This window comes from Brachycentrus maculatus, unplaced genomic scaffold (genome assembly GCF_059751285.1).
Source record: "Brachycentrus maculatus isolate JH-2025_06_01 unplaced genomic scaffold, ASM5975128v1 h1tg000190l, whole genome shotgun sequence".
Lineage (NCBI taxonomy): Eukaryota > Metazoa > Arthropoda > Insecta > Trichoptera > Brachycentridae > Brachycentrus > Brachycentrus maculatus.
This window is the reverse complement of record NW_028280941.1, coordinates 1,410,014-1,514,270: the sequence shown is the minus strand read 5'-3', so window position 1 is coordinate 1,514,270 and position 104,257 is coordinate 1,410,014. Positions and strand designations below refer to the sequence as shown.

The 104,257-nt window shown below is 32.8% G+C and overlaps 4 protein-coding genes across 8 annotated transcripts in view; 3 read left to right on the top strand and 1 right to left on the bottom strand.

Moving 5' to 3' along the window:
• Positions 1-19,453: 19,453 nt before the first annotated feature.
• On the top strand, positions 19,454-23,638 carry LOC148307770 (uncharacterized). Its single transcript, XM_088262877.1, has 2 exons — positions 19,454-19,877; positions 22,176-23,638. Exons 1-2 carry the CDS (start codon positions 19,543-19,545, stop codon positions 22,303-22,305), a joined length of 465 nt encoding a protein of 154 aa, XP_088119003.1. The 5' UTR covers positions 19,454-19,542; the 3' UTR covers positions 22,306-23,638.
• A 1,324-nt stretch (positions 23,639-24,962) lies between these two features.
• On the top strand, positions 24,963-29,544 carry LOC148307769 (uncharacterized). The gene is made up of 5 exons (XM_088262852.1): positions 24,963-25,149; positions 25,452-25,575; positions 26,117-26,216; positions 27,161-27,356; positions 29,450-29,544. Exons 1-5 carry the CDS (start codon positions 25,102-25,104, stop codon positions 29,477-29,479), a joined length of 498 nt encoding a protein of 165 aa, XP_088118978.1. The 5' UTR covers positions 24,963-25,101; the 3' UTR covers positions 29,480-29,544.
• Positions 29,545-30,130: 586 nt separating this feature from the next.
• Positions 30,131-65,162, bottom strand: LOC148307768 (high affinity cationic amino acid transporter 1). 3 transcript variants are annotated; one of them, XM_088262848.1, is made up of 14 exons: positions 64,896-65,110; positions 60,732-60,993; positions 56,530-56,658; positions 56,046-56,201; positions 54,481-54,585; positions 52,101-52,381; positions 50,873-50,970; positions 48,336-48,475; positions 46,279-46,381; positions 44,803-44,964; positions 43,509-43,687; positions 41,896-42,062; positions 40,667-40,775; positions 30,131-33,404 (listed from the first exon to the last, which is right to left on the bottom strand). In XM_088262848.1, exons 2-14 carry the CDS (start codon positions 60,964-60,966, stop codon positions 33,331-33,333), a joined length of 1,938 nt encoding a protein of 645 aa, XP_088118974.1. In that variant the 5' UTR covers positions 60,967-60,993; positions 64,896-65,110; the 3' UTR covers positions 30,131-33,330. The 3 variants fall into 3 exon arrangements, with proteins under 3 accessions (XP_088118974.1, XP_088118975.1, XP_088118977.1); XM_088262849.1 differs by lacking the exon at positions 44,803-44,964 and having other exon boundaries at positions 64,896-65,162; XM_088262851.1 differs by lacking the exons at positions 30,131-33,404; positions 44,803-44,964 and adding an exon at positions 37,703-39,828 and having other exon boundaries at positions 64,896-65,092.
• Positions 65,163-72,863: 7,701 nt separating this feature from the next.
• Myo61F (unconventional myosin 61F) overlaps positions 72,864-104,257 on the top strand; it is a 68,738-nt gene continuing 37,344 nt past the window's right edge. Inside the window, exons 1-2 of one of the 3 annotated variants that reach the window (XM_088262839.1) lie at positions 72,864-73,155; positions 83,215-83,261. In XM_088262839.1, the coding sequence (XP_088118965.1) occupies positions 83,239-83,261 (23 nt within the window). In that variant the 5' untranslated portion in view covers positions 72,864-73,155; positions 83,215-83,238. Of the gene's footprint in view, positions 73,156-80,539; positions 80,619-83,214; positions 83,262-90,689; positions 90,813-91,694; positions 91,991-104,257 lie in introns of those variants that run through there. The other 2 variants (XM_088262840.1, XM_088262841.1) reach the window with 2 other exon arrangements.

Genomic DNA, 104,257 nt, shown 5'->3' with positions numbered 1-104,257 from the left:
AAGTTCTATATATAAGAACCAATTTAGAAACATTGTTATTGAATCACTCGTTTTGTATTTATAACAGCCGATATAATCAATATCTTTATTCATAATTTTCTTTTAGAAAATTATGTTTCGTAAAAACGGTGTTTTCGTAATTTGGTAATAAATGACGTCACAGAAACGATAGACTTTTTTATATTGGTGACATTGCTAAATTATTGGTGTCTATGGTATTCTATCAAAATCTTAATTAAAGTTGGGACAAAACGTGACCAATCCTGTGTTAAACCAATATGAAATCATGAAATCGCACTAAAACGTAGTAATTTTACAAGCTAGAATTCCTGATTACTTAAAATCATTTATGTATTATGGAAATGTAACGTTTTGGTTTTGGTGGTAACCTCCACAAATATTATGGCTTATGAATGATTCGGACAGCCTGTGTTGAACCAATATGAAATCATTAAATCGCACCAAAACGTAGCATTTTACAAGCTAGAATTCCCGATTACTTATAATCATTTATGTATTATGGAAATGTAACGTTTTGGTGAAGGCCTCCACAAATATTATGGCTTATGAATGATTCCAGCCTGTGTTGAACCAATATGAAATCATTGAATCGCACCAAAACGTAGCATTTTACAAGCTAGAATTCCTGATTACTTATAATCATTTATGTATTATGGAAATGTAACGTTTTGGTAAGAACCTCCAAAAATATTATGGCCTATGAATGATTCGGACAGCCCTGTCGAGTGTTGATGGGGCTTTCTGATCTGCGTCCCAAAGTGTAGTGGAGTGGGCAGATTCTGCTTTCATCTGTCACTGTTCCAGCCACCAATAATAATTATCTCTCCTGTGTTCATCTGCCTACTTGCCATCGTGTTATGTTTATATTACAAAACTTCTATAATACTTTGAGGTGGAAGCGTCCCGAACACGTGACGAAGTGGAATGAAGTCATTCCTTAACTGAAAAATAGTGTATATATATATATTTAAAGTTTTAGTATTTGTGATGGTATGTTTTAGTTTAAGTTTATGGTTTTAGTGGTTAGCTACCGTGCTCGGAGGTCCCGCGTTCGATCCCGGGGGGGGGATAAAAGAATTATTATTGATGTTACACTCTAATCTTTAATTGATAATACCCTGCGCTGGTCCCTAAAGCGCAGGAGTGATCACCGTGCCTTCATGTACGAAACGATTAATATAACACTGCACCAACACGATGCAGTGCTCTATGCACCATTGGGTGCGGATACGGGTTAGAAGAATATATTTATCAAATTCTGGATTTAGCTGTGTTATTTATACGATTTTTTTATTAAAACATAGATGAAGAAGAGTGTAACAGTCTGGGTCATATCATATGCTGGTTTCTGTGATATTTTTATGCGCGTGTAACATTTACCGTTGTATCCATGATTGACAATTATCTAACGCACTAATTGTCTTTACTTCATGTAGTTACCGATCATGTCAACACTCGTCAATCCAATACAGTGTCCTTTTGTACTATCGGGGGTAAGAAAAAATATATTAGTTATTAATTTTTGAAACTTTTATATCGTAGTCCTACGGGAGAAAGTGACCAACTACCAAAACGTAAAATGTTCAGGAGGACCATTTAAGTTAATTTTGCTGGGCAAGAAAATAAACATCAATGCAGTTAGTCATTTTTACTAAGTCAATATATAATACTTCCAAGTTTAAAATCCTTTGGAATTTTTTAAGGGCAATATTAAGCTAGTAAGATATCAAACAGTCAATGATCACGTTTTTGTAAAACAATGCACTTGGTCACTTTCTCCTGTATGACCACGATATATTCAAAGTTTTAGTATTTGTTATGTTATGTATTAGTTTAAGTTTATGGTTTTAGTGTTTGGCTACCGTGCTCGGAGGTCCCGGGTTCGATCCCAGGGGGGGGGGGTGAAAAGAAATACACCCATACCTCGCTTTACGGCCTAGATACGTTCCACGAAACTTGGCCGCAAAGCGAAAAGCCGTATAAGGAATCAATTATTCTAATACAAATTCATACTAATTCAATGGGATCGGTTTCAAATTTGTTACATATGTAACATGGTTTATCATTCAAAATGCATTATATATTTTTATGAATTTCATGTCACATAAAATATATGTATGTAAACATAATATTTTTTTTTAAATGGTTTCAATCTTAAGACGATGAAGTAATGGTAACCTACAGATCACTGTCGTCATCATTTTTCAAGAGAAAATAGAACAAAGTGTGCATCGAGATTGCGCTTGCGCAATATTGGCAACATGTAGATATATCGACATCGATTTTTTTTGCCGTGAAATGCCGTATAAAGAGCGGCCGTATAGCGAGGTATGGGTCTATTATTAATTTTACATTCTAATATTTATTTGATATAACCCTGCGCTGGTCCCCAAAGCGCAGGATTAATCACCATGCCTTCATGTAAGTAACGATCAAGATAACACTGCGTCACTGTGATGCAGTATCCTATGCACCATTGTGTGTGGATAAGGGTTGTTAGAAGAATAATTGATTCGGAAGTCATTTTGTAGTATAATCTTTCCATTTTTAATTTTATTTTTATGTTTTACTTGGTAAATATCACAATTCCTTAAAATGTATTGTGACACGTTTTTCGATACATTCCGCATCATAAGGTGTCTGAAAATGATACGGAATGCATCTAAACACGTGTCACAATAGATTTTAAGAAATAATGATATTTACCATGTAAAACTATAAATTATAATTAAAAAACCGCAGGGGGTGATTTTTTCGTGTTATTCGGATATTACTTTGTATCAGATACAGTAAAAGCCGGTTATAACGCGTATTTTATAACTGGCGTTATAACCGACCTCCACTGTATTACAGTTCTTTTTACAAGAAATGAAAACATTTCTATCGACTGAGTTGCTAGGTGTTTTGTTCAACTTTTCAACTCGTCGATGACGCGAGACCGAATTTCTGAACTTTCCACGAGTGTGCGTACTAAAATACTCGGCAAAAGAAAATTATACAATATATACTCTAAGTCATGGGTGGCCAACATTTTCAGTAGCCGGGCCAGATTTTAGAAATGAGATTTCTTACCGGGCCGTAAAACAAAATTTATTTTATTATTCAAAGCAAACAAAGTATTTATGTATATATATATATATATATATATATATATATATATATATATATATATATATATATATATATATATATATATATATATATATATATATATATATATATATATATATATATATATATATATATATATATATATATATATATATATATATATATATATGTTTATATGTAAACATATTTATTACTTACTTTATTAGGTACTTTTCAAACTTATTTGCATGTTTGGCCTCGTAATGTCGTTTAATGATATACTTTTTCAAGATAGAAACAGAATCATTGCACATCAGGCATGTTGGATTTGTTTTAAATTCCACGAAAAAATAATTTATAGACCATCTGTCTTAAAAACTTCTCAGTTCTTCTGTTACTCTTCTCTTCTTTAGTCCAACGTCTTTACTACTTGACGCCATTACGGGTCTTGAAATTGTAACGTTAGTGAAAAACTTCCATATATGGGATATAATACGAACTACGCACGATGGAATGTTCTTTTGGTGGTTTTATGTACATTTAAAGAAAGAATATGTGAAATGCTCCGCCAGCCGCAAGTAGACACCCGGCGGGCCGCATGCGGCCCGCGGGCCGTGGGTTGGTCACCCTTGCTCTAAGTAAACACAGTTCGATGAAGATTGGAAAACTTCCCGAAATGAAATATTTACAATCTACCATAAATCGCACAACTTGTAATAGCCAATAGCCATAGAGCGCTTGTGCACTACACGGAATTTTACCGTCCGGCAGTCCGGATTTTTAAAATAAAAACGACTTCGACAGTTTAGCGTGATCGAATTTACACGCACCGATCAAGCGCACCGATCTGAAGAAAGATGGACAAAAGCACAAGCCAATCCAAGCCAATCATCGTTTTAAAACGCTAACTGACGTGCCGGACGGTAAAATTCCGTGTAATTCTGTGTAGTGCATACGCCCATAGAGTCGGCTTCTATGTAAATAATAAGATACATTTACCGGATTTCGAGGACAACTTACCATCACGCCGCTTCTCCGCAGGGGTAGGCAGAGATAATAGAACACCACTCTAATCTGTCTTTGCTAGCGTTCTCCGCCTCTTCCACGTTCATGCGTCTCCTCATATATACCCGCTGATTATTCCGACTCCTGATCTGACAACTTTGAAAATAAAAAATACTTGATCATGACTTACGTCATCCGCCTCTTCCACATTCATGCTCTCCTCAAAAGTCGACTATGCGCGCAGCCGGTCTCGCACTGACTTTGTTTATTTGAGAGTACACCCTTAAGGTGAACTTGCTTATTTTAATGTTTTATAACACTGTGCTATTTTTTGTACTACATATTTTTATTTTTATTATAACTAATTTTTTACTCTTCTTCTTGGGGCAGGCCTTATAGCCTGTTTTTAAGAGGGATTAGTCTTCTGCGATGTCGATTCCCAGCTGTCGATCCATCTCTTTGGTGGTCTGCCTTGGGGTTGGCCGTACAGTGCGATGTGGGGAGTCTGGATGGTTCTATTCTCCTCACATGCGCATACCATTGTCTCTTTCGTTGCCTTCCCCACCTAACGACATCTTCGATCTCCCATATTTCTTATCCTGGTGTTCCTTATTCTATCTCGTAGACTCTTGCCAGATATGCTCCTTGGAATCTTCATTTCTGACACTCTTAGCTGTGTTCTGTGACTGCTGTGTTCGCTACTTTTTGCCAGTCTAAATTATGTTTTGAGACAGTCCATTTAATGTGCACTATAGTTATTTGAATCTCGTAAACTAACACCCTCAGACATATAGCCAACAAAATGTGAATCAATGCCAAAACTTTATGCATATTATACGTATAAATTCGTTGTACGAAATTAATTATGTTTACGAATCTAAACTTGAATTTATTTTATAGGTAGGTAGGTAAGTGCACAAAAAAAACATAATTGATTTTAAAACAGTAAAAAATAATAATTTATTTTTATTAATTTACTAGCTGTACCCAACCACGCGTTGCTGCGACTCAGTCTGATTAAATGGAAGAAAAAAATAGCACACATTTTTAATATGTTCAATTTCACTATGCTTGTGATTAAAAAAATATATTATACAAAATTACAATACTGAGAGACAGCAGCTGTCGAGAAGCATGGTGCTTCCATGAGCACTGTTTTGGTATTACGTGTGTTTCATTCATGTTTAACAGATGGCGCTGCCATTGCGGTCAAAAGACTCTTTATAGAGTCTATAGTTGACCTAATGACGTAATGGTCATTCCGAAATATATTTAATATATTTTTTTAGAATATATATTGGTATATGTAATTTTTTAGAAAACATTCATTGAAAAAAAAAACTTTTTTCTTTTAAAATCCTAACCATTTAGTAACTCTTTTCTTTTTTTTAAACCATATAAGTATTCATTTTGAAGAAAAACATATTTTTTCAATACAAAACGATATTTTCAGCAAAAAATTCGCTTTCGTTAAATGTTACCTGCATTCAATGAAAATTAAGTTGCGATTTCTCGTATGTTGGTCCTTAAACAAGTATTGCAATATGTGCCCTCGCCACGGGAAAACCCAGTGAGGATGCGGTGTTTTTAATATGTGTATAATGTAATAAAATGTTACTCGTGTTTATAATAAGTGGAAGCTTGTATAATAGTATAAAAATATTATGATAACATTCCTTATTGCGAACGTGATTACCTATACACTGTAGTATGAATGGTGTCGAGCGCAAAATATCCACGCACCTGACTTGTACGTGTAAAATAGTCACAGGTTTAAGGTAGGCATTAATAGAATACACATAGATAAAAAGATTAAAGTGATAAATTATAGTCGAATAATGTGAGCAAATAAATACTGGTGAAGAAAAATCCACGGACTATCTAATTAATGGCATTGCAGATGACATATAGCATGAGGAATGACAAAAATATATCGTCGCCGTAATATTCGAAATCAAAATGCCGGAAAATGTGATGGGGAGAAATGACATCGTAGAAATACACTCGGCACTTTCATCAAATATTCCAATTTCAAACGTAAACATTTGTAGTAGGTACCTACCCGAGATTATAATTTATCTAGTCTAGAAGGCACTGAGACGCGCCATTAGCGCCACTGTGGCGGTTTTATGAACTATAAGGGGTCCGAACATAATGTCAAAATATTAAGGATTTTACATATTTTTTGTTATTGTATCAAACACTGGATTTCAAGCTTTTGTACGTTAAATATAATTACTAAAATATATATTTTTGATGTCTCAACGGAAAAAAACTCGGGAGGAATATCTAATTTAACATAGTCAACCTATAAAGGATTGTGTAAGACTCGTTTTCTGTCTACAACAGCCGATAAAATCAATATTTTTATTCATCATTTTCTTTTGCAAAATTCGCCTTCGTAAAAACGTTGTTTTCGTAAGTTGGTAACGAATGACGTCACAGAAACGAGTCTACACTACTACTTTTACAGCTCTATAAAGCAGATACGTAAAGGGATACGCCCCATAACACACCCGATGACGTAAAATTTGATGACGTATAGCGGTGTCCATTGTATTAAAATATCTAAAGTTTAAACCTTCATATCTCCCTTAGTTCTCTACAGATTTCAATAAGAATATTACCGATAGTCTTGTGATTTTTCATATTCATTTTTTAGGCAATAATAACACATGAAAAAGATCCATTTCATATGGTTTCGCTACAATACCGTTCCCAGTCAATCGTCTCGCCATGCCGGGACGTCACTGTGGGTGTAGAGTTTGCCCAAATAAGGTCCCAACAGTAATATAAAAAATATTAGCGGAATAGTGAATAACCATAATGGCCCGTGTAATTTATTATATTGGCGTGAATCATAGGCAGATATAATTCAAGGCCCGTCTGTCGAGGGCGTCCACGTTATTTGGCTGCGTTGCCTTACGGGTGATAATTACCAAATTTCCGGATTCTTGCGTAGCTACATGATCTTCTTCGTCTTCTACTTAATACTTAATACGTAAATACATAAATACGTCATAGATGTCTTTTTTTTAACCCCTTATCCGCACCCCAACGGTGCATAGGGCACTGCATCATATGAATGCAGTGTTATCTTGATCGTTAACCCAAGAAGGGAGGGTGATCAGCCCTCCGCTTCAGGTACCAGTCCAGGGTAATATTGAATAAATATTAGAGTGATAAAGTCACTTTTATTTATTTGACCCCACCTGGGAATCGAACCCGGGACCTCCAGAACGGTAGCCGAGCTTACTGACCATTACACTACGGAGGCGGACAAAAGTCATAGATGTCTGAGCTAGACAAAATCTGGGGTGTGAGTAACAACACCGAGATAAAGCTCGTCAGGAGTTTGGTCCACTCCATTTTTTCTATACGGGTGAAACATGGACCATAAAAGCAGCAGAAAGAAGATAAATTGACGCTTTCAAAATGTGGTGTTGGAGACGCATGCTTCAAATTCCATGGACAGCCAGACGCACCAACGAGTCCATTCGCCAGGAACTTCACTTGGATGGCTTGACTCTGGCCAATGTCTGTACCCGACGGATTGAACTGTACTAGTCTGGAAGTTGGAACTTGGCCATCCACAATGACGAGGAGCTCAACAAGCTGCCCTCCAGCGTGACGACCATCGCTCGGGAAGTCGTCCTGCCCAACACCTTGGCCATTCTCCGGCCCATGGGATCAAGAGGAAGGCGTTTTAATTTGTCGGCTCATCTTTTCCCCGCTCCAGACTCGACGGCCCGAGACCGATTGACGACGTTTTAATCCATTTATTTTTTGTATATCATTATCATCATCATCCTATTATTATTATTACTATCCATGTCTTTATAAGCGCCCTTGAGGTAGTATTTTACGATAATGGCGCTACACAAATTATCCAAATTATTATTTTTATTATTATTTACTTCTTTGGACACGTTGCGCGTGGCAATGCGGATAGCCTGAAACCACTGGTTGTGATTTTCCCTCGGTCTTGCTCTGCTTCTATTACCAACCACATTCGCCTCATAAATTTTCTCTGCTATTCTTTCTTCGCTCATTCGATTCACACGCTCGTCATTGAAATAAAAAATAACTGATTGTGATACAACAAAAAAAGCGGACGGTAATTTGGAAGTTAATTTACCTTCGCGAATTTCGAAATGTGTTTATATTATCATTGGTTGTCTAAAAGTTGATAAGTGCGTTATACATTATTTAGACAAATCGATTTACCCTTGGTCTATAAAAACGTTGTAGCGATATATTGCGAGTGATGAACAAGTGTCGTGTATAAAGTCGACTGTGTACCATAAACGTAATGCGTTTCTTGCCGCCACTATAAAGAAAGGCTGTATTTTAGATATTTTTTGACATCTTAATATAGATGTCCGCCTCCGTAGTGTAATAGTCAGCGCGCTCGGCTACCGTTCTTGAGGTCCCGGGCTCGATTCTCAGGGGGGGTCAAATAAATATGAGTGTTTTTTTTTTTACTGTAATATTTATTCAATATTACCCTGGACTGGTACCTGAAGCGGCGGGCTGATCACCTTTCCTTCATGTGTAAACGATCAATATAACACTGCGTTTATATGAAGCAGTGCCCTATGCACCATTGGGGTGCGGATAAGGGTTTTATTATATTATTTTTATTAAACATAGATGAAGAAGAATATGAAAGTTTGGGCATTTACGGGGCTTACGACCGTCATAGGCTGGTTTAATGATCACTTTACACACGTGTAACATTCACCAATTCTACCCATGTTTGACTACCTTTCTTGGAACTTCTAGACATATTAATTAATCTCGAAACATAGTGTTTGAATTTACTTCAATTTAACTAGAGACATCTATGGTGGGATGTGAGAAGCTTTTTATTAAGCAGAAACTCTCTCATTTGTTGTATGTGAGGTCCGAGTCTTGAATTATATTCACACACTCGAGAAACGCTAAAAATTTCACTTTTGACCAGTTAATTTATTTACAACATTTTGAGTGTGTCCAAATGTAAAGTGATCACTTAACCAAGCCTATGACGGTTGCAAGCCCCGTAAATGCCCAAACTTCCATATTCTTCTTCATCTTGTTGAGATGTCAAAAAATAAGGTAAATAATGATCCACGGTTTTCCTGAAGTATGTTTTTATACCAAAGAACACAGAACTTAAAACGCAATCAATATTGTCGACTAATGCGACCCACTTTTACGTGATTCTGTGCTACATATTTCATGACATATAGTGCAAATATTGTATAATGAGGCGACATATTGTGACCAGAGCCGGCTATAGATATTTGAAGCCTAAATTTTCCGTATAGCCCATTTGTATAGATAGCGAAGGATGAAAGTAAACTGAACGCTGAAACTGATGAAGAAAAATGATGAGTAAAAATTAAAATACTAAAAAAAACACATTTCATGATTTGATTGAAAGATTAACTAAGTTATGTCATCCTGCAAACTTATTGAGTGTTCAAGGTATGGTTATTTTGTAACATAAATAAATAAATACTGCCGAAGTGAAATAAATAAATATTAGAGTGAAAAATCACTTATTTTGATTTTACCCCCCCCCCCCTGGGAATCGAAGCCGGGACCTCCAGTACGGTAACCGAGCGTGCTGACCATTAGAGCGCTTGTGCACTACACGGAATTTTACCGTCTGGCAGTCCGATTTATTTTTTAAATAAAAGCGACTACGACAGTTAAGCGCGATCGAATTTACGCGCACCGTGATCACTCACCGATCATGCGCACCAATCCGAAGAAAGACGGACAAAAGCACAAGCCAATCATCTGTTTTTTCATGCTAACCGGACAGTAAAATTCCGTATAGTGCACAAGCGTCCGAAGGCGGACAGATTTCAGTACAATAAAATGAATCACCATGCGCGTTCTCCGTTACTCGGGTAAATTATCCATGAGACATGTTGTCGACCTTTATTGTCACGGAGAGATAATGCAGAAGTAGAAGTGATATGGTGTGCTCTGTATACGGTCCAGTTGACAAATGATGGATTGATATTATTATGGAGTAAGGTGGCCGGCGGTATTAAGGTGAGGCGAGGTAAGGCTCTGCTGTGACCGCAGACCGACACTGAGAACGCATATCACGCTACTTTTTTTTTATATATATAATAATTTATGTAAATTATGAATTTTTTTATAGTCTATATATATTTTTATATATTTTTCTGTTATTTATATGTTTTTTTATATATATAATATTTTTCTGCTGTTGTCATACTATTAACATATCGCTCACACCTTTCAACAACGTCATATATCAAAAAACTTGATATTTCAGGAGATCGTTTTTAAAGTTTGAGAATATTATGAAATGTATTAAAAATAAATATCAAGCCACTTACTGAACTTTTTACTGTGCAACAGTTCTTTTTTAGGTAAAACCTGAAGGTTTTTTTTCTCCATTTTGAATATATTGAATATTAAAAAAATAATAAAACAATACCTTTTCTTCGAAATGCAAAAACAACACTTTCTGCCCTGTAGCGGGTAAATATTAAGTTAAAAATATGCCGCTTTTGCTGGGATATAGTACATTTTCTGGGCATTAGAAAAACATGCACAACTGAAAATTCAAGATTTTTGACATATGACGTATGTATATATATATATATATATATATATATATATATATATATATATATATATATATATATATATATATATATATATATATATATATATATATATATATATATAAACATTCGTATGTGTGATTCACTTGGACCCGCCGTAACCTCATTCCTTACTTAAATTATTATTATTGAATCAATCATTTTAATTAGCATTATTTGTTTACCCTAAATCCCCATTAACACTGGAGGGTTATCTGATCGTCGCCAGTGAAATGAGGATACAGTGCCTACCCACATTATCATATACGTATTAATATTTGCATAGTGAACAATGCTAACAATGCGCCCCGATAAAGATTTACTATCTATTGGCGTTTAAACCTTCGCACGTTTTCCACCAACTATTGTTCGGAATTGGGCCAGATAAAGGATCTTCACAAATATGTCGCCCGGTAAGGTTATGTTAGGTCTGGTAAAATGGTTTTCCATTCATTCATCCGTTTGCCTTCACGAAATTCATCTACATGACAAAACAGTTAAAAATGCAACTATTTCTCATACAGGGTGGTTCAAAATTGACAAACGTTTTTTTTAAATAATAAACTACACGCCTTCAGATTAGCAGTCTTCCTTTTCAGGCTGGAAATACCAACTTACCAGTCACCGTCTAACCGTCACGCCGCTTCCCCGAAGGGGTAACAAGAGAGAATAGAAAGTCACACCAATCTGCATTTGAAGACAATCTGCACCTTTTCCAAATTCGTGCATCTCCTCAGACATGGGTATAAAAAGTGATCACTTATACCAGTATGAAAATTCGTAACCCCTGTAAATACCCAGACTTCTATGTTCTTCTTCATCTATGTTGAGATGTCAAAATGTAAAAATGACTCCTTTGTGGAGAAACCTAGATTTGTAAACCAGGATTTGGAAACACCCATTTTTTTTTTAAATTACATAACGTCTAACTAACTCTGAAATCTAGCTACGGCTTATGCAACAACGCTTTTCATGGCCCTACTTAGTCTCGAACTTTAAAAGTTTTTTTATCTTATACCTACTCGTGAGTGGCTTTACTCTATACGTTCAAAGTAACTTTAATTTCTTGTAATTTATATGTGAAAATTCTAGGCAAAAACACTCTCTGGACACAATCAAAATGTTGTGAACTTATATATTTGTATTGATTTCGGGACCTCCGGAATGGTGGCCAAACGTTCTAACCACTACACTGTGGAGATGGACATGCATTGTAGGATAGAGGGGATAAGAATCCTCTTTTTTTTGTATGTTTTTTATTTTTATTTTTATTTTGTTTATTTGTTCGGGAATTGTACAGCTTTACATATAAAAAATGATATAATAAACAAAAGTTACATTAACAATAATAAACATTACATTACATTAACGAAAATAGTTACGTTAAAAAAAATAAGTCAATTAAACAATTCCACATTTATGTTATACTAACTATTAAAAAATAAATAAAAAAAGGGTATGGTATATAAAAAAATGATTTTGTAGGAAGAAGAAGGAAAGGAGAGGAATTAATGAGGGTGGTTAAAAGATTTTTTCTAGGTTTTTCCATGAAACGTTCAGACCTTGGACACGTTTAGTGAATACGGCCATCTTTGATCGTAAAGTATGTATATTGGCAACAGTCGCCCTCCAGTCCTCGTCTATTTATCAGGAATTTATGGGCGGTATTTTTAGTGGAACATTTCTTGCACAATTTCCCTGGCGCCGCACATTTACAGCCACACATCCGAACTTCCACACAAACACCAAACTATCCCCCACCGCTCGCATGTGTTACACGGCTCTACTCTCTTCGTGCTGTAAGACTTCTTACTCGGTCAAATACTTGAAATACAATATGTATGTATTTACTTGATTTCCTCAAACTGCGCCGTAACACGCTACATGGTAAACGGAATAAAAAATTTGAAGGAAATTCTAACAAAAAGGGCGCTTGTGCACTACACGGAATTTTACTGTCCGGCAGTCCGGTTAGCATGAAAAAACGGATGATTAGCCGCTCGTGCACTACACTAAATTTTACCGTCCGGCAGTCTGGTTTTGAAAAATAAAAGCGACTACGACAGTTTAGCGTGATGGAATTTACGCGCAACGTGTGCACGCACCGATCAAGAGCACCGATTCGAAGAAAGATGCACAAAAGCACAAGCCAATCCAAGCCAATCATAGTTTTATCACGCTAACTGAAGTGCCGGACGGTAAAATTCCGTATAGTGAACAAACGCCCCTAGTCACATTATATTTATTTTTTTTACATTTTTGACATCCTTACTAAGATTTTTTTAAATTTACATAAATTGTATACATTTATTTAAAAGAACAATTATAAACATATAAAGAACAATTATAAACATATATATATAAACATTAACTGAAGTGCCAGACGGTAAAATTCTGTATAGTGCTTGTGCACTTGTCCGTCTTTCTCCGGAACGGTGTTCGATCGGTGCGCGATCACGGGGCGCGTAAACTGTCGTAGTCGCTTTTATTTGAAAAAAAACCGGACCGCCGGACAGTGGAATTCCGTATAGTGCACAAGCGCTCAAAGGGTATTTTTTTATGGGTTTTTCAACTGGCAACATTGTTTCTACAGATCGTCAATTTGACAGATGACAGTTGATCTGTAGACAGTACGTTTTTCCATTTCACTCGATTATTCTTCCTGCGGATGATATATCAATATTATTTTGTATCTCAGCTAAATAAATTATTCACCAATTTTACAACTGTTGGCGCTACGAACAGCCACATTTCCAAATGTATCGAATACTGTACCGACTTGTGAAAGGTCCTGAGATCATTGCATATATACAGGTTTCAATAATTAATGCAATATGGATGTTTAATAATAGGCAGAATGGTGAACGTTACGCAAGTGTGTAAAGTGATCGCTTAAGCCAGCCAAATACCAGGTCGTAAGCCCTGGGATGCTCAGACTTTCTTCTTTCATACAAAGAGGAACGATAGATTTTTTATATAACAAGTTGAGATAGGTACCTATAAAATCTTTCAGGTTTTACCTAAAAAGATCTGCTGCGTAGTAAAAAGTTCAATAAGTGGCTTGATATTTATTTTTAATACATTGTGTTATATTTTCAATATTTAAAAACGTTCTCCTGAAAAATCAAGTTTTTCAATTTATGACTTTCTTGAAAGGAGCGAGCGACATGTCCGTTGCGACGATGTATTTCTCGAATTCCAATTCCCAAATGAAATAAAATGAATAAATAAAAATACCTTTAATAGTCATATTTTTTTTATATATTTGAACAATTTAACACGATTAGTGCGCACATTTGGTATAGTTTTGTTATCATTAATTATTATTATTGATTATTTATTATCATCACTTGAAGGCGAACGCATTTTTTAGAGTATTTTTACAACGATAAAGAGTTATAAATTCCTCAATAACTATATTCCTATACATAAAACTGATAATCTATTATTTTAGATATACTTACATCTAATATATGTATGTATAATACTATACAGTTTACAATGTTTTTTCGGGATTTCCAAATTTTCTAATCTTCGTAATCCCATATAAGTTTCTTTATCGCTATATCGAAATCGTCAATATCACCAATCATTATCGGATGAGTTGCGTCAATTTAAACTTTAAATAGTAATTAATTATAGTTTAAGATAAGACTGGATGTTTTCGAAAACTTTTCTGTTGAATTACTTAATCTATCTTTAAAGATTATTTTTATTTCAATCAGTATTCACCGGTTGGTTTATAAACGATGATTTTTCATAATTATCAGGCGATTTTTTAAAACTTAGTATCTACTTAGAATAATATTATGAAAACCCTACGTTTAGTTAACTTGCGCTTGACATTATTTATGAACAATTCACCTTTACTTGAGCAAAAAAAATAGAATCTTAAAAAATAGTAAGAAAAATAATACAAAACAATATCAAAGAGGAAAGAGGAGAGCTGTTAGTAAATTTTTGTAAGGGTATCCTCTCTTAATGTTTCTTTAAGAGTTTAGAATAGCCGAATGTATCTTTAAATTACTTACGTTATTATTAAATAAATATTTGGCTTTCTATTTCAAAACCCGATATATCCGTTTTCAGACTAAAATTAGTGATTAGTTTTTTTTTCTCTCCATGCAGTCGAAATATGATCTCTCAGATAAATGAGCGAAAAAGCTATTTGTGAAAGATGTTCGAATGGTGATAAAAGGAAAGAATGTAAGGCTGATATTTTTATACAGTGAAATTTAGTAGGGTTTGTTGAGATGATTTGAGCATGTGAATCGGATGAATGAAGAAAGAACAGTGTAAGTAGTGTGGTTGTCAATCATAGATAGAATGGCTAATGTTGTAGGTGTATAAAGTGAATACTTAAACCATCTTATGACAGATCGTAAGCCCTTACTTTGCAGCCCCAGTCTTAACCTAGGCTTACATATTCTTCTCTGTCTTTCTTGAGATATCAATAGTTTGGCTATCCTTTTTATGTACGAGTATTCCATCACAGCATCTGTTATGGATAATACTAATGAAGATGTGAGAAATTCTCGGGAAGGAAATCATTCCAATGTGTTGATAGTTATGTCGTTAAGACGCCATCTTTGATTTAATACCACATACTAGACTGTTCATGGTTTGTTTTCATTTAAATTAATGCACCTATTTACTGCGCGCCTTACTGGTAATTCGTGGTATCGAATAAATGATATTACACTAGGTAGCGGTTTGACTTACTCTTATTACGAAATCTCGTATAATATACAAACTTACTGTGGAATACAGCTGCTCCTAGGCATGAACTATAATTTTTAAAAATTACATTTTATTTATTATTATCAATAAATTTTCATATACGATCATTTCACATTAGTTTTATACCTTTCAACACTTAACTAACACTAACCAATAACCACATTTCGCCCACTCCTTTCAAGAACGTCATAATTCAAAAATCGACAATTTTCAGTTGTGCATATTTTCAGAATGCCCAGAAAATTTACTATATCCCAGAAAAAGCGGCATATTTTTAACTTAATATTTACCCACTACAGGGCAGAAAATGTTGTTTTTGCATTTTGAAGAAAAGGTATTGTTTACTTATTTTTTTAAATATACTAAATATTTTATAAATGGAGAAAAAACCTTCAGGTTTTACCTTAAAAGATTTGTTGCACAGTAAAAAGTTCAATAAGTGGCTTGATATTTATTTTTAATACATTTTGTTATATTTTTAAACTTTGAAAACGTTCTCCTGAAAAATCAAGTTTTTTGATTTATGACGTTCTTGAAAGGAGTGAGCGATTTAGAAAATGTGATAGATGAATAAGAATATGGAAGTCTTTGTATTTACAGGGCTTACGACCGTTGCGGTTGAAAATAATGACGGTCGTAAGCCCTGTAAATGCCCAGACTTTCATATTCTTTCCTCTTCATCGATATTGTTGTCGGTTGCTGTTTGCAGCCAGTTTCTACCCCCCACAGCGGCTACGTTGTCGGACCATATTTTTGGGGTCTTCCGACGCCTCTTTTATTCTCTTAATCCCAAATCTTAAAATTTATGAGTCCATCTTGTGGCGTCTTGTTTCCCAACATTTCCTGTCCATTACAACTTGAGTCTTGCTATGCGATCCATGTTATCCGCTATTCTGGTTCTACTCCCAATTTACTCATTTCTTAGTCCCTTAGGCTTATACCAAGCATGGATCTTTCCATGGATCGCTGTGTGCATTCGAGCTTTTCTAAACTTCTTTTACTGCATTACTACTTTCATTTTCTTCATACTAAATATATGTATATTTTCATTTTCTTCATACTAAATATATTCGGACCCTTATCCGCACCCCAATGGTGCATAGGGCACTGCATCATATAAACGCAGTGCTATCTTGATCGTTAACACACGAAGGAAAGGTGATCAGCCCTCCACTTCAGGTACCAGTCCAGGGTAATATTGAATAAATATTAAAGTGAAAAAATTTCTTATATTTATTAGACCCCCCTCTGGGAATTTATAAAGTAGTATTTATATACATTTTGGCTATTCGAGGCCACAAATTTATCGATTATTTTTTTAATACCGATATCGATGTTTGTGCGGATAAACTATTATTAGTTACGTGATAAAACAGGTAATATAATCCTCTCCAGCATGACGCCATATCGACCAAACAGCGGCGATATCCGTCTCCGCCCTGCCGTACCCTAGAGGTGGGCGGTGACGTCACACCTCTAGGCGGCCCTTACCGGCCTTGGGCGGATCTAACCAGTAAGGGGGAAAGCGATTCTTAACCATAATTATTATTTTAACTTTACTACAAAACGTTTTTACATTTGTGTGTATATATATATATATATATATATATATATATATATATATATATATATATATATATATATATATATATATATATATATATATATATATATATATATATATATATATATATATATATATATATATATATATATATATATATATATATAATATATATATATATATATACACACACAAATGTAAAAACGTTTTGTAGTAAAGTTAAAATAATAATTATGGTTAAGAATCGCTTTCCCCCTTACTGGTTATATATATATATATATATATATATATATATATATATATATATATATATATATATATATATATATATATATATATATATATATATATATATATATATATATATATATATATATATATATATATATATATATATATATATATATATATTGTTAGGGCACTTGCCATATCGTTCTCTCCTTTCAAGAACGTCATAAATCAAAAAACTTCATTTTTCAGGAGAACGTTTTAAAAGTTTAAAAATAAAATACAAATTATTAAAAATAAATATCAAGCCACTTATTGAACTCTTTACTGTGCAACAGATCTTTTTAGGTGAAACCTGAAGGTTTTTTCTCCATTTTAAAAATAACTACTTTATTTTTTTTAAAATTAAATAATACCTTTTCTTCAAAATGCAAAAACAACCCTTTTAGCCCTGTAGCGGGTAAATATTAAGTTAAAAATATGCCTCTTTTGCTGGGGATGTAGTACATTTTTTGGGCATTCCGAAAACATGCACAGCTGAAAATTGTCGATTTTTGATTTATGACGTTCTTGAAAGGAGTGAGCGATATATATCTTAAAGGCTTCAGCCATTCAATAAATATATAAATAATATAGCCCCGTTCTACGGTATATTTTTTTGCCTTTTTGATCTTGCGATTCTACGAATGTTTTCATGTGGTGTTTGATTGGTGATATCGTAGTTATACAGGAAAAAGTGACCAAGTTCATTGTTTTACAAAAACGTGATCATTGACTATTTGATATCTTACTAGCTTAATAATGCCCTGAAAAAATCCCAAAGGATTTTAAACTTGGAAGTATAATATATTGATTCGTTAAAAATGACAAACTGCGTTGGTGTTTATTTTGTTGCCAAGCAAAAGTGACTTAAATGGCCCTCCTGAGCATTTTACGTTTTGGTAGTTGGTCACTTTCTTCTGTACGACTACGATATGTGTTATTTAGCGGTTGGTGTTAGATTAGGATTAGTTTTGGCTAGGAAATCCGTAGCGTAATGGAGTTCCCTTGGATAAAGCGCTCTGGTACCTACCTAGTCACGGCGTGGCAATTCGTGACAGGTACCGAGAAACGAAACACATTTATTTGCTCATCTTTCAGATGGAAATCATACAAACTGTAGTTTCGCGAACCATTTTACGTTCAGTTGATGTTACATCCATAATATGTTATAATAATTTATATAATGCCATTTTCATTTGGAGACAACCAAAAATGTTGAGAATCCATAAATTTTTCGGGTCATATTATTTTACAGGTTAAGTTTTTGACTGTCGAATACTTAAGGATCTACTAAACTTTTGTAATGACTAGCTGTCCGCCTCCGTAGTGTAATGATCAGCACGGCAGCTCGGATCAGTCGAAAAAATATGAGTGATTTTTTCATCCTTATATTTATTCAATATTACCCTGGACTGATACCTGAAGCGGAGGGCTGATCACCTTTCCTTCATGCGTTAACGATCAAGATAACACTGCGTTTATATGATGCGGTGCCCTATACATCATTGGGTGCGGATACGTGTTTGAGAAGAAGCATGCGTTGAATGAAAGACTCGCGCAAAGACACTCATTTTTCACAGCTCCAAAACTGTTCAATTCATTCCACAAAGACTATATGTTAGACATTAATTACCTAAGTTTGTTTCGATTTAAATTTTGCTTAAATTATTTATTAAAATAAAAAATAAAACAGATCTAAGCACCCTCGTCTTTTAAACGTATATCTCATAAAGTACATAAGCATTTACTAATTTTTTTCATTTTAATTTTTTTGATTTTTGTTTTCTGTTAAAAACAAATATTTGTAGTTTATTTTAGCACTTTTAATCTTATTTTATTTCTGATAATGTCGACGTATTCTTGCCAGTGCCCTTTATTAAACTTAAAATAAAATGTATACCCACACACAGGCCCATGCCTTTGTAAGATATTTTTTTTCATTAATGTTTTGAAAAATTTTTATACATGTAATTATTATATATTGTGAAATGCAAAAGAATTTAAAATAAAGAAGAAAAAAAATCGAATCCAAAAACGGAATCAAATAACGACTTCTTGTGATGAAATCGTGTTAATTCAATCACACATCACTGATACAGACATACATATTGTTTTTTTTTTAGGACATCCAGACCAGCGTCTACTGGAGACATTGTCACCACATCCGGTAATGTTCAACTACTGATTTTGTCTCACGATGAATCTCCAACATCTTCGATGTCCCAATCGCCCACCGAAAATGCCAAGAACCTCACGACGACCAAAGACAAAATCACTCGCGCAGATGGGAAAATCTCCAATAAACCAACCAAAATACCTGAAAAATCTACACATAACGTGTTGGCTGAGAAAAGCAAGAAAGTTGACGGCAAATCTTCGCATATCCCGACGAGGGTGGCGTCGCAGAAAGTCAAATTTCCAAATGGGTTAGAAATCCCGAGAGGATTTGAAGATGCTGTTCATAAATACAGATTGGACTATATTAAACACATAGCTAATAGTCCGATGTACGCAAAATCTTCAGTCAAGAAGCCATGGGAACTTGTTTCGAGGTGATTGATTTCATTTTATTGTATTTTGTATATTAAAAGCATTGATAAATTTGTGGTGTGGTAATAAAACAGTCTCCTTATCATTCATTTGTGTAATACTACTTTTATAAACACTTATTCATGACTACCGGTTTCGGGAAATCATTCCATCATCAGGTCATTAAAATAAAATGATTACGATTTGACATTTGTATAAAAATAAAATTTTGGAGACATTTGTCTTCTTTTTCTCTTGTGACCAATGGATGATAAATAGAGTGTTTTATTTTATTGTTATTAACGTCGGGTTAGGGTCCCGTGGTAAGTGTCGCGGACTCTCGAGTCAGAGTTTATCGGTTCGAACCCACTCTACCACAATTTGGTACCTATTTCCTAATAATGAGTTGCTCAAGCTCACAGAAATAGTATGAAATTGAAGTATTTTTGTAAATAATAAAAACACAAATATTTCTCTAAAAAAAAAAATTAAAAGTACTTTATTTAGAATTTACATGTAATTATTTTTTCCCTAAAACACCGCTTTTGCATTTAAAAAGTACGTACTTCGAAATTATTATATGGTTATGAAAAGAAAAGAGTTATTGAAAGGAAAGGTGTTTAAAGAAACATATAAAAATATTTTTTCAAAAATCCAATATGTATTCTTTAAAAAAAATCAGGCGTGAAAATACGTGTCATCTCTCCGGTGGTCGGCCGGTGATTCGGCCGGTTTGCGTGGTATCCCCTTAATATTATTAATATGGCGGTCGTATCACATCACGCCATTGTACCATTATAATAATATTTAGTCTCGTTTTGTTTCAATAAATGCATTTTGTATTCCTTGTATGCAGTGGGTATGGCCGCATTCTGTGGTTACGTCAGTGTCATACCATTGTGCATGCAATTATTTTTTAAGGATTGCGGACTTAATTCGTTCTTCAATAAAACATTGTATTTGCATGTACATATCTATCACACCTTTCAACAACGTGATATATAAAAAAAAATCGTCGATTTTCAGTTATGCATGTTTTTGGAATGCCCAGAAAATGTACTTTATCCCAGCAAAAGCGGCATATTTTTAACTTAATATTTACACGCTACAGGGCAGAAAGTGTTGTTTTTGCATTTGGTGTTGTTTAATTTTTTTAAATAAAGGTTTTTTTTTTATTTATTTATTTCTTAAGTTAGCTTATATTAAAACTAATATAAACTATTATATACATTTACATCATCTTTATATATTTACATTTCCTTACAGTAACTTGACATTTATTTTTAAATTCTTTCAGACATTTTTCATTCTTCATACATTCAGGCATCTCATCATACATTTTTAAACCCTTATACATCAAGCAATTTTGCGACTCAGCTCTTTTCAATAATGGTAGTCTTATTTTATCCTTTTGTCTAGTAGCATATTCATGACAATTTTTGTTTAAGACAACTTTATCCTTAAAATATTTTGGCAACTTATACTAGGTACTAAATATTTTTCAAATGGAGAAAAAACATTCAGGTTTTACCTAAAATGATCTGTTGCACAGTAAAAAGTTCAATAAGTGGCTTGATATTTATTTTTAATACATTTCATTATACGTTTAAACTTTAAAAACGATCTCCTGAAAAATCAAGTTTTTTGTTATATGACGTTGTTGAAAGGATTGAGCGATATGTACAACAACCAAAATATTCGGAATGATTTGCTGTATGCATGATTTTATTTTAAAATGACATTAGACAGAGTTGGGAGGACGCTCGACCGCGAAACTGACGTCGCGAGTTCGATTACCGCCAATTGCAAAATGAATTCATGAAATGTTTATTTTCAATTGGTCACTGTATTTTTGTGTTGCATGTCATTATCAATTTTCTTTCATATAGTTTTATATATATAAATATTTTGAAAAAACATATGCCCTTAGGCACGGAAAACCCAATGAGGGGTTATTATTGTAAATTATAAATTAAAGTTATGAAATAATAAAAAATAAAATTTAAACAAGGCATTTGTTTCGAGATTGGTTAGGATAGGGGATATTTTCACATGATATTTTTAATGTTACACGTGTGTAAAGTGATCACTTAAACCAGCCTATGACGGTCGTCAGCCCCGTAAATGCCCAGACTTTCATATTCTTCGTCATCTTTGATGAGATGTCAAAAAATTATATGAAAAATACTCCTGTTATTGGAGATAATCCAGATTTTTGTGAACAAGTATTTGGACACACTCAAAATGTTGTAGATATTACCTTATTGATTAAGAAAAAAATGTTTTTTTATTTTTTTGTCAACTTTCTTTTAACTCCACAGGATTTCGGAGGAGCTAATAGAAGATGCCCTAAACACGGTGACTGAAGAACTGGAAATGGAAGCCCTCCTGAAACAGATGATCGACGTGGAACTCAACGACTTCTCCCATCAACCATCCAAATCTAAATGACCAATTTTATCAATTTCTCAACATAGATTAAGAAGTTTTTCTATTTGAATGAAAATAAGGAATGATTTTTACAGGGCCTAAGACCTGCTTTTGATTGGTTTATGAATCTAAACTTTAAGTGATTGCTTTCTGCACTGTGTAATATTCACCATCTTATCCATTTATATGTGCAGGGAGGCGTGTGTTCCATATAGGCAGAAAAGCATTACCTATCCTAACTTACACACACGACATATGTGGACTTACCCAACCACTACCTACCTTATAACCCACCTCTACTGGCTACCCTAATTCTTTGAACGCCACTGTACATGTGTTTATATATTGTGCTTAATGTAACTACACAATTCACATTTTCGGTAAAAACTACATATCGCTCACTCCTTTCAAGAACGTCAAAAGTCAAAAAACTTGATTTTTCAGGAGAACGTTTTTGAAGTTTATAAATATAATACAATGTATTAAAAATAAATATGAAGCCACTTATTGCACTTTTTACTGTGCAACAGATCTTTTTAGGTAAAACCTGAATGTTTTTTCTCCATTTGAAAAATATTTAGTATATTTAAAAAAATAATTAAACATTACCTTTTCTTCAAAATGCAAAATCACACTTTCCGCCCTGTAGCGGGTAAATACGAAGTTAAAAATATGTCTCTTTTACTGGGATATAGTACATTTTCTGGGCATTCCGAAAACATGCACTACTGAAAATTTGTGATTTTTAATTTATGACGTTCTTGAAAGGAGTGAGCGATATGTGACATATATATGGTTAATTTCAACCATAGATGTCACATATGAATTTTAATAAAATAGCAGAATCCTTTATTTATACATGTGAGATTCTTTTTCAAATTATTAATAAACGTTAAAAAATGCCATTAATTGATTTGGCAGTCACTTTGTGGTAAAATCTATACATTTTTAATTAATGTTTTACTTATTAAATAACACTATTTCTTAATAGTGGTATTTACTAAGTAAAACATTAATTAAAAATGTTAAAAAATGCTTTAAATATCACATTCAATTTTATTGTGGAGGAAGAAAAACTAATCATAATCTAGTACTTGAAATGTTTAGGCGTTGTCAGGTCACGAGTCAAAATAATCAGCGGGAATATTCGAGAAGATGCATGAATATCAAGAAGGCAATGAATCTTTGAAAAGAAAGAGTGATACGGCCTTCTATCCTCTTTGCTTGCCCCTACGGTAAAGCGGCACAATGGTAACTTAGATTTTTCAATCAACTTAATTATCTAGCGGAGTGGTGTAGGTAAAAGCATTTACTTCTTGATTTTATAGTAGATAAGGTACCTGTATAAAACTAGACAATATGTTTATCTGTCCAAAATCATTGCTAATAAATATTTTTTACTAACTAACAAGTGGTTTTATCTTATCTCAGAGAAAAAAAATATAGTGCCAATTTTTTTAACGACTATGCTACATAGAATACTTTATTTCTTAAATTTTACAATTATACAGTTACACATTCATATGTTCATATGTATGTGTTATATATCAAATAATTGTACCGATTCAATATAAACTTTTGCATGACCAAATCTAATGTCAGGTTGTGGTTTTGTGTTTGGTGTCATGGACTCCAATAATTTATATAATAAAGTTTTATTTTATTTTATTTATTATTATTATTCTTTTCATCTCATCAATAGATGTCTCTAGTGAAGTTCTAGTGATTCAAGAACAACGTTTTGAAATTAGTTCATATAAATACATATATATACGTCAGCCCACAGTAAATGCCCAGACTTCCATATTCTTCTTCATCTTTGATGAAATGTCAAAAAAATAATATGAAAACTAACTCCTATAATTGGAGGTAATCCAGATTTGTGAACAAGTATTTGGACACACTCAAAATGTTTACTCTAAGTTTAATTTTCATAGTTCTACCACCATTCTACCACAACTTGATCCCTATTTTCAAAAATCCGCTTATCTCTTTCTGAAGATAGTTCTGAATCTAACTATTTGAGTATGTCATAAGAATATACATACCTACATTAATAACAACATTGAAAATAATTGCAAAGAAATACACGCCTTGATATTAAAATTAACTGACAGATTACTTCAGCTTTGACAATGATAAATTAGAGATGATAAAATCCATAAATTTATCACTAAATAATTTTGATAAACATTTATTAAACTGGCATTTTATTTGAAGACTTTTATAATCCATTTTTATTAATATAAATCAAAACACGATTTATGATTCAATTTTAATAATAACAAAAATATATTTGATCAAATGTCCAGCCACAATGTAAATACAAAAACTGGTTTACCGAAACCAGTTGATGTGTTGTTACCGAATGTACATAATCCTAATGTGATATAGAAGGCGCTGAAAAATAAACAAAGTATATACATAAATATATTCAGTTTAGAAGAAGCTTCTCCAATCCATTGTACAAGAGAATGATGGAGGAAGTAATTTTTCTATTGGCAAGGGACAGAGACAGACTCAAGAAGATGGTGGCTTCTGTGTATGAACTTTAATAGGTAGTCACTATAGGCACCTAATGAAGAAATATGTAAGTAGGTACTTATTTATAATCTTTTTATTTTTATAAACTGACAATAAATTTTAAGCAAATTATTTGGAAGTCTAGATTCAAAATTCTGGTTTTCATTTTATCTTCTTGAAAACAACTATTATTTTTTGGTACAAATATTGTGTAACAAAAACATAATTTTTATTGTTTATTGGACATATTTCAATATTTTTATAACCTTTTATTAAAACATTATAAAGAAAAACATGCCAGTGAGAGTCACGAATTTTTCAAGAAACACAATTGCATTTCAGGTAAATGATGATAGTTTTATCAAATTACTGTGGTAATTCTTGAAATTAACATTGGTTATAACTGAAATGCAATGATAATCCCTAAGGGGAGGATGATTGGTTCATACAAAGCCTACTAAGAAGAGAAGAGGATCTTTTCCACTAAAGGATTACTGATTGGACTCTTGCTCTCTGACAATATATCATAATATATATTGGTAATATTGTTGTATTTCTACATTTTCGAGAGATACTGTAATGATAACGGCATCTTAATATGTTGTCTGTTTCTTGTTCCCATCGAACTTCATTTTTATTTTCAGCTTAAAGCTACCACCAAATCAGACCTCAAAATAAAGCAGTCGATGCCGGCAGTTGACAAGAAACTAAAGTCAGATTTTATCCCTTCCACAAAGGTTTTGAAAAATGGGCATTTGATACCACTGAGTAAATATAGCATTCTTTTTCGTTTATCTAAAAGCAACAGTATATTTTTTTTAAATAAAAAAATAAGCCTTTGCGGATTTGCTTGTACTTGGACAAAGTGGCGAAGAAATAAATTTAAATGATTTTACCATTATTTTATGAGGTAGTCAAATGTATTATCGCAGGGGGCCTCTATGCGTGTGGACTGTAGTGGACTTTGTCGCCCAATGTCGCTATTATATTGTACTTTTCAAACCTATCTGAATATCGTATATTTGGATGAAAAAAATATTCTACCTTTTTCCAATGGAAATCATTATTGAAACACATAAGACAAACGGTTAATATATTTATTAAAATGGTGTTTATTTTTGCAGAACTAAATATTAATTTAGACATTTTCTCAACAAAATTTAAGAATGATTCAACTTCATTGGAATCTTTAATAAGATAGTAACCTTTTTAGAGTATTCTTACAACATTATAAGTTATTACCTGATTCAAATATATTTTTATATTGATTGATCACAAGACATTGATACTCATAGACTTTATTCTGTAGAGCAACGACTATCGATGTATAAACTTGGTTCATCTGCTGGAGACTTCTCCCCTCCCAAGCCTCCAAAAAAAGTTAAAAAATCTACAAAACCACCAAGGAGGTACATTTATTATTTTTATTGTTATTTACTTTCTTCATATTCTGAATAAGAAAAATGCAAAAGACGGATAATGTTGCATTATCTTGATCATTATTCACTAGAAACAAGGATCAATCCTCTGCTGAAAAGTCCAGGGTATTATTTTGAATATTACAGCGAGATGATGTCAATAACTTAGAAGGAGCAGACTTCTTTGATTTACATTAGGTGCATGTAAAAAAAAGTGACATTATTCCTAAAATCCCACTTGTATTTTCATATGTGGTTGTATTTAAATTCTAAAACCACATTTTTCTGTTATATCCCTAATATTTTACTTATAACAAAGTTTGTATAATGTCATCGTAATGACGCTGGCAAAGAAAACATGAAATAAAGCATTGATAATTTTGATATAAATCATGTTTATTGGTGGATTTTTTTTTATTCAAGAAAATATGTTACTTATTGCATTGACTATGATATAAAATCATGAAAAGTAAAAATAGAAAGAAAAAACTCTATTGTGACACGTGTTTTGATGCATTCTGCAACATTTTTAAACCTCATGTGTGAAGCTAATTCAAAATTTTAGAGTTGGGTCCTTGGGATGTTGAAGGTTGAAGAGGCTTAACCCTTTCAGGTCCCCCAAAATGTAAAAAAAAATCTAGGTAGACAGTTACATTCCAATTGGAAATAAATCTTTTGTCCTCTGCTCCACATTATGTTGTATTAAATACGAGTGACAAAAATGTAAGCTAGGAATTTAAATAAATAATACTAATGATGAAAAAAATGACGAATAACATCCAAAATGGGACCTAAGAGGAAAAAATTCGATGTCGAATGAGATTCAACATTGGACCAGTAAGGGTTAAGTTATAATAAAGGGGGGTTGTATTTATCTTTTTAACATTAATGCTCAGATTATGGAATAGTTGTCCCATTCATTTAATTTTTTTTAGACTGAAACTGAAGTTGATACCAGCGGTGACTTTGCACCTGCCATCCAAGTATTGCCATTCTCCAAGCAGTAGTGTTGCAGAGAGAAGGAACAGGAATAAGAACTGTCTCTCGGCTATCGCTCTGGAGGAGAACTGCATCCGCCAAGTATACGAGGATGATATCGAGACACTAGTCCAGATGTTCCCTAATCCAGATGTTAGTTAGACGTTTTGTTATTATATTTTATCCATTTTTAATTAATATTTTACTTAATAAATACCACTTTATCTTCAAATCTACTGTGACACTTGTTTCGATGCATTCCGCATCATTTTCAAACACCGCATGTGAAGCTAATTCTAAATTTTAGAAGTGGGTTCTTTTTTTTTTTTTTTTTTTTTTAATTACCTAACGTCCAAGTGACTCTGAAATCTAGCTACGGCTTATGCAACACCGTTTATCATGTCCCTACTCAGGCTTCAACTTTAAAAGATTCATAGCCTATGCCTACTTGTGAGTGGATTTACTCTTTATGTTTAAAGTTACTATAATTTCATGTAATTCATGAGTGAAAACTCTAGGCAAAAACACTCGCTATCTCGCTAGAGGCATGAGTTTATACATTTCAATGATTCTAAGTTAGCAGTGAAGTTACTTAGGTGTATGATTTTAATTCTTGATTTTACTCAGGTAGTGAATTTACTTGTTTAGAAGTGGGTTCTTGGGACGTTGAAGGTTGAAGAGGGGGTAGGAGCTGTTTCTTATATATTAATTTAATTTTTATTTTTATCAGTGGGAACATAGACAATAAGGGGGGAGGCTTTAGTCATTGTCATATTGTTAATTATGGGTTTTTGTTGCAATTTATGGCTTTTCCAATAAATTATTTTTAGTATTTCTACGTTATTGTGGTTAAATTTGTGGTCATTATCTATTAAATGGTTAGCGAATTCCGAAAAATTGGGACCTTCAACGTCCCAAGGACCCAACTCTAAAATTTGGAATTAGCTTCACACACGGTGTTTGAAAATGATGCGGAATGCATCGAAAATTGTGTCACAGTAGGTTTTAAGAAAAAGTGGTATTTACTAAGTACTAATTTTACCACAAAGTGACTGCTGATCAATCAATGAAATTATATTTTTATCACTCAATAACTAGGTAATAACAATAAGTCAATGATTTGCCGATAGTAATATTTGCAGGAACTGGTGTCAAAGGTATATTTTTTGGCTGATGAGCGTTGACAAACTTAAAGACATGATTTTTAAAAGAGATAAATGTAGATCTGGGTGTAAAATAGTAGTAAATGGGGAAATTTCGGAACAGGTAAATGATTCCGTATATTTGTGGAGTTGATATTTTCTAGGGGTGGAAATATTGATAAAGATATAGAAAGGAGAAAGCCGAGAAGAGAGTGAATGGTGCACCAGTCATAGCAAATAAAAACCTTTCGGCGAAAACTAAACTGGCAGTGTGGGCAGGAGTCCTGGTTCTAACACTTATGTATGGAAGTGAAACATGGAGTTGGTAAAAGAAGGATGAAAGTAGACTAAACGCAATCTAAATGCAATCTCTCAGACATGTGTACGGCACAACGATATATGATAGATGTTCCAATAGTGAAATAAGGAAAGAATGCAAAGCAGAGATAAGCATTATCAATAAAATTAAGAAAGGTGTGTTGAGAGGGGTCGGGTATGTGAATCAAATGAGTGAAAAAGAAAGTAAAATAAATATATGAGGCGAATGTTAGTAATAGAAGCAGAAGAAGATCGATGAAAACTTGACATATGATCAAGTATTTCAAATACTTGGATGTAATCAGTTTTAATAACAAGGTGATCCTATAGATCTATTCTCTTCCTCCCATCATTGCTAAAAGAACATTAAAAGATCCATTGGATCTGATTTAACCACCTTTGGTCTTTCTAAGATTACTTTACTAATCATCCGCAAATAACCTAGTTCATTAAAACTAGTTCATTGCTACCTGACAAAGTTATAAAGCTTAAAATTCATTTCCTAAAAATTTGCCCTTTGTCACTCACAACTATTTTGACTGTTGTCAGTTGATTTTATAAAGAAATATAAAATAAAATGCACAAATAGTTTTTAAAAATATTTTTACTATAAATAAATAAGGTATATATTATATATTTAAATAAAATCTGCAATGGTAACAAGTTCAACAGTATTAATTTAAGATTTATGTTTATTATATATTTTATGTAAAATTTAATGAACAACCCTGGGATAAAATTTTGCATTTATTACATATAAAATTGATTGAACAATTTTTGTTTCAGAAAGTCTCTATCAATGTTGCTGGGAATTGAAGACACATTGACTAGATTTTAATCATAAATTGCTGTCATTTTTTATAATAAATGTTATAGTTTTACTAATATGTTTTTTTTATGTTTAAAGGATACATACAAAATAATATTTTTATCAGTAAAACCTATTCACTGGAATACATATAATGTTATCAGGTCATAAAACACATTTACAGGATTTTCTCAACTTCAAAAATCTACTAATTATTACTTGTATGCACATGTATATTATTTAAATACAAGGGGTATTTATTGTTTCACCATGGTATTTTTTTTATAAATGCTTAAATTATACTTAAGCATTTATAAAACTCATTCATTTTATGACATATTTGATCAAAACTCATAAATTATTCCTAACACATGTTATTTTATTGGAAAAGAGATAAAATTTTAGTTTTTAGATGCCAAAATAAAGCGTACATTCACCCTAAGACATTAATTTATTTGTCTAATCACTTTTTTTTTAAATATAAAACATTTGTTAAATAAATTCTAGTTAATGGGTTTTTATATGTATGTATACCTCAGCGTTTTACAATGAATTCCTGGGTTCGATGTTCCAGCATGTAGTTAGGTTTCCTACACCTTTTCGTCGACCCCCACCCTTTCGTCCATCGACAATAAGAGTTAGATGATAAGAGAAAATTAATACTAGAAATTCACATGGTTTATTGACAGTAAAATACGTTACAGGTACGAAATAAACAGGTGACATTAATAAATATAAAATTTCCTAACCCTTCTAAATTCCGAAAGCCTATTTTGATCTAAATTAACACATTTTGGGTGAACAATCCAGTGTCTGATACATAATAAATAATATTATCTTAACACATTGTTGTCAGGCGGTTTTTTCATCAACCCTGACCCTAATTATACTCAGACAGTCTGCTGCCCGACCCTCAGTATACTCATCTCAAGTAAACGCAAACCTATTTCCGATCTGTACAATGTTTTTTTGGCATTCCTCGCGCTCTACCAAAAGTAAGCAAATAAAAAGATTATAAGTGTCTCCGGCTCTCTGCCAACAGTATGTAAAAGGCGCTTTTAAACGTTTCCCGCAAACAATGTGTTAAGATATAATATATTTAAGTAAGAACTTGTATCTAATAATTGTTCACAGGGTTTATTTAAACGGTAATATGGTAAAATAATAATTAAAATAAAATGAATAGAATACTCAAGATGATAAAATTTGGGCTACCAGCGCCACTGTATACAAAACATTATAAAATATATTAGACATTAATAATAAGTACATTCAGACGCATTTAAAGCCATTCGTGTGAATATATTTTTAATAATTGACAACACAGTACAGTCGGAAGTTGAAATTACATATTACAAAAGTTTGCTGCATAGAATATTGGTTATATGCATATTTTTTATGTATTTACGGAAAATATATTTTTTTAATAAACTTTTTAAATTGCCACTTGAAGGTTGGCAATTTTACTTTGTCTTCAGGCAATCTAAATAAAGACTTATTGCTTAGCAAAACCACTCTCTCAAGTTTTTAAACCAGGATATATGTCTTCTGCCTAACTTGTGTTTACCTTTCACTTTGCCTTGTAATATAAACCATATTGCTTTGTATTTCTCTCCCATCATAAAATGACTAAAATACTCTTCTTCTTTCTTGGTTTCTTCATGGTGCCTACAACTTTTCTTGTGCATCTTAAAATATATTCATTTTAAGCTCTCTCAATCTATAATATTTTGAGCATTCTTCTATAGCAACACATTTTAAATCCTTTAAATTCTTTGCGGTAGCTAGGGTGGGAGTCCATAGCTTTCGATACAATAGAGAAGCACTGGAAAGATGTGGTATCGTACAGTTCTCATGCGCAGATTGAGGTTGAAGTTTACTGACGCGGTCATGCATTTTGAAGTAGTAGTTTCTTGCCATTTGACCCATAGTAGTAATATTATAGGGTGCACAATAGAACACACACTCTTGAAGATTATAAAGTTACTGGTTGTAGGTCTGAGTGATTAGCAAATATTAGGTTAGGTGTTATGTTTGGTCAGTACTTCTATACAGAGTTGAATCGTGGACCCTGTAGATCAGCACTATGAACCACGGTTATTGGATTGAATTCTACTTTAATTTACATATGATTTTAATAAGACGAAACGCATCACATTTATATGTAAATAAAAGTAGAATTCAATCCAATAACCTTGTTTATTTTTAAATATATTTCCCAACAATTCAATATGGAATTCTACCAACTGTCTGCAGTTACAATAACTATGAACCAGTTAGAGGCATTCCAAATGTGGTTACATCGTAGAATGCCACTCATTCCATGGACCGATATGGTATGCAACATAAATGTGCTACAAAGAGCAAGAGTAGGAAGACAATTGCTGACTGATATCAAAGTCCGGAAGGTGTCCTATCTGCAGCATGTGCTTAGAGAAAAGTACGAGCTATTGCACCTAATTATAAAAGGCAAAATGGAAAGTCGACGACAGGGTGGGTAGAAAACAGATCTCCTGGCTCCGGAATATACGAGATTGGACAGGGATCAGAACCTTTAAGGCGCTATTTAGAGCTGCCCAAGACAAGGACAATTACTCTCAAGTGAAAGTCGATGTCGGGGGTACCTGACATGATACGTACAGAAAAAGAAGAAGATCAGTATATAAGTATGTCACTAAGTGAGCAGTACATGTCTAATATTATATGGGAAAAATCTTTATACTATACATTATTCTCTTGTACTCAGGAATAAAATTTTCACATAAGTTTATAATACTTTCCATAAAAAAAATCAGGTATACATATTTTCAATTATCGTAATATTATTTAAGCATTGGTCCAACCGAAAGGCTATCACAGTAAAGTATCCTTACTGTAAGATAAATATCACAAACGTTTTATTTTTGGAAAAATTATTGAGGCTACTGGTAACAAACAAGCAATGTCCAACAATTACGCTTCATAGAAATCATATACCTCAGCCAATATTCAAATCAATATGGTGTCTCTGCTTTTTCAAACATAATGATGTAATATTTATTTATTGATTCGGCATTAACTTTGTGGAATGACATGATTATTTTATTAAAATTAAACACTTGAATAATCCACTTTATCGAGTTTTATTTTTATTTACGGCTAGTTTCGAAAACGACAATTGTTTTCATCTTCTGGTACAAGTAAAAATAAAACTCGATAAAGTGGATTATTCAAGTGTTTAATTTTAATAAAATAATGATGTAAATTTAAAACCATAAAATAAATTATATTTTTACAATAATAAACATAGTATTTTTTTAAATTCATTAATTAATTCGGCAGTCATATTGTGGTAATATGTATCCATTTTTAATTAAAGGCAGACAAAATTTCCTACCTTTTATTAATGCCCAAAAAACTTCATAGATTTTGAAAATTTGTTAAGATATATTTTCTATATTGTGATGATTTCTATGGATTTCTCTTTTATATTGTGATAATTTCTATACATTTTACTTATACATATATAAGTGTGCATATTGTTTGGAGTTAGGTTTTATATCTCCACGCTGAATGCTTAAAAATTAAACGTTCGGACATCGCTTAGTTTGTAACTAGCACTCTCAAACAATACATAATAATAATGATTCTATAAAGCATAGCTAAAAAATACACATAAACATTAGTACCTAGCACATCCGATATTCAAATGTGATGAATTTGTACCATACCATGCAAGGCAAGTACATTGGTTTGATGTAGCATCATCTTAAGTGTAACCCAGCCCCATTTAAGTGCAAAAACACTTTTATAAACTTTTTCTCCAACAGCAAATAAGTACGGATAATATAAGAATAAAGTACTGGATTTGTGGTTTTCCTTATAATCTCCAATATTGGGGTCCTTGACTTTTTAGGCTGTTCGGTAAACCATACAGAAAATACATTGCGAACCCTGAAACAGAACAAATATTTGTTAGTAAATAATATAAATACAGTAAAACCTCGATATAACGGACCTCTATTTAATGAACTTCAGTTATAACGGACAAAAATCCGGTAAAATATGAAAAAATTTAAAACGTCCTGTTAATAATTACTATTATTATTTTCTAACCCTTATCCGTAAATCCATGGTGCATAGGGCACTGCATCATATAGACTCAGTGTTGTCTTGATCGCTACTTGCATGAAGGCAAGGAGATTACTCCTTGCCTTCAGGGACCAGTCCAGGGTAATATTAAATAAATATTGGAGTGTAAAATCACCAATATTTATTTTCACCCCCCCTGAGAATCGAACCCAGGACCTTCAGCATGATGGCTTAACACGCTAACCATTACACCACAGAGGCGGACAATTAGTATATAGTTAATATTATACATTGTCCGCCTCCGTAGTGTAATGGTCAGCACACTCGGCTACCGTACTGAAGGTCCCGGGTTCGATTCCCAGAGAGGGTCAAATAAATATAAGTGATATTTATTCAATAAATACCCTGGACTGGTACCTGAAGCGGAGGGCTGATCACCTTTCCTTCATGTTATTGATCAAGATAACACTGCATTTATATGATGCAGTGCCCTATGCACCATTGGGGTGCGGATAAGGGTTTGAATGAATAATATTATACACGCTTAAATTCAAGTGTCACTGCATGTAAACAATTTTTAGCGACCAAGATAATCACAAATTAAGTCTGTGTAACTTAAAAAGTGCAAACAAAGCATGATTTATTTTTTTAATAAATGAGTATTTTGGAGAAAATTAAATAAAAAGTATCAAATGATATATGGAAAAACTAAACTTTCTCTGTGTGATTAATAAAATGAAATATGGCAATGAGTTAATGATAATCAGCTTGAAATCCTCACCTAAAATTTTGGATCAAGACTCCAAATTGGTATAAGAATGGAAGGAATTGCGGTCACTGGGATAAGAACAAAAGAAATTAAGGTTTTGTGAATCGCGAAGCAACAAATCAACATACAAAACATTTTGTATATTAAAAGCATTGCTAATTAAATGTTATAACACAGAGTGAACATGAATGATAAGGAGGTCTTCAACAAACAAAAGCCCACCAGACAAGATATATATACACACAACACATCTTTATATATTACACGTGAACATTATTACAGCTACAGAGGTAATTATTTTCCTACCTAATCAAATGCAAGTTTTAAATTATGTACAATGGCTAATTCCATGCGTTTATATGCCAAAAAACATCAAATGTTAAAATTGTTACCTTATTTTACAGACTATAAGACGCACTTTTCTCTTTAAAAAATTGCCTTCGTAATTCAGGTGCGTCTAATACATGAAATTTGTATAAAAATGTCCAGTGTTTGATATAAAATTCCGCTAGTCTTAAAATGGCCATATTCTCGATGGCGCGTAGAATAGTAAATATTTTATGTTTATAAAGTGATAAATTAAACCAGCCTATAGGTTGTAAGCCCTCTAAATACCCAGACTTCATATGTGTTGGGATGTCAACATGTTATGGTAATATTTTTTGGATATCTAATTTTATATATAATAAATTATTTGTAAGAAATGAGTTTAAATGAAAATAAATAATCAAAATGTGTTAAAAATACTATGTTGCAATACTTATCAATTAAATTTAGCAAATTTCAAAGATAAATTACTGGAAATATCTTTAGTAATGCTATGTTGTACTGAATTATTCCAAAAATCTATGCATTCTACAAACATGTTTTAATCTATGCATTCTTTGAATGTGTTTTAATCTATGCATATTAAAGAAGGGTAACTCAATAGTAGTAGTTTTTTTTATGAACATTATCTCGGCAAGTATAGGCAATCGCTGTATCTAAGTAAATCTAAGTCCATTTAAAAAATCCTACTATAAATAACTTAATTCAAATAATTTTTTGTTTTTTGTTTTGACTGCTATTATAGTCAAACTCGTATCTCATTAAGATAATAAAAGCTATATATTATTAGCCAAGGAATACTCTGTATGCAAAAGATGGTTAAAATTTATACAATATATATCTTAAAGATATTGTGCCTTTATATAAAATATGTAACTCTGACATGAGTTTGCAAACATGCTAAAAAATATACATTAAACGCTTAATAATATTACTGCACTCGTATTATTGCTTTAAATCTGAGTGAATTAAGTATATTCAAGGCTTTTTTTAAACAAAAAAGGTCCCGGAACTCACTTCATGTCAAGCTTTTTACTAAAAAAAAAACAAATATCGTTTAAAAATTAATTACGATACCATATTTTATCGTTTAGACCAGAGGTTCCCAAACTTTTTTGTCTCGTGGACCCCTTGCCATGTTTTTCGATTTTTGGTAGATCCCTCCTTACCTGATATTGTTTTTCAGCTAATTCAGTATCTTCTAATGTATTTTTGAAAGTCGATGTATGTAGTGCACATTGAAAGATTGAAATTTATAACGTGTATGATAATTTATAAAGTGTAATGAAAATTAAAAAAATACACACATGTTAGGTTAATTAAAATTAAAATTATTCTCTGTTAAATTAAATAAATAAGCAAAAAATAAATGCTTTTAGTCCTAGGAATAAACCTGATGTCGTTGACCTCCATTTCTTTTTCATGGACCCCCAATTTTTTTTCGCTGACATATACCCCTTCCAAGTCGTCGTAGACCCCTGGGGGTCAATATAGACCACTTTGGGAATCACTGGTTTAGACGAATTATATACATTTAGACTGTTAATACGTAAGCACAAACATTGTTTCGTCAAATTAAAAATAAATGTATATATTATCCGTGAAATAAGGTGCTGGAATGCGTTACATGGAAAGAAAAAGCCCCGAGTATATAAATCTCCAATAATCTCATATAAAATGTATATTTTTGAGAAAATACTAGATGCGTATACAATATAATAATGTACTAACAAACTGGAATTGTAAATTGATGACAAATAATGCAAATAAATTACTAGAAATTTACATAAAGCAGATACACGTGCAACTAAATAAGCATGCTTATGAACATGCTCTTTAGCTGTATACATTTGCTTGAAATAAGCATGCCCATACACATGCATCATTACTAGGATGCTCATAAGCAAACCTGTTCAGACACGCTCAAAGCACACCCCTCCCACCCACGCTGCAGGTAGCATGCTTATTTAAGAACATGCTTATTTCTAGCAAAGTACGTACACACATGCAAGTAGCAATAGCTCAATACTAGCACACTTTATGCTTATAATGAGCATGTGTATCTAGACCTTAATATTGGCCCGCTGTGGAATGTAAGTATTGATTTGATCAGAATATCGATTTAAAAATATATATTATTTTTTGACATCTCATCAAAGATGAAGAAGAATATGGAAGTCTGGGCATTTACGGGGCTGACGACCGTCATCGGCTGGTTTAAGTGATCACTTTACACACGTGTAACATTCACCAATTCTACCCATTATTGACAACCACACTACTCAAATGGTAGTGTGGTTGTCAATAATGCCCCGTCAGCCCCGTAAATGCCAAGACCTCCATATTCTTCTTCACCTTTGATGAGATGTCAAAAAATAATGTGAAAATAACTCTTGTAATTGGAGATAATCCAGATTTTGTGAACAAGTATTTGGACACACTCAAAATGTTGTAAAAATATTTAATTCAGTTGTAAGTATTAATGCACTGAGATTCTATTTTGATGGAGTGTAATATCTATTTTAATTGTTGCTCTAGTATTTAAAATATGCTGGCCTCTTAAATTAGCGTTTGTACTTTATATACTATTTTAAGGCAAATCTAAACTTTTAAAAAAGGAGTGTTTTAGAGTAAAATACTGTGAATTTACGTGTAATTAATTTCTTTCAAAAACATTATAATTTCTTCGGTATATTGCACTAATTACATTCAGTAAGTTCTCTATTTGAAATTTTGTGATCTTTGACTCTCCAGTTGGCACAGTCTGTGGATGATTTTTAACTAAAAACATAGATAATTCATCATACTACTGACATCTGTGAAAATATTCCGCAAGAGTATGTAACAAATAAAATAAAACCCTTATCCGCACCCCAATGGTGCATAGGGCACTGCGTCATATAAACGCAATGTTATCTTGATCGTTTACACATGAAGGAAAAGTGATCAGCCCTCCGCTTCAGGTACCAGTCCAGGGTAATATTGAATAATTATTACAGTGAAAAAATCACTCATATTTAATTTACCCCCCCCCCCCCCCGAGAATCAAACCCGGGACCTCCAGAACGGTAGCAGAGCGTGCTGACCATTACACTACGGAGGCGGACATATTCCGCAAGAATATGTATAGTTAAATAACGGTAAATCTTGACAGCTACCGTATTTCACAAAGCATTATTGTATCTTGCTCTCTACACATTGCAATATGTATTTGGAGAATTGAATCCAGTATTGGTGTATGAAGATTTGGACATAATCGATACATAGGAATTCAATAAATGTAGAGAACTTACTGTCAACGATAATCTCAAGTAAACACAACAAAAAAAATATCTTTAAAAAGCAGATAATTTATAATTAAGACATAACTGTAGGTATTAGAGAAATTTGTATGGTGATTTAATTTTATCTTCAGTCTATAAATGTTATAACCTAAAATTAATAATTGTAACTAAGACGCAGGTTTGTCATCGCCGTTTTGTAAGGTTTTCGACACTGTATCCAAATTCTTCGAATCCCTCCGAGTATTTTCTTGAAATGATTTCAAAACGTCTTCGAAGCGAGCTCTCTGCAGCTTCATTGTATTGGTATAATATTCTTTGCCTTTTGGTTTTGAGGGTTCCTCGGCAATGTCTTTTTCGTTGGATGGAGTTTCTACACCGCTTAATTTGGCATCAAAACTTTCATCCTTTCGGGTTAAAGTAGGGCGGGGAGAAGAGCGAGGTCCGAAGGCTAATATTGACTCCAGTTTACGTTTCAACTCAGCCTTACCCATTGTTTTAATTTCTTCTCTTTCCGGAGATTCTGAACCTCCCGAGTGATTACCGCCTTCTTCGGTTTTATCTTTTAAGCTATTTTTACGGCTATTCGATGTTGAGATATGATTTGAAATCGGAGAACGTCGGTCGGCCCCGCTAGCAGTGGGAACGGGAACCAAAATTGGCCCAGAATCGGGAAATTTATGTTGGACTATTTCCTTTTTCAAAGCAGCCATCATGCTCGGTCCGTTGCGTTGGTTATCTTTTGATATTTCTGCTTCTACATCATCCACGGAAGAGCTTCGTTTAAGTTTTTTGGCCTTGGAGACCTTCCGCCCGGTTTGTTTTTTGAGTATGGTGTTTAACTTATTCATGAAGGTTTTCCGGCGATCGGTGTTGGTTTTCAAGTCTTCCGTGTCGTCTTCGCTGTTACTGTCTTCCGAATTGTGATTTCTGACTTCCGCACCGTCGTAATCCGGTTCCGGTTCAGGCATTGGTTTTGAAAAATGTCTTCTTATTATGGGTAGCGTTCGCGGAGCGAAATATGATTCATCCATTGGCGGAGGCGGCGGCGGCATAAAGGCGGCTTCTTCGAGAACATCATTCTTCACTTCTTCGATTTCCTTATCACCTTCGACAAAAACATCCTCGTTTACGGTGCTGACGTTGTCTTCCTCTTGATTTTCATTGGGAGCGAATCCAGAAATCACGGAAATATTTCGTTGAGGAGTCGTTCGCTGTTCGTTTTCCCTGTGAACTAAAACAACAACATTTTGCTGGGACGACACATTAAGCGATCCATCTCCACCACCATTGGACAACTTACGCTCTACAAGGGGACTGGCAGGGGGAGTTTGGGCAGTAAGGGGAGTGGGAGGAGTGGAATTAGAGAGATATTCCGGATCTAATGGAAGGTTTTGGATGGAAAGATCCTCGGTGATGATTTCCAGATCAGATAATTCAGCAGCATCTTCTTCTTCCTTGAGAACGCGGTCTAGTTTTTCAATTTCAATAAATGATTCTCTCAACAGGTTTCTGTCATCCGATACTTCTTCGATACCCTCGTAATTCACCACTTCTTGGTCTCTTTTTTGCACTTCTTGGCTTTCTCTGTGCGGTCGGTAAGGAACATTGACGTAACCGTTCTGGTTAATATCTTTCTGCTTGGCCCCCTCAATATCCGCTGGTAAGATGGTGGAGTTATCCTTGGGGCTGGCCTCGATGTGTGGTGGAGGTGGAGTGGGAGACTGGACAGTTCTTTTCACAGCCGGCGGGATGAAGGAGACAGCTCTCTCTTGACACTCGTTCAAATTTTCAAAAGCATAATTCAAGTTCCCGGTAATGTTGCTTTTGATGGAAGTCTTTTGAACGTACATTAAGTAATTACCGCCTCTTTCGTATATATACAGACTTATTAGATAAATTGGAATCCCTGACAGAAAGAAAATATACATTAGCATGCAAAACATAAGAACTCCAAAATATAATCTACAAAGAACTATATAAAAATATTCAGTGTGTCTTCTACAATTTATTACAACGTAAACTGAGGAGTTAGGAAATCTGATAACGCTAGGCGTAACCAGGGCTGGAATTATTATTTTTTTTAATGTATTAACCAAGTAATGAAGAGATAACTAATGTAATTTAATATATAACCAAATATAAATTTCTCTCTATAAACTCTCTTATAAATTCAATTTTTGGGTGCTTTGCCAAGAGATAACTTTAACATATGAATTTCTGAGTACACGCTTGCCCCATACTACCGATATCTCATCAAGTGTACAACACGTGTGGTTAGAAAATCATTATAAATTTTAAGGTCTTTAAATCATAGAAAAAAACCCTACATTTTTACTAACCCTATTACTGGAACTGACACTTATCATTGAAAGTATATTGAAATACGAAATGGGATCGGCATTGCATTGAATATACGATATTGGACGGGGATCAAGACCGTCAAGGCGCTGTTTAGAGCTGCCCAAGACAAGGGCAATTACTCTCAAGTGATAGTCGACATCAGAAGAAGAAGATTGAAAATAACTTGTTTTCGTTATAATAACTAAACAATTGGGGTATATAACATAAATAAATATTTCAGGTACACATAAACCCGTGATAGTGCAAGATCTGTCTTTAAGCTGTTAAGATTAAAAATCACTAAAATCGTGCAAAAAATCCACTAATTAAGTGACACACATTTGAATATAAATAGTTTTTAGTGCAGTAATGTGTATTAAAGATAGCAAGCATGTGGTACTCACCAATAGCCATCCAGACTCCGAACCGTATCCACGTATATACATCCAACATCAGCATGAGATGAATGTTGATGAAAATGCTGATACAAGGAATTAATGGAACCAAGGGTACCTAAATAACATAAAAAATTCATTAATTATTTTTGAAAAATGATCAAATAAAAACATTGTTTGCATGCTGTGTTAGTGATTGTCCTGACGAAGAGACGGGTACGTCTCGAAACCGGTAGACGTAAAAATCTCAGTGAGTGGTTATATACTAATTTTATTAACATTTTTGTAAAAAAATAAATAAGTAAAAATGACTAACCACAAAGTAAATGCTTTAAATATTAATAATATTGAGAATAAATAAAAACAGTGATTAAAATGGGTAAAATTATGCACATATTTAATAAATGTATGGATGATAAGAAAAATTATAAGAAAATAGTTTATTTTTTATTTAACGTTAAAGTTTGGTTGAGAAAAATAAAAGATCTGTTCATATTTATCAAAATATCTGCTCAAAATATCTTGATAATTAACACTAACAAGAAAACAGACCCTTTTTCTAGTAGCACCCACAGTTTACCTCAAATTTTTTTTAAATAGTCTATGGTCAAATCCATAGAAACCAATATAAATAGATGAAATATGTGATGATTTTTATGAATTTCTCTTCTTTATTGTGGTGATTTCTGTGGATTTCACCATAGACTAGTCTTCATATTATTTGTGGTTAGGTCTTAATTTTCTTCTTTCAGTCTTTGACTTCTCTCTACACCATAGTAGTGCAATACCAGCGAAGTCGGTCAATACTGACTTGCCTAACTTCAGACCTCTCCAGCATAAACGTTCCATTTTCCACTAACATCTTAACCTTATTAACCTCCCCTAACAAACTTGTATATAAAATAATTTGTAAATATCTTAAAATTAATTGTATAAATTTGTAAAGATGAATGATAACTAACTAAACAAACTAACATTACTAATAAAACTAACCCCACTAACAGGAATACTAACACTTGAAAGTCAAATGAAAAAAATGTAAATAAAAAATAACTCAACACTGGTTATAACACCCAAGATGGGTGAAAAGCCATTAAAAAGAAGAAGAAGACTTGCCTAACAAACCCACTTATTTATGACATTGCCACTTGAATATACCTGGTATCGCAGTCCTGTCTGCAGATGTTGGAGCACAAAGCAATATGAAGAAAAATGTTGTCAAAATGATAGAATAATACCTGAAAGGAGAGTGTCGTCTTGGACTTGGGTTGCAGGGAGATGAAGAACATGCACAGCAGCATGAGCGCGCCAAACACCGAAGTGAGCACCACAGCCCAGGTGCTCCCCGTAGCCAGATCATCTATGGCGTATATCAAACACGAACTGAACGCAATGCTGAACATACCTGAAAAATATACAACAAATCTACAACCTATTTCAACACATTGTTTGCAGAAATCGCTTAGAAGCATAATTTACATATTGTTGGTAGAGATCGGGAGACACTTATAAGCATTCTATTTGCTTACTTTTGGAAGAGGGCAAGAGACGCCAAAAAACATTTTGAGTGTGTCCAAATTGGACACACTAAAAATGTTGTAAATAAATTATCTGGTCAAATTATAAGCTTAAATAATAAAAATAAAAATGGTATTTTATGGCGTTTCTCATGTGTGTGATTGTAATCCAGGATTCAGACCTCACATACTAATATAAGAGTTTCTGCTTAGTAAAAAGCTTCTTTACATCTCACCAATAGATGTCTCTAGTGAATCAAGAACAAGGTTTCTAAATTGGTTCATAAATATAGAACTTCCAAGAATTTGAGTAGTGTGGTTGTCAATAATGGGTAGAATTGGTGAATGTTACAAGCGTGTAAAGTGATCACTTAAACCAGCCTATGACGGTGGTCAGCCCCGTAAATGCCCAGACTTCCATTTTCTTCTTCATCTTTGATGAGATGTCAAAAAATGGTATGAAACATTTTACAGTTGGGAATTGGGTTTGCGGTTACTTGTGATTAGTATACTGAGGGTCAGGCGGCAGACTGACAGAGTATAAGAGTCGGGGTTGATGAAACGCTTAACTACCATCCTGGAGGTCCCGGGTTTGATTCCCAGGGAGATAAATATGATTTTTAATTTATGTATTCATTTTAAATAAAACACAGATTTTTTGAGTCTACTAAGTTGTATTTTATTAACAAAAACACATAAAAAATTATATTGTGACAATTGTTTCGCCTTGTTAGGGCATTATCAAACGAATGATAATGTTTCAAACATTCGTTTGATAATGCTCTGACAAGGCGAAACAATTGTCACAATATAATTTTTTATGTGTTTTTGTTAATAAAATACAACTTAGTAGACTCAAAAAATCTGTGTTTGATTTAAAATTAACACATAAATTAAAATGGAGTTATACAAATTAAACGCCAAATCAATAAATAAAATTGATTTTTAATAACTAACTTACCATCACGCCGCTTCTCCGCATGGGTAAGCAGAGAGAATAGAACGCCACACCACTCTGTCTTTACAAACATTATTCGCCTCTTCCACGTTCATGCATCGGTATGTATGAGGAGATGCAAATATGATTTTACACTCTAATATTTATGCAATATTACCCTGGACTGATCCCTTAAGCGCAGGAGTGATCACCTTGCCTTCAAGTAAATAACAATGAAGATAAAACTGCGTCAATATGATGCAGTGCACCATAAGGTATGGATAAAAGTTAGGTTAGGTTAGGTATGCACCATAAGGTACGGATAAGGGTTAGAAGAAGAAGAAGACCACAAAAGCAGACTTGACTATTGAACGTATGAAACAAATGTTACACTTACAATATAGAGTGATAAGGCTGCCGACTATCAGACATGAGAGGTGAGACGGGTCGGCGTTGAGGCTGCAGTTGAAGAGCTGCTTGACGGTCCGACCGATGGAGAACTTCTCGGTGTTCATCAAGTAGGATGTCTCGTGGTGCGGTACTTGTCCCTTGACAGTTGCCGCATCTCTCTCAAATCTGTAAAATAAACCAGTCCAATAAACCCAAAGGAAGTATATGAGATTCAAATTCACTTCCAACTAGTTTTAACCCTTTGCAAGTTTCGTAAGTTTTTTGTGTGCATACTGCCTCAATCAAAATCTGAGACTTATTTCTATTTGAATATATTGAAAAGTAATAAACCATTATATGAAAAATATCGTGTATTAAAGTGGAGACTGACCGGAGCATTTTGTAGTAACATTGCTCGCGGCGAGCATCAGCCAGCATCCGAAACTATGGATGGACGCTCGGCTCGGTGTACTGACTGCCTGAATGCTCGCATCGTAACGTGTTACGTTACAACCAAATGCTCCAGTCAGTCTCCACCTTTAAGAGATTATTTTCTTGGTGCCATAGCGGCGCCAATCAAGCAATAGGGCAAACCACGCATGCCACCTTAAGAGTTAAAAAATACTAGTTTGACAATAATTTCAAAGCTTTCAATAACAAACCTTATTATGTTTTTATATAAACTATTTAAATATCTGAATATCCGCCTCCGTAGTGTAATAGTCAGCACGCTCGGCTACCGTTCTGGAGGTCCCGGGTTCGAATCCCAGGGGGGGTAAAATAAATATAAGTGATTTTTCACTGTCATATTTATTCAATATTACCCGGGACTGGTACCTGAAGCGGAGGGCTGATCACCTTTCCTTCATGTGTAAACGATCAAGATAACACTGCGTTTATATAACGCAGTGCCTTATGCACCATTGGGGTGCGGATAAGGATTTTAATATATTATTATTTAAATATTATATGAAAAAATAAAGAAATGTTTTACACTGATCTCCCTTCTTACTTTTCTTTAACAAAAATTCGAAATAACATAGTGTAAAAACCAAAAGAAAAAAAATTAAACATTTGTTTAATTAGTTAGTTAGTAGTAACCAATTAATACTCAGTACGTGGAAGAGGGCTAGGTTAATAATTATTGTTTCTTAAAAATTTTCCACAGTGAAAAAGGAGAAACCTAGATTTGTGAACAAGGATTTGGACGCACCTAAAATGTAATGTGTTAATTTTAAACAAGATAAAGGTCCACCACCAAAAACCAACAATAAATCCGACATGGATTCCGGCATACATACTTCTCATTACTATCCGATAGCGCGGGTACTATATTTTGACTATATAACTGATCTTCCACATTATCCTGATACTCCGCATCGAGCAAGGAGTACGACTCTTCGGTGTCTTCGCAGATGCTGCTCAGCGCACTCCGCCCAATCTGATCAAGCTCTCGGTTAAACCTTCAAAACACGTAGCACAGGACAATAAGCATGAGGACAACACAGGTGAGATGGAAACAATGATCAAAAAAGCAACTTTTTTTTTTCTTAACCAGTTAACTGCCAAAAGCGTCTTAAGACGCATAATTTTCTGTGAACGGAGCGCCGCTCATACAAAAATTACGTCTTAAGACGCGCTGTTTTAAATGGGCTTTTACTAAAGAAAATCAATTTTTTTAAATGTACAAATATATTGAACGCATAGTGACATCTATTGAGAATATATTTGCATACTTCAAATTGAAACAGAATTTGTTTTTACCACTTTAAACGTAAATTAAAGAGAGCTTTGTCGTCGGAACAACTGATGACGCTCAGATTTGTCCAATAATCCCCGAGTTGCCGTCACTGCCGAATCTGATGACAGTGATTTTAGTGTCAATTCTGATGATTTTTTATTTTTATTTTTTTAAATCATAGTGTGTGTGTGTGTATACTTTTAATAGTAAACTAACAATTACTTTTGACATATAATTTAGTTTTCATATTTTCTATAACAAATTTTGTGACAACCCTGCACCATGAACAATTAATTTTATGATTATGGATTAATGACTGCACGACTGGCGCATATTTCATTTATTTGGTAAGTTTTATAAATAAACGTTATTACACTTTCAATAACGATATGTTTAGAAGGTTTTATTTTTATCATAAAATTCGCGGCGTGCTGGGTACCGCCATACATGTACCTGACGGCAGTTAAAAGGTAAATCTTAGACCATGGGACTTGTTTCAATGCACCTTAACACATTGTTTGCGGGAAACGCTTAAAAGCGTCTTTTACATACTGTTGGTAGAGAGCGGGAGACACTTATAAGCGTTTTATTTGCTTACTTTTGGTAGAGCGCAACAGATGCTCAAAAACATTGTACAGATCGGAATTGGATTTGCAGTTGCTTTTGATTAGTATACGACCCTAATTAGTATACTAATTATGGTCAGGGTTGATGAAAAAACACCCCGACAATATGTTAATACAGGACTATCATAAAATGTATGAGAATATATAAACTCACATTTTACCGAAAAAATTTAAAGATTAGTGCAACATGTTTTTTGAGTTCTTTAAATAAAAAACGGACATATAAGATTGGTATAAAATTACGATACACTAAATTATATAAAAATATTAATGTTTCTTTGCTTAAAATCTTAAATCTCCAAAAGCAATTCACCAATATCAGTTGAAATCATTTGAGTACAAAACAAATCAATAAGCGCACACTGAAAATAACCAATACAAAAATCATATGTGTACTTAAATTAGATTACCTGAGAAGCAAGACACAAGCTGCCACTATGGTGTACGCCATCAGGGTTCCTATAGACATCATGTTGACAAGATGCGATAACTCAAACAGTCCCGCCATTGTTCCTGGGAAAAGAAAACACATTGCTTAACCCATCGGCATACCTGCCACCAAATATTAACGGCTAAGTATATTTTACATTCCCATATCAGCCGCAATTTAAGCTACGTCCCCATTTGTGGTAGTTTATATTATAAATTTGTTTTTGTTTTATCAGGTGCAAAATATTAGCACCTCATTGTTTGACAAACCATATCACCTCCCCTCTGGACGGGGCAAGTTTTTCACTTGCGGGGATACATTCAATTAGTGTCTTTGTATACATGTTTTGAAAAAAAAACTGACATGCGGATAGGTTAAAATATATATTTACAAATCAATCAATGAAGATTTTCTATGCTTTATGTAAGTGTGTTCTAAAATTAGCTTTTTTGATTTATGTTTTACTCAGTAAATACCACTATTTCTTAAAATCTATTGTGACATGTGTCTAAAACTAACTACCTAACTAACCATCACACTGCTTCCGCAGGATAAGGCAGAGAGAATAGAATGCTACGCCACTCTGTTATTTCAAACATTTCTTACATCTTCGACATTCATGCATCTCCTCATACATCTTCAACCCTTATCCGTCCCCCAGTATCCGTTTATCTTATAAACGCAGTGTTATCTTGGTTGTTATATGGGTGTTAGGTGATCAGCCCTCCGCTTCAGGTACCAGTCCAGGGTATTGAAAACTGTCCCACCGCATACCCAGATCCGATACAGAAGCATCTAGACTTGCTCACAGATCTGCTCTTGCAAAGCAATTTTTTTTAAACTAAGTAGCGAAATTTATTTAAAATGTGAAACAATATAGAATTGTTTCCCAATTTTACTGTGAATTCACATTTAAAAGCTTTCAATATACCTGTCACTTACTGCCAATCTAAATAAATACAAGTTTGTAGATCCGTCACCAAATTTTCTAGAAGTACCCCGGGGTAGGCAGTGAAAGGGATTAGTATTTAGTTAAATTAGTCAAGATCCGATTCCCACCCGACGTTGGCCGGTACACATACGCCCACAACCCCGACCAGCACAGCAGACAGTCCAGGGTAATATTGAATACATATAAGAGTGAAAAAATCACTTATATTTATTTGACCCCCCCTGGAAAACGAACCTGGGACCTACAGAACGGTAACGGAGCGTGTTGACTGAGGCGGACGATACATACCCACCAACTATCTCCTCATACATACACACCGATTATTTCGACTCCTGACCCGATTGCTTCCAAGTAATCTACATAAATATGTGTATATACACAATCTTTTTTTCTTAACCTTTTGATATTTCAGTGTTTCTTATGTGATCTCACGAGTTTCCGGTTATAGATAGGAAAGTTCTCATCTCAGAGGTTCCAAGTCGAGATTTTACTCCAGAAGTATCTGCCCTTGCCATACAAACATATCGCTCACTCCTTTCAACAACGTCATATATCAAAAATTGTCAATTTTTAATTGTGCATGTTTTCGGAATGCCCAGAAAATGTACTATATCCCAGCAAAATTAATATTTACCCGCTGCACGGCAGAAAGTGTTGTTTTTGCATTTTGAAGAAAAGGTACTGTTTTTTTTTTTTTTAATTTACTAAATATTTTTCAAATGGAGAAAAAACCTTCAGGTTTTACCTAAAAAGATCTGTTGCACAGTAAAAAGTTCAATAAGTGGCATGATATTTATTTTTAATACTTGTATTCTATTTTTAAACATTAAAAACGCTCTCCTGAAAAATCAAGTTTTTTTGATTTGTGACGTTCTTGAAAGGAGAGAATGATATGGCAAGTGCCCTAACAAGGCGAAACAATTGTCACAATATTTATTTTTTATGTGTTTTTATTGATAAAATACAACTTAGTAGACTCAAAAAATCTGTGTTTGATTTAAAATTAATACATAAATTAAAATGGAATTCTACAAATTAAACACCAAATCATTAAATAAATAAAGGTATCATGAATTTAAGTTAACCTGTCAGCAAGGCGGCCAATATGGTTCCCATGACCGGACTCTTGAAGCGAGGGCTGATGGTGCCAAAGAACTTGAACACCAGACCATCCGACGCCATGGCGTACAGGATCCGCGGCAGCGGAAACATCGAACCAAACAAACTGAAATTAAGACACATCCAGTTTACAAAACACAAAGGTGCCGTTTCTCTGCACATAGCACTGAACGCCCCAAACATTGCCACTAGACTTTGTATCAATTAAACTCACAGCAAGGTATGGAAATACATATAAAAATATCAATAAATTATATTTTTGTTGACATCTCATCAAAGATGAAGAAGAATATGGAAGTCTGGGCATTTACGGGGCTGACGACCGTCATAGGCTGGTTTAAGTTATCACTTTACACACGTAAGAATTTGAGTAGTGTGGTTGTCAATAATGGGTAGAATTGGTGAATGTTACACGTGTGTAAAGTGATCACTTAAACCAGCCTATGACGGTCGTCAGGCCCGTAAATGCCCAGACTTCCATATTCTTCTTAATTTTTGATGAGATGTCAAAAAAAAAATTATATGAATTGCTTTTGGATTATAATATGACAACCACATTAACCTTTTAAACGCGTTAACTTTGTTCCTAAGAGACGCCCGTGCGCGGCGGTATTTCGCCGTTTTTTAAATGATTACTTTTATCATGTATTTAGTTAAGAAACGATTTATTTTCCTAAACAAAAACGTTCAATGGGATTCATTGTGCCTTTTTGGTACTCTATAATACACGTGTGTCACATTATTCTTGAAATATATCGTAATATAAACAAATTAGATCGTAACATAAATAAATCAAAGCACGCATCGTGTGTCACTCTTACCCACTGGCGATGCGTAGCGTCGAGAGTGAGACAGATATAGGGCATGATTATGGCGCGGACTAATTACCGACCGCAAGAAAAATCAGGGATCTGTTGTTTTATTTATCCTTGTGATGTTACAAATTATTAGTCAGATATTTCAACAGATGTCATAAGGCCGAGGATTGACGTATTATTTTATCCAAAGTTCCACACCATGAAAAAATCCCTCCAAGTTGAACTGAGGTTCGAAACTTGGAGCAAAGTGAAAACACAAACGCTTATGTCAGCCGCGTATGGGGCATGTCTTGTAAAAACACAAACGGTTATGCGAGCCGCGTGGATCCGGTTAACCAAATTCTTGGAAGTTCTATATATATATGAACAAATTTCGAAACATTGTTTTTGAGTCATTAGAACTTCACTAGAGACATCTATTGTTCAGATGAAAAGAAGCTTTTGTATTGAGCAAAAACTCTTTTATTAATATGTGAGATCCGAATCTTGGATTATAATCACATACATGAGAAACGCCAGAAAATATCATTTTCATTTTTATTATTTTAGCTTATAATTTGACCAGTTAATTTATTTACAACATTTTGAGTGTGTCCAAATACTTGTTCACAAGTATTTGGACACTCAAACTGTTGTCAATAAATTATGTCTTTTGTTTTAATTTTCAGCACTATTGGCTGAGAATGTCACCATACCATTTGCAGGTTGATAATTCTGCTCAAAATATTTATTTAAACTTCACGTACAGAAAAGAAATAAGTACATTGGAGGGCTTACTGCTTAAAAGCAATATCTTCCAACCAACCAAAAACAGACTAGTGATATTGATCAAAAAATTTGATACCATATATAGCTGTTTGCAATCAGAGGGTAGATAGTACTTGAACATTAAAAAATATATATATATATAAATTACAAATTGATATCATAAATTACAAAAACATCATGGGTCAAGAGTTCAAAGCGAAGATGTTTGAATACACGTGAGAAAAGAGAGACAGGTTTTAGACTCTCAAGATAGATGAAGAAGACCTGGCATAGGCTGGTTCAGCGTGGAGGGGCACAGAAAGAAGAAGTTTTCTCCAGCATATGAGAGATATCGCTCACTCCTTTCAACAACGTCATATAATATTCCAAAAAACTTTTTTCAGGAGATCGTTTTTGAAGTTTAAGAATATGTATAATGAAATGTATTAAAAATAAATATCAAGCCACTTATTGAACTTTTTACTGTGCAACAGATCTTTTTAGGTAAAACCTGAAAGTTTTTTCTCCATTTGAAAAATATTTAGTATATTTAAAAAAATAATTGATCAATACCTTTTCTTCAAAATGCAAAAACAACACTTTCTGCCCTGTAGCGGGTACATATTAACTTGAAAATATGCCGCTTTTTCTGGGATATAGTACAATTTTCTGGGCATTCCGAAAACATGCACAACTGAAAATTGTTGTTTTTTTTATATATGACGTTGTTGAAAGGAGTGAGCGATATGTGCATATATGAGTGTAAGTCCCTCTCCAAGCACAAGAGCACAATCTCTTTTATGGAGAGGCACAGCGAATCGAAATATAAAAGTTCTCCATATGTATAAATGATTCAAATGTATTATGTCATAAATAAAAATGTAAATATATTAAATGAATAAAAAAATAAATAAAAAAATGTACATATATATATTTACCTGGAGAGCAAGCCAAATATTCCTCCAATGGCGACTATCCACTTGGCCCACACCCAGCCTACTTCTCCAAACGCAAACGGAATCGGAGCATCAGGGTCCTGAAATATCAAATAAGGTAGTATTGAATCCTGTATATATTTAAAACTACACTTTACACATCAAAGGTGGTCATTTACTGAAATTGTCAGCAGTGCATTTTACTTAAAAAATAGTACAGGCGCTCCTAGACATTCCAACGTTTGACTTTAGTACATTCTTTGAGCATCATTTTTTATTTATTCAGAGCTTTCGTCCGATGAATACCTAATTTAATAACAAAAACCAAAAAAAAAAGAATAGGTTGAAATCGTAAAGAATTTGGCAATAAAACATGAACGAAGCCTTTGTGGATCTTGTAAAACTTTTGGTTATCGTGGGTATCTCTAGATACTAGACATAACATCAAGCAAATGACAGTATTGTAGCATTTGTAAAAGTTTTCAAAGCCGCAGCAAAGGGATCATCTGTGAGTCAAATACAACAGAGATAACAATTGAAAACAAGTATTTTATTCTAGGTATATACCCATTTCCTCGAATCAAATGTCATTGAATATATCTTGAATCATTTGATGACATGACTAGCACAAGCAATAAAAAAAACTAAACTAACCATCACGCCGCTACACCGCAGGGGTAGGCAGAGATAATGGAACACCATACCAATCTGTATTTGCAAACAATCTTAGTCTCTTCCACATTCAGTCTACTAGACTCAAAAAATCAGTGTTTGATTTAACATTTCATTCATTCAAACCCTTATCCGCACCCCCAATGGTGCATAGGGCACTGCATCATATAAACGCAGTGTTATCTTGATCGTTAACACATGAAGGAAAGGTGATCAGCCTTCCGCTTCAGGCACCAGTCCAAGGTAATATGGAATAAATATTAGAGTGAGAAAATCACTTATATTTATTTGACCCCCCTGGGAATCGAACCCGGGACCTCCAGAACAGTAGTCGAGTGTGCTGACCATTACACTACTGAGGCGGAGATTTAACATTTAATACATAAATTAAAACGGAGTTCTAATCTATAAATAATTATATTTTATATCGATATTCTCATTATTAGAGTCGAATTGTAGTAAATACATATCATCAGGAAGGATAGGTGAACTAAAGACAGGTGTTGTTGTCGGTCAATAGAGACATCTCCCGGGATAATTAAGCCAAAGGGTATTTTACCTGCAAGTAGTAGGGCCACATGAGTGTCAGCACCGTCGATATACCGAAGTACGCCAGGAAGATGACGGCCAGCGAAGTCAGGATAGATATAGGGATGGCCCTCCTCGGGTTGTGGACTTCCTCGCCCGTAGTGGCGATGCAGTCGAATCCGACGAACCCGAAGAAGCACGTGGCCGCTCCCTTGAGCGTTCCCGCAAAACCAAACGGGAAGAAACCGCCGGCGCCCACATTCGCAGCGGAGGAAACCTTGTCCGGAGATATGTACCAATTGTTTATATCCGCTGAAAAAAGGAAAATTATTTTAAAAATAACTGGGACTTTTTATTTTATTTGTGTTTTTTATTATTTACAAAAATTATACATCAATTTCATACTATTTTTGTCAGCCTAAGTGACTCATTATTAGAAATAGGTATCATATTGTGGTAGAGTGGATTCAAACCCAGAAACTCTGACTCAAGAGTCCGCGACACTAACCACGGGACCACAGCCCAATACCTACTTAACACTTTTTTTAAAAAAAATTTATTGGAAAACCAACAGAATATTTAATAAAAATAACATAATATAATAAAGTTAAAAAATTAACATTCCAATTATGTACATGTTTTCACTTAAGTTATCTAAAAATAATAATAAACTGTCATGTACATAAAAGTATAACTATATAATAAACTTACATTACTTAACCAGCCTATGACTAGATATGCCATAGCCAACTTTGCCATAGATAATGTCACAAACTCACACATGAAGCAACGTGTGAATTATATGATATATATTATAAAGGAGTTTTTTTTTTAAATTGAGTAGTGTGGTTGTCAATCATGGGTAAAATGATGAATGTTATATGTATGTATATAAATCGATCTCTTAAACCAGCCTATGACAAGTCTTAGCCCTGTAAATACTTAATAATAATAATAATAATAATAACCCTTATCCGCACCCCAATGGTGCATAGGGCACTGCGTTATATAAACGCAGTGTTATCTTGATCGTTTACACATGAAGGAAAGGTGATCAGCCCTCCGCTTCAGGTATCAGTCCAGGGTAATATTGAATAAATATGACAGTGAAAAAATCACTTATATTTATTTTACCCCCCTTGGGAATCGAACCCGGGACCTCCAGAACGGTAACCGAGCGTGCTGACCATTACACTACGGAGGCGGACAAATACTTAGAATAAATGGTAAATACTTAGATTTCCATATTCTTCTTCATCCAAAAGAGGTGGATCTGTTTTATCTCACCACTACCTATTAGATTTAGGCAATTCCTTTTGGATTATATAACACAATGTATTATATATTGGTGATTTTATTTTTTCTTGCAAATTTTTTTGGTATGTTTTCTTTAAAACTCTCTGCTATTTTCTTTTGTGCATTTAAAAAATATGTATGTGCATTGTAATTGGCTTTGCTGCCATGTATGTACAAGTAAATTTTAAAAAATCTATGTAACAAACTAACTAACTAACCATCACGCCGCTTCCCTGCAGGGGTAGGCAGAGAGAATAGAGCGCCACACCACTCTGTCCTTGCAAACATTCTTCGCCTCTTCCACGTTCATGCATCTCCTCATACATACCCGCCGATTGTTACGACTCCTAACCTGACCACTTTCAAGTACATATTTGGCATACCTGATCGTGCCATGTTTTTCTCGGTCTTCCTCTGCTTCTTTTCCCGGTAACATTTGCCTCATAAATTTGTTTTACCGTTCTTTTCTCACTCATTCGTTCTACATGTCCAAACCATCTCAACACACCTTTCTTAATTTTATCGATAATGCTTATCTCAGCTTTGCATTCCTTCCTTATTTCACTATTCGTACATCTATCATACATCGTTTTGTCGCACATTCTTCTGAGAGATCGCATTTCGACTGCATTCAGTCTACTTTCATCCTTCTTTTGCCAACTCCATGTTTCACTTCCATACATCAGAGTTGGAACCAGGACTCTGTTGTGCACTGCCAGTTTAGCTTCCGCTGATAGGTTTTTATTCGCTATAACTGATTTCAGTGCACCATTCACTTTGTTCCCAGCATTCACTCTCCTTTCTATGTCTTTAACAATCTTTCCATCCCTAGAAAACATACTACCCAAATACACGAAATCATCTACCTGTTCCAAAATCTCTCCGTTTACCAATATTTCACATTCAGATCTGCATTCTTCTCTTTCAAAAACCATAATCTTGGATTTGAAAACCATATTCTTGGAAAAAATCTATGTTGAGATGTTAAAATGTAAAAATAACTCCCAAGTCGAGTTTCCAGATTTGTAAACAATGATTTAGACACACCCAAAAGTGTTGTGCATAGTTTACATATTCCGTACAACAACAAAAAATAATAAATGCAATTAAAATACCTTTAATAGAGCCAGCAATGATTACAAACAATATGATACATAAATTCAGCACTGTAAAAATATTGTTGGACATTGCAGATTCCTTCACGCCAAAAGCCAGAATCACTAGAAAAAAATACATTTCATTAATTTAAAAACATAAAATTCCATATCCGGTCGCTATGTGGGACATATCGCTCACTCCTTTCAAGAACGTCATAAATCAAAAAACTTGATTTTTCAGGAGAACTTTTTAAAGTTTAATAATATAAAACAATGTATTAAAAATAAATATCGTGCCACGTATTGAACTTTTTACTGTGCAACAGATCTTTTTAGGTAAAACCTGAAGGTTTTTTCTTGAAAATATTTAGTATGTTAAAAAAAATAATTGAACCTTTTCTTCAAAATGCAAAAACAACACTTTCTGCCCTGTAGTGGGTAAATATTAAGTTAAAAATATGCCGCTTTTGCTGGGATATAGTACATTTGCTGGGGATTCCGAAAACATGCACAACTGAAAATTGACAATTTTTGATTTATGACGCTCTTGAAAGGAGTGAGCGATACGGATTCCACAAACTGCCTCCATCCTCTTATCTCTAATCACTATCAAAAATCATTATGATAACAATAACCTTTCATTATTGAAATATTCTTTTGTTGATATTTCTAGAAATTAGCCATCGTAAAAATGGTGATATCATCATCACTTTCATAGAAAATCACCGTATCGCCATAGACTTCACTCAACACTTTGTTATCAGGCGTTTTTTTTTTATTAACCCCGACCCTAATTATACTCAGGCAGTCTGCTGCTCGATGCTCAGTATACTAATCACAAGTAACCGCAGCACACAATTCCCATCTGTACAATGTTTGCAGGCGTCTCTCGCGCTCTACCAAAAGTTAGCAAATAGGACGCTTATAAGTCTCTCGCTCTTTACCAACAGTATGTCAACTCTTACCACTCTGTAGGCCAGACATTCTGGTCCATATCTGGTCCGGCGCAGGTATAACTTTAATCACTGATTTCTCTATCACCCAAGTATATTCTACCAAAAAATATTTCAGATAAATACAGTTAATCTTAATTTTCATGGCCATACAAATTGTCAGACAGAGTGTCCCAAAATTAGGGAACCAAAATATTTATTTTAATGATAGAAAAAAGTCGCAATTTTTTTGATCAGAGTAGCTGATCAGTTATGAGAAAAAATGGTCAGAGTGGAAAAGGTTATAGACGCTTTTAAGTGTTTCCCGCAAACAATGTGTTAACAGTTTACTACATGCTAACCCTCTGTGATATAGTTCTTAACGCATTCAATATATTGCTAACGAAATAGCAATTTTTAATGTAAGTGTTACTTGGTAAATACCACCATTTCTTAAAATCCATTGTGACACATCTTTTTAAGAAATAGTGGTATTTACCGAGTAAAACTTAAATTGAAATTGCATAGAAATTACCAAAAGGTGACTGGCGAATCAATAAATAAAATTTACATTTTAGTTATATTTAGATTTTTATTTGTGCTATGTTGAGCTTTCTTTTATTAATGAAAATAAAAATGTTGTAATTTTACCTCCAAGAAAAACCGCCAATCCAAATGCCAAAAGATCAAAATAATCCGATAGAAAGAACACATTGATGGGTGCAATTTCTCTGAAAGTTGTCTTAAGGGTGTCGTTTAGTAGTGTGTCCAAATACAGGCTGATTCCACGAGATACACTGGCCGATCCTGAAAACAATAGATTATCACAAAAATCTACGCAGGCCACTGTGGGTTCAGGTACCCTCCATGGCACTGTCGGTACGTATTATTATTACTATATGCTATTTTTTTAGCTAAAATTATCGTTTTCTACTGTGTCTTAATTAATTACATTATTAAATATTAAATTATAAATAATCATGTCATAATTATCCTAAAAGAGGTCTGTGATGTCTCCCCATGTGATGCTTTAGAAAGCCATAATTAACCTTTTACATTTTTATGGACACGGGAGCCGTGTTCGATTCACAGAGCATGTTAATGATCAATTTGAAGATATGTAATAACTACTTACCAATGACATACTCTAGGATGAGATTCCAACCGATGACAAATGCAATGAACTCCCCCACACACACATAACTGTAGATATAGGCTGATCCAGCACGTGGAACGCGAGCACCAAATTCCGCATAGCACACACCTAAAAAACATACTTTAACTATCAAATATCAATCAACTATATGCGAGATCGAAGATATCGTTAGGTAGGGAAGGCAACGAAGGAGACAATGGTATGCGTATGTCAGGAGAATGGAACCATCCAGACTCCCCCACATCGCACTGTACGGCCAACCCCAAGGCAGACCACCAAAGAGATGGATCGACAGCTGGGAATCGACCTCGCAGGGGGCTAATCCCTCTTAAAAACTGGCTATAAGGCCTGCGAATATATACTAAGTAAATATATCATTAACTTAAATATATCATTAATATATCATCAACCTAAAATGCATTATTCATCCGTTTACACTACTTCACCAACTGCACTGGTTACGCTTTACTGAAAGGGTTGAATATAAACTCTGTCTACTCATGTATAAATCAAAACAAAATATGGCTTCAGAGTATCTAAAAGACCTGTGTATTCCAGATGAATTGGTTGATAAAAGTCTCACGCTTCAATCGGCCACAACTGCTATGGGCAAAGTGATCTTGCCCATGGCACTAAATATGCTGTTGCGGGACCGATGGCGTGGAATGCCCTTCCACCAGTAGTTAGAAATAGTGAGAGTGAGATGATCTTTAGAAAAAAACTAAAAACGCATTTTTTGCTTAATCATTTCCACTATTTTTTTTTCCACAATTTAATCACAGTGAAGTGATCTTGAGGTAGTATTTTACGACAATGGGGCTATTTAAATTATTATTATTTAAACCTTAAATGTATGTTAATTGTAACCTTAATTTTTTATTGAATTAAAGAGTTTTTCTTGGAGAGATTTTATAAAATAAAATAACAACCATGTATTTTTATCCGCATGAAAAAAAATACATAGTTGTTATTTTATTCTATAAAATACACTTCCAACAAGATATGTCAGTACAAAACTTAAACCATATTAGAGAGATTTCTTAAAGAGATCATTGATTTTTCTTATTTTTCTTTACCTAAGTAGCAGTTTATCAATACAACTGGGAACCTTTTGCGTATTGAAAGACCGTTTATTATTCTCAAGTCTTTTTGATTGATACATTAGTTGCACATTCTTAATTTTTCTATTCTTAAGTCTGACATACATTAGTTTTTCAAACAAGGGATTGTATTTAAACAGCACTTAACCGGATCCACACGGCTCGCATAACCGTATGTGTTTTAACAAAACATGCCCCATACGCGGCTGACATAAGCGTTTGTGTTTTCACTTTTCTCCAAGTTTCGAACCTCAGTTCAACTAGGAGGGATTTTTTCATGGTGTGGAACTTTGGATAAAATAATACGTCAATCCTTGGCCTTATGACATCTGTTGAAATATCTGACTAATAATCTGTAAAATCACAAGGATAAATAAAAGAACAGATCCCTGATTTTTCTTGCGGTCGGTAATTAGTCCGCGCCAAAATCATGCCCTATATCTGTCTCACTCTCGACGCTACGCATCGCCAGTGAAATTAGTTAGTCTGTGGCCAGTGGGTAAGAGTGACACACGATGCATGCTTTGATTTATTTATGTTACGACCTAATTTGTTTATATTACGATATATTTCAAGAATAATGTGACACACGTGTATTATAGAGTACCAAAAAGGCACAATGAATCCCATTGAACGTTTTTGTTTAACAAAATAAATCGTTTCATAACTAAATACATGATAAAAGTAATCATTCGGCGAAATACCGCCGCCGCGCACAGGCGTCTCTTAGGAACAAAGTTAACGAGGTTAAAAGGTTAACCTACTACATATCATCTTTCTCATTTCAACTTTGTGTTTCACTTTCATACAAGAGTTTCGAAGTCTAACAGATAGAAAAACTATATATTATTAAGTCTAATAATGTAAAGAAATGGAACAAGGAATGATTAGGATAGCAATAATAAAGATAACAATTTGATATTCCTATTAGTCAACAAATTTGAGTCAGGCTCTAAGTGTTCTGTATTTTATGTGACATTTAATTGCCTTTGATTAGCAGATAGCACTTGAAAATATTGCAGTATTAATGAAAAAATAAATTAAATAATAACGTTTAATACTTGCAAAAACAACTTCCTTAAATTTGCATAATTTGTTTAAAAATCATCACAAAAAGCATCACTGAGTTATACATAAGGTGGTGTACGGCAAAAGAGAAATAATTGAGATATAAACAAACAAACAAAAAACTTTATATGCAAATTTGAAGGTGTGTCAGTTTTCACAATGATGAATTTTTTTTTAAAAATATTTTTAATATAGAGGTCTTAATGGTTGCATTTGATCTATAGCTATAATAAAAAAATATATAAAATTTTAAAATATATTTTTAAACACAAAACAAAGCGATACACACTGAAGGCCTAGATAATACAGCACTTTTTTTTACTGGACAATGCTAAGTCCATGATAAGTCCTTCTCTGTCCAAGCGGCCAGACTATGGAATGAATTCCTCCCCTAGTAAAAAATACACCTTCTCCGATAACTTTTAAGTAACGTCTGAGACATTACTATCTTTCATTAAAATCCGAACTGTCCATCAAACCTCCTCCCTTAGTTTTTCTTTCTACCTCCTACCTTAAACTACCTTTTTCCTTTGCCTTCCTTATTATTTTTAATTTTTTTCTTTCGCCGTTCATTATTTTTTTACTATTTTATCTGTCAATTATTGTAATATTGATATCATTACATAAAAAATTGTTGTAAAACATATCGTAGTCGTACAGGAGAAAGTGACCAACTAACAAAACATAAAATGTTCAGGAGGGCCATTTAAGTCACTTTTGCTCGGCAAGAAAATAAACATCAATACAGTTTGTCATTTTTAACAAGTCAATATATTATACTTCCAAGTTTAAAATCCTTTAGGATTTTTTTCAGGGCAACATTAAGCTAGTAAGATATCAAATAGTCAATGATCACGTTTTTGTAAGAAATGCATTTGGTCACTTTCTCGTGTATGACTACGATATATGGCTGACTAAGTATTGCAGCCATCACTTAGTCAAACTGGTATGAAAATTTATAATTATTATTATTATCATAAATTTGTAATTTTCATAAATGTTTAATAAAATATAAAGTAGTTGCTTGATTAATACAGCAGTAATTTGTAATTAATGTTTATTTTAATGTTCAAGCACTATCTACCCTCTGATTGCAAACAGCTATACAGTGGAACCTCTCATAGCGAGCACCTCACATAACAAGCAAAAAAAAGGTGAAAAAGTTCCTCCCTTAACGAGTGACATTTCGCATAACAAGTTACATAGAAAAGGCGAGTCCCTTTTTCACGACATTAATTTGTGAGCCATGACTTTCGCGCCAGTCAAAACAAAAAGAGTGTTTCGCTTAACAATTAAGATTTTGGAATGAATTATGCTTAAATGCTCTTTATGAGAGTTTCCACTGTATAAGGTATCAAACGCTTTGACCAATAATACTAGTCTGTTTTTATTTATTTATTTTTTTACAAAAATGTTAATAATATAAGTATATAACCACTCACCGAGATTTTTATGTCTACCGGTTTCGAGACGTACGCGTCTCTTCGTCAGGACAATCACTACTACAGCATGCAAACAATACCACCCTTCACCACCATAGCACCATTTACACATTTGAAACAACACAAAATGTTTAACACATGCGATCTTTGGTTTAACCTCGGCTTGTAACGCATGTCTGTGCTGAAAACTTAAGTGCATGTTGGTCTTCGGGTCGACCTTTTGTGTAGTTTTAAGTGTGTAAATGGTGCTATGGTGGTGAAGGGTGATATTGTTTGCATGCTGTAGTAGTGATAGTCCTGACGAAGAGACGGGTACGTCTCGAAACCGGTAGACATAAAAATCTCGGTGAGTGGTTATATACTAATATTACTAACATTTTTGTAAAAAAAAAAAAAAGTAAAAATGACTAACCGCAAAGTAAATGCTTTGAATATTAATAATATTGAGGATATAGTGTGTTTTTGGTTGGTTAGAAGATATTTCTTTTTAGCAATAAGTCCGCCAATGTACGCATTTCTTTTCCGTACATAAAGTTTAAATAAATATAATAAATAAATAAGTAGCACAAACCTGCAAAGAGTGAGGCTATTGCCGCAATCAGAAAAGAGAGTACTACGGAAGGTCCGGCGGAATCTCTCGCAACGTGTCCCGCCAGGACGTACACCCCTAGCCCCAGGGTGCTCCCGACCCCCAGAGCTATGAGGTCCCCGGTGCCGAGCTGCCTAGACAGCCGGTTGTGTTTCAGTATCTCGGAAGACTCGTCCAGGACCTTCCTCCTGGTCAGCACGTGCCACACTCCCCCCATCGCGGCGGCAGTAGTCTATCGCAGAATCTAGCAAGGAACACGAAAACACATTCACAAATCACTAATATTCATCATATTACAACACACGTAACTAAACTAATGGATGCGAGATAATTAATTGGTCTGTGGTGTGTAAAAAATTAAAAGCAAATATCTCGTGAATCATATAAACAAAGATAAGGCTCCATCTTACTGTGTAAGTGATGGCTATATTTGAAAAAGGTTACAAGTCACATTATAACAAGCGCCCTTGAGGCAGTATTTTACGAAAATGGCACTGCATAAATTATCCAAATTTATTTTTATTATTACTATTATAAGACTATTTATTTCATTTTATTTATTTTAATACATAAATATTCACATTTTTTTACAATTTAATATAATTTCCATACATTTCTACTTAATACAATCTTATAATCTTATCTCATTAATTGATTCGGCAGTCACTTTGTGGTAAAATCTATCCATTTTTAATTAATGTTTTACTTAGCAAATACCACTATTTCTTAAAATCTACTGTGACACGTGTTTCGATGCATTCCGCATCATTTTCAAACACCGTATACGGTGTTTGAAAATGATGCGGAATGCATCGAAACACATGTCACAGTAGATTTTAAGAAATAGTGGTATTTGCTAAGTAAAACATTTACAACATTTTGAGTGTGTCCAAATACTTGTTCACAAAATCTGGATTATCTCCAATTACAGGAGTTATTTTTATATTATTTTTTGACATCTCATCAAAGATGAAGAAGAATATGGAAGTCTGGGCATTTACGGGGCTGACGACCGTCATCGGCTGGTTTAAGTGATCACTTTACACACGTGTAACATTCACCAATTCTACCCATTATTGACAACCACACTATTCAAATTCTACTCAGACTTCCATATTCTTCTGCATCTTTGATGAGATGTCAAAAAATAATAAGTAAAACATTAATTAAAAACTTATAATCTTAGTTGCACTGCATCTCTCCAAAAAAGAGATTGAGCTCTTGTGTTTGGAGAGGGATTTTTTTTTCTTCTTTTTTTGTTGATAGTATCATGTCATACATTTAAAAAATATATATAACTGGGGAGCATATGAAGGAGTTATCTTGTTTAATTTTCTATTGTATAGTCTGTATATGTTTACTATACTATTATTATTAGTTCACTGGAGCCATCTATGGATGGTTTGAAAAAACTTTTATTTAGCAGAGACTCTTTTATTTAGATTAGTATGCACGTTCCTTACCGGATTATTTTACATACTAGGAGACGCTTGACAACATGATTTTCAATTTTTATGCAGCTTTAATTTTACCAGATAACATTTTGAGTGTGTCCAAATCCTCGTTCACTCTGAGTTTCTCCACCCATTTATGTAAAATAATCTACTCCCAGTATGTAAAATAATTCGGGAAAAATTTTTCATACCTCTAAAAATAAAAGAATGTCTGCTTGATAAAAAGCTTACTAAAATTAACCATAGATACTGCCGCGAATACACACATGAAGCGACGTGACAATCATATGATATATGTATGAGTTCCAAAAATTGAGCAGTGTGATTGTCAATCATGGGTAGAATGGTATTCACCATTGTATTCACCAATGGTATTCAATGGTTATACGTGTATAAAATGATTACTTAAACCAGCAAATGACAGGTCGCAAGCCTTATAAACACCCAGACTTCCATATTCTTCTACATCTGACGTTGAGATGTCAAAAATGTAAAAATAATATTTATTTCAGATAATCTCTTCTTCCGTGTAATCTAAATCTTTCCTCCGTGTGATTAATGATCAAATTAACAGTGCGTCAATCGGATGCAGTGTCCTATACACCATTGGAATAAATGAACTGCTACATTTGGTGACTTGCAGCATTTTTGAATCACAGAGTTGAAGTATCGCAGGGGCCGGTAGATAGCGGTGAGGTATTGTACGCACACAGGTGTAACAGAGATAAGATAAACTTGATTGGCTATAATAGAATACTCTTTTGTTCATACTTTGTACCATTTCACTTGAATGCTGTATGGCTGATAAGGACAATGGGTGTATTATTCACAGCGCAGCTTTTAGATGACTGTGAAACTTTATTGAAATGCCGCAAACCGGATTTAAGAATAACATATTGACTCAATAAAATGCAACAGAATTTTAATATCGTTCACTCCTTTCAACAACGTCATTTATAAAAAAAACTTGATTTTTCATGGGATCGTTTTTAAGGTTTAAGAATATAATGAAATGTATTAAAAATAAATATCAAGCTACTTATTGAACTTTTTACTGTGCACCAGATTTTTTTATGATAAAACCTGATTCGAATTTCTGTATTTTACATACTTTGAGATGCATTTTTTGCTTTAGAGAATTGCCTCCAAAGTTCAAGTGTGTCTTATACTCAAAATTAACTTAAAAATGGCCAGCGTTTGATTTAAAATTTTCGCCGGTATTAAGGCCTTACTCACAATAGTAAAATTTAGTAAGCAGATAGTTAAATAATAAAAAAAAAGAAAACATAATGGCTTTTATTATTAATATATATATATATATATATATATATATATATATATATATATATATATATATATATATATATATATATATATATATATTTTTTTTTTTTTTAACTCCTTATCATTCAACAACTCTTTTCTTTTCAAAACCATATATTCATTTAGCAGAAAAATGATTTATTATTTATATTTTCAAAACAAAAACGGTGTTTTTGTATTCAAATATAAAAAATGTATTTTACATTTGTGATAAAAATTTGATAATGTCAAATGTTACCTGGGTTTAAAGAAAACTAAGTTACGATTTATCGAAAACTGGGCCTCAAAAATGGAAATATATTTGATGCCGTGGGAAACGTATCTCAAGATGAACTAATATTTTATTATAATATTTACAAATAAATTCATGAATTTTTTTTGTAAATTTTGATCAACAATGTGCATTACATTAGATTGGTTGTACTTTTTATATTTAGTTTTTTCATTAATAGATGGCAGTAAACATAATTAATTTATAGTTGATGGATAGTGTTTTGAATACATAGATGTCTATAGTAGGCTGAAAATTTAATTTAAATATCCGCTACCGTGCTAGGATTCTAAACAGATGTTAATATTTTACTTTATACACTTAAGGTAACAATAATTTTTATTGTCCACATGTTAAAATGATTTCATCAATGTAGACTGAATTGTTTATTGTATTTGTATAAAAAAAAATTTTTTTTTGGTAAATTGTGTTGAGACTTTAAAAAATAAATAAAAAATGAATTGATAAAATATTGTTTAAATTTAAAGTATTTAAAGTAACTATATTTTTTTCTATCCTCAACAATGTTAGTTGTATGGCTATTATAAATGAGGAGAATATTTTTTTTATGAATCATTAGGTTATACCTTCTTTTAAAGTATTCATTGAAATGTTATATGAGTTAAATAAAAGAAAGTCATATTTTACTCATAAAATAATTTAAATTTTCACTCCAAAAGTGTCGTTCAGATAGACGTATGTTAACAAATAGTGGTTACATTAAATACAATTAAGAATCTTAAGTTGAAAATATAGGTCACTTAAAAAATATCACCTAAATAGTATAAATAACATTGTCTATGTATCAAATCAATATTTCGAATAATTACTTGAATATGGTCGATTACTATGTTTTCTATAAGTAAGTTTTCGTTAAACTTTCCGATCAGGTATTAAAAACTTGAAGTTAAGATACGTACCTACATTAGCTTTCTAAAATATCAAATTACAATTAATCGCGATACTAATCACTTTTAGGTCAAATTTATAAACAGAGGGTATAAGAGAGTAAAAAATAATCGTTTACATTCATTTCTCATTAATAATGAAATATATTTCATGTAATATTATGATTAAAAGTTGTGATAAAAGATATACCTCCATATGCCAGAATCTCCAATTGGTTTAAAATGCTTATCAACAATTTAGTAAAACATTGTTGTATTTAATACAATTCGATCGCTTATCACACGAACCGCGTAAACATATTACATTTTAAAATTATTTACAAAGAAAACTATAAAACAAACATAAAAGATACCCACATTCACTGGGTCACATCTAGGAAATGTGAATGGGAAATGTCAAATGCCAATATGACAGTTCGTAATGTTTTGTTTACATATAATTTTTATCTTTGATGAAGCCATAAACAATATTAGAAATTAATGGTGTCTGTGGTTACTTTAGTACTCTATATCCATGGATGTTTTTAATTTAAATTATTTTAGAGGGTACCAACGTTTTGTTGCAAAACAAAAGAGATCAAAGTTAAAATTATAAAACAAAACGAAGGAGTGAAAAGATGGCTGTCATAAAATGTCCCATTCCACGATTAGAATAATTATTAACTCGAATGTTAGAATTATGGATAATGTAAAAAAATCAATACCAATGCAATCTAAACTAATAACCAAAAATAGAGAAATATATAAATAATAATTAAGTAGTTTGTACTTAAATGTAACTCTGTATGTACACAGAAATATTTTTTTACGTATCCGATTAAATAATAACTTCTAAAAATAGTGTTTTATCAAATAAATGCATGAAGATCTAGTTTGTTTTATATATGTACTTTATTGTTTTAAACTAGTGCATTTTATAGCATGCCATATTTAATATAATATTACTTATATAATACATAATAATGATTATAATAAAAATATCTGAATAATCAATTACTTTATATGTAACTATCAACAAAAAATAGAGTGGATATTATAATTCAATGCATCGCTAATCCCAATAATAATTATTAGAAATATAATTACATTTTTGGTGAAAGTAATTGTTATTGCAGAATGAGAATCAATAAATTATGTATACTTTTACATTATATTTTAAAATGCAAATCATGGCGTAATAATGTATTTATACTCGTATGAGATAAGACGTATTGAATAAAATATATGAAATATCGTGCAATACATATAACATGGAGGATGAAAACTTAGTACCTATTTAGAATGATATTTTGAAATCGATTCGTTAAGATAGGTTGCGTTTCACATTATTTATGAATAATTCACCTTCACTTGGCCAAAAAAAAGTAAAATCTCAAAATAAATAAAGTCATTAAAAAATGAAGGAAGAAAGAGGAGAGCTTTATGTCAATTTTTTGCGGTCGAGTCTCTTTTATAGCTTAAAATAAGCTTGTTATGTAGTTATATGTGATAAAACGTATTTTATTTTATATAATAAATAATATATGAATGACATAACTGTTATATAAGAAGATATAGTCCACCTCCGTGATGTAATGGTTGGTGTATTTGACTACCATGCTGGAGGTCCCGGGTTCGATTCCCAGGGGAGGGGGTGAAAATAAATCAGTGATTTTATATATGAATATTTATTCATATATAAAATGGATAACCCTGGAATGGTCCCTAAAGCACAGGATTGATCAACTTGCCTTCATGTAAGTAACGATCAAGATAACACTGGGTCATAATGATTCAGTGCCCTATGCACCATTAGGTGCGGATAGGGGTTGAATAAATAAGAATAATGGAAATAATAGGTAGGTACTATGGGAGAGGAATGAAAAATAGCAGAAATGGCAAGGCCACTCTGAACTGCATACCCCTATTTGTATTAGCTGCATAACCTGTTCAATGCAAATATGTAGGAGGTCCTTGTAGGTATAACAATAAAATAAAATAAATATTTTTGGTGAACGTACAGAAGTGTACAAAGTGATCACTTTAGCCAGTCAAATGCCAGGTCGTAAGCACTGTGATGATCAGACTTCCATCTTAATATAAAAAAATAAATCTTTTATCTCAATTTGAGACACCTTTAAGGCCCAGATCTCAAGCGTTCAAATCAGAATGCGCAGAGCCGTGCCCAGGGCTCGACGTGTCCTTATGCTCGATTTTTTTTTTAAAATTTATATTGGAAACTTTTTTGTTTTTTAGAATACATATAGATTTTTTTTATTCCTTACTTTTTAGAAACTCCTTACTTTTTTTTCAAAACCATATAATTATTTTAAAGAAAAACTTATATTTCCAATGAAAAAACGATTATTTAAGAAATAAATCATTTACGTAAAAAATTACCTGGATTTAGAGAAAATAAAGTTGACATTTAACGAAGACTTCGCCTTAATATAAAATTAAAATTATGTACAAGCACCGTGTGTTGCCAAATTTCAGGAACCCGATAACGGTAAAAAAATAATAATAAGGGATTTATCTAGAAATACGTGATGCGTTTTCCTGTCGCCATATTGGAACGAACGATCAAAAACGTAGTGCTGGGATTATTGCAAAATAAGATAAAAGGAAATGTTTGATATAAAATGTGTGATAAGGACGTTAATGAGACAACGCGCGATAAACTGCGCGGAATCGTAAATATGTTTCATGTTGGTGCATTTAGTATATTACACGAGAACCGGCGTTAAAAAATATTGTGTGTTATATGTAATTTTCAGGGGCCTATACATGTAAGGGCGTTTGTCCACTACACGGAATTTCACCGTCCCGCAGTCCGGTTTTGAAAAATGAAAACGACTACTACAGTTTAGCGTGATCGAATTTAAGTAACGTGTTCACGCACCGTTCAAGAGCTCCGATCCGAAGAAAGATGGACAAAAGCAGAAGCCAATCCAAGCCAATCATCGTTTTAAAACGCTAACTGACGTGCCGGACGGTAAAATTCGACGGTAGTCGACAAACGCCCTAAGGGCGCTTGTGCACTACAGAAATTTTACCGTTCGGCAGTCCGGTTAGCATGATAAAACGGATGATTGGCTTGCACTTTTGTCCGTCTTTCTTCGGATCGGTGCGTGATCACGGTGCGCGTAAATCCGATCACGCTAAACTGTCGTAGTCGCTTTTATTTATTAAAACCGGACTGCGGGACGGTAAAATTCCGTGTAGTGCACAAGCGCCCTTAGGGCGTTACATTGGTTTTCTTTAGTTGTTGAAACTACTGCATTTCTATCATACAACGATTTTCTTTAGTTACCTACTTTAGTTTTTTTTTTGTTTCAACTAGTTACTTCATTTCTGTCATACAACGATTTTCTTTAGTTACTTTAGTTTTCTTTAGTTTCAACGTATTACTTCATATCTGTCATACAACGATTTTCTTTACTTACTTTAGTTTTCTTTAGTTTCAACGTATTACTTCATATCTGTCATACAACGATTTTCTTTAGTTACTTTAGTTTTCTTAAGTTTCAACGAGTTACTTCATTTCTGTCATACAACGTTTTTCAACACATTCACATAAAACCATAAAAAACACAACTAAATTTAATTTGCATGTGATACAGGCATACCAGTTCAACTACTTGCACTTTTCACGAGCCGCCTTTCGAGTTCCATGCTGATATGATGATGCCTCAAATAAATGTAGTCTGGTAAATAATTTTTACGATGTGTATTCATTAAATTTCTCTTTTATCAGTCGAAAATGAATTTACGAGCCGTGACGTTGCATCTTAGAAAACACGATTGTTCTGGTTGATATTTCAGTGTTTGTTTTACTTTTTTTTTTAAATTATTTTATTAGCAACAAACACACGAAATATAAAATAAAAAGTTGAGACGTTTTAACCTTTCCACATAGATGAAGAAGAATTTGGAAGTACCTAAGAATACCTTTTTAAAAAATCCTTTTTTACCTGCCAAAATTGATGATAACTTGAGATTTAATAATTTGGAAAAAACGAATTTACATTTTTATTTATAAAAAAATACTAAAATGACATTATTTTTGTCCTCCTCCATGGTGTGATAGTAAGCATGTTTAGCTACCGAGCTGAAGGTCCCGGGTTCAATTCCTAGGAAGGGGTGAAAATAAGAAAATAAATATTAGTGATTTTACACTCTGATATTTATTGCATATTTCCCTGGACTGAAGCGCAGGAGTGATCACCTCGCCTTCATGTAAGTAACGATCAAGATAACAGTGCGTCAATACGATGCAGTGCTTATGCACCCATTGGGTGCGGATAATGGTTAAAAACAAAAGTCAAAATATAGTAACATCTTTTCTATTTCATAACTTTACTGAACGACTCCTAAAACAATGTACAGATTACTGACGCAAATGTCAGTAGGTTTATATTTTCTACTCTCGATAATAGAGATATCGTAGTCATACAGGAGAAAGTGACCAAGTGCATTGTTTTACAAAAACGTGATCATTGACTATTTGATATCTTACTAGCTTTATATTGCCCTGAAAAATCCTAAAGGATTATAAACTTGGTAGTGTAATATATTGACTTGTTAAAAATGACTACCTGCATTGGTGTTTATTTTCTTGCCAAGCAAAAGTGACTTAAATGGCCCTCCTGAACATGTTACGTTATGTTAGTTGGTCACTTTCTCCTGCACGACTACGATATATTCAATGTTTAACGAGCATTTATTATTATTTGCTGATATTTCACACCATTTCACAAAGCATTAAAAGTTAGATTCAAGATAAATCTTTGCAGCAAAAAGTATGAGAGCGAAATTTCAAAGCAGAATAATTTCCATACCTACTTATCTGTACACTCAATCTATGGCTGGTTAAAAACAATACACACTATCATTTTATGTGATATTTCATCGTGAAAGGATTCAAAGAGAGTGAATGGATAGTTGCAGTGATATAGTTAGGTGGACGTTCGACTGCGAAACTGGCGTCGCGGGTTTGATTCCCTCCAACTGCAAAATAAATTCAAGAAAGATTTATTTTCAATTGGTTTGGGTGTTTTTGACATAAGCCTTCCCTATCCTTACTATCCTATATGTAGACAAGCCTCTTAAAGCAGAGGCTTTGCGGGTTATTCCTTTTAAAAAAATCACAAGAATTGAAAACATTGAAGTTTCTTTGTGAACGCTCTCATTTTCATTGCCATTAGGTACCTACACGTTGAAGGTGTAGCGTGTATGTACTTGAAGCATGTGGTAGGTACTGTGGAACCTCCCATAACGAGTAATTCGGATAGCGAGCAAAAAATCTGAAAAAGTTGCTCTCTTAACGAGCGATATTTCGCATAACGAGTTACAGAGAAAAGGCGAGTTCCTTTTTCACGACATTAATTTGTGAGCCGGGACTTTCACACCAGTCAAAATAAAAAGAGTGTTTCGCTTAACAATTAAGGTTTTGGAATAAATTATGCTCGTTATGAGGGATTCCACTGTATAAGGTATCAAACGTTTTGACCAATATTACTAGTCTGTCTTTACTTATTTTTTTGTTTACAAAAATGTTAATAATATTAGTATATAACCACTCATCGAGATTTTTATGTCTACCGGTTTCGAGACGTACCCGTCTCTTCGTCAGGACAATCACTACTTTAGCATGCAAACAATACCACCCTTCACCACCACAGCATCATTTACACACTTAAAACTACTTCGGGTCATTTACTTTGGGTCGACCTTTTTAGCAATAAATCCGCCAATGTAGACATTTCAACAAAGGGCAAGTCCCTTGTGAGTTGGGACTTCCGCACCGGGGCTCAAGGTAGATAATAACGATATTGAAGAGCTTGTGAAAGAGCACAGTCAAGAACTGACCCTCGAAGAGCTTATGGAGTTGCATCGTGTTTCACAGCAAGAATTTATAGAGGAGAGCATGTTAATAGAGGAGGAGGAAAAAGAAGAGCAACAATCTTCTAGCATAATAAGAGAAATGCTGAAACTATGATAAACTATTGCATCGTAAATTAAGAAGCATCATCCTAATAAGGAAGTGACTAATTGTGCTACAAATTCGTTCAATGATTATGTTGCGACACGTTTTCGCCAATTTTTTTAAGCGAGGGCAAAAACAAATGTCCTTAGACAATGTCCTTAGACAATTAGTATTTGATAATGCCCTAAGAAGACGAAACGCGTCACGTATTAAGATATACATAAATTAATATAGAATTCATTCCAACAAAAACCTTGTTTTATTTTGGATATATTACACAAGTCCTTAGACAGTTTTCTAGTTAAAAAGAATTAATTATTTGTCACAAATTAATATTTTTATTGACTTTTTTTAATCTAATTGTATTCCAAGTTGTCACACTCCTTAACAATTTAAAAGTTATTTTATTTGAATAAACGTTAATAAACTATACATAAAAATTGAGTTTTCTTTTGGCATGGAACGCATCGTATTTTACATTGATTTCCATGGGAAAAATGTTTAGCTTATCAAATAAGATGCTGGAACGAATTATGCTCGTTATAAGAGGTTCCACTGTACTCAATTTCATCGGAGACTTGTACAAACTAATCTGTGCGACTGCACTGCCGTGGTAGGAGTAGACGGGTGATAAGTGTATTTGTAAACATAGAATCGTAAATAAGTTATTAATATTCCGAGTCAATGAAACGCCGCGCGCAGTGCACATATTTTTATACCGCGACCATAGTGAATAACCTATGCCAGGGGTCGCCTAACAGCGGCTCTCGAAGCGCATTTGGGTCGTAAAATTAGGTATATAGGACCTCCAGCACTGGAAATAATCGCTCTAACTACTGCCCACTTCTACCTTACATGTATTTTTTTTTTGTTGAAATAGGTAAAAAAAGCTAACTAACCATTACGCTGCTTATCAGCAGGGGTAAGCAGAGAGAAAAGAACGCTACGCCAGTCTGTCTTTGCAAGCAATCCTCGCCTCTTCCACATAAATGCATTTCCTCATACATTCCCACCGATTGTTCCAATTATTCCGACCTGACCATTTTTAACTCTTTAACATACTTGTTAATGCCAATTTTTCCACGGTCTTCTTTTGGTCCTATTTCCAACTTCATTCGCCTTATAAATTTGTGTTACTGTTCATTCCTCACTCATTTGATCCACGTGTTTAAATCATCTCAACACACCTTTCAAAATTAGCCATTTAATTTATGATTGGCAATACTATAAAAACCGGCAAACGGATTCACAGTGCATAAAATGGTTAGATATAGAAATCCAGAAATAACGTTAAAGTTATCTAAACTTTTCTATATATAGATATGGCGTACAGAATCGGGCCCCTTACTTCAGTTTACAGTCTGTATATATATATATATATATATATATATATATATATATATATATATATATATATATATATATATATATATATATATATATATATATATATATATATATATATATAAATATATATATATATAAATAAATAAATCTCATTTTGGGACATGGGATTGAGGTTAACAAGACTGAAACACAAATAAGAAAGTCAAAAAATATATATTTACATAAAAAAAATTAAACAAAAGTAACACAGGGCAAAATAGGCATATAAAAAACATAACGTAAGTAGCATGTTTACGAAACAAATCAGAAAACATAACTAATCACTAACACAAATAACTTTCCATAAAGTATTTTTTTATATTATTTATTGATTTGGCACTAACTTTGTGGAATGACATGATTATTTTATTAAAATTAAACACTTGAATATACCACTATAATGAGTTTTATTTATATATATGACTAGTTTCGAAAACGGCAGATGTTTTCATCTTCTGGTACAAATTAAAAGTGAACAACAAAACAGTTTTAATTTTTACCAGAAGAAACAACAAAAAAAACAAGAAAACGACAAATGTTTGAAAACATTTGTCGTTTTCGAAACTAGTCGTATATATAAATAAAACTCATTAAAGTGGTATATTCAAGTGTTTAATTTTATTTTTTTAAAAAAATTGACTAAAGCGAATACGATTTTAAGTCAGCTTTGAATATATATTTCCTAAAGTTGCCTTTTTATTTAAAACAAAAAAGGTGAACATTTGTCCACCTTTCTTCGGATTGGCGACCCCTGACCTAAGCAAAGAGCGCCAACTATTTACGAGAATTTAAATTTAGTAAGTTAGTGTCAGATCTGCTTCCGAACGCGCGGGAAGGTCGCCATGTTGGCTCCTATTTGGGGGGAAAATGGAAATGTAACGCGGCCTCACCAATAAGATGGTGTTATTTTATTTAGTGAATAAAGTTATCGTTTGTGCGTGATCGCAGGCGTTCAATAAAAGTGTTATTTGTTTATTTAATGTGACGTTATTGTAAATATTCGTGATGTGATTTGTGACATTTTTATTCGTAAATGACAAAAATAATTTATTATTGGCTACGTAGGTACCTAGCTACTAAAATAATATAGTATAAAGTAAGTACCTGCCTATATTTTTCTTATTTTTTCTGTATCGGTACATTTAGTCAGCAAGCGAATAATCCTAAAACCTTTTTTTACAAAACGATGTGTTTTTACATAAAGCGATATGTCTCTATGAAACATTAACTAACTAACTAACCATTACACCGCTTCCGCAGGGGTAGGCATAGAGAATAGAACGCCGCACCACTCTGTATTTCCAATCATTCTTTGCCTCTACTTTATGCATACATCTCATATATACCCTCCGATTATTTCGACTCCTGACCTGACCGCTTTCAAGTTTTTGATATAACTAGTTTTCATATCATGCCCAGTTTTCCTCGGTCTTCCTCTGCCTCTATTTCCAACTACATTTGCCTTATCAATTAGTTTCACTGTCTTTTAACATTTTTTTTTGAAATTTTACCAACAATGTTTTCCTCGGTCTTCTTCTGTTTCTAATTCCAATTACATTCACCTCATAAATTTGTTTCACCGTTCATTCCTCACGTATTTGTTCCACATGTCCAAACCATCTCAACACACCTTTCTTAATTTTATCAATAATGCTTATCTCAGCCTTGCATTATTTCCTTATATCACTACTCCAAAATCTATCGTACAATATTTTGACGCACGTTCGTCTGAGAGAACGGAATTTCGACTGCATTTGGTTATGTTATAAATATGAACTGTAAAATGTGCCCTCTAACCCCAGTGAAAAAATCCAGTGAAGACACAGACACAGTAATGATAATAATAAATAAATAAATATACATAATCTCAAATTGAAAGGAAATTCGTTTTCCACTTACGTTTGCGTGAACTAGTGCCTGGAGCGGAGGGCTGATAACCTTTCCATCGTGTATTTAACGACCAAGATAACACTGCTTCTATACGATGCAGTGCCCTATACACCATTGGGTACAAATAAGGGTTGGAAGAAAAAGAAAGATACATAGCTACGTTTATTTACTAAACATATGGTTTAGGTTTTAACTTGATAAGGGTAAAATACATAGGGGTTGAATTTAAGGGATGACTCTTCATATGGATTTTTCATTATTATGTTAAATTTTAACAGGGTTTGTGAATTTGTTAGTTCTAGTTAAAATCCGAAAGAGCTGTTAGAGGCAGGCGCCGTGGCGTAGTTGGGTAGGCGCTCGACTGCGAAACTAACGTAGCAGGTTAGATTCCCACAAATTGCAAAAATGAATTCAACAACTATATATTTTCATATTATTTTTTGACATCTCATCAAAGATGAAGAAGAATATGGAAGTCTGGGCATTTACGGGGCTGACGATCGTCATAGGCTGGTTTAAGTGATCACTTTACACACGTTTGGCATTCACCAATTGTACCCATTATTGACAACCACACTACTCAAATTCTTGGATGTTCTATATATATATGAACCAATTTTGAAACTTTATTCTTGAATCACTAGAACTTCACTAGAGACATTTATTGGTGAGATGAAAAGAAGGTTTTTATGGGGCAGAAACTCTTTTATTAGTATGTAAGGTCCGAATCCTGGATTATAATCACACACATGAGAAACGCCAGAAAATATCAATTTCATTTTTATTATTTTAGCTTTTAATTTGACCAGATAATTTATTCACAACATTAACTTATAATGTTGTAAATAAATTATAATTTGATTAGATAATTTATTTACAAAGGTAACTCCTGTAATTGGAGATAATCCAGATTTTATGACAAACAAGTATTTAAACACACTCAAAATGTTGTAAATATGTTTTCAATTGGTCTGGGTGTTTGTCATGTATTTTCACATTTTCCTTCCCTATCCTCTTACCATCCTACCTGTAGACAAGCCTCTTAAAGTAGAGGCTATGCGGGTTATTCCTTTATTTTTAAAAAAATCAGGAGAAAAAAAAAATTTTGAAAGCCAGGTGTAATATCCTGAAGAAAATATTTCTAAAGCGCATTTTAGGAAACTTTCCTTCTTTGTTTACATTCCATTTTTATATATATTTTTTCTTCATAAATTATCCTCACACTCGACTACAGCATTTACGCGGGTGTTTATAGAATTTATGTTGTCTCTGGGATGACATCTCTTAGGATGTGCCCTGCGGATATATGTATATGAGGGTATTTACGGGAATTTATCGGGTATTTTTCTATGGGCGCCCATCTTTATACTATGTAGACCAGTGTTTCTGAAACTTTCTTTTATTTTTTATTCCTAAATATAGCAATAATCTGATGATAAACCCCTAGGTGAAGTATTTCTACGTTATTGCATTATACTTATTTAACCCCTTTCCGCACCCAGTGGTGCATAGGGCACTGCATTAAATAAACGCAGTGTTATCTTGATTGGTAACACATGAAGGAAAGGTGATCAGCCCTCAAGTATATTGAATAAATATTAAAGTGAAAAAAATCACTTATATTTATTTGGCCCCTCCCTGGGAACCGAACCCGGGCCCTCCAGTACAATAGCCGAGCGTGCTGACCATTACGCTACGGAGGCGGACTACTCACTACAGAGAAATACAATAGAACTTTAATATCTTGAGTAATAAATGATGTCGTTTATAAAAATATAAATATTTAATAAGTAGTATTTCTTCAAACGGTCTATTTTATTTTGAAAAAAAAACTTTAAAGAAAAACAAGATTTATTAAACCTGGAATGGAATAACAGTGAAAAGATAATGCATTAACTTCGTATTATATAAATATATATTTTTCTTATTAATTGATCGACAGTCACTTTTTGGCAATATCGATTAATTTTTAATAAAATTTAAAATAAATTGTTTTAAAAATTGTTATAATGTAGAAATCTATTTTATAAAAATACTAATAGTCATAAACTGTAACATTTCGAAACAATAGAGATTCATAAAAAAAATATAAACCCGTAATTAGCAATATCGTAGTCATACAGGAGAAAGTGTGACCGAGTGCATTTTATACAAAAACGTAATCATTGACTATTTGCTATCTTAATAGCTTAATATTGCCCTAAAAGACATCACAAAGGATTTTAAACTTGAAAGTATAATATAGTGACTTATTAAAAATGGCTAACTGCATTGATGTTTATTTTGTTGCCAAGCAAAAGTGACTTAAATGGCCCTCCTGAACATTTTACGTTTTGTTAGTTGGTCACTTTCTCCTGTACGACTACGATATAACAATGACTGAAGCCAGCGCAATTCTGTCCATGTTCCCACTGATAAATAAATACAAAGATAATTAAAATAAGAAATACATAGTTTCTACCCCCTCTTCGTACATGCCGGCGTGCGTACCACTGATTGGGAAACACTGCTCTAGACCAGTGATTCCCAAAGTGGTCTATATCGACCCCCAGGGGTCTACGACGACTTGGAAGGGGTATATGTCAGCGAAAAAAATTGGGGGTCTATGAAAAAGAAATGGAGGTCAACGACATCAAGTTTATTCCTAAGACTAAAAGCATTTATTTTTTGCTTATTTATTTAATTTAACAGAGAGTAATTTTAATTTGAATTAACCTAACATGTGTGTATTTTTTTAATTTTCATTACACTTTATAAATTATCATACACGTTATAAATTTCAATCTTTCAATGTGCACTACATACATCGACTTTCAAAAATACATTAGGAGATAGTGAATTTGCTGAAAAACAATATCAGGTAAGGAGGGATCTACCAAAAATCGAAAAACATGGCAAGGGGTCTACGACACAAAAAAGTTTGGGGAACTCTGCTCTAGACGAACAAATTCGCGCATGCAAATGGTGGGCCATCACATTATCTGTATGAATAATTTCCGGCAATATCTGGAAGTGTGCCAGATCCAGATAGGGCGACACTACGCGGATATTTATAAAATTCAATATCAATGTTACTAAATTATATTAGGTGACAGTCGAAATGGGTATTTAAAAAAGAAAAAAAAACTTTATGAGGCATGTACCTCTAACGCTAGATTTTGACATCGTAAGCCATCGAAATTGACTCTCCCTCCAATTAAGGTGTCCACTGGCAAACCACGCTATGTTAAAAAAATAGTTTTTCAAGTAAAATAAAATAAGTTTTTTAGCCAATGGTGTCAACCGGTAGAAAATTAAAAATATCAACTAATTATTAATGACTGATTTGGCGTTTAATTTGTAGAACTCCATTTTAATTAACGTATTAATTTTTAAATCAAACACAGATTTTTTGAGTCTACTAAGTTGTATTTTATTTTTTAAAAAACACATAAAAATTAATATTGCCACAATTGTTTCGCCTAGCTATGACATTTTCAAACGAATGTTTTTTTTTTATAAAATACAACTTATTCGAACTTATCCGCACCCCAATGGTGCATAGGGCACTGCATCATATAAACGCAGTGTTATCTTGATCGTTAACACACCAAGGAAAGGTGATCAGCCCAGCGCTTCAGGTACCAGTCCAGGGTAATATCGAATAGAGTGAAAATCACTTATATTTATTTGACCCCTCCCCTGGGAATCGAACAAGGATCTCCAGAACGGTAACCAAGCGTGCTGACCATTACACTACGGAGGCGGACAAATCACATTATTGTGATTTTAAAACAAAGTTACATTTTAGTTACAAATTAATAAAGTTACAAATAGAAAGGGTATTCGTTTTCCACCTGCATTTGTGTGAAGAAAATATCGCTTTGTATTTGTATCAATGCTGTAATTAAGTAGGTAGGTACTCATAATATGCAAGTCGTAAAATTTGCCTTTCGAATTCTTCGTGCGCGTATGAAATACAACATTGTGTTTATCAATATAAATATTATCATTTCAAAACGTTTATTTGCACATAACTTGCGAGAGTCACTCTTCCCTCAGTCAGCAGATTGCATTTTGAACAGTGTTTATTTATACTTTTATGCAGTGTGGGTGTACAGTAAAACCTCATTACAACGGAACTCTATTTAACGAACTTCGGATATAAAATGGACAAAAATCCGGTCAATTAATATTATACTATATCGTAATTTTAGAGAGTTGATTTTTAAAAATAAACGGCAAACTTCAAAATTGATAATAATGATAGGATGATAATGATAATGATACACAAAAAAAAATATTAGGTGACATTGTCCAGGACAGATGGACCTACAACCTGAGGACGAGGAGAGCTGACCCCAGCAGTCTGCAGGGACGATCAGCTGGGATGTAGCCAGGAAGAAGGCATAAAAAATAAATATAATGATTTTGCTTGTCATAAGTAACGATCAAGATAACACTGCGTCAATATGAGTCAGTGCCCTATGCTCCATTGAATGCGGATAAGGGCTAGAAGATGAAGAAAATTCAAAAGTGCATCCAAACTTGATTCTCTTTTCTAAGCAGGGTTACCGAAAGCAAGCGCGTCGATATCAAACAGCAACGTCAGTTCACAAGTGCCTGAAGACAATAAAAAGAATTTTGTTTGTATTTTGTATTGTTTATTTATATACTAAATACAGTGTTCATAACACTCTCCTTATCATCGTTCACTTTGTGTAATACCACTTTAAAAAAAATTAATGATAAGGAGAGTGTTATATTACCGTACCACAAACTTAACAATGCTTTTAATACTTATACAAAATATACAGAGTTCATGTTTTCAAAAGAAGCATTTTTTTATATGGATTCTATTTTTTTTAAATGAAATTCTGGTTTTGACGAACACTTCCTCCTTCCAATTTGTCCGTTATATCGAGGATTTACTGTACTTTTATGAAGTATGGATGTACTTATTTTTCAAACAATCGCAGTAAAGAGAGTCTTCATTCATTCTTTATGACTTTGCACGGTGTGGGAAATTCCACAAGACTCGTATTTGGTCGCAAAAGAAAACATTGTACATGAAATACAAGTTACTATACAAAGTATTGAGTGATCACAACAGAACCTGAGTGAAACGCTAACTTTGTATTTTTCCCATTTAAAACCTACAAAGAAAATGTTTTAAGGCGAGATAATTAATAATAAGGCCCGCACCTTTTTTTCAAACTCAGGTAACATTTAACGTAATCGCATTTTTTTAAACGTTGTTTTTGTATTGAAAAAATAAGTTTTTCTTTAGAATAATTATATGGTTTTCAGAAGAAAAGAGTTATTGAAAGGTAAGCAGTTAAAAAAGTTTCCATATACATATGTATATTCTGTACGCGACTGAAAATGGCAGCCTTCAAAAGGAACTGGGAGTGCGATTAGGGCTCGCAGGGTCCGCATTTAACAGTATGAAGGCTGTCTGGAGATCGGATTTATACTCGGTGAAGACCAAATGCCGCCTATACAAAGCCTGCATTGCTCCTGTTCTCTTATACGGCTGTGAAACATGGCACCTTACAAGGGCCCAGAGCAACCGTATACTAAGCTTTGAGAATAGGTGTCAGCGGAGAATTTTAGGCGTGTGGTGGTTTGAATTTGTGAGGAATGAAGAGATAAGGTAGGACGCAGCAAATCTTGGTCACAACTGTCGTCAAGAAAAGGCGATTCAATTGGCTTGGCCATGTACTCCGTGCCTCCCGGAGCCTTAATCAAGCTTGCCTCTTTTACAAGGCATCAGGTTCGCGCCGCCCAGGACGACCACTGCTGACAATTCGTCGGCGTCCTCGTCTGAACTTCGGGACGTGGACCTGACTTGGGGGGATGCAAGGGAGCTGGCGGATGACAGTGAAGCCTGGAGACAGTTTTTGGATGCTTAGTCCGCATGCTTAACATAGGAAGCGATATGGGTTTAATATATCGCTCACTCCTTTCAAGAACGTCATAAATCAAAAAACTTGATTTTTCAGGAGAACCCTTGTAAAGTTTAAAAATACAACACAATGTATTAAAAAGGAATATTAAGCCAATTGAACTTTTTACTGTGCAATAGATCTTTTTAGGTAAAACCTGAAGGTTTTTTCTCCATTTGGAAAATATAAAGTATATTTTTTTAAAAATTAAACAATACCTTTTCTACAGAATGCAAAAACAACGTTTTCTGCTCTGTAGCGGGTAAATATTAAGTTTAAACTATGCCTCTTTTGCTGGGATATAGTACATTTTCTGGGCATTCCAAAAACATGCACAACTAAAAATTGACGATTTTTGATTTATGACGTTCTTGAATGGAGTGAGCGATATAATAATAATAATCATTTATTCTTACCAAAGTGTGGATATTTTTAGGCCTGCTGGATTCAATCAGTATTATCTGCGAATTCCTTCAATTCAGTATCGTGGAATACGTATAAGCACTTTTGCAAGACCTCATATCAGCTTGCACTTTATATATATACATATATATAAAAAATTGATTAACTCATTGTTTTTTATCACTAACTTGATAATTCATTCGTTACTGATACGAGATTTCATTACGTAAATCTGCTATCGTTTACAAGATATACTTCTTCAGTGGAAGACATACCATACGACGAAGTGGTGCTATTTTTGTGAAAAATTCCGTGTGTAAAAGAAGGGTGTCGATATTAGGTAGGATTCCCCTAACTTGATTTGAAACTACAAAAAACCGCTTTGTACAATTGAAATTGCACTTAATATATATATATATATTTTTAAAACAATCGTTATCATTAAGTACAATTCAATAAATGACCGGCTGCGCAAAGCCACACGTATCTTCATGCACATTTTTTTTTTATTATGTAAATAGTATTAAATTATTAGATTTTTTTGGAATATTTATGGAAAAAAAATTAAACTCCTTACCTTTCAATAACTCACTTCTTTTCAAAACCATATATTTATTTTGAAGAAAACTTTTTTTTTTCAATACAAAAACGGTGTTATAAGAAAAAAAATTCAATATTGTTGTGCTAGCAGCCAACCTAAATTTGCCAGTCGACTATTTTTCTGAATTTTTTAGAGTAAATATGGCAATCCGACGCTAGCCACCATCTGTTATTGGTCATGTTTGAATCATTTGGTAAAAATTGATAACTGAAAATCATTAAAAATAACTCCGTAGTGGATAAAACCCAAATTTGTGAACAAGTATTTGGACACCTTCAAAATGTTATAAAAATTAACAGGTCAAATTCTATGCTGCATAAAATTGAAACTCATGTTTTCACGTATTTTCCAGTATCCAAAAATAATACAGGAATCTTGCTTTCATCCAAAAAGGGTCTCTTCTAAATAAAAGCTATATCAATCCAACATAGATGGCTCTTGTGAACTCATATGTACAGCGCCATGAGATTAATGATATATGTAGGAGTTCCAAAAATGTTAGTATGTAGTTATGAATCATGGGTAGAATTGTGAATATTTTACGTGTGTAAAAGATCACTTTAAAAGATCACCAGCCTATGACGGTTCATAAGCTCGGTAAATCCCCTGACTTCCATATTCTTCTTATCTATGTTGAGATGTCAAAAAAGTGTAAAAATGAAAATGATTATCTTCAAGGTCAAGATATTTCGATTTAAAAAAAGTGATATAAAATTTTATAAAGGTTTTTATTACTTTTTACCTCCCATATTTTTTTATTGAATTGTGGACCCCTATATTGGACTTTTATCTGTCGTGAAAATACTTGAGATTTTATTTTGACCCATATAGGAATTGAAATATTATAATTACTTTATTTTTCAATGATCAAAGAAAACACTTGTTTTTTACCACTTGAGTTTTATTATAGACTACATGTTTCAGAAGTTAAACTTCCATGTTTTCTGAAACATGTAGTCTATAATAAAATTCAAGTGGTAAAAAACAATTGTTTTCTTTAATCATTGTAACATGTCTTACCACAAAGTTAATGCCGAAACAATAAATAAAATACTTAATTTTTAATGTGGAAAATTAGTATATTTTCACTAAAATTTAGCTCTTTTATGATAAGATGTAAGAAATTATAACGAAATTATCAGAAAACCATATACCGAAGTCCACAAAGATAATACAGAAATAATACAAACCGACAAATAAAATTAATACCCATTATAAAATAATTTCAAAAGAAAATTCTTATGCAAGGATTATACCTGTCATTATGTAATGCACGTAAAATTTTTTTAACCTTATTTCATAATAAAACTTATTTAATAATAATAAAACCCTTATCAATATAATAAACAAAAAAATAAAATAATAATAATAAAACCCTTATCCGCACCCTAATGGTGCATAGGGAACTGCGTCATATAAACGCAGAGTTATCTTGATCGTTTACACATGAAGGAAAGGTGATCAGCCCTCCGCTTCAGGTACCAGTCCAGGGTAATATTGAATAAATATTACAGTGAAAAAATCACTTATATTTATTTGACCCCCCTGGGAATCGAACCCGGGACCTCCAGAACGGTAGCCGAGCGTGCTGACCATTACACTACGGAGGTGGACAAAAACCTTATTTAATACCATTAAATATTTTAGTTGAACTTTATAAAAAAATAATTCAAAATATTCTTTTTTATATTTGGTACCATTTTTCAAATCGGTTTCGACAAATACCTTGTCTTCCTCAGGGAAGGATTTTATTCAAGATTTCGGTATTACTTGGATGGTTTTCATGGTGTTATTTATGCATGTCAAGGTTTATTATTGCTACGGGTAAAGTTATTTTACCAGCTTGCAACCATCGCACTAAATTTGGCAAGCGTGCCTTTGCTGTTGTGGGACCGATGGCGTAGAAAACTCTTTACTCTTAAGTCTTCCGCCAGCAGTTAGATATAATTAGAGCGAGATGATGTGTGTCTGGTTTTGGTCCCGTGGTTAGTGTCGCGGACTCTTGAGTCAGAGTATCTCGTTTCGAACGCACTCTACCACCTATTTCAAATAATGAGCCGCTTAGGATCACAGAAATAATATGAAATTGATTTTTTTTAATAATTAAAATTTAAATATTTCATAACTAATTTTTTTTCAAATAAAAAATAAAATAAAAAATTTATAAAAAAAACTAAAAACGCATTTGCTTGCTAAATCATTTAGACTATTTCCTTTTCCTCAAATCAATCACAGTGAAGAGCCCTTGAGATAGTATTTTACGAAAATGTATTTAACTTGGAAAACTATTTACCCTTTCCATAACGTTTTATTTATTTATTAATTTTTGTTTCAGAAGGAGTGCGGATTTATCGCCAAAATGGGGGAACAGATGAATAGAAAGTAAGTTGATATATGAGTAAATTACGCAATTTTGGAAATGTCAACAGTTTAAACTTTAGATCACTTGAACTTTACTTCAGTTCGGGTAGTAAAATATATGAGGATTCTTAGATGTGACCTTTACGTATCTACTTATTGTACCTACAAACTCTTCAACTTCAAGTAATTTAGAAAGAGCTAGGGTGTATTAAAACGTACCTATTGGAGCTATTCAGACGCCAGTCCGTTAAAGTTAAAAGTATATTTGTAATATTAGATATTAAAACACGACATATCACTCACTCCTTTCAAGAACGTCATAAATCAAAAATCGTCTATTTTCATTTGTGCATGTTTTCGGAATGCCCAAAAAATGTACTATATCCCAGCGAAAGCGGCATATTTTAAACTTAATATTTACCCGCTACAGGGCAGAAAGTGTTGTTTTTGCATTTTGAAGAAAAGGTATTGTTTAATTATTTTTTTAAATATACTAAATATTTTTCAAATGGAGAAAAAACCTTCAGGTTTTACCTAAAAAGATCTGTTTCACAGTAAAAAGTTCCGTAAGTTGCTTGATATTAATTTTTAAAACATTGTATTATATTTTTAAACTTTAAAAACGTTCTCCTGAAAAATCAGGTATTTTGATTTATGACGTTCTTGAAAGGAATGAGCGATATACGTTTTTTTTATAAAAATAGATTAAAAAAATATATATTAACATTTTTTTATGCAATTTAATACGATTTGTATACATTTCTACTTGATACAATCTTATAATCTTAGTTGCGGTGAGCCTATCCAAGAAAGAGATTGAGTTCTTGTGCTTGGAGAGGGACTTTTTTTTATTCTAAAAATGGTATTTAAATAGTCAATATTTTCATATTATTTTTGACATCTCATCAAAGATGAAGAAGAATATGGAAGTCTGGGCATTTACGGGGCTGACGACCGTCATAGGCTGGTTTAAGTGATCACTTTACACACGTGTAACATTCACCAATTCTACCCATTATTGACAACCACACTACTCAAATTCTTGGATGTTCTATATATATGAACCAATTTAGAAACCTTGTTCTTGAATCACTAGAACTTCACTAGACTGAGACATCTATTGGTGAGATGTTAAGAAGCTTTTTATTAAGCAGAAACTCTTATATTAGTATGTGAGGTCCGAATCCTGGATTATAATCACACACATGAGAAACGCCAGAAAATACCATTTTCATTTTTATTATTTTAAGCTTCTAATTTGACCAGATAATTTATTTACAACATTTTGAGTGTGTCCAAATACTTGTTCACAAAATCTGGTTTATCTCAGATAATCCAGATTTTGTGAACAAATATTTGGACACACTCAAAATGTTGTAGTCAATATTTTCATATTCGAAAAAGACACCCATGATTCTAGCGTTAGAGACGTCCATTTCATTTAGAATCATGGATGCCTTTTCCGAATATGAAAACGTTGACGATTTAGATACCATTTTTGGAAAAAGGAGTTTTTTTTTTTTTCTTTTTCATTTTCTTTTTTTTAATTGTTTTGTGGTCTTTTGGCATTTAACCGACAATATATTTCATTCGTGTAAAAATAAACACTTCGCCTTGCTTGATAACTGTAATTATAAATTTACACTTTTAAAGTAATTTGTAATTAATTTTATCTGTAATGAAAGAATGTTTGTTGTAAAAAATATCTTATCAGATACAATATTGATTATAATTGTAAATTCAAGGAATAAATACTTTATTTGGCTTTTAATGACATCAATGATGTATGTTTTATCTTTGAGAATGTCAGGGTTTTCATTTTGAAAAAAATATTTGAAAAATGTAAGAAATACAACAATTTGAGTGCCTTTTTTGTGAATAAAAATAACTGGTCAAATTATCTTCTTCCTATCCTCACCCGCACCCGATGGTGCATAGGGCACTGCATCATATAAACGCAGTTTTATCTTGATCGTTAATACATGAAGGAAAGGTGATCAACCCTCCGCTTCAGATACCAGTTCAGGATAGTATTAAATAAATAATAGAGTGAAAAAAACACTGAAATTTATTTGACATTTCCCCTTAGGAATCGAACCTGGGATCTCCAGTACGGTCAAGTCAAATACGGCCAGGGAAATACACTAAATACTAGTATTGCTCATGGCAGACCATGATTTTTTTTAAGTTCAATTCAATTCACATCAATTTATTAATCACATATAAAATTTAAAGCATATACATTAACAAAAATTCGAAAGTAAGCAATAACACTGTTAAAGATGTAAAAAATCCCACTTAATACCTCATCAGACACATGGAACATATCAATATCCAGCGTGATATTTTTCAGTTTCGAACGTTTCGAAATTGGTTCATATATATAGAACTTCCAAGAATTTGAACAGTATGGTTGTCAATAATGGGTAGAATTGGTGAACGCTACCCGTGTGTAAAGTGATCACATAAACCAGCTTATGACGGTCGTCAGCCCCGTAAATGCCCTGACTAACATTATTCTTCTTCATCTTTGATGAGATGTCAATTTTTTTTTTTTATTCATTTAATATATTTACATTTTTATTTATAACATAATACATTTGAATCATTTATGCATATGGAGAACTTTTATATTTCGATTCGCTGTGCCTCTCCATAAAAGAGTCTGTGCTCTTGTGCTTGGAAAGGGACTTACACTCGTGGTTTAATGTTATATAATAAAAGATATAATAGTTTTCTTTATATATTTTTTTAAGATTTAAATGTATAGTGCTTTAATTTTTTTCTTAAGAATTTTTATATCATCTATTTTTTTATTTCTTTAGGGAGTTTATTATAACTATATAAACAATATATCATAACGAAATGGTTATACTCGTAGTTATTGTCTGTTCAAATGTGCTGCGTTTGAAACGAGCTCCAGCGTTTGTCTTTTCAATATTTTATTCAATTTTATTAATTAACTTTTACCGATTTATCTTTTTTGTATTAATCCAGCAATGACGTGAGTGAGGTTCTTCCCTATCGTGAAATAACAAGATAAGCCTTTGCATATTGTAAATAGATGTTTATCAAGCGATACGAATGTCAAAACGATCAGTCAAATTTTATATTATTTCAACATGCCTTATGTTGTAACGGCATTTATTCAATTATTACATATTTTCGATAAAGATTCCGAACTAAGGAAAAATATGAACAAAATAATCTTAATGCAAAACCGAATTCAATTTTCTTTTAAGGGATAGTATAATTCACTACGCGACCGGCTGTCCGAGAAGCCACACGTGTCTCCGCGCACATTTTATTTTTGTTAGAATATATATTGACTAAACTAACCACTAACTAACCATCACGCCGCTTCCCCGTAGGGGTAGGCAGAGAGAATCGAACGCCACACCACTCTGTCTTTGCGAACATTCTTCTACATTCACGCATCTCCTCATACATACCCGACAAATATTACGACATCCTGACCCGGCCACTTTTAAGCTTTCCTCGGTTTTCCTCTGCTTCTTTTTCCAACTACATTCGCCTCATAAATTTGTTTAACCGTTCTTTCCTCACTCACACGTTCCACATATCGCTCACTCCTTTCAAGAACGTCATAAATCAAAATACTTGATTTTTCAGGAGAACTATTTTAAAGTTTAAAAATATAACACAATGTATTCAAAATAAATATCAAGCCACTTATTGAACTTTTTACTGTGCAACAGATCTTTTTAGGTAAAACCTGAAGGTTTTTTCTCCATTTGAAAAATATTTAATTTATTTATAAAAATAATTAAACAATACATTTTCTTCAAAATGCAAAAACAACATTTCCCGCCCTGTAGCGGGTAAATATTAAGTTAAAAATATGCCGCTTTTGCCGGGATATAGAACATTTTTTGGGTATTCCGAAAACATGCACAACTGAAAATTGATGATTTTTTATTTATGACGTTCTTGAAAGGAGTGAGCGATATCCAAACCATCTACACACCTTTCTTAATTTTATCGATAACTCCTTACCTTTTAATAACTCTTCTTTTCTTTTCAAAATCATGTACAGTGAAGTCCCTTATCACAAGTGAATGTCGTGAAAAAGAGACTTGCCCGTCCTCTGTAACTCGCTGTGCGAAATTTTGCTCATTAGGGGAGCAAATTTTTAACTTTTTTTGTTCGTTATCCGAATTACTCGTTATGAGTTAACCAGTCAGAGTTTCTGTGTTCGACTCTGTTCCACTCTACCACAAATTGCTTCCTATTTCTAATAATGAGCCGCTCGAGCCCACAGAAATAGCATGTAATTGAAGAATTTTTGTAAATAATAAAATCAAAATTTTTCTCTTTGTTTATTTTTAAAAAAATATATATATTTTAAGCAAAAACACTTGCATGCACCATTCATATCAACATTACCAATTGACGCACTAATCAATGACAGTGTAAATATTGAATAAACAGAATATTTGCATGCAAATTTTGTACTTGTATTTGTATTTCTGTTAAGATGATTTCTCTCTCTCACTTGAATCCCTCTCTTTTTCTTTATTTTAAAATATTATATTTACGGTTCTGCATACGTATTATTTTAAAATTATATGATTCACCATTCTTTACTTTTTTTAAGATGGAATAAATTAAACGTTACAAAAAGTTATATAATGATATGTGATATTAGAGTACTTTTGTAAGTGCTAGTTTTTGTGACGTTAAAATGAATCGTTAAATATATCTTAAGGGGGTATTCTCAAATATGCAATTCAGTACACGATCGGCTGCGCCACAGTTTTTTAGAATATACGTTGAAGAAAAAATAATAATATAATAATAAAACCCTTATCCGCACCCCAATGGTGCATAGGGCACTGCTTCATATGAACACAGTGTTATCTTGATCGTTTACACACGAAGGAAAGGTGATCAGCCCTCCGCTTCAGGTACCAGTCCAGGGTAATATTGAATAAATATTACAGTGAAAAAATCACGTATATTTATTTGACCCCCCTGGGAATCGAACCCGGGACCTCCAGAACGGTAGCCGAGCGTGCTGACCATTACACTACAGAGGCGGACAAAAAGAAATACATATAAAACTCAATAAATTGTATTAAACCAGTTTTTTTTTAATAATCAACATCTCATTCCACAAACTTAACGCCGAATCAAGAAATATATTTTTTAACTTCTTACCTTTTTTACCAATGACTCTCTTCTTATCAAAACCTTATATTTATTTCGGAAAAAAACTTATTTTTCAATGCCAAAACGGTGTTTAAGCAAAAAATTCAACTACGTTAAATGTTACCTATGTTTAAGCAAATTAATTTGATTATCCCGCCTTAATTCTACCAAAAGTATGTGTCGTACCTATACGCCCGAATGATTACTTCATCATATAATAATATATCGCTCACTCCTTTCAAAAACGTCATAAATAAAAAAACTTGATTTTTCAGGAGAACGTTTTTAAAGTTTACAAATATAATACAATGTATTAAAAATAAATATCAAGCCACTTATTGAACTTTTTACTGTGCAACAGATCTTTTTAGGTAAAACCTGAAGGTTTTTTCTCCATTTGAAAAATATTAAGTTTATTTAAAAAAATAATGAATCAATACCTTTTCTTCAAAATGTAAAAACAATGCTTTTTCTGAGATATAGTACATTATCTGGGCATTCCGAAAACATGCACAACTGAAAATTTTCAATTTTTGATTTATGACGTTCTTGAAAGGAGTGAGCGATATGTTATATTGTATTGAATATTTTTGTATAAAGTAGAATACTATTGTGTCGAAATCGCGTGGGCCAAAATAAGACGATGATGTTGCACGCTGGTTCCTTTAAAAGGAATTCTCACCAGAGCCGGCTTTGTAATTAATAATTTATTAATTTTAAAACATATTACATACATGAGTCACATATATAATAATCCCGATGAGTAATTTTCAATACCAATTTTGGGGCTAAGGTTAACAAGACTGAAACGCAAATAAGAATGTAAAGGAAATTATAAAAAAATTAACATTACTAAGATAGGGAAAAACGTACAATATAAAATTTTAAAAAGGTATAGTAAATATGCTTATAAAAATCAAAAGATTAGAAGCATGTTGAAAAGAAACAAATGAGAAAATATAACTTATCACTAACAAAAATATCTTTTCATACAGTATTTTTTCAGTTTATTCATTTTGAATCCCTGGCTGGGTTATATGTTATATAAGTATGTCAGGCAGCTGGTTAATTTGGGTATACATATAGGCAATATATTGTAAGGACTTTACTCCAAACCAAGTTGTGTTTATCGGTTCCAAATGTATTTTGTTATGTCCTCGTGTACTATAATAATGTATTTCTTGTAATTATTCATAATAAGGTTGATCCCTAAAAAAAACATAACAAAAGATACAATACAATAGACGCAATGGATTCGTTATCTTACATCAATCAAGATTCGTCACATAGCTCTTTTATTTTTCTTATTTGTCTTGTCACATTTTCCGAATAAGACACCACCAAATCCGATACATCGTTGTGTCCTATTGCCTCATCAATTTCTGTCCACTGAATACCCTCTTTTGTTTATTTATTTATTTGTATTTATTTATTTCAAAACATATAACATAAATCATATAAACATATAATATTCCCGATGAGTAATTTCTATTTCTCAGTTTGGGACATGGGATTAACGTTAACAAGACTGGAACACAAATAATAAAGAAACAAAAAAGTGCAAATAATGTATGGAAAAATTTACTAATGCATGGCAAAATATAAAAACAATAAACAGGTTTAATAAATAGGCATAAGAAGCATATTTAAAAGAAATTAATGATAAAAACACAAGGTAAGAAGCATATTAAAAAAAAACAAATGAGAAAAAATAAAAAACATAAGGTAATAAAATTTTTGCACATTCAGTTTCCAAATTAAACCTCCCCCTTTCGTATTTCGTAGTCGTACAGGAGAAAGTGACCAACTAACAAAACGTAATATGTCCAGGAGGGCCATTTAAGTCCCTTTTGCTTGGCAAGAAAATAAACATCAATGCAGTTAGTCATTTTTAACAAGTCAATATGTTATACTTCCAAGTAAAATAAATTAATAATAAATAATAATAAATAAATAATAAATAAATAAATAAAATTAAAATCCTTTGGGAATTTTTAGGGCAATATTAAGCTAGTAAGATATCAAATAGACAATGATCATGTTTTTGTAAAAAAATGCACTTGGTCACTTTCTCTTGTATGACTACGATTTCTCTGTTAAAAATCGGTATTAATTAGATTGATGGTTTATTTATCAACACCGGCCCTGGTGGCGAGGTATCCTTTTCGTCAGACAAGGCGAATGCCCCCCACTAGAGAGCGGCAGGGCTAACGTGACTCAAACTTTTTTCCACCCGGCCATACATGCGAGCCTGTCCGGTGTGCAGTGTGTCCTCCCGGCCAGTCCGCCGGCAGTGCGCGAATCGAGTCGGTCGCCGCGGTTTCCCGCCAACTTTTTACCATTTTGACAGTTCGTCATTTTTTATTTGTGCACGTGTGTTATAAATCACAATAAATAGAGGTTATTTATTTGAAAATCAGTAAAAAATTAAGTGATTATTTAATCGAACAGCCAAAAGGATTTATTAGAAATCGTGGAATGTGCTAAAAATAAGAATAATAATATTTTTTTTTTACAAATTATACTTAGATTTTTTTAATAATTTTTGAAGAAATTGTGGAATTCACTCAAAATGAGATTAATTATATACATATTTTTACAAAAACTTATTTGATTTTTTATTAATTTTTTAATAGTTGAGGAATAAAATAAGATGAAAAATATACGTTTTTCGCATATCATACATTGATTTTTTAATAAATCCAGAAAAGCTACTTTCAAGCTTGTTTAATCGTTATTTTGAATGTGTTCAAACTGTTGTACACAAAAACTGGATTTAAACCTGCCTTTTATTTCATTTATATGTTTTTTTTCACTGTAATATATAAAGCTAATATTTCCGTGGACTGGCACATGAAGCGCAGGACTGATCACCTTGCTTTCATATAATAAATGAACAAATCAACATTACATCAATTTGATGCAGTGCCCTATGCTCCATTGGGCGCTGATAAGTGTCACATGACTTTTTTTTATATTGTTTAATCAACAGAGACGAAGAAGTTTTTGAGATAGTATAGAAGTCAAGTACTTATATATTTTACAACTGGTTTAATTGGTCATTTAGTGAAAATGTGATTATAGTTCATACTTGGTGGTTTGCGTCAAAAGCTAACCAAAGGAATGATGTCATTATTACTGTCAAGTATTTCCCTATATTCTTGAAAGAATATAAGAAGTAACTAGTTTTTAAAATCAATGCAATATTAAGACCATAAATACTTATCTATATTATTTTATAATTAAAAGTTGTCTTTTTTACTAATTTTATTTTCTAATTAGGTTCCTACTCGTTTATTTTGGCTGTGAAAACTATGCATAAACGGAATACCGTTCGAATCTGTCCATTTTCAAATTTGACGTCTGTCAACCGCTCGCGAAATTCAAATTGATTCAAGTGTTTTTTAATGAAGATTGTGAATCAAATGTTAAAAACTTCGTGAAGTTTATTTTGTTAATTGTATTGTGTAAATAATTCGCATTGTCAAGTGAAGACGCTCTGTGTGCACGATGCGTCATGAACGATAAATCACCAACGCGGACTTGAAAGGAAATCTGTCGGTTTACTCTCGATAAAGGTGAGAAAAAAAATATGAAAAATTTGCTTCATTGCTTTTAAGACGATGTGAAAAACTTACATAGTTCAGTCCAGTGGCGTGCACAGTTTTTAATCAGGGAAGGCAATAGGGTTGGGTATGGGCAAGGCACAGAAGGCACTGATCGTGTTTCTATGATATATGGAACGCAAATAATCGAGGGTAGACACATCTTTTCTGCCTATATAGAATGCACGCCTCTGATTTAGTCGTTCTAAACCAGTTTCTACTCGTACCGAAAACAGAGATTTTATATATATTATATTTATCATATATAATATTTTTGAAACTTGAAAACTTGGCATGATCAAATATTTCAAATACTCGAAAATGGTCAGGTCAGGAGTTGGAACAATTGGCGGATGAGGAGAAACATGATTTTTGTAAAGATGGATTTGTGTGCTATTGCTATTCTCTCTGCTTAATCCTGCGAGGAAGCGGCGTGATGGTTAGTTAGTCAGTTACTTAGTTAATATATTCTTTAATCCCCAATGTATGGAAGTGAAACATGGAGTTAGCAAAAGAAAGATGAAATTAGACTGAATTCAGTCAAAATGCGTTCTCAGTGGAATGTGCGGCAAAATTATCTAGAATTAAAAAAAAATATATAGAATAAAAATACATATAAGTGCTGTGTGCATTCATTTAAAAATGTATAAACATAATGGTTTTTTTTGTAGAGACCCACCAAGCCACCTTATGTGTCTTGTCGGTGGAGTTCATTTTACATACGTTTTTATTTTATTTTACCTATTTTACCCTAATATACACACAAAAATAATAATAAAATTTAAATAAAAACTGTTTTACAATTTTCATAGATGCATATTTTCGTAGATTCTCGTATATATAATAAATATTTACTCTGTATACTTTACAAATACGCTACCCACCTAATATCGAAGTTAACCCGGTAATCCCGATGACCACAGCTATAACTCACTCGTATAATTCTACTAAGAATCTGGAATGAAAACATCGCAGGGCTTCCGAATAATTACATCGCGGGATTGATTAATACGATTATTTTAGACATCATTACGTAACGCGAGAGCTCTACTTTGCTGGAATTACGCGGTCTCTTAATATAGGGTGTTTTTAGAGGTATCCAAATTAAAATTTCCCGCAATAAATCGATGTTGGCACCCGCCGTGTGGCGTGTTGCGCTATCTTGTTGAAATCACAGCTCTGTCACATTTACACCATTCAGTTGAGGTACGAAGAAGTCAGTTATCATGGTTCTGTAGCGCTCTCCATTGACCGTAACATTCTGGCCGACATGTTCTTTTAAAAAATATGAGCCAATGATTCCACCTGCACATAAAACACACCAAACATTGACTTTTAATGAATGTCAGGGCGTATGGATAAAGGTTTCTGGGTTTTCTCCACCCCAAATTTGACAATTTTGACAACTGGCAACATTTTGTTCTACAGACTATCAATTTGACAGTTGACATTTGATCTTAGTCAGAACGTTTTGCCATTTCACCATGAATAGACTGAATGACCATTATGCCTGTCGTAGGTTCGGTGAATGGGCCGAAAACAATATTCAGCTTGATCCTCTTTTTCAACACAAAATTTCGTTTACCGATGAGGCACATTTTTGGTCATGATAATGAGCAGAATTGTCGAATTGCATTTGGAGTGGAGAAAATCTAGAAGCCTTTGTCGAGACGCCCTTATATCCATTAATAGTCCCTGTTTGGTGTGTTTCATGGGCAGGTGGAATCATTGGCCCATATTTTTTTTAAAACCATGCCAGCCAGAATGTTACGGTCAATGGAGAGCGCTACAAAACCACGATTACTGACTTCTTTGTACTTCAGTTGAATGGCATTGATGTGACCGAACTGTGGTTTCAACAAGATGGCGCAACATGCTATACAGCGGGTGCCACCATAAATTTATTGCGGGAAATCTAAATTTGTATGCCTCTAAAAAAACACCCTGTACATACAGTCTATTATCATACTAAAACATATTATCTATTTTTTTTTCAATATTAAAAAAGATAAATGTTTGTGTTCTTATTATGTCGACCAACGCGTCTCGTTATCATAAATAAGACCTCGGACCTAGAAATTCTGGCTCAGACTGTCGGTTATTAAATTAATTATTTTTAATTCTGATTAGAAATCTAATAAGGCAGGCGCCGCGCCGTAGTGTAGTTGGGTAGACACTCGACTCCAAAATTGGCGTCGCGGACTCGATTTCCGCCAATTGCTTTATGAATTTAACAAATCAATTGGTCTGAGTGTTTATTATGCATTACAAAACTCTTAAATGAGCCTTTGCGGGCTTTCCTTTTTTTATTATAATACATTTTAAATGTTATACATGTAATTCAAGACATAGCATTAAGGAACGTACTAAACAGTATATAATACCTAATTTATACAATAAATCGTAACTTAGTGTAGGTACTTTAAACCCAGGTAGAATTTAACTTTTTTTTTTAATTTTTCGCTTAAAACATGATTTTTAAAACAAATATAAATATATATATATGTATATATATATATATATATATATATATATATATATATATATATATATATATATATATATATATATATATATATATATATTATATATATATATATGTATATATATATAAATATATATATATATATATATATATATATATATATATATATATATATATATATATATATATATATATATATATATATATATATATATATATATATATATATATATATATATATATATATATATATATATATATATATATATATATATATATATATATATATATATATATATATATATTTATATATATATATATATATATATATATATATATATATATATATGTATATATATATATATATATATATATATATATATATATATATATATATATATATATATATATATGTATAAATATATATATAAATATGTATATATATATATATATATATATATATATATATATATATATATATATATATATATATATATATATATATATATATATATATATATATATATATATATATATATATATATATATATATATATAAAGAGTTATTGAAAGGTAAGGAGTTAAAGAAAAATTATTCAAAAATTTTTTCAATTTATAAATTTTAAAAAAAAATCCAAAATATTATATATTCTAAAAATAAATTGTGCGCGGTGATACGTCTGGCTTCTCGTTTGCCTTGCTGGCTGCCGATCGCTTGTTAATTTTTGTGTTTGCGAGTAACCCCTTAACCACGAGTCCTTGACTATTTTTACGATACTTTCCACGCAAATGTACGCAAAGTTAACGATGTAACTTCCTATGTACCTACATTATGTAAAATGTGCGGTTTAAGTATGAAATATTGCGTCTTATTCGTACACTTGTATCACCTAAGCGACGTGATGTTTGGATAATCACATATCCTGTTTTATTAAATCGTCTTTGTCATCATTCACTTGAATATTATAATTTCTGGGTCATTCCTTCCAGTGTCACTTGCTTGCACTGGATCGCACGTACAGGGTGGCGCAAAATGAATCACCCTATCGGAAGATGTTATAATTTTTGCAAATGGCGTCTTACATTAATCACATTTGTCATTTGTGAACTAGACAGGTGCAGTATACAAACAAATTGATTAAACGGACACAAATGTGTATTCAAAAACAAAATTGTATGATTAATTTTGCATTACTCTGAATTGGTTTGTTTACTGCAGCTGTCTAGATCACAAATGTCAAATGTGTTTGACGTACGACCCTATTTGCAAAAATTATAACATATTCCTATAGGGTGATAAATTTTGCGCATTCCTGTAAAAACTAATCTGCGAACCTCTGATTCTGCTTCTGAGCAAAAATATCTGATGTTATGAGAAAAAATAACTTTGTCTGAAATTAAATTAAATAAAAGAAAATAAAATAAAAATCTGAAAATGCATGAAAATTGCTATATTCCAAAACATCGAATTTTAGATAAATTGAAGTTTAAACTAATTTGCGAACCTCTAATTCTGATTCTGAGCGAAAAAAACTGATCTGTTGAGAAAAAACCACTTTGGATCCGTGATCAGTTCCCCCCAAATTTGGAAGTAACATTCGTCTAACTCAAAAATACCAATATCACGTCGGGTCGTGTTATTGTTCCCATAGCGAGATGACATGCCATCTTTTGTATACAAAATTCCGGAAAATTCCCATCGTGTTCCCGACCTTTTTATGGCTTTCTTCGCAGTAATGGTGATTAATGGAATGACTCACTGACTTCAGCCCACTGTTGAAAAATCGTGTTTGGCTATGAATTATTTCTCAGTTGTACCTAAACGAGACTTTGACTGACTTGCATAATACAATATAATGTCATCACCACTTTTTTTATAAGTACTATACGAAACAAGGCAGATTCACAAATGACATTTCTTGAATGTATATGTTGTAAAATAACATATTAGGTACAATATTCGTTATATATCTATTTGTACCTAGGTATCAGTGGTTATTATTGTTTAATATATATTATTTTCATCGAGTCATATTAGAATCCAAATAGAATACATGGGTATATTTTTTGACATCTCAATAAAGATGGAAAATAATATGAAAGTAAAGGTATTTACAGGGCTTATTATAGGCTGGTTACATGGTTGGTAACCAGTCTTTAAAAAGTCATAAGCCCTTGTTGAGATATTTTTATTCACCTTTGTTGAAATGTCAAAAATATAGAAATGACTTACTGGATTATGATTATTTTAACTGGAATAATAGGATACAGGAAGTGAGGACCGACCTTATTTCTTTGTTTATGCATTTTTAGTTACTGGGTCGAATATTAACAGCATTAACATTGAAAAAGTTCAAAAAGATGTCTATTCCTATTCACAATAATAACTACAATTTTCTTTTATCAAGCTTAAAATTAAATTCACTTTTAGAGAGAAGGACTATCAATAACCTTGTAATCCTATACAAAATAATTTATTCTAAATACGACTCTACTGACCTTTTAAACATAATACAATTTAGAGTACCCCCAAAGAATGTAGAAAAAGGTTATTTATATAATTTTTGTACTGTAGATCGTACTTTCTTGTTATTTTATGTATCTGAATGTTCTCGTCTTATACTTATAACAACTGTATATTTTTTTGTAACTTGAATTTTTACTTGTAAAAGCCCTCTGGGCGTTTGTGCGAATAAATAAATAAATAAATAAATTAGAGAATACGGGTACAAACCCATCAATGTGCATCGCTTTGTACAAGACGTTGAAAAATAACTTAACATAATAAATAAATAACAAATTTTCGCTAGCAAATAGTTTTATTCGGATAATTTCTTAAATGTTTATCGCAGATACTTTGTGGCACATTTTATAAACTTTATAAAATTAAACAACTTTGTTTTAACCACTTTTTTATGGAATAACATTTGGATTTTAACGGAGTGTGTGGAAGTTTTTGGTAAGGGAATGTAATTAATTATGAGTATTGTAATGTTTTAAATGTTTTAGAATTTAACAAACCCTGATGATGACAAGGTTCTTGTCGAAACCGGTAGGTTAAAGTGTACTTATAATAAAAAAGTGGTTAAAACAAAGTTGTTTAATTTTATAAAGTTTTCTTTAGATAACTCTTTTCGTATTACAATCACGAATCAGGCATTTCCTTTTAAGATTGTAAATTCAACGGAAGACGTCAAGACGGATGTAAGTTTTTATTATTTATAGAATTGGATTATAATTTACAATAGATACTTATTTAAATCACTCGACAATGTCATCTTATAACATTGATTGTCTTACACATTATTAATTCTTATACTGACTGTATTTCCATTCCAATATATCATAATCTGAACAATGTCTTGTTTTTTTTTAACACTGAAAATGTTTGTAACAGTGTTATAATGATTTGTTTTGTTTTTATTGAAAAAATTAAAATATTATGTCATTTGAGGCTATGCATTCATTCATTGAAACCAATGTCAAAGTGATCTGTATTCAGGGCATAGATTCCACACGTAAGTAAACGATTCAACTACGTTATGTAGATAAATTTAATTTCAACAATATGAATATTATTTATTATGTTGGACATTTGATTATTCACCCTACGTAATGGTTAGCGTGTTTAGCTACCGTGCTGGAGGTCCCGGGTTCGATTCCCAGGGGGTTTTGATAATAAATATTGGTGATTTTACACTCTAATATTTATTTAATACTACCCGGACCTCTGAAGCGCAGGAATGATCACCTTGCCTTCACGTAAGTAACTATCAAGATAACACTACGCCAATACGTTGCAGTGTCGTATGCACCATTGGGGTGCGGGTAAGGGTTAGAAAAAGAAGTAAATTTTAAATGTGCCGGTATTTCAGACACGTTGAATGTATACGTTTAGCATTATCATGATATATATGTACATATTTTTTGCTTTTATTAATATAGCACCTACAATGATCAATTCAGCAATGGATCAATTTCATGGTGTGTTATTATTGGCTAATAAATTAAAATTAAAAAAAAAATACAAGACTATCGGTAACATTCTGATTGAATTCTTTAGAGAATTAAGGAAATTATTAAGTTTTAAACTTTTGATATTTGAATAAAACGAAAAACGGACACCGCTATACGTCATCAAATTAAACGTCATCTGGTGTGTTATGAGGCGTATCCCTTTATGTATTTGCTTTATGGAGCTTTAATAGTATGTAGTAGTGTGGATTCGTTTCTGTGGCGTCATTTGTTACCATGTTTTTTTTACGAAGGCGAATTATGCAAAAGAAAATCATTAAAATAAACTAACTAACCATCACGCCGCTTCCCCGCAGGGGTAGGCAGAGAGAATAGAGCGCCACACCACTCTGTCCTTGCAAACATTCTTCGCCTCTTCCACGTTCATGCATCTCCTCATACATACCCGCCGATTGTTACGACTCCTAACCTGACCACTTTCAAGTATTTGGCATACCTGATCGTGCTATGTTTTTCTCGGTCTTCCTCTGCTTCTTTTTCCAATAACATTCGCCTCATAATTTTTTTTTTTATAAAGAAAATCATGAATGAAAATATTGATTATATCGGCTGTCATAATCACAAAACGAGTCTCACACAATCCTTTATAGGTTGAGTATGTTAAATTAGATATTCCTCCCGAGTGATGATACCCTATTATTACACCTTTTGTAAATAAATAAGCGATACGTTAACCCTTCATTGCATGACTTTTGTATTTAAACTAATAAAAAAATACATATTGTATCTTAGGAGGAAAAATAAATTAAAAAATTATCTAAAACTTTTCACACGGAACAATCAAGAAAATACTTATGTATCAAATTTGCTACAACATGCAATGGTAATCCTTATGAGGTATTGATATATCGCTTACTCCTTTCAAGAACGTCATACATCAAAAATCGTCAATTTTCAGTTGTGCATGTTTTCGGAATGCCCAGAAAATGTACTATATTCCAGCAAAAGAAGCATATTTTTAACTTAATATTTACCCGCTACAGGGCAGAAAGTGTCGTTTTTGCATTTTGAAGAAAATGTATTGTTTAATTATTTTTTTAAATATACTAAATATTTTTCAAATGGAGAAAAAATGTTCAGGTTTTACCTTAAAAGATCTGTTGCACAGAAAAAACTTGAATAAATGGCTTGATATTTATTTTTCATACATTGTATTATAGTTTTTAAACTTTAAAAACGTTCTCCTGAAAAATCAAGTTTTTTTATTTATGACGTTCTTGAAAGGAGTGAGCGATATGTTTTATCACTAGCTTTTGGCTATGTAACAAATTTGATACACGATGCAGCGAAGGGTTAAAATGTTTAAATCTTACAACGCCTAATTTCGCGTCTCGACCTATCCGCCTAATATTTTAACTCAAACATCCGAGCATTTCACGTCGATATTCATAAATACGACATTATTTTTCACCGAAACGATCTATCGGCTGATGACCTCATTCAATAATGGTAATAAATTACATAAAAACATGTGAAATCTTCGCTCGGTCGTCAAGCAGCTCGTATTCACTTCCCACTTGGCGTTAAGTACATACTTACCCTATAACCATTCACATAAGATGAAAAATGTTAATTGAATCTCGTTTTTTAACATCTTTTTTATGTATCTGGGCGTTTTTTTAGCGTGTGTGATTCACGAGCGTGAAAATAATTGGACGCAGACGTGCGGCCCGACAATATTAATAATTTTACCGTTACTGTTTATTCGCGACACGTAGAATAAACTATTACGAAATAAGTTTACTTAATAAATACAAAAAAACCTTATAATTTCATTGTGAAATGTTTTTGTATGGGGTCTTTTTTTAGAGGTAAACAAATTCAAATATCCCGCAATAAATTTATGGCGGCATCCGCCGTGTGACATGTTGCGCCACCTTGTTGAAACCACAGCTCTATCACATCAATTCTATTCAACTGAGGTACGAAGAAGACAGTAATCGTGATTCTGTAGCGCTCTCCATTGACCGTAACATTCTGGCCGACATCGTCTTTAAAAAAATATGTGCCAAGTGGTGTCAGTGCGTCTCGACAAAGGCTTCTGGGTTTTCTCCACTCGAAAATCGGCAATTCAGCTTATTGATATAGCCATTTAACCAAAAATCTGCCTCATCAATGAACAAAATTTGCGTTGAAAAAGAGGATCAAGCTTAATATTGTATTCGGCCCACAGTATTCTTGTCCTTGGCGGGCTTTTTGGTAATAAAGAAATGTTTCTGTTAATTTTTGATACATTTTTTTTATTCAAACGGATTAAAACGTAATAAATTTATTTTACTTGAAATTAAAAATGCCCAATATTTTATTTAAAATTCCCACCTGTCTTAAAAATGGCCATACATTCGATGCCACGGGAAACCAGTCTCCATCTGGCATCATTGTAGTGATGGGAATCGTACAATAAAAAAATGTAGTCCACCACACGTGCGTTTGTAGTACACAAAAACGCATTACAATTGTGTGATGCGATGTTTTTTGAGGCGAACACCCACCCACCCCGACAATGAATTTTTAAATATTTAAAAAAAATATATTTATTAGTTGCCTTAGAAAACATTCCTTGCCTATTACGTACAAGGATTTATAGCATTTTTAGTTCATATGTCTTAAAATGATAGTACATATGTTTGAATAAGGTTGATCCCTTAATACAATACAAATTTATTTATTTATTTATTTATTTTATTTTCATAATACATAGATACATTCAATATACATATTCATTTCATATATACATTTATTATACGTATTACGGCTCTTTAGGCATGGCCTGTGTTGAGCCGAATACTAACATGGTAATACAAAATTTATGTTTTTATTTTTTAAAATTTTTAATAATATTTTTTTTCAATGATTAGATTATAAACATAACATACAGGAGATACAAAAATAATTTATAGTTTAAGGTTTTTCAATGTGATAATTACACCTGGACTTTAATTAATTCACTTTCTACCTTGTCCCTTCCAATGTTAAAGCAACCATCGACGGACACAGTTCTTAAAGACCTGACAAAGTTTACTTAATATATATATATATATATATATATATATATATATATATATATATATATATATATATATATATATATATATATATATATATATATATATATATATATATATATATATATATATATATATATATATATATATATATATATATATGTAGAGGTCCTCACCAAAACGTTACATTTCCATTATAAATTATTTTTAGTAATCAGGAATTCTAGCTTGTAAAATTGTTAGGCATTGATGCGATTTAATGATTTCATATTGGTTAAACACAGGATTGGTCACGTTTTATCACAACTCTAATTAAGATTTCGATAGAATACAGTATACAGAACAGATTTGCATTTAAAGGATTTTTGTGCAATATTGGAAATGAAACATTTTGGCGAGGACCCAAAACTCCGTGGTAACATCATTTTGGTAAAAACGTAATTTAAATAATGACTTAATAAATTAAGGTACGTCTTAAAGTCTGTAAAATACGGTATGTATTTCTATTATGAATGTAATAACTACATATATTGCTGAAGCAATTATGTTCTCGTAATTATATTGTTGTTTTTTTTGGTTCATGTATAAAAATTCAAGTCATGGTTCGACGTTTAAACTTGGCGCTTTTTTCTGAGCGCCTCGCTACTCATATATACAATTTGTTAATTTTCCCGCGTAGTTATTATTATTATTATTATCATTATGTAGGTAGGCACCTTCATTATGAAACATGTTCGAAGCGCGTGCCTATTTTCAACAGCCTTTTAAATTAATTCATATTTTTTTTAGCATTGGCGACATTGACATTGATTTACACAAGTTTAAAAAATCATTTGGACCGTTGAGAATGCGCGGACATGTTGATTTTACGATATTCCAGAAGGCATAAATTATGGAAACAATGAATTTGTTCATATCCTAATGATTTTTGTTTTACATTAATATATTATGTATACGTGGAACCATTTGTTGTATGGTTGAAATAAATAAATTATGTACATGTTAGCCAAGCTGGCTGTACATACCGGAGTACTAGTGTTACCACTAAAAAACAGGTCAAGTTATATATATATAAGTATATAAAAGCTTCATTAAAAAATAAAATCATGTTTTCAGGCGTCTACCCGTGTGTAAAATAATTCGACAAGATTCTTTATATAAGAGTTTTTTCATAATTAAAAAAAAACTCACTCAAATCAACCATAGATAGTTCCGAGAACTCACACATGAAAGAACGAGTCAATTGTATGACATGTACATATATATGAGTTCCAAAAATTTGAGTAGTGTGATTGTCAATCATGGGTAAAATGATGAATTTTAAACGTGTATAAAGTTTTAAAGATGATCACTGAAACCAGCCTTTGATAAAAATATTGATTTAATTAACTTCGTTGACATTACTAATTTCGGGAGAGCAGGTGATTTAAAGCGATAAGTGGATTTCTCTCCCGTAACTAGTAGTGTTAATTTAAAGCTTAATTTAACTATTGAATTGAATCATAAGTAATTATAAAGTGTTACGAATCGAAGCCAACATCATTAGTTGAAATAAGCGCATTCGAGTTGTAATATTTTTAAAGTAATGGGTGCAATTATTTTTTAAAGATTTATTCCAGTCAACAACATAAAAATAAGTTTATTAGTTTCCCAGGGATAGAAATGAATTATCATGCTTCCGGACCAAAAAACAATCATTATTGGAGCTAATTGCTACCCACGGGTATGATAAATGATTAGAACGCCACATTACCAACTTTCGACCGTTCCGAGGCATGGAAACTGCCTATGAGGGCCGGGAAGAAAGTAAACTACGCTATATGTAGGTACTTTGATAATTTCTACGTGTGGAGGTAAGTACTTGATATGTTGTTAAGTGAATATATGAAAATTACGGTGGGTGCGTTTTGCTCGTTCAACTAGTTTCTTGGTATTATCGATACGTTTTTTAAAGGTCGATCAACTAAAAATAATTATATGAATGTGCGACAAAACTATGTATGGTAGATGTTATGTATATGATGTAAATTAAATAAATACATGTAATATCTTTAATTTGACACTCCCCTTATCATTCATCGTTCACTTTGTGTAATACCACTTTTAAAGTGATATTACACAAAGTGAACGATGAATGATAAGAAGAGTGTTATATTACCATACCACAAAGTTAACAATGCTTTTAATATACAAAATATACCGTAGAACGAGCTACTTGAACTTTGATGTGTTACTTGAGCTCAGTACAAAAAAAAATCTGTATTTGGTCTACAATAATGGACGTATCGTGACAATAAGTGTCACCTGTCAGGGAAATAATGAATTAATGTCGATACGTTCATTATTGAAGACCAAATACAGATCTAAATAAAAAAAATGTACTGGGTTCTAGTAACACATCAAAGTTCAAGTAGCCCCGTTCTACGGTACATATCTTTACTATGCAGTTGAAGCATGTATTTCCATATGGAAACCCAGACCCGAATAATTCCTGAAATGCATTTTGATACTAAAAAAATTGACCTGAGCCGACTGAAGTCTTTAGGTCATTGAGTGTGCTCGCTTGGTCGGTCTGGCTTCAGGGTCACCGTAAACTGGTTTGCATTGTTATTTTTGGCCAGTATTTTCGGGAAACTGGTTTGCGCGTTTGCCAACCCTCGAAATCTAAAAGTAAACTGCGATTAAGCACGTATTATATTCATCTTTACGCATAAT

Coding starts and splice junctions, on each gene's coding strand:
- LOC148307770 (XM_088262877.1), top strand. CDS start 19,543: ATGTCCCAATCGCCCACCGAAAATGCCAAGAACCTCACGACGACCAAA. Junction 19,878..22,175: donor CCATGGGAACTTGTTTCGAG/GTGATTGATTTC, acceptor TTAACTCCACAG/GATTTCGGAGGAGCTAATAG.
- LOC148307769 (XM_088262852.1), top strand. CDS start 25,102: ATGCCAGTGAGAGTCACGAATTTTTCAAGAAACACAATTGCATTTCAG. Junction 25,150..25,451: donor GAAACACAATTGCATTTCAG/GTAAATGATGAT, acceptor TTTTATTTTCAG/CTTAAAGCTACCACCAAATC. Junction 26,217..27,160: donor TCTACAAAACCACCAAGGAG/GTACATTTATTA, acceptor AATTTTTTTTAG/ACTGAAACTGAAGTTGATAC.
- LOC148307768 (XM_088262851.1), bottom strand. CDS start 60,966: ATGGGGGGAGTGTGGCACGTGCTGACCAGGAGGAAGGTCCTGGACGAG. Junction 56,202..56,529: donor CATCCTAGAGTATGTCATTG/GTAAGTAGTTAT, acceptor TATTGTTTTCAG/GATCGGCCAGTGTATCTCGT. Junction 43,688..46,278: donor GCTTGTGTCTTGCTTCTCAG/GTAATCTAATTT, acceptor TTTATTTTACAG/ATTTGAGAGAGATGCGGCAA.